Source organism: Platichthys flesus, chromosome 5, assembly GCF_949316205.1.
Source record: "Platichthys flesus chromosome 5, fPlaFle2.1, whole genome shotgun sequence".
In the NCBI taxonomy this organism is placed as follows: Eukaryota; Metazoa; Chordata; class Actinopteri; order Pleuronectiformes; family Pleuronectidae; genus Platichthys; species Platichthys flesus.
In genome coordinates this window covers 5719815-5835738 of record NC_084949.1, presented here as the reverse complement: position 1 = coordinate 5835738, position 115924 = coordinate 5719815, and the positions used below count along the sequence as shown (strand labels likewise).

The following is a 115924-nucleotide window of genomic DNA, read 5'->3' as shown; positions in this document are numbered from 1 at the left end:
GGTCTTTATGTTTTACAAATGAAGATACACCAATATTAGAAAAACTGACTTAATATTATATATTTTACATTAAGTAATACAGATCAGCCCCAAGTTTGTCTCCTATTCCATTGCTATCAGCTGATCAAATTAAATCTATTAAGGAAGTAAATAAGTCAATAAGTTATTTTCTATCAAAGATAAAGATTAGATTATACTGTACTCTTGTGTGGAAAATAGTGTCAAGTGTCAAATGCTCAATAATTATAGTATCTATAGTAATATAGTATAGTATAGTATTATAGCAACAAATGAAGAATTCACATTAAGGGAACTGATAACCACAATTGTGTATAATGTGGCTGGACTGTGGCTCACCTGAGGTATATGCTATTTGTGGATTCATCATATGAGCAAACCCTTGTACATACTCCGATATGAAAATGTTAATTATTTGAGCTATAACTATGTAAAATACTCTCAAATGAATATGAAGAGATTTAACATCCACATCATGGATTATGATTAAAAACTAGATTGTTTAGACATACAATATGCTAATGTATATATTACTGTCAATGTAATATGACAATCCCACCATCATTACAATTGTCATTCCTGTTTACCTTCATCTCTGTCCGATATATGATGTAAAAGAAATGTGTTTTTTTCCTTGTTGAATGGGTCGTTTTTTGTCGTCTCTCTTAACTTTGTGAAGTGTGTTAGATTTAGGTGAGAGGGATCTATTCAGAGATATTAACTGTAAAATAATCGTTGTGATGTTTTACTTGTGTGTTTCATCTAAATTGCATGATGTGTTGTTCCTTACCATAGACTTTTATATTTCATTACTTTATATTTAGATCGAGCAGGTCGTCTCTATTGAGGCTGCCATATTTTTTGGGAGTTCTTATGACAACAGAATTTTTCATAGGTTTACTTTCATGTTTGGAAGGGGAGGGTGAGGTGAGGGGTATTCAGCTGCAACATGAAACTTCACCAGTAGATGTCACTAAATTATACACACTGAACAGTTAAGTTAAGGGAAGACAAGGTCGCATCGTGTTAAATCCTATGAGGCAAACAGATTTGTGAATATGGACTATACAAGGGAAACTTGATTGGCTAATCGCTGATGCTAACGGAAAAACGCACCATCTCATTTTGGCTTGTGATGATTGCCAGGTCTGCTCCTTTGCTTTGACAGTATTCTCTGCTTTTCTGCCAGGTTCTGTTGCCATAAGAAGTGTAGTAGCAGCTGTTCTCGAACTTCTGCCAGCCATTGACACACTTCCTATCTGTACATTTGAGATATTGATTCAACAATAATCAAGCAGTGAGACAAAAGTGTAAAAGCGCTGAGATGAAACCTTAACATATAGGATTTTTGGTCAGTTCTTTCTACGTACCTTGCATTGTCTTTTTGTCAACTAGGCCCTGGAGATTATCTCTCTCAGCAGTCAGGTTGCTGATTTTCACCATCAGCAGTTCTCCCTCTGCAGTCACATTATTTAAGTTGCTTTCAAGCTCTTTTTTTTTCCGAGCCGACATATTGCAATCAGCCCGCAAATTGTCTGTTACTTTTTTAAGAGAGTTGAAATTTTCCCGAAGAGTGTTTATTTCTGTTGTTAGGTCTTTGGCTGCAGACAAGACATTGTAATTGGTATCCAACTGGCTTTTACTGGCTCTCAGCTGTTCAATGTTTTTGTTCAAAGCCTTGTTAGTGGTCTCGAACTGGCTTTGCCTGAGCTTTAGTTTGTTTATTTCTTCACTCAGCATATTTTTATTTACCTCTATTTGGTCTCTCTTTTGAGATAAAACATTGTAATCTCTCTGTGACTGAGTCCGTTTGGCTTCAATATCCTCTTTCTCTTTCTGCACTGACTTCAGGCTGTCCTTCAAGTACTCTTTCTCTTTGTCGATGATTTTTACATTGTCTTGGTTTTCTTTTTCAACTTTTTGATCTGCCAGAGAAAATAGATTGTTTGTTGTCAATCAATAGATTCACCAACACATTTTGGCAAGTTTTTAAACACACACAAAGATGTGTACTCACAGTGGATGCTCTGACCTATGATACCGGCCAGCATGAGAACACAGAGGAGCCCGAGGCAAACTGTGGCAACCCTGTAGGAATTGTTCCTCAACACAAAAGAAACTTGAATTGCATGAAGTGATCTAGGTAACTTGTGGTTTTGTGCTTCATCTGGTTTGAATCTGACTGGGGTTGAAAATTCTCTCAAGAAGACACATTTCCAGCAAAACTCATAAACAAAAATCGTTGTTAGTAAAATATAATTTTAGAAATAGACATCATCATCATGTGTTATTATTGTTAATTGATCTACAAACTAAATATTACATACAAACATACATTTCTTTATACTGTATAATTTGTACAACATAAAGACAAACCAAAGGATCTTTCACGAGAATAATGGCTATAACTTGAGTTGGGCGATTGAATCATTTCTCAATGCAAAATGTTTGTTATTACTTGTATTTTTTACACCCAATTATTTGGAAATCAAATCAGTAAATACTTAGACAGGAGTGGTTAGTCCTGGAGGTTAAATATCAGAAAAATCACTTGATTTCATGAGTGCAATATTCTATAAATGCTGCTCTGTTATTTGCAATACTGCCTATATTAATCTAATACAACAAAATATATATAATAAATAAAAATATTAGTGCTGTCAATAGATTAAAATATTTAATCGCGATTATTCGCATTTATGTCATAGTTAACTCAAAATTAATCGTGATTAATCGCAATTTTTTATCTATTCTAAATGTCCCTTCATTTATTTTTTCCCCATCATTTTTTTTTTTAATGCTCTATCAACATGGACAAGTGGATTGGCTTGCTTTATGCAAATGTTTTATTTTATTGAAAAATACATTGCCAAACAGGGCGCTACAAAATAAAATTATAAAGTGCACATTTCAGGTAAACCAGGACTCAGCCTATAATGCAGTTAAACCATGGCTTAATATTTTCTCTTTTTCAAGTTTGCTTAGAACATAGCAGTCAGGCCTCTCAAACAGACAAGCAACAAAATAAAGTGTCGGCCTACTTTGAAATAAATTAAACACAGAACTGTGTAGGGCTATTTAAGTCCTCCACATATTTGTGGGAAATGTATGAAATAAAAAGTACCCTTTTTTTAAATAAATAAAAACATATAGCTGCAGCCTAGTAGCTTAAAAATATATATTTTAGTTGGCGAAATATTAAAACAAAAAGCGAGAGCAGGTCAGACTGGAGACGAACACAGATACTGAAGCTCGATAGAAACCAACTGCAGCTTCTGCACTGATCAAGAAGCTGCGGCGCTGATCTCTGATCAGCTGAGACCAGAGAAACTCTGTATTTTCACTGTTTCCATAGTTAAGAAGCAGTCAGTCACTGATCTCTGATCTCACTGTGTCTCTCTGAGCGAGTGCGCGGGTGCAGGGGGCGGGGCTACGGTGCGCTATCTGGAACCACACACGCACACACAGACACACACTCGCCCGCTCCTTGTACTTCATTACGGCCTGATACGATGATGTTTTCAAAAATGATTGTGACTTAGTCAACCACCAACATGCAAAAGCGTGTGTCACACGGCGAAAGCGTGAGAGTTGGCAGCTCTGCATTAATCTCGCGATAAAAAAATGAACGGCATTAAAATGGGTTTGCGTTAACGCCGTTAATAACGCGTTAAACTGACAGCACTAAAAAATATACATCTTAAAGAGCAATACCTCAATATATTAATATATATATATGTTTGATATGTTTCTGATGATCAGAGAGATTTCAATTCCAATTTTCACTTTACTCAGTTTGTTTACCAGTGACTCCTGAGCAAAATGCTCTTTAATGTGTTCAAAGCTCTGTTTTGACTTTTTGTTACGACTCCAAATGAATTCTGATTTTGCAAATTTAGTACAGGTTTGAAAAGATTTTAAAATTGTAAAAGAAACTACATTCAACATCATCTTGACAATAATAAAAAGCTTTTTTTCATTACCTGAATTGCGGGGGCTGGTGCGAACCCCGAGAAACTGCTTAAAGCCAATTTTACTTTCTTCAATGTCCATGTTTGTCACAGTAGAAGCATGGTACTGGACAGTCATCTTTGCAATGGAGTCTCACCAGAAAAAATAAACAGTTGCATTAGATTCTGAACTAGCTCAGTTTTCAGTAAAATTCTGATAAAAGCAGCGTCCCTTCATTTATTTTCTTTATTTAGGACTCCAGTGAGTTTACACTTAAATTTCTTGATTCTAGAAAAAGTGCATAAGAGGATAACATTAAATTACACTTCAAGAATATAAGAGAAACAAATAAATCGCACCTGTGTTTGGAGAACCTTACACTCAAAGAATTGCAAAGTGGAGAAAACACTTTCTCTTGAGATCAAGGGTAATAAAGGAATGATACTCACTTGTAAGGAAAACTCGACACAAAGCAGCAGAGGCACCTATTTGCCAATTCCACAGAATGAAGAACATAGGTTTTGAGGAAGAACAGATTCCAGGTACCACAAATATGCTCAATGTGCAGTTTTTATTGCCCCCCCTTTGATTATTTAAAGTTTGAAAGTTCAAGTTGAGTTTCTTTCAAGAAACAGGAAACAGAAATGTCCTTGGGCAAGATGCTGAACCCCGAATGGCCCCCATAGAATAACAAAGGGCTGCGAATAGATGCACTGTATGAATGTGTGTGTGAATTGGTGAATGTAAAACTGTACTGTAAAGCGCTTTGAGTGGTCATCAAGACTAGAAAAGCGCTATATAAATACAAACCATTTACCTTTATCTGTGTTAATCATCATCTTGATAAAATACAGACTACAGTGGGAAAAGACAGAGGATGACCCTTTCCCCAGCAACAACTCATAGTTTCCTCTGAGCAAGTCAACTTAAGTCAAAGTAAGAGGAAGTGAAAAGTCCTGACAGAGCTGATCATCCCTATACTGTTTTCTTATCTCATCCCAGCACTTGTGTTTCAGGTTTTTCAACCTTGAGTGCAGTTGAACATTTTTCCACAAAGACTTTTAACATATTTAATATGCAACCATGAGCTGTAGGGTTTAAAGAATGTCAGCATTTAGGAAGAAGGAGAGTCTAAGAAATGTTAGGAAAATATAAGATCTAGCATTTGGTTGTTAGAATATTTTAGTGTATGTTGATTTGGGTTTTTTCTGTCTCCGGGGAGTTTCTCCTCTCCTGCAGCTGAATGAAAGGAAGGAGAGAGGTCCCTTTAAATCTTGACAGCTTTTAGGTGAAAATGACTAGATTAGAATTAACTCATTTATTGTGAAGATGAGGAATAGACTTTGGCCCTTCAACCCAAGCGGGAAGTACAACGCCATGGAAGCAGTTGTAAGAATTTGGTATTCTTGATACGAACGACCGGTTGTAACTAAAGACAGAGCACATTGTCTTTAAATCTACTTCTCTATATTTGATTTCCTCCCTTCCTGATTGAATTTCATAAAACCACCCTGCCCTTTTCTGTTTGTATGTTCCATCATTTTTGCGGACATGGTCATTTGGTTGATAAACATTTATTGGTACGCTCAAAGAACAAAGATATCCAGGGGTCCAGATGAACCGTACAGTGTGAGAACAAACGCCTCTGACTCTGCAGATATCTGATTAAACATGTGATTAGAACATGAAAATGAACATTGGGTGTCTTGCTGACAACACACAACTCTATTAAACTGCATGAAAGAGGACAGGCATTATTTGTTGATCAACAGACATTCTCTGCAGCTCGACGGCACCACTTAACCTCTGCTGGCCCACTGCTGCCACAAGACCCACCACTCGGTCTTCCAATACTGCAACCCACAGACAGGAGTCTGAGGTGGAGGGCATGACACAATGTGAAACATGGTGCATAAAATATATGAAAATAAACAAATCATTTATCTTAGAACACGTAACATGTAAGAGGGGGAATATCAACAAATCAGCCGGTCGTCTCTGCTGAAAGTTATAATTTAATATAAGCTCTACAAATAATGTCATATTTAATATTTTTGGGTCATCACCTCCACACTATCATAAATATTAAGACTCTGAATCAATTGTGCAACAAATTAAGTATATTGTGTTAGAAATTGCTTGTTTTGTGTAGGAGGAAATGTTTGGTAATTGTGTGCCAGGGTAACTTCATACCTACTCTTCAATGGGTTTTGTATTTTCCTCAAGAAACAAGATTAATTTAATACTTTGGCTCTAGCATGCATGGATACAACTACTTGCTGGTTACTTTAGAGTATTATTTCTCTTGCTAATTAAGTGACAACTTTATTCTGGTAATATTATTACTTTTTTTCTCATCAAATCACAACTTCCTTCCTCAAAATATTGCGAGTTTATTCTCAAATTCACATCAATTTGTCTTCAATATGCCTGGAGAAGCTGGAGTCAATCCAAGCTGACGTATGGCAACAGGCAGGGTAATTGTTGTTTGTCTCTCAACATAGAGAGACAAACAACAATTCACACTCAATTGTACACCTACTGGAAATATAGTCTCCAATTAACATAATCTGCCATCTGCATGTCTTTGGACTGATAAAACTGCACCAAGATGAAAAACAAGAGAAGCCTGGGATTTACATTGGATCTGTCATTTAACACATCAAAAGCTAGGAGACCAGGGCTTTACTTAATGAAGGGTTACAGCAGAAGCGATAATGTTTCCTCTGAATTGCAGGGCTGATTATTTGACTCAACTGACATCAGACCTGTGATATTGACTAACTTCAAATGAGGGGAGCAGAGAACTGAATAGAAGATATGACAAGACATTCTGTTCCACAATGTGGGTGTGATAACATCAGGTCTTTCAACATTTACGATGTAATAGGTGAAGGCCTGTTAAAGTACATACTGCATGTAAAACTTGAATGAAATGATAAAGTAAGGGGTTATACCTGGTGATTTCCTGTAGAACCCCTCAATGTCCCCCATGTCTCTACTCATGGCCTCTTTCAGGTAACCATGGATCACACGCATGCTGTAGAAGTAGCGACAACCCAGCACAACAGCTGGGACGAGTGCTATCACCCACCAACACATGGTGATGACAAAACATAGACCTGGTAGAGGAGAGATATGGAGGGTGAACGTTAAAACAGCCCAGTGAAACAAGCACATAGCTGAGGCCAACAACACATTTCAACTAAACAGTGCATGCAATTAAATCTGTAATACCGCAATCAATCTTTCACACTCAATTATTAAGATGTGTCTTAAGGCCGGTGCATGCGTCTGCGTTTTCACAGGACCGTAAGCGCAAGAGCCCTTCCAGGCCCCTACATGCGTATGTATCCCTTCTTACGTGCTTACGTGCGTCACCCAATTTTTCTAACTATAGACAAAGCTCAGCAAGCCTCCTCCAGCCCGCAAGGGATGTGATTGGTCTGCTAACTACATCCTTTTCGGAGTCGCATTTCGGGTTTCACGCCCCATAATACCGGCAGAAACAACGGAAAATTTAGAAGAACGAATATGGACCAAATAGAAGAGCGTTTGGCAGAAGAGATCTGAAAGTATGATCACTTGTATAACCCGTCACTGACTGGCGGATTTGTCCGCCAGAAAAGGGCTCTGAGGAGACGCAGTGGCAATGTAAATAAACAGTCGACGAAGAAGAAAGAAGTCGTCTTCAACAAAACACGTTACTCCGCCTAGTGTTCTGTACGGTTGGGGAAGCATGAATGACAAAGAGTCCTGCGCCACAGCGGCGTGAAAAGCCGCAGACGCAGTTGCAGAAGCATGCATTGGCCTTTACAATGAAAAACAGAGACCGCTGATCTCTGCTTGGTCTTTCATATAGTTGCTAGGTTAATATCAGATGGCCACGAGTATTCTACATAGAGCCATTGTATTTTATTGTAAAATACTGACATATTAGCAGTTTTAGAGTTATGAACTCAGACTTATTTTTCAGTAGTTAGGTTTAACTAGATCTATTTAAACCAGTATTCCTGATCTAATTTCAAGATGACAGTGAACAAACTGACAGCTTTTTAAAACTTAACAAGTGAAAAATAATTTACTGCACTGGCAATCAAATTTGCTTGTTTTAGGTAAACCTGTTCATATCTGGACAGTTTGCCCTCTGAGTTGACAGGGCACTGTGCACTGGGGCTCGGGGCTCCTGATCTCTATTCTTGCAGTTGTATGGTAACTGGTCTGTATTTATATAGAAGCTTTATCTAGACTTAATGACCACTCAAAGCATCTTACAGTTCAGGTCCGTCATTCACCATTCACATACACATTCAAACAGTGCATCTACTGTTTGTGCATCACTTTCTCTAGCTCATATCACCCACACACTACCAGCACAGCCGTCATCGGCAATTTGGGGTTTAATGTCTTGTCTAAGGGCACTTGTGCCCGCAGAATGAGGGAGACTGGGATCGAATTGCCGACCTCCTGAGCCACATCGCGTTACACATTTTCAAAGCCGCAGAAGCGATCACAGAAACATGTAAAGAAAGTTACCTGTCATAGCAGCATAGAGCAGGAGACTCTCAGGGTGATGTCTCAAGCCTCTGAATGCAGTGTCTGGTATCATCTCCATCAGCCCCTCATTGAAGATCCGCTGCACTTCCTCTTCGTCCACTGGCTTAAACTCACGCACAACTATGCTTTGCACTCCATTATGATGTACATTTTTATACATGTTCTTCTCAATTTTTTGTACTTTTTGCTCCGAGGGATGCAACTTGCATAAGATACAGGTAAATCAAATACCTAGAGTGTGACCACTATCAACTTTGTTAACTCTTGTGTGGTGTTCATGTTTTTGTCGCACAGCAAATGTTTGCGGGTCTGGTGGACTCACTGTATTATTGGGTCTTAAAATCAATACAGCCATAACAATTTATGTAAAAATACCTAACAGATGTTTTCTCTATACTAATAGCAAGCAATATAGACAGCATATATGGTTACTATTTGTCATTTACCCCTGTTAAATCACATACAGGAATAAAAGGGCTTTTCGTTTTTTTTTTATAAAATGCAATTAAACAAGAAAAAACAAGTACAATCAAGATATAGGTGAAAAAAACTAATGTCAGTATTGATGTTTATTTCTTGGAACTCGGTTATAAACTGAACACACTCTGGCAGTTGACACAACACAAGCAACACTTACAGGTTCCATGTATATGATGAAGCAGCATCACAGGCCGCCCAGAGCCTGATTCCGTATTTTGCGGGTTGAGAAGGTATGTACTTCCTGAAGGGGCAGCGGCCCCTAAACGGCATCAGCTGCTCATTAACAGTGACATTAGGCCCATGGTTTTAAAATAGGGTGAGGCGGTGCACCCACTTGTCCCACACTTTCCTGATGGCAACTAGCTTGTCTTTCTGCTGCCGAGCTGATCTGTCGACTCTGTTATCAAAGCAAATAATCCTGGAAAAAATCAGGAAGATTTCCAGAGACATTGTTCCTTGGAAAAGTTTTCTCTGACAGTGTAGGCATCTCACAGGGATTCGGTGGATTTGAAAACTCTAACAAGGATAAGAACCCCAAATTATGTAAATAAATTGGTTTGGTCAATCGCATTACAACTCTCTAAAAACACGCCAATTTAGTGCAATCTAGACTGATTTTCTGGATGGCATCTGGGATGAAAAGTTCAAAAGAAGACTTGATGTCCTGTACATGTGTGACTGCTATCTATGTTGGCACTGGTTGCATCCTTATTACATTGGTAGCAATGCGGGGTGGCTCATTCCTTTGGGCAAAACACCATTCAACTTCTTTTGACATCCATAGTTCTCCACTTGCTCGCTGCTGATGAGTGGGTCCTGTGTTTGGTTGCTGACGGCCTTGTCCTGGGGCTGGCTGCAGACGGGCTTTTCTTGAAGCTGGCTGATTGTCATTCTCATCATCTTTATTCAAACTCACTTTCAGACACTGAATTGACAGAAATGTGATCTTCATATTCTCAAAACTCTTACCCTTCATTGTTTTCCAAAGCTTCTCTGTCTTCAAAAATCATTTCTGAGGTACTCTGAGCAGGGAACCTTTTTCGCCATGTTCATTGATTGTGATTAGGAGCCACATGTTCAAAGATATGTATTTGTTGTATCCAGCCCCCAATTTGCATCTTGTGAGAAATTAATCAAGAATGTTTCCTGCAAGACAGAAGGGAAAATGTACAGGAATGAGGGAGCAGAAGTGCTTAAAATGTAAAATTGATATACTTTTCTTACCCATAGGTCCAGTGGACCCGAACACCACATATGAAATGTAAATGTGTAATGGTGGTGTACAGCGTTTAGTCATCGAAAATAAATTATTTTATATGTTCATCACAGAAAAGGAGCCAAGGCCAATGAGTTTGAGTTTAAAAAAACTATTAATCGCATATTTTTTCTTTTAGCAAACATTGAAACGGGTCCCACAGACCCGAACACCACACAACCAAACATCTGTTTTTTTTTGGGAGTGTGGTTAATGAGCTTTCTACAGATAAACTCCTTGGGATTTTTGTAGGTTTGTCACACCCATTTGTCTGACTACACCCACTTAACATAAACCTAACGTTCCTCTCAGGCAGACAAAGAGACAGCAGCGCTATTGTAGAAGGTCAGTAAGGCCCTTAAATCAAGCACAGCTTGACAATGGCGATATTACTCTCGCTCTGCCAATGTGAGAAATTGATGATAAAAAACACCACCAGTATTTCTGAATGTCCGCCAGGATGTTTGATGATTTGTTCTTCTGGATTAGCCCACTGATGATTCACCACACATTCCGTTTTACTACCGCTACACTGCCCCTACAGGCAGTGATGCCAGTAACACGTTACTTAGTAACGCTTTACTCTAATCTGACCACTTTTTTCAATAACGACTAATCTAACGCGTTACTATTTCCAAACCAGTAATCAGATTAAAGTTACTTGTCCAAGTCACTTTGCGTTACTATTTTGGTGTTTGTGGTTAAACCGCTGGGCACGGGCTGCGGCTGGGGGAGCAGTCGCCCGCGTCGCCCTCCTCTCCACGCCGCCGGAGGCTCGGTGTGCGGCACGCCTCAATGTTTTTTTTGGGGGGGGAGGTCCTCGTCCGCGGTGTCTCACGGCTTCACTGGTGCGGGGGCTTTCCTTCTGACGTACGAGTAGCCTTAATTTCTGAGGACGTGCACAACCGATTCTCCAAATAGCCGCAGGACACGTGAGACAGCTGGCATGCAAACACGTGCGGTAGTTAACAGCAGGTATATCTATGACCCAATGTGATTATGTTTTTCTCTGTACCAAGTAATGTAAGGGACGGCTGGCCAATAGAGGGCGATAGGGTGCCGCCCTCCAAAAGATAAAAAGGAAAACAATGAAAGTGATTAATTTAGTGAATTATCATTAAAATCATCATTATTTTCATACTGATGGATGACATTTAATCAGTTGAGCCGCCCCTGCATTGTGATTTAAAATTCAGTCATTACCTCATAGTTACTCATCCCAGTTACTCTACATTATTTTAACACTTTGCAGGGCGAACTGGTTAGCTTGACATGGGAGCTGGGTTAAGTTGTAAGCCTCTATGAAAAATTGAAGGTAATTCACATGTTTTGTGTCTTTTTGTCTAGAGTCGGAGGGATCTTCACTGTGAGGACAGCTTATCTGGAAAGACTTGTGCAGGGGCTGATGAAGAGCTCCCTGTAAATGGTCAGTACTTTTTTTTTTTTCTACATTTGTTACACCTTTTAAATGTACCTGGTTTGAGTGATGACAGGAAATGGTAGAGATGAAGAGTGAAACAGTATGTGGTTCACGGGAATTCTTAACCTACCAGTATTCTTCAAATTGCTTAAGATCTAAACAGGAAAAAGACAGCAGCAAGATTTGAATGAATACAATAAGAAAAATGTTACTGTGTTTGCTGAAGATCCATGAGCTCTTCAAAGGGGATTCAACTGTAATACTGTGATGTTATCCTAATTTCCACAGAATTAAAATAGACTAGGACGATGACGGCAGAAGGCAAGGGGCTCGGAGGAGGCAGGGAAACTGGCGGAGAGTGACTCATTTCTAGTCCATAAACTCTCCAAGGGTCTGTTGAGATCAACAAGAATCATCGTACATCAGACAAGACCGAACATGCCAAATGTGGCATGAGTTCGGATTCTATATTTAACCATGATGACGCCTTTTGATTGTCAACAAGAGACAAAATGGAAATGACAGTCAGTCTAAACTTGAACTGCCTTTAATAGTGGCATTCCAAGAAACTGATTTTCTTCATGGGGTGAAAATTTGAACCATGCAAAGTGTGTACTGTCATCCACAAGAGGGGGTTAATGCATTCTATTTTATACCAACAAAATCTGACTGGGCAACACATACCTTTGGAAAAGATGGAGCAGTGTCGGAATAGTTTGCTAGTCCAGTCTATTCTCATGTGTTTGGCTGAAAGTGTGAAAGTTAAACAATAAAACCGGAGCATTACAGAAATGAATAGTGTTTGTCTGATCAAACTTCAAAATAATAATCTAGACAGAGGCATTCATCCCCAGGCGATCCGGGAGGTGGTGATTTCTGTAGCTGTTTAAGACTTCAGTCATTTATGTTAATGTTCCTGCTCTCGCTAGAAAGGAGAAGAGAGAACTGGATCAGAGCCAGGAACACAACAGTTCTCTCAGTCACACTGCAGGGAAACAACTGGCCTTGTCATGTTTGTGAGCGAGCGCTGGATTGAGTCGAAGGCCCGGGAGACAGAGGCTGTTCCGTTTGTGCTGAGTGGGCTACAGTGTGAAGGCCTCTGTCCGTCAGTTCCCTGTTCCCCCACCATGCCTCTGGTCAAGATGTGTTTGCTTCAAATTGTCTGTATTGCAATCAGAGAGTACAACACAGTGATGTGTTTCCATTAGTTAAAATCCAGTGCATTGGATAAGAAATAAAATAAGATTAGATTGAAGAGAGTACTTTAACCCAGACAAATGTTCACACCCATTCAAACTTTAAGTCTCTTCTTGAACATGGGCTGCCACTTTAAGGGAAAAGTAGTACAAAGAGTGGTTTTATTTTAAACAGTTGAACAGATGAGTAAATTTGACCATCCAATGAGTTACCTTCAACTCAGCTAATCATGTGTTCACTTTCTGTTCCGTTAACGAAACACTTCAATGTCAAGTCAAAGTCAGGTTTATTGTCAATTCTTCCATATGTACAGGATATACACCGCATTGAAATGCTGTGTCTCTCTGATTCCCAGTGTGAACATAAGTAGAAAGAACATGCATGTCTCCTGCACCAACAATAGGCCAAGAGCCAAAGAAGCCTAATCGGCCCAGCAAGCGACAAAACATACACTTCTATCTGTAATGTCATCATCCGCTGAAAATAAGCCAACAACAACCTGCTAGAAAAACTTAGGCAGACTATCTGCCAGCACCCAAAACAAGACCGAAACTAAGAGGTTCCTGAAACTGAAAAGTGATGATGGCAGCAAAATATACTTAGCTGTCTATGGCTGAGAATCAAGTGTCTGTTTCTGTGTGATGTAAACTTCATGGTTTGCTATGAAATTTCTCAGGATGAAAAAGAGTTGCATTTGGAAAACGCTGAAGAAGACCACGAGATTCGAGAGCTTTTGGTGATAAGGGTTGTTGCTGGTGTTGATGTGCTGCAACCTAAAACATGTGATTTACACAGCGGAATTAATGCGTTATTTCCTTCCTCCTGCATGCTCTGCATGGACGCAAATAGTTTTAAAGCCCTTTTAACCATTTTCTAGAAGTGTTGGTCTATCCAGAATAACCAGAATAACAACAGTTCACCAGAAAGATGAGTATAACCCACACTTGAGTGATACAGACAGTCATCCTCGCTAGAACAGAACAGGACGTACATAAGGATGACAGCGAGGGAGAAGAAAAGAGGAGGAGTTGGAGAGAGAGGGGGGGGCTGTTGGGATAAACTCAAAGCCTGAAGAGCATGGACCGGAAGACAGAATGAAAGACGAGGGCAGTGATCTGAGGGTGGGCTTCATTGAGAGGTTCTGGTTATAGATTGTGATGTAGCTAGTGAGTCTTCATTCATTGCTGCTAAATGATTATATGAGAAAGAGAGATCAGACATGCCCACCCCCCTAGTTTCCAGAAATATTTTCTTGGCCTCTGGCAGTTAGTAACATTAGCCAAAATAATTAACTGTGGGACAAACCGCTGCTGCCTCCATATCATTAAATAGTCATATATGCAGAGTTCATTTCCAAACTCATGCAAATCCACTTTGGTAGGAAGTATTGAATTATTTATCCTCAAAAATGTCCTAATTGAAATTGTTTTTCATGTCATGTATCTTATGAGAAGCCATATTCTTGTTGTTTTACTGCTATCAATAGTTGTCAACAAGCAAGACCTCACCTGAAAGGAATCCCGCAACTGCCTTCCTGGGGCAAGAATGAAACCAAACATGTTGCTTGAGGTGGTGTGTAAGATACTGGCCAGTACTTCACAGTTACTGACTTGACTTTTTCTCTGGAATCCTGGTGCGCCATGGTTCCAGATTGAGGATCCTGGCTGTGGCCACATCGCGGATCATGATCCTGGATTATGATTACAACTAGATCACTTAGATACACAATAGGCCTGCCTACATATACTACAGCCTAATCTCCAATAATGTTAAGATTAGGATTAAGATGCATTTATTAGTCCCAAACACACTAGATACTGTCCTTTCTCATTAATGTGGTTCAATTGTTATATTGTGCTGTGCTACAGATAGCAACTATTGCACCTCTGTCTGTTCAGGGAGAGAGATCCTTCTCATGTGACTCTCCCTGACGTTTCTACCTTATTTCCTCAATAAAAGAGAAAAAAAATGAAGTCGCGTGTCTGCAGAAGCGATGCCAGCTGTGAGTCAACGTCACAGAGGTGAGGAAATTCTTTCATGGAGGGTTTGACAAATTTAGAATGCCAGGATTTAAAAAAAAGCTCTTATCTGCACAACTACTTGTAGAACAATCTTGCATTCAACAATGACATCCTGTTTTTGATTAACACGAAGTGGAGTTGGACAAGGTTGGGTGAAAGTAGAGAGAGCATTCAGTGAGGTGTGAAGAGAGGCACAACAGGTTATAACCACCTCCCCACAAACCACCATTCATGACCACTTCTGCATCCTGACCTATAAGTACCACTGGGTTTTTAAATAATAATAATAATAGTTTGAATTTATATGGCGGCTCTCAAGAGACCCAAGGACACTTATGTCCATAACGACAAAAGAGAAAAATAAATACATGAAAGTAATTAGCACAATACAGGATTGAAATAAACAGCACTAATGGCAGGGAGGAGCATTAAATGAAGCCAACGGCCTTAATGAACAGATGTTGTTTGAGTAGTTTTTTTAAGCTGTCCAGAGATGTAGAGTTGCTGATTTCGGTAGGGAGAGTTCCTCCTCCTCCTCCCTCTTTATCATCACACTTCAAATGACAACCTGAAAGATGATGTAAGAATCCATCTGAGGCCTCTACGTGAGTGTGTCCATCTGTTTGACGTGCAATTATGGTGGTTTGCCTTTGCATATTTGTCTGTGTTTTGTATATTCAACTGTGTGAGTGTGTGTGTGTGTGTGTGTGTGTGTGTGTGTGTGTGTGTGTGTGTGTGTGTGTGTGTGTGTGTCTGTGTATGTCTATACATGACATATCACAGCTGAGCTCATGACACATTCATCACCTAAGAAAAGCTAACGTGTAAATGCCTGTCTGAAAACATGCAGATTATTTGGAGCCACCTAGTTAAGAAAATGTGTCTGTGCCAATTACGCATGTGAAAAACGGTTTATTTGCATTTATGTAGGTGTTTGTGCGTGTGTGTGTCTGTTTAGGGATACATAATGTGCTTGCATCCCCTTTGTGTGATGCTATGAGGAACGTCTGTCTCCCAGTGGGCCTCTCTCAAGGCGTACCAGCACCAGCAACCCAGCCAATGAGGGTGTGTTTGCACGTGGGTCTGCACACTTAAGCCTCTCCGAATGTTCACGGCTGCAAAGAGATCCAAGTACATGACTCAACCATCACACCTCTTTCTGTCTCCCTCTCTTTCACACAGATTCATGTCAATCAGTCAACAGCGAGTCTTGTTTTCCACCCTGTTTTGGCGTCAGTGGCTTTTCACCTTTTCCAGTAATTTTCTTACACACACAAACACACACACGGCCGCTAACTATTTGCACTGAGGGTCTCTTCTCTATTGCCTGACATGAGCAGGCATGTTACATCACACACGTCCAGCCCTTATATATCTGTCCATATGCTTTTGAATAAATATTCTTTCATCTTCGTGTTCACACATTTCTAAGCACACCAAAGCTTTTTAGCCCTGTGTGTTTGTGTTTCAGACACATTAACGAACAACAGCGTCTCACGGCCACACACTGGATCAAAGGTCTCTCTGTGGTCTGCCTGTTTCTCCTCTCATCTCTTTGAAATGGAAAATGTGCTGCAAAGGGACAAAAATGAAAAAGCTGTGTATTAGAAATATGAATCAAGAGTGACTGCGTAATTAGGAAGGGAAACATTGTTGAAAATAAATACAAATCTGGGCATAGAAACAAGTCAGCCACAAACCAACGGGAGAATAGACAATTCATCTCGACTTTATGAATGATTGAGAGAAAATGTATGAATCAGAGGAGCCTGTCACAGGAGAAAGAAAGAGAACGTGTGAAAAGCGAGCAGGCAGGGACCTGGTGACAAGAAGTGATAGAGATGTTATATTGGAGTCTGAGAAGTTGCAGGGAACTCTGCTCCTGAAAACATTGAAAGGTGAACAACGTGCAAATTGCGTCTGTGCTTGAGAAAGTGAGAAGGGTGTTTGTGTGAGTAGGAGAGAAAGAGAGAGAGTGATGGTGGCTCAGCAGGGGGGAGACAAGTTGTGACAAAGTAGTGACGCACTTGCTCCCAAACCTCCTCCCCATCCCTGTCTTGCCCCCTCTTATGAATCAACTGGGAGTCATTCATATTCATCTATTCAACGTGCTCTACAGCTTCTACAGATATGCTCATGTCCCACCTCCTCACCGTGCTCGCAGTGATACCCATTGTGTCTGATGGTTGAGTGACAGGGATGGTGTCCAATCAATCCCACACGATTCAGAAGTACTCCGCGAAGAAGGTGCGTCATGGAATATTTCTGCCCCACAATAGCTTGGAGACCAATAGGGAATGATGAGCTGACTGATGCACTGGCTTCATCCTTATATAGACAAGACTGATCCCAACGAGTGAGCTCCGTGCCAGAGTGGGATCTCCATCTCTGTTTGTATGTGTGTGTGTGTGTTTGTGTTAGTCTATGTCTTTTGCATGTAATAGCTCTCTCTTGGTTTTCTCTTTGCGCTGAATGAAGTCTAGTATAGACATTGTTGGAAAAAATTTAAAAAATAAAATCTTTTCTCGTAAATTCTACATTATTCAATGTATAAATGTCCCTCTACCGAGCAAATAATGGTGTTTGTATATTCCCTTGATCTTACCCCAAACTCTTCCCAAATACTTGTGTCTCTTGTTGGTTGCCAACTTTTCACGCAATTTTGTAGATGGACTCGTTTTAATTTATGGTTCTCTAAGGATTGCACGTCTTGCACAGCAATTCATCGCCAGAACACTAGGTCGAAGACAACCTTAGAGACGCCTTCTCTGTGTGTGGCAGTGGTGCTAAATGTTAGGTTTTTTTATATATATATATATTATATTTTAAGACATTGATGCGGGCCAATTCAAAATGGATGGTGGGCCGCAGTTGGCCCGCGGGCCGTATTTTGGACACCCCTGAATTAATATGTCCACCAATGCACCCACGCACCCATAGACTCCTGTGATGGGAACAAGACACAAACTCCTGTGTTAGAGGATACATCCAAAACAAATTGTCACATTTGAAAGAGTAATCAAGTGAATAAAATGTCCTGGTAACTCTGTGTAATCCACAGACCTCAGACAGGTCTCAGACACCATTTTGAGATCAGAGAGTTAGATCTTAGTTTTTATCGAGACCAGCTCCAGGGGGTTTCTTTCCCTGAGACGAGGCTCCCGTCTGGACCATCTCTGTCATGAAGCCTGATCAGTGGGGTGCTGCAGGGCCAGTTTGTCTTCCTGAAGTTTCTTCCATCTCCACATGGATCTGTTGAGCTGAGCCAAAGTCTCCACCATGTCAGCTCTCTGACTAAAGCTAGATCCACATTACCACGTGATTACCACTTTGAAAACACACCAACTCTGCTACAGATCTGCACTAGAGTTTTTAGTGCCACTAAAATGGAGAAGTTTGCAAACACTGCTAGCCATGTTGATGTTCTGAAATGTAGACACTGACAACTGCTTATTGATTGGGTCTTTTGGTCACATTGTAGCCTTCGCTGGTTTGTCGGGCTCCTATAGGATTTTCCTTCGGGAAGAAAATAAATGGCATAAGCCTTGACTCCTTTCTCCATGATTTTTGCCTTAATTGATCCAATTGTTCTCTGAGATATCTCTGCTCTTTGGAACCTTTAATGCAGAAGAATTTTGTATAGCCCTCTCCTGTGTGTCCCGGCACAAGTATCTGAAATCCGCAGGCAGCTCTTTCAAGAGCTGTGAGGCTTTTGATAAACAGATGTTTGCCTTTTCTAAATAATGTCGAATCAAGTTAATTTACCCCAAATGGACTCCAGTCAAGATGGAGAAACATCTAAAACATCGACCAGATGAATCAGAGGCAGTATACTTATGTCATATTTCATTTTTCTTTTTTTAATACATTTGCTTATAAAATGTCTATTATTGCTTTAGCCTTGTGGGATATTGAGTGTAAAGTTGTAAGGGGGATAGGTTTGTCTGCAATGTGAAATGTGAAAAGGGCTCTGAATAGTTTCTGAATGCACTGAATGGACATGAGAGTATTATAATGAGATTGACATGGAAAATGTGAACCTTTTGTTTAAATCATTCTAATTTGAGTTTTTCTCAACATTTTAAGGAACACATAATCTCATGTCCTCACATGTTGGGCTTAACGTGTCTGAAGAGTATCACAAACTAACTGCTCACGACAGCACCACTCTATTAGCAACTTCTTCCTTTCTTCCTTTATTAGCGTTTTAAGATTATTCTCACAACAAACACCATTATTATTATATACTACTATTGCTGTTGTTTCTACTTGCTTCATGATAATCTGTTGACAGATTGCAAGAGAGGCTGTTGTTTGCAGATGTTGGAGAACCTGATGAATAGTCTTGAGGGTTAAACTGCTCATGTGCTGTTTCCATCTCTGCGCTTCCTGTCCTCCATCTCTCCCAGCAGTTCACAGTTAAAGAAGCTGGACAACTGCCTGGAGGACTTACACAATGGCGACTGTTTCCACAATCATGTGTGGGCAAGTGTGTGTGTGTGTGTGTGTGTGTGTGTGTGTGTGTGTGTGTGTGTGTGTGCTTGCTTTGGGTGTTTGACAGGAGCCAAGACATAAAATGAGACGCCCACACACACAAAAACAGTTTGTTAAAACAAGTATGAATTTATTTTTTCTTTATGCTGCATCTTTGATGAGCTTCATCTTCTAAATTAAAAATAAATAACAATTAAGTCAATCTGTCATATTAAGTCAATATCTCTTTCCATAATACAAAACACTGAACGTGCATGATGACTAAACAATGAATCTGAGGGGAAATGGTATAACTGGCACTTTGGTCGTCTGGCAGTGACCTCACTGTCATGGCCACTGAAGAGCACCCAGGCTCAGTCTGACCTCCTCCACATTACTGTGCAAAGAGACTGAACAGAGAGATTACACTGAATATTTCCCGGAGTCATTGGTTCTTAATCAAGAGAAAAAAAGAGATCTCAATAAGGAAAAAAAGGGGTTATCTCTGTATCTTTTAAAAACTGCATTGCTTTACAAGAGGATGTGTGTGTGTGCGTGTGTGTGTGTGTGTGTGTGTGTGTGAGTGTGTGCGTCACTAAAATCCCTCCCACTCTTTCCCTCCTACTATCTCGGTCTTGCCCTTGTAACCTCTACTAAAGCTACAGCGTTCCATCATTTCTGTCCTTGAGAGATGGATAAAGCTTAAAGCTTTAGAAAAAAACGAAGTGAATGGATTAAAAAAGAGAGACGTTAGGAGATGCTATTCATTTTCTTCATACAAGGCAATGTGGAAACCTGTTTGGCAGAGAGAGGGACAAATAAACACTTGTGAAGGAAGACCAGTGGATGCCTATATTTGGTAACATCCTCCTTCTCCCTCGCTGCTCACTCAGAACACTTCTCCTTCCTCCTGCAGCCTCAGCACTAACATCTCCATGCACCTTTGATTTTAAATTCCACATCAATTCACATCGTCTCAGTGTGAGTCCCGATCTGCCTGCTGCTCTCTCTGGCTCCAGACTCCTTCATTGCTCTCTTGGTGTATTTACAAATCAGCCAATTTACACCTCGTCTGTCCATCTGGCTTCTCCGAGCTATGAGTCAAACTTACTGACGTATTTGCCTTTTGCAGTGTTGCCAGCTTGTGGACCCATTCATCCTCATTATCCCTGTGCACACACACAGATGCCCATCACAGCCAGAGCCAAATCTGCGGCCCCTGCCTGTGACTTTAGGGTCCATGTGGTCAGTCCTTTTACTCACTGCTTATTCACCCAGCTGCAATCTGTTCCTTTCTTTTAGATATCTTTCTTTCTTGTCTCACATTTGTAAGAAGCTTTGGATTTCAGAAAAGAAAATTACCATGTTGAGACCTAAAATCCCTTTTATAAATATAAATATATATATATATATATATATATACAGTGTATGTATATCTTCTGTGATACATTGCCCCAAATAACATCAAGATAAACAACGTGATTCAGGAAATATTCAGTAAATCATTTTATCTGTTCATCCGCATCAGTTTAAACAATCTTTTACACATCATTTCAATATGTCACAAAAAGACATTCAAAAACCTACATATTCGGCTTCCTGACAGGAAGCATTTTTGTTCCCTGTGGTAGATGCAACCTCATATTTACAGAAGTTGGTGGAATGTGTAATGGATGGATTTAACAGCTATGAGTGGAATTATTACTTCTCTCCTGCAGGTTGCTGCTTCTACTGCCAGCCCTGTCCTTCATAGTGTCTCACTGTTTCTTCTCTTATTGCTCTTGCTCTTTTCTCTTCTTCCTTTCGCTGCCCTAGTCCCTGTCCCTTGCTCACTCTCTCTCTCACGCTCTCGCTGCAGTCCCTCCAGACTGCTCCGTATATATTTTCTTCTCCTCTCTACTCTCTGGCTGCACGTCGTGCTCTGTCCTGTAGGAGCGCAAGCCTTCACAGTTTTCATGGGTAGAGATGAAAAGCGACAATGCTGGACCACAGATAATAGATCAAGACACTCACAGGATACATATCTATGTACATAACACTTTAAGTGTTTACAGTATTGTCATTACTGTGCACTGACTCTAACAGTTATTGTAGTAATTCTCAGCAGCCAGTTAATTGGATGCACCAATAGCACTAGTAGTTTTAACTAAATTGAGGTGACAAAATCCACAACATCATTCACAACTGACTATAAATCGAGTTAGTGATATTAGTGATGGAGTCAGCCCTCGTAGCCCTGATTGCAGGGAATTATGACATCATACAGGTGAGACACAAAAAGTCACACCTGTAGAGTATTGTAGATATATATAACCTCAGCTCAAGAACTCTTAGCAGCCCTAAAATGTGTTAAGCCCTGTAGGTGAAAGATCAGAATCTAACTGTCCCCCTATCTCCCTCGCTGTGCCTTGAGAATTGGCTCACAGCATGTCGGGCAAAGGGGTTATCGAGAGTCTAACAGGGGTCCTCGCAGCCTTTAAAACAGGCTGGAACGGATGAGGAGGGTGGTACTGAGAGTCTCATTCAACCAAATAGCAGGTGGAGGTTGAGGCAGAGGCTGAAAACAGAAAGGGCTAGTAAAGAGAAGAATGACGGCGAGGAGGTTGAGGGAGAGGAGGAAGATGGAGGCATGTCAAACTCAGGTGGGCATTCAAGCTCGAAGCACCGCAGAGTGACACCTGAATCCTCGTTGCCGTAGTTTACCCAGTACTCTTCGGAGTCAAGTTTGGGCAGCGCCAGCTCTTCCTCCCCCAGCTCATACTTGACTACTGAGGTGGTTGTGGACGGGCGTTTCCCATACAAGCCAGCCTTGACGGTTTCTGAGGCTTTTTCAAAGACACCTTTCGTGGATGACTGGGGCTTGTTCTTGTGGAACCACCAGCGGGTCTTGGTGCTGAAGGTGGTGGTGGTGGAGCCAGCGATGGAGCCTGGGTCGGCCAGGGGGCAGAGGGCGAAGTCCATCTCACGGAGAAAGCGGAGGTCCTGGCCGCGGCGGTTGGAAGGGGAGGCGCAGATCACCTCGGATGAAGAGACACGGGCCTCACGGAACCACTCCCACAGGGCGCGGGCCTCACAGCCGCATGACCAGGGATTGGCGTTGAGGCGGAGGAACTCGATGCCCTGGGTGTCCCTCAGGGTCTGGCTGGGCAGCTCCGCCATGGTGTTGTTGAAGAGGAAGAGCATGGTCAGGCGGCCGAGGTCGCGGAAGGCCCGGCGGTTCACCTGCCTGATGCGGTTGTCGTGAAGGAGCAGGCGGTCGAGGTTGACCAGGCCACGAAACACGTTCTCAGAGAGGGTACGGATGCGGTTGCCATGCAGGAAAAGCTGGCTCAGGTTTATGAGGTCAGAGAAGATGTCGTCCTGCAGGAAGTGGAGATTATTCTCCTGAAGAGGAACAGTAAGAAAAGGAGAGATGGTTTATTAAGAGCAGAACAGACACTGGGATTTGTAATATGTGTAAATGTGTGATGCTGTTTGTATGTACATGTGTGTGGGTGGCTGGATGTGTGTGTGATCATCCGACTCTGTGCCACTGTTGCACATTAATTTATATGTCACTCTTGCGCCCCTACCTCCAGATAGAGGAAGTGCAGGCTGTAAAGCTTGTGGAAGATGTCATGGGGCAGGGCATTGAGCCGGCAGCGGTGCATGTGGAGGCTCTGGAGCTTCTCTAGTCCGCGGAAGGCTCCCCCCTCCAGCCTGTGGAGGTTAGGGTTGTCCCCCAGGTCCAACTCCTCCAAGTCCCGCAGCTCACTGAAGGCCCCTGCCTCAATCCATGTGATGTTGTTAGAGAACAGCCACAGAACCTGACGCAGAAAACACAGGGATGCAAAGGAGATTATTAAATATAGAAAATAATATATGTAACTGTTCTATGTGTACAAATTTAGCGGCAGTTTCGCACTTCTCTGTCCCTTGCTGCACACTCTTTCATACCTGAGTTCCGAAGCCGAAAGAGCCAACTCTGAGCTCCGTGATCCGGTTGTTTTGGAGGAACACGCGCTGCGACTCGTAGGGCACTCCGACCGGGACGGCGGTGAAGTTCTGCGCCTGGCAGCTCACAGTCATGGGCGTCGGGTAGCACACGCACAGGTGGGGGCACGCCGACGCCGGACTTGGCTTGCCGAGGACCAGCCACACCACCAACCAGAGGGAGAGACCGCCTGGAGGAGAGCGGGGAGAGAGAGACGGTGAGAGGTGAGCGTCGCTGAAATCATCCCATACACAGACATCAGCATCATCCAGGGTCCAAAGCGCTCATTTGCCACAGTGTTGTATCTTAAGTTAGATTGTTTACTATATAAATGCACTGCTGGTTTAGTTGTAATTGCATTTGGAATGAGGAGCATATACAGCCTCCCCCGTCCTGCTACGTCAATTTGCGTCTTTGCGCAACAGCACTACACTTGCAGCGAGCATTACGCACAGCATCATCGCCAATGTATTCTGTCAAAACACATGAATTCTCCTGTTTAAAGTTCTTTTTGTATTATGCTTCACATCCTGCACATGTAGTGTGTCTATTACAAATCATTAAATAAGAAAATATCTGACCAAATTTCCACAAGTTAACTGACATTTCCATCTGATTACGTATCATCCATTGCATCATGCATCCATCCTATGTTACATTTATTATCCCAAAATACCTCATAAGTTCTCAGTTTAAAAGCAGACATTGTTGCACATGTTATTTTAAAAAAGCAGAAAATGCTCTTGGAGTGAAGTTTCTAGGACCAGAGTCCAAAACCGAAGAAGACAGAGACAAACTTACTTTTGCAGTTGCGCATGATGGAGCATCGTCGGCTCCGATATATCGAAGAGGTTTCCATCCTGAACCAAAGCTCAAAGCGAGTTAGCCTAAGAGGACAAAATATAGCCTGCTATCTCCGCTGATGCCCTGGTTCCCGAGTCGGAGCGACTGAGAGTGTGCCGGTCTGTGGCTACCGGTGCCTATTTTATACCAGAGCATCCTTCAATTGCCTACGGCAGTGGGCACGGTGGAATCTCCTACGTCACCGATCCGGGGTCATGAATGAGTGAGGGCGGCAAGAAACGGAAAGAGGAGGGGCCGACCGGAGGGGATTCTCTTGGAAAGCCGGTTCGTGCGTAAAGACGCAGAATGGAGACGTGCGCTGTACAGACTCTGTGAGAGGAGGAGACTTTCTCGACGCACATTGGAACCAGGGAGGGAGGGAGGACGAGTGAAAGTAGAAACGGTGATGGGAGGAGGGGAGGAACGGGAGAGACAAGGCACGGCGCCCGGTAATGATGACTGCGCTCTGTGGAGGAGTGGAGGACGGGTAGGAGCAGAGCGCACGGATCGTTTCCTAACTGGCTCTCTTACGCACCGTTATGGTCCGTTTCCGGCTCACTGCAGCCAGACACAGAGATACAGAGTGAAGATAGCTTACATGGTTGTGTCTTAGTGAAAGAGGATGCCCCCGAATTATGATTCAGCCACAAGGGAGAATTCTGTGCCAGAGGAGAGTTACTCAAAACAACCATGATTGAGTAGTACCTATTTGTTAATCCTGCAGTCATGCTGTTAGTAGGATACGTTAATTATAGCTCCTGATGTAATCACTGTGATGGTGGAGATATGAGCTGGTTTTAATTGGCTAAAGGAAGCAGCAGTGGAGAGACAGTAGTGTGCTCTTCGTCTTTCTTTTCTCTTCAGGCCTATTTGGCTGATTTCAGGCCGAATCGGCTGGAGTGAATGGCTGAAGTGTTAATTCCTATCACTTCTTCAAGTGTAAGTTTTTTCTTGCACCATGTCAGATATTGTTAATTAGCTTCCCAGCAATGGTTGGCCATGAGGGCAGCAATGGACAACAGATGCTTTCATATGCGTGCCACTTCCAGTTCTGGTTGGCTGTCACTGCTCGTGTTTGACCATCAGCTGTAAAGTGGTTACAGCGAGAGAGCTCCAGTTTGCAGTGTGATGATGACAACTGTCATTTCATATGTAAAAATGTAGTGAGTTTCAAAAACTAATATGGCCACTATTTCGCAAAACTATTGTTTATATAGAAAATTCCCTGTTAGAAGTTTTTTGTAGGACAAAGAATGCCTAACTTTTTGTGAATATACGGGCTTAACTAATTTGATTGATTGATTGACAATGAAATGTTCTACATGAGGCATCTGCAAGCTGATTCAATTTAATTAGAAAAAATTGTATAGCACCAAATCACGACATATATTATCTCAAGGCACAAATTTAAGAGAAACCCCACAGTTCCCATCACGAGCAAACGCTTCGTCGACTGTGTAGAGGAAGAAACCTCTGGAACGAGACTCAATGTGTACGGCCCTCTGCCTCGACTAGCTGGGGTGAGAGAAAAAAGTAGGGCAGAGAGGACAGGTGGGGGAGGGGGGAGATGAAACTGAGAGATGAGGAGGGGGAGAAAGGGGTAGCGAGACCAGTTGTGCAATCATATTTAAGTTCTGTCAGACTGTTATCAACAAATAATAAGGGTTATACATAGTGTTGCACCGATGTATCGGCCGTACATCGGTAGCGGACGATATTCGCCTTGTTTACTGCCATCGGTAATAAACGTGACTTTCACCGATGGCATTGGCCGATCATGTTCTTTGGTATTGTAACGTCCCCGCCTCACAGACGACACGGAACTTCTCTTATTTTTTAGTTTATTACAGGCAACACGAACATGTCACACTCCTTGTTCCTTCTCCGACACTCACATCTTCAACTGTCTTCTTCACTCCCCTTCCTCATTCACCCCTGACCCCAAACAAACCAGCCAATGAGAACCTGTCATCCAACACAACCCCACCCCATTGGTCTAGAACTGTCACATGCCCCGTCCCGACCTGTTCACTGACCCTCAGGACATCTCAATACTCCTTCAACACAGTGTCTTTACTGAACATAAGTGATAACAAAACATAAGCCTAAACCCAGTCCTCAAAACAGGTCAATCTGAGGAGGGCTATTTTAGACAAGGTAAAAAGGTGCTGTTCTAAATTATCCTTGTGGTATTTTAGTAAAATATGTTACAGATATTTCATTGAGACCCCAAGGAACCATATCAACTTGTGGTTAAATAAAGTTTAGTTAAACTAAAGATTGTTTCATAAATCTGATTGAATTTGTGCTCATTAAAAGATAAGAGTGATAAAGGGCTGAAATGATTTAAAATAGTGCTTTTTAAATAATTATTTAATAATTTTCCTGGAACAAAAGGGTGAATGAATAACAACAAAAACAAAATAAACAAATATCGGTATAGGCTATTGGCTAGATTGTTGTTTTAAACATTAATATCGGTATCGGCCAAGAAATTCCATATCGTTGAATCCCTAGTTGAAAATGTAATAATGATAGCATCATCAGTTAATAATAATAATGATAACGAAAATAATAATAATATATGATATTATATGATGTGATGTTTTTGTATTGTGCTTTCCAGTGTGTTTCAGTTCTATAATAATGCTGCATAGATTACAATCTCAAGTCACAACCCATGACAACTGAAGCCCAACCGTATTAAAGGGACAGTTAACCGAAAAACCGAGTCCACAAAACACTTCTGGAGTCTCAGGGCTAAACAGTGTTGCAGATAAATCCAATACAATTGAAGTATATAGTGACCAATTCTTCAGAAGCAAAAAACTCATTTTTCGTTGACCTATCCCTTTAGGTTTGGAGTCTTCCGCAGGCTTTCAATAGAACATCAGCTGTGAAGGTCTCTCCAGAGTAGTACTGTTTGCTGTTATTTGACTAAATTCTTTTCTCATTATAGTCGATTGATCTATAGGTGAGCCCTGTCTCTCTGACTCATTTCAGACATGCCTGTACAAAGAGCTATTTTACAAAGAGTTGTGTAAATGTGTGAACTTAGAAGCATTAGAGCATTCTGCTTTTGGAAAAAAAATTCAAGCGAGTCATTTGTAAAATGACCTTCACAATAAAAATGCTGAGGTGCGAGCAGTTATCAAAACGGCAAGAGGTCAGGATCGGCCTTCAAAAATAAGTTCAGCTTTCTTTTGAGATTGACACAAGAAATACATGTTGACTGCTGCTACGCAGGCGGAGAACCTTGTGGCTGGAGACAACAGACGTGCACCCATTCATAAAAATGCACAGGAGCTGAACAGACAAGGGCGTGTGCATGCATGGCTGCACACGTGTTCACTCCTCAAAATGTGTGCTGTGCAGTACACACCCCATTTGTCTCCATTAATATCATTGCATGATTAACAAATGAGTAATAAAAGGGGATCCATTACGCAGTGTGTGTTGTTGTTCCCTTCACACCTCCTGCTTTGTCCTTATCTGGACTAGTGGACGCACACACAAGCTTCAGTGCCCACCAGCCATCCGGGACCAACACCTCACAGGCTTCCCCTTCACACACCCACGGTGCCACCTGTGCTAGTCTATGTGTCAGTGTTTCTCTGTGCATGTGTGCTTGCATGCTTGTCCACCGCCAAGGCACAACTTTGTCTAAATGCCACCGCCGAGTGTCAGTCAATTCTTGTTGTTGTGCCAGTCACCCACACAGTAAGTTTGCGGTACCGTGTAGGCTCCTCAATGAGTGTGATCATCACTACGTCGTGTTTGTGTAATCCCCACACAGAGACGAAACAAGGCTTCCCCGGCCCGTGCTCACACCATCACATCTGCCAGCCCGTCCCCTCTCTGTCCTTCTACGCGTCGCTCCTTATCTGTCCCTCTGTCTGCCTCCTGCTAAGCTATGTATCCACAGTTAGTTCCACATTGGGAAGTACGTCACTGCACCTTCCAGCATGGTGTGTAGCTGTGCTGCTCTCTGTGGTGTTGGGGCACCTTGTAATAACCAGACTCCACTTTCAGTCAGATGATCCAAATGAACCTCCTGGATTCGCAGTAAGGTGCAGCTGCATAACTGCGTCCTGTGTGACGCCAACACCGTCATGCTGATTGCAGCTTCAAGAGTGTCAGTTGGTGACGGGATGCTGTAATTGAGGTGTGTCTGTTCTTGGGCCTGTGACAATTATCAAATACAGGTGATATTTTGTTGGTGCATCTCATTAGTGAACTTAATCACAAAACTGTGTTTGCATGCACAACTTGTGCCCCCTGCAGCAGTGCACGAGGTGAAAGAGACAGAGACTCTGTGACGCAGAGAGAAGTCACAGTGCACAAGCAGCAGCAACACATAAACAGCGGAAGAAAGAAAACCAGGACATGTGCTTCTGGATGGTGACTCAACATGTCTAATTGTTTTGGAGCAAACTATCTAGGAAAATGCTCGGACCCGTCCAACTATCACAGACAAACACACGCTGGTGCCATTGGCCCACGATGCGCCCCCCTCCCCTCTGCTGCAGCGCTCTTCTCTTTGTCCTTCAGCAGTCCGTTTTTAATTTATTTTTTCATCCCCGTTTCTTTCATTTGTTCTGTCCCTAGGCGTCACCACTTCCGCTTCACCATATACTGAAGCGCTCTCTCCACACACTGGCACACAGCCTGCAGCACAATAGATGCTGGAGTGGCATGTAATTAGTTTCTTCTTCTCATAAGGCAACATGTTGTTTTGAGTTTCTAAAATGCTCGACAGCAAATCAGGAGGAACGTCATTTTTACATATTTACCTGTTATTACGACCTATATGCCCTACTCGACGTACTACATTCAGACTGTGCACACAGTTGTATAGCATCTTATTAAGCTCTGGAGAAGGATTTGTCACGTTTGGAAAATTAATCGTAATTGAGATTAACGACAGCAGATTTAAATCAGACACACTATATGTTATCTTAACTTTAAAAAGACATAACTATTTACCAGGCACAGAGGATCTGACCAAAGACTTCACATAATTTTTAAACAAGTTGCATTATAGGAAATATAGTGTCCAAAGTTGCTGAAGCCTGATCCTGGTAACTAAAAATCCCAGATTAAGATATTTCCACCACAGTTTTTGCTTTAAATCTGTTTCAACCAGGGCCGGTCTTTCCTACAGGCGACATAGGCGGTTGCCTAGGGCGCCACTCAGAGGGGGGCGCCAAAAACTGCGCCGAGCAAAAAAAAAATCCCCAAAAAAACATTATTCTTTTTTTGCGAGGCAGGGTTTTTTGCGCCCCCTTCTATATGTGGTATGACCCAAAATATTGTATTTAATTACTTTGACAGTGATTTAAGTAGTTTCATTAGAGAAATCAGTAAATGACTGCAGCAATCAGGAGGAACGTTTGGCACGGGAGCAGTTTCACCCCGTCCAGTCTCTTTGGGGGTTCCGCCCACATGCCAGGTGCAGTCTGGATGAGGAAGTGAATGCTCCGTGTCTTTACTGCTGCTGCATTCATCCTGTATTCTACAGGTTAGTAGTGGGTGAGAGTCACCTAAGCTTCGCTTGATCACCACGGGTGTCATTGAGACGTGTTGATGTTGTTTTGATTTTCTACTTAGACTGGTAAAACTTAGAAACTCCGCTGGGCAGTGAGGGGAGACACTCGCGCACTAGGTGGGCGGGGCTACATTCGCCTGTATAGGTGTTTATTTTACCTGCACGTCGTCTTGCAGGCGGGTCGCGATAGTATATTGTTTACTTTACAGTGTGTAGTTCAGCTCCGACACACACAGACTCTGTAATTCATGTATTGTTATTGTGCCTTATAAAGACCAGTTATAAGCTAATGTGCAATAGGTCTTTATTGTAAATGTTTATATTTCTTTATGAATGATAATGTATATTAAGATGTTTGGAGGGAAGACACACCATAATAATTGAATGGATGTTTTATGCACTTTAAAATGCAGTCTCACTCAGAGAAATGCTTGTACTTGAAATTGTGTTTAATTTGAATAAGATGCAGTCTGGATGTGGAACTGAAGGCTCCGTGTTGTTATTGCTGCTGCATTCATGCTGTATTCTACAGATATATTATAAATTTGGGACCCATTACTTATATCTCCAACCAATATTTTGTCATAAAACAAAATGTATCTAACATTAGGGTATCGTGATGCAAAAATCGAGGTACGTACCTCCTTGGTGTTGTCAGAACATGCTAGCACATTGAGGCTTATGGTTATAGTGTGTGTGTCCAAGCATCTTCGACGAAGAAAGAAATAATTTTTTCGTGGAAATCGTTTTGAAAAATATTTTTTTGGGGGTTAGGGTTGGGGGGGGGGGGGGGGGCGCCAGGAGTGAAGCTTGCCAGCGCCAAATGTGCTAGGGCCGGCCCTGGTTTCAACACATACACACAGTGCCAATAACAATACTTTATAGGAGTAATGACCTATTAGGTATTCAATAATGTTCAGCAGAACACATTGTGAGTGTCCTAGAGGTCTAAAAGACATGTGAAATATATTTTCTTCCCTATGAAAAAACAACTTAAACAACATTGTGTCACATGGATGTGAAGTAGACACAAAATAGGTGCCCTGTTAAAAAATCTATGCTAAAACACTTTAAATCATACAGTTGAGTCACTTGTATACTGTATGGATGTATGCATCTTACCACACACATTTGCAGTAACTGCTGATAAATTATCAAAACTGCCTGGAGCCTTCGTTTAAGGTCTGTGCCCTGGAGCAGTTTCATCTGCCATCCGTGTGTAACAGGTGTCTTATTCTTGACCTCAGATCAAATAAACACTGCTCAAAAAAATGAAGGGGAACACTTAATCATCACAGTATAACACCAAGTCAGTTCAACTTCAGGGACATCATTCTGCCCATTTAGGAAGTACATACACATAACTACACATCAGCCCAGCAGCCGGACACATATCTGCTCCTTTGTGAGAGGAGGAACAGAAGGAGCACTGCCTCCAGCAGGTTACTGGTGTGCATGTTTATGACCAAACTATCATGAAGGGGGCATAATGGCCTGACATCCTCCAGTGGGACCTGTGCTCACAGCCCAGCAACGTGCAGCTCGATTGGCTTTCGCCAGAGAACACCAGAACTCGCAGGTCCGCCAGTGAAGCCCAATTCTCTTGACAGATGAGAGCAGGTCACGCTGGAATAATTTGTTCATCAAGATCTGATTTGTGATTGAAGTGTTTACTTCATTTTTTGGAGCAGTTACAACCATGAACCAAATAAATGCAAGTCTCATTCTTGAATCGACGTACGTGGCTCAAAAATATCATCCTTTTGTACTGGAGCATATGCAGAGTTCAAAGTGTTGTGTAAAATGACACTCTCCTTTGAAAACACACTTCAACCAGGGATTGGTGGGGCTCACTCTGCTTTCTTTGGTCAATACAGCTTCCTGTGCTCTTTTATCTCCAGCAGAACACTTGTATAACACTCAGCCATACGTGTTTTCCTGTGCTCAGATCAATAACGTCCTCTCTCTCCCTCCTCCTCCTCCATCCACACACTCGCTCGATCACTCCCTCCATTTTTCTCTTTGGAGCTGATTAGCTCAGTCTCCCCTCATGGCTTCCTCTTTCAATCAATGAATCTATCTATCTATTCAGACTACAGGATGAAAATAAATTATTGATTATTTCCCACATCATTAACATCAAAAAAAGAAAAGAAACAGATCCAAATAAAAGAAGATCCAAATAAAAGCTTTTTATGTGAAATGAATAATTGATCATCAAACCAACCGCTGATCATTTTCCTGTTTAAGACGGAAGATTGATGAATCATTTCAGCCCTACTTTAAATTGTGTTTAGCTTAAGGTTGAAGTAAAATCAGTGTCAGTGGTAATAAGTGATTCTTTAGTTCCTATATGTTGAGAAATAGAAAGCAGCTGTAATGTTTAGTGGACAATAAACCTCTCACTTTTATACGCATTTCGGAGATTGCTTATTATAATTCCTTATAAGGTGTGATTATGTAAACAACATATTGCACCTGACTTGGTTGCTAGCGAGCAGTCCTCTCAATAGACCCCCCTAGGGATAAAAGGGCTCCATCATGCAAGCAGAGAGGAAAACTTCCCCAGATTAGTTTTCATGGCACCTTGTGTTTTCTCACGTCTCTCCCACAGTCTTTGCTTTGCGTCATTCTTCAATCTGAATATTATCTGTGCTTGTGTCACCTCTGTGTGTGTGTGAGCTTACGTCTGCAGGAACGTGTTCCTAATTAACACTTATTAACACTTCCTGCAGGTGTAATATTTTGCTCGCTCTCCTTCTTCGCTAAGCTGGGTTCTTAACATTGTCTCAAATTAAACACAACTCTTTTATTAAAAGTTACTTCACTTATATAAATAAGGCCCATTAAGAACAGAGGAACAGGTTTGGTCAGTATTACATTGATAAGGACAGTAAAGGACCCTGGCTGAATTAGTGGGGTGGGTTAATGGGGTTTGGTGATGCTTTGCACCAAAAGACAAAATGAAGGTATAGCCAGTACAGAGTAACACATATGAGTGAGAGACTAGGGCTGCGTTCGAAAGTCAATCTTGTTTAGGAACCTTCAGTCAGGAGTGAAATGACCGGGAAGTATTTCAGCTGCCGCCATAATAAGAGCTGTTCAAATTCTGTAAATGATAAGGAAAGGAGCTGCAATGCTTCCTAACTTATCACCTTTAGCACAGGAACCACTGGAACATCCTAAATGGAAAAAATGTACCGTCCAACAATTCTTTGCGGCAGCAACATTTAAAACGACCCAACCTCATAGTTACACTTGTAAACCCTAACGCACATAAATATAAAAAACAGAACAGCTGTTGTCTACTGACATAATCTTGATTTCTTCTGTCACATCTGTCCAGTCAACAACAAGCTTATATTGTCATACTCATAGATCCCAATATCGAAATACAACTAAATACAATTATAAAAGTAATTCAAATTGTGGAATAGACACAATAAGGTTTTCTCAACATTTATTACTCACATTATTATATTATATCAACATTTCAGTTGGTTTTATTTTCATTTTCAGTCAAATCTGTTTGGTTCCTGGACCCTGTGACGTATTACATCGGTAAAAGTGTAATAGAAGGAGATTATTGTGACGTTCTGTCGCAGCCTAGCTCTAAGATGCAAGAATATGTAGGTGTGAACATAATGACTTGAGAATCCTTTACCAGCACAATAGGAGCTTGGATAATACAACAAACTGGACAATGACAATAGACAGAAGAGACAGACCAGCATCCACACACAGCACATCTCAAGCTCTACACATATGTGAGGAGCAGCTTGTGCAGACAAACACAACAGAGACAAGACACAACCGAGCTGAAATGTGCGAGTTCAGCAAGAGAAAAGATGGAGCATCAGAAGGATCTCTCTTGCCACCCGGGGTCTCCAGACACAAGCAGACAGTGGCCAGTCACCACTTTCCAAAACAACGAACATAAAATCCACTCATTAAACACACGTTTCCAGACAACCTCTTTCAGGTCGCCACTCTGCTCGGTCCGTGTCTGGGACTCATCTCTTCGTCACAGATCCTCTGTGCGTCAGTCGTGTGTTTCTCCCTCATGTGGCAGTAATCATTGATCAGCCACGGCCACGATCGGCAACTCACATGAATACGTAAACATCACATGACCATTCACATACACTGGTTATATACGTGCAGGTGTAATGAGGAAGCGCATTGTCTACTCCGCAGCTGGTCGATTCGTTGCAGAAAACACAATGGACAGAAAACAACAAAGGTGAAAAAGGTTCAAAACAACACATGCAACGTAGCAGACTCTGCAAAAAGGGCTAAAAATGTCAGCAATCCGACAACAAGCATAAAGCTAGCACAAGTGATGAACGCTAAAAATCAAAACGTATTAGTGTGGACGTATAGTCCAAAAGCACAGGCAGAGTACAGAGCTGTAACCTCTTTCAAATGAAAAGATGGAACAGTCATAAATGTTCTATTTCTCTTGTTGTTTTTTTGATCTTTTAAAAGGTTGATGCTCCTCAGGTGGTCTCATTATTATTCTGTTACGGTCGAGAGACTGGAGCGTTATCACCAGTTCACCACCAACTGTTTATTTTAATGGTCCCAATGGTGGATTTACTACATAATATCGGAATGATTCACATCTACCAGTAATACATTTTTAATACTGTTTTGTTACAGGTGTAGTTTTACACACACACACACACACTTGTTCCGGTTGATTCCTCCTCTTGTTTACTGTTGTCGAGTTTCACCACTACACCTACAGTGAGGCTGCAGGCACCAGTGTCGACTCTAAATGTGACAACTGCTCCAGACTATAGAGACACAACAGCAACCTGCAAGTACTTCAGCTTTTGTCTTTGACAGGTGAGCCACCAGAAAACCATTGTTAAGACGCCCCGCTGCCAGAACACAGGCACTCATTTCCTAGCTGTCAATCTGCATAAACTAGAGGCTGATATTTGTGGCCCACTTACAAACTTCAAACCAGACTTTTACAGACTCCGACATTGACTACGGCAATGATCTTCCTAAAAAATCTCCAACTTATTCAAAATTCAGATGCAGGAGTTTTAACCAAATCTAAGGCTGCCCACATCACCCCTGTTCGTAAATCTATACACCGGCTGCCAGTAAGCCAGAGGAAGTTTCTGAATAAAACCTCTCCATTAACAGAAGTTTTAATCTGTTAATGGAGCTGACCTGAAATCCATAATGGACATGCTGGACCGATAAAACCCTGCGAGATGTCTGAGACAGGGAGCGGTCTGCTAGTGGAACCCATGCAGAGTGAAATCCAAACACACAGCGAACTGCCTGATGGTCTTTGGAATGCTCCTTCTTTTCATTTGTAAAATCCAGATTGAAAACGTATCTATTAACTAAACTATTTTACAAACTCTACGATCATTTCATCATTTTATTATTTTACAAATATCTATCTATTCTAATCGGGTCATATTTCTTATTCAACTTGTTTATATATAGAGAGAGATTTATCCTTATTATTTCTGAATTATTACTCACTTTTGCTCTTTTTATTTTGCTTGAAAATGTTTGACTGAATTATTTTTTGTTTTGTGTTTGTGTTGTCCCTCCAGTACAGCACCTTGATTCCACCTCTGTGTATGAAATGTGCTTTATAAATATAATTGCCTTGCCTTTAGTTTAACTGCCTTGCCGTAGTCTATACTTAACACTTGATTACCAACCGGGATAGTTGCCTCAAATGCTTTGGGAAATTCATAGCTCCAAAGCATAAATTACGAATATGCTTAATGTGGATCATGTTTATTATCTAATATTAAGTACCATAGTTTCAATACCATCATTATTTAAGATTCTTGGGCCAGCAAATAATGGAGCACATATAGGATGAATGGCTAACTAATGGCTTTGCATTTCATTTCGATCATCTTGCCATGTCCAAAGGCAAAAGAGTGTAGCTGCGCCAAACAGCCACATTAAAAGACAGGGTCAGGGCATGATATTCACTGAGGTTGGAATAAAAACCCAAACTATCAGACCCATTCTGCTAGAAGGCATTCAAGGTGAATCACTTGGTTGTACACACAAAAAGTGACAGAAATAGATTTGTGAGGAAATAAAAGAGTGTGACCCTATCATCTCCACATGTCTGGCCGGTGTGATGTTAGATTGGCAGTTTGAATGAACTTTCAATGTGGCAGGAAGAGGTTTCAAATACTGTACTTGGGCTGTACACACAACCATAATGATCCTAAACCCATTACCTTAAATTCAATCCAATCCAATTCAGTTTTATGTGGTTTCACTTCCATAATACACGTAACAGGAAAGAGCCAAATGCTGTCCTCCACAGCTCGGGGTGCAGGTCATGGATCTTAAAAACTAAAAACAGGCATAAAAGAGAGCAGGGTTTATAATGAACAGGTATAGTCATTGGATATATGAATTGTTCAGTTCTGTTATTATTTTGTTTTGGAAGGAGGGATGGAGGACAGAACAGAAGGATCTCGCTCGGGGGAGGGGGGGGAACTCATGCTCTGTATAGATGTTCACTGGTGAAGGGACAGAGTCTCCAATGATCTTCTCTGTGCAGCTCTCACTTATTTTCTGCAGTGACTTGCACTCAGTGGCTGCACAGCTCCCACAGAGTGTTTGCATTATGAATTAATTTACAAACTACAGTAAATTATTTAAAAGCATTTGTTCTTACAGAAGAGAGAAATAAATGTTTGAATATACACACACTTTTCCAGCATACACAGCTCACACTCTGGTTAATGTTAACCCCCATCACTCATTATTTAGTGATTTTAAATAGGATCTGTGTCAAGTGCCAAGAAAAAGTGTTCAATTGCTGTGTCTGCTCAGAGGCAACACATTAACCAGTAATGGACTGGAGAATAAACATGTGAACAAAAAACTGTTAACAGGGAGATCTTCTTTTTTGCTGCTGCTTCTAAGAGCAGTCCTCCCTCCCCTCCGCCTTCTCTCCTCCGTATCCTCACCCCTATAGTCATCAGTCCCCGTCGCCACTCTCCCTGCATCCTGTGGTCGGTTCCACTTTCATCTATTATTTTTAACCCTCCGGCATGCCTCATGTGTGACGCAGATGGTGGCGTAATACACACACAGCAAACTAAAGAAAGGAGAAGGGGTTGAGAGAGAGAGAGAGAGAGAGAGAGAGAGAGAGAGAGAGAGAGAGAGAGAGAGAGAGAGAGAGAGAGAGAGAGAGAGAGAGAGAGAGAGAGAGAGAGAGAGAGAGAGAGAGAGAGAGAGAGAGAGAGAGAGGAGAACAGGGACAAGCAGGGGGTCTTGTTATAGAGAGACAAGGAGGGAGAAAGTCTTGGAGTTAAAGTCTGGGGGCAAGGGATGAGTGGTGAGGCAGAGGAGAGAGAGAGGCAGGAATGGTGGCATCACTCATTTTGCACATTAGTTCCTGAACATTTACCACCTGTCGCACATTGTGTAAAAACCTGCCAGTAACTATTTTTAATCCGCTGCTGTGATGCAAACTATGTCAAAATTATGAATGTATAATGAGCATTGTTCCTTTCCCACATCTTGCCACACCCCCTCTACCCCATCATCCATCTTCCTGAAAGCTCTGCGCACCCACTCGTTTGTCTGTGCAGAAAGAAGAGGAGTTGCAGATCAATCTTACATCACTCAACAGTCAGCCCAAGACTTTACATAGAGGCACTGAATGAGCATCAGCGCTCTGTGACGCACACCAACTGTCAGGTTGAAGCGTTTGTGCACTTGTGTGTTGCTGCACGTGTGTGTGCCAGTGAGTGCAAATGTGTGCAAATATATTTGTGCATGCTGAATCTGTGTGGCTGCATGTCAGAAACCAGACAGAAATCATCATCAGACTCACAGAGCAGAGAGAAAAGTGAAAAAAATGTATGTTTCTTCCTCCAATAAGGACTTGACATTAGTCACAATTAGACAATGAGACTAAAATTGTCTGTCCTCTCCTACTCGAAATATGTTTTCCGGCTGTTTCCAAAATTATACATCACAATCCCTGCACGCAACAATGGCTTCATTCAAACTATTGCCAATTGTAATGATTAAATTACTAAAATAAGTACAGATGACACATTCAGGTTTTGGGAAAAATATGTTCTGTGACTTTGGGAGAAATAAACAATAAAGACAATCATCTGCTCTGTGGTTTCATTTTAACTGAAGTCACTCTGACAAAACTCATTAACCTTCCTGAGAAACTGTAGCAGTGCATTTACTGGGAAGATAATGGCCTCGGTCTATTGTATGGAGGACCAAGTGTGACCGAACTAACTATTAATGGAGGTCTGTCAGTGACAATTTACAGATAAATTATTCATGTTGTTGTGTATTGTTTTTAAAGCTGAATCAAGATAAACCTTGAATCGAAGTAAAAAAAATTATACATGAGATAGATATAGTTAATTTCTTTCAGAAAAAAGAAATGCTACAAATAAAAAATGTAGAAGCACTACATAATATTAAATGGGAAAATATTTGCTCTGGTGGAATTATACAGGACTGTGCTGCCAATATTACATTACATTACATTATATTTCATTTAGCTGATGCTTTTATCCAAAGCGACCAACAATAAGTGCATTCAACCACGAGGGTACAAACCCAGAACAACAAGAATCAAGAACAATTATTTTCAAGAAAGCATGAATACGATATCCTTTTAATGTAATGAACTGATCCTCTAATATTCAAATTTGTCTTTCCACTTAACTTTCTTTTGTGTCCTGTTTTTAAATATTTATTTATGTATTTATTGTATTTCCTGCTAATCGTATTTGCTGGTTTCAGGTTACAAACAGCCCCTACTGACTGATTCATTTTGAGATGGGTTTGGGCAGTGAAAATAAGAAAAAAACAATCATACATACATAAATACATAGATATATTTCACACAAAGTATTAGTATTATTTGAACCGAGCTGGAGTTTCGGTGTCCTCCTCCACTCTGCTCTCACTTGAACGGATAAACACTCAATACTAGTTATGAGGACGTGATCAGTTCATGAAGTAACTTGGTGTTTGTTTGATTCGCTCTGTAGAGTTTTTTTTTTTTTTTAAGATAAGATACATTTATTGATCCCAAACACATGCACAGTCACACTACATGCAGATGAGGGAAATTTGTCCTCTGCTTTTGACCCATCTGGTGAACACATCAGGACATATAGAGCAGTGGGCAGCCATGCACAGCACCCGGGTAGCAGATGTTGGGGGAGTAAGGTGCCTTGCTCAGGGGCACTTAGACAGTGGGGGCATTTTCAATGCGAGGAGTCGAACCAGAGACCTTCCAGTCCGATGTCCGTAGCTTTCTGCCCATAGTCCAATTTTTCTGCCACTAGTCCACCACCGTTTATGAGGCATGAAAAATGACTCGTCAACGTTTTGCAAAAACATTTCATGAATCAATGTGAGTGTTAAGGCAACGTTTTTGCATAAATGACTGCAACAACTGAGATAGGAACATATTTATAGACTTACAAAAATCACAAATGAAATCTGTTGTTGCTATAAAACAAAGGCTCGGTGCCAGTGTGACTTCACCTCTCTCTGAGAACAAATGTGACGGGGAATACATGTTTTGCAAAGAACTGAAGAGAACACACTTTATCGTCTTTACTGTATAGCAGCAGTGAATGACCATGTTCTCTGAGCAGTATGGTCAGAGCCACTAACTCACCAGATTGAAAGAGAACTGAGGTGATGGATGTGAGAAGGTGAAGAAGAACGGGTCAACATGCATTCTTCCGTCTTCCGTCTTCCGTCTTCCGTCTCTCTCTCTCTCTCTCTCTCTCTCTCTCTCTCTCTCTCTCTCTCTCTCTCTCTCTCTCTCTCTATCTTTCTCTCTTTCCCTTCCCATTATTTAGCAGTATTGTTCCACAAGGAGTCATTAAGCTCTTATAAGCTTTCCCATAATGCCCTGCTGCTGAAGCAGTCCCAATTCACAGAGTGACATCAGAGGCAGGGCTAGAAATAGTAGTAGCTGCATGTGTGTGTGTGTGTGTTTGTGTTTGTGTGTGCGTGTGTGTGTGTGTGTGTGTGTGTGTGTTTGTGTGCGTGTGTGTGTGTATTATTGTCAGCTTGCGCTTTAGTCTACTAACATATGCACCTCCATATATGTGTGTGTGTTACGTTAACTTGTGCGTATTTGCTAACGTGCGCGTGTGTGTTCCGGCGTGTGTGTGTATCAGGGTGACGTCAATACTCCTCCGATCCACATTTAACCGTATAGTGCTCACAGCACATTGTAGGTGTCTTATCTCCTCGTATTTATAGACTGAAGTAAACAGGGTGTCAGTGTGACAGGTGAAGTGTGCTGTTCCCTCTGGTTCGGGTTCTACTAAGGGAGTTTATTTCTGGAATGGGACTGCATTGGAATTTTCTTCTGACAGAATTGTTTTTTTTCTGATGTTTCAAAAGCAGTATTCTTAGGATGGAGGGATGAAAAACACAAAAGAGATTGTTCCTGACTTGTTCCCAAAATATGTGATGAGGACATTTGGAAAAAAGGAATAACATAAACGGAATAAATGGAACTCATCCAGTTCATGTTTTCATAAGTAACGAAATGTATGACTTCTTCCTCAGCTGGAAGACCACTTGTCTTCCTATTGAGTTTTCTATTTCTGTTTCTTTCCCCCTGCCCACATGTTAATTAGGTGACGACTGTGTGGTACAGCTGTGTCCTCTTTATCTGTGCTGATCTGTGAGATATTTTTCATTCACCTTCCTCTCAGATCTGAATAATACAAACTTGCGGATCAGTGAGCTGTCACAGGAAAGCAGAAGAGAGGGAAGAGCTACATTTGTCCCTCGTCAGTCCATCACTCATGTTACAGTAATAATAACTACATTGCCCATAAGCCCCATTAGTCCCTTCCACGGAGAAGAAGCCAGCCAATGAATCACAGTTGGATCAAACCCAGAAAGCTTTATAGTTTTCTCTAGAACCAAACACCAAACCAATCCACTACAGCCCAAAGGGCTTCCTTCGCAGGGCGTTTGCTTGGTGTGTTGTGTTAAATTGTGCAGGCGTTAATGTTGTGTTTGACTGTACTTTGCATTTGGCTGTATTCCACGCTATCAAACGTGTTGATTGTCTTTACACTGTCTCAGATTAGGTTTAGGCAACAAAAGTCCTTGAGTTAAGGATACGGGAAACATGGTACTTTTGGTTAAATGTAAATAAACTTGGTAGTCTGAAGTCAAAATGAACATAACTAATAAATATTATAATGATGGTGTCATTAAGGGATTTTGTGTGAGATCAGACATTTTTGGCTTAAATTTAATGTCTTTGAACATTTAAGTCAGTACAGGATCAATCTATTGCCAAAATTAACTTAATAACTAAATTACATAAATTAAATGAACTGACCCTAACACTGTTACATTGCTCAATTTGCCGATGCAGATTAGTTGTAGTCTCTGATCAAATGCTTAGTTTCATTATGTCTGTGTTTATTTTCCTCTACATACTTATTATTTTACCAGTTGGAGGCAGCAAAAAAACAGTTCTCAGTATATCATTAATTTTTAAAGCTGCGGCCACACTAATACATTTTTAAATGGTGTTTTAAAAGTCTTGTAGATTCTTAAAACTCTATGTACATACTGACACACCAGCGACCACATATCCCATGACCATTCATTCAGTCATGCATTTGCCAGTATAAACAGCAAGCAGATTTCAGGTTGGCTGCTGTTTGCAGAAAATTACACAAACCTCTAAAAGTCTCAGTTCCTGCTCGTCCAGAATAAAATGCTTCTCTTTTGGCACCAACAGGGACAAACTATGAAAATTATTTAAAAGTAAACACCAAAATTCAATCAAACAGTATGTTACGTTATACTACTGACATATCACCCTGTATGACCTGTAACCTCCTTTACAGCCACAAAACACATTTGTAATAGTGGGAATAAACATGTTGTTGTGTTACATCAGACGTTTTCAGGAGCCCGTCCTCTTGACATCAGTGGCAAAAATAATATTTTGTTGCATTTAAATTGAAAGCAGTGGTCGGAAAGGTTGGGGAGAACATAGAGAGTGAATCATAGTTATGTATCCATCAGTTCTGGGCCGGCAGTGACTGAATTGTGCTCTAATGCAGTTTACTGAAACTTGCTTCATTATATTTGCATGGTTTGGAGCACTCTAAGCTATTTGAAAGGTGGGTTCTATAAAAGTCTGATCACCACTGACGTTGCGCTGTGCTTAAAATGGGTTGGCACAGAGGGAAAGTGCAGATTACAGTATAAATGATAGAGTATTTCTGAATAGTTGATGAGCCTCGGTGGAAGACGCACATGATGCATAAATGATCACATTTCACAGAAAGAAGGTGTGAATGCTTCGAATGTGGTCGAAACAATTTTGGTGCTAATGTCGGGCATCATTAGTCTGTTTGGTGAGCAGGATAAATAATGAATGAGACCATTGATTGCAGGAAAGCCTCTGAGCTCAATGTTTGGGTTGATGCAGAGAGCTACGGTGGACGAGGTGGAGAGTGTTCTTCTTTCACAGACTCAGAGTGTTTTCCAATGGTATAAATCAAATCTGTCTCTGTATGCATCCTATTGGGTGATTCCACTGGGTGTGTGGACTGAAGGATAGATATCACAAATTACCTAAGATGAGCTCTAACACTGACAGATCCAGCGAGTCAGTCGATTCTCCAAGGTGATACCTGAGTATTGGCAGAGCATACTGACTCTCACAGAAGAAGTGAAATCCAACATTTTACAGTGTTTTGTAGTAATGGAAGTCTCTCTCCTATGTCTTTTCCAATAAATGCAAAATAAATCTTCTAATGTGCAGCTCTAGTTGATTAGAATTATAATCATGAGACAATAAAACTCAAACGGCAAATTTGAATGTATTTCCAAACATACCCTTCAACCCTAAAACCACACACACTTGTTGGAAAGTCCAAAGACACAAAACCCAAATGGTTGTGTCCAATCGGCTCTCACTCTCCCTACCTCCTCTAATCAGCTGGCAGACAGGTGTTTTGATAAGCCAATAAGATTTGGCTTTCATCTAAATTATCCAATCACCTTGTTGCTGTCAAAATGTGAATCGGTTCTCCTCCCTGTCACTGACAGCTGTCAGTTCAGTGATTCCCTCCTCTTCCTCAGACACCTCCAGTCTCCACATCCAGAGCCCTGGTCAAGCCCAACTCTCTGCCCAGTCATCTCATCTCATCCTCAATATTATCTGGATCCCATCTCCAGTGTCTAGCTCCTAAACTGTGAAGTCGCACCCCCTTCAACCTTGATGACATCACATGGGGTCTAAGCGCCAAATAGACTCTTATTCATATGACATCACTTGAATCTCTTAAAATGGTCGGCAATACATTTTTTTAAATTTTTTTCCAACAAAGTCTCTCCTGTTTGAAATTCTAATCATTTGTTTCTGCTCTTTTCTTTTAATAATGTATGTGCAGGATCCAATGTGCAACTTCACAAACCTCTCGAGCTGGGAGTTATCTACAAAGTAGTTCATTCAGATGGCAAATCGTTTTAGACTGTTAATTTGATCATTTACAGTGACTGCTTGTCATATTCTCCAATCTTGTGATATCCAATCAGCATTGACTAAACCTTTACCACTGACTTGGACCATCACTACATTTTTCGACATTGTATTATTTATTTTTTTATCTCACACTTCCATATTTTTTTGTCCATTTGAGGGTAACTCAGGAAACGTTCCAATGAGTCGTGTGAGACAAACAACGTATATCAGTAACCACCTGGATCCAGGGGAGGTTAATGTTCTTGCCCTCAATGGGTTGTGCCCATCTTCAGACCTCTGGTAGTTATATGTCATAACCATATGTAAATAAATAAGTCATCATTTCAAGTGGAGCAGGATGTGAGATGCTTTATTGGGGATAAGGGTTGATGTGGCTTCAGGCTCTGAGCACAGAGAAATTGCATCCATGCTCTTGATGTGGCCTCCTTTTGTCTCGGACCCCCCCCCCCCACCATAAACACACACAATATCCACACTGGTACCCCCACCTCAACCCCTGGTCTCCCCCACCACCTCTCCTGTCGGCCTCCACCGGGCTGAGTGAGGGGCTGTGACGTCGGCGGGATACAGGAGAGAAGTGTGTGAGGGGGAGAGAGGAGGGAGGGAAGGAGGGAGAGGAGCTGACAAACAGAGATGGTGAGAGGGGGGAGAGCAAAAATGGAGAAAGCTTTTATTAACGGGGTGTGTAATTATCTCCCTCTTCTTCTGCTACATTTTGAATAACCTTTCATTGTTCAGTGGTTTTTCAATGCTCCACCAGCTAGATGTAACAAGCTGCTGTTTTCCCTCCTTCACGCACTTTAAACCACCAAGAGTATTTTTGGGACACAGGAGGAAAATATTACACCCGCTCCCTCTTCTCCCTCTTCGCCTTCCCCACTGCTTCCCCTCCATGTCTTTGCCCGCCCTCTGCCTTCATCCCTCCTCCGATCCCTCTCTTCCTCGGCCCCGCTGGGTTTCATTTGGAGGTGATGGTGTAACAGCCGTGTGGGTGCCACTGCATGTCCCGGATGCGCCTGATGGACTGCATCTGGGGGGAGCGGGCGCCGAACTCGTTGAAATGCCTGTAATCGCCCTTCTCCAGCAAGTACTGGCTGCCACGGTAGCCGGGGAACTGGTAACCGACCCAGCTGCGAGAGAGAGAGAGATAGGAAGAGGAGAAAGGAAAGGAAATAGATCACAGGAAAGAAAAATGAGTCAAATGTGATAGACGGACCAATCACACGTCTAACAAATTAAGACATTGATCTGTCAGTCACAGCATCGAACCTCAGGTCAGTCTGACTCCCGGCTGTTTGTTTCAGGAACAGCGAGCGCTACAAATGAGGTAATCAGAGCAGATTAGAGGCTGAGTCTGCTGCCGGCCACACCCCTGACCCCCTCCGCTGGCTGCTGATGAAACAGCCTCTGTTCCTGAGCTCGCTCCCAGACAAACACTTAGATCTCTCAGAGAGTTGGGAACTCTGCTGCTGGCTCAGCTTGAGAATGACGTCAGCCGGATGTGGGAACGGTCTGACACACGCTGGATTAAATGGAGTTCGGATTTTTTTTTAACAGAGTTGTTGAAGACGCTGGGTGCAAACGAATCAGAGCTATCTTTCTGCCCTGTCGGCAGCCAATTAAAAAAACACAGAGGCAGGTCTTCTTGATGTGTAAATGTAGTTTTGGGAAACATAGAATATGTCAGGCTGTTCATCAAAATGTGAACCCAGAAGTAAATTGTGTATTTCCAATTACCAGTGCAGTGCCCGTTCTAAACCTGCCTGTTTCCTTGTCCTGTGTTAATGCTCCGGAGCTACTACAGAATTATTGAATCCTCCTCTAACAGTTCTGCAATAAACCGTCAATCTTTGTGTGCAGAGTTTTTCATAAACATTCTATGCTGCAGAGTGAAGTTAAAAAGGTTTGTGTTCGAGATATTTATTCCAAAGATGAAAGACAGACAGAAAGGAATTCTTCTGTAAATGCCAAACTATTCTTTTTGAACAGATCAAAACCTACAGTTATCTATGTCTTGATATGTGTGTGGTCAATATGCAAAATTAAGCTCAAGGTTGAAAAATGTTTTAGCATATTCATGAAGTCCATGTGTCAGATTTGCATTCGTCCTATTGTCAGCTGGTTTCAATCCTTATTCTGTCTGCTTCTCTCCTACTCCTGTGTTCACATATACAGTATTTTTATATCAAACTATCTGTGACTGAAACTCGCCATTAACTCTCTATGTTAACCAGTAATTTCCAAGCTGCTGTTCTGCTCTGCTCAAATCCTTATATTAAATCTGTCTGACAAAATCAGACACATAAGTTAGAGACGACTAATGTGCTGTGATTTTGGTGTTATATATCTGCCTCTCTGAACTCTGAAGAGAGAGGTGTGTCTCAAACTCACCCTGCAGTAGGAGTGACTCTCCTACTACAGAAAGTAAATAAGCTTTGTCCAGAAAGCTGTTACAGTTTGAGCTCGTGTGATAGTTTGGCAGCGCTGCCTGTTTACTCCCCCTGATGACGCAACAGACACAGAAAACAACGGCCAATATGGAAGCGCCCACACTCAGCCAGCTGACCAATAGTGTTATCAGTCAGTCACACAGCATTCGACTGATCATTAGTGTAAGGCTACGGCCACGCATTTGTGAATGAAGCACTGGCAAACCTTCTTCTTTTGTTTACTTCCATCCTGTGTGAGCGAGGGACTGAATAAAACACTTGCTGCCTGTGTCGAAGCAAATCTTTGGCTTAATTTTAACTTTGGTGAACCTGCACCGGCAACCCCACAGCCTCAACAAATGGCAAAACGTTTGTGTGATTTGTGAACTCAGTCACGGACATTTGGCTTTACAGGTCAAGCCCCACTGTTAAGGTTCAAGCAATAAGCAAGAAAATGGCTGCAACAAGTTGACTCAATACTCACGTTCCACAGCTGACCATGATGCTGCCCACTCTGTCGGTGAAACCGTAGGCAAACAGGCTGGGGACATCATCATCCATGATCTCCATCTTACGACCCTTGAACTCTCCGACCTCATGCAGGCAGATCTTATGCTTCTCAGGATCCTGAAGGTTGGAAGAAAAAGGAAGGGCCGTTAAATGGAGTGAAGCGATGAGGAGGAAGAGAGCCTGGGAAATATAGATTCATCTTCTGTGAAGTGGAGGGTTTTACCATGCGGACTGGTCTGAAAGACAGCAGGTAGTCGTTCTTCTGGCAGTTGCTCCAGGAGTCCCAGCGGGGGTACTCGCCCTTCTCCAGGATGAACATCTCACCACAGAAGTTCATCTGCTCAAAGCCCACGAAGCTGAGAGCGAAAATGACAAAAGGGGGAGGAGGAGAAAGGGGAAGAGATCGTTGGATTGTCTTTTTTTTGAAGGAGACATCTTGGATGAGCAGTAAACTTGAGTTTACTCATGAGTAGTGCAGAGCCACTGCAACCAGTTGTATAACGTGTTCAATGGTTTGGATGCAGAGTTTTCAAGGTTTTCACGATGTCATCAAATGTGGGATCTGTGTTTTTTTTTTAATCCAGACTACAGAGTAAGAATCAGGGTATCTCAGTCCCTTGCCCCCTAACCTTTGACCATTCGGTTTTTAATGTGTCTAACAAGTGAAGCCTAATTTTACGGAGGTGCAATTCAAATATGTGTTCATCACAGGATGTCCGCTTTGACTGACTTTGATCAAATTTTTTTCTTCTCGCTTTTACCTCCGAAAAACTTTGTCCTCGTGTGCTCCCTTGTATGCTATAACTCTCAGCGCAGTCACTGTTAGTGGCTTTGTTGCGTCAGTAGCTTGGGTACTGGAGTTCATTCTACTGCTGCACTCTCTGCACATCACTCAGCATAAAAGCATCAGATAAATGTCGAAATGCAAAGTGTGAAATGTTGCATAATGGCGAGGTACCGCAGTGAAATTATCTGCTCTTTGCTCAGACAAGAGTGGGTAACGGGTACATTGTACGTGCATATGTGGGAGGGTGTGCACATGTGACTGTGCGTGCTCGGGCTACTTACGGTCCAGAGTCGACACGCAGGGAGCGCACCCTATCCATTCCCATGTCACACACATTCATGCACTCGCCGGTGATCTCAATGCAGCGACCCTGGAAGTTCTCCTGGTCGTACACGCACATCTGGACAGTTGGGGTGAAGAGAATGAGGATGAGAGTGAGAAAGGAGATCACAGAGAACATGATGGAAAGACTGTGGCAGAGGAGAGAGTGTCTAAACAAGAAGGAGGGAAAGAACAGTGACGCCACTGCGTTGTTATTACTGTTACTTGTAATTGGGAACCGTCACCCACCGAGCTACAAGAACCAACAGGCTGTGTTAACAGACATATCACCTGAACTGTTTGTTCAAGGCCAGCCTTCTCTGTGTGAGTGTGTGTGTGTGTGTGTGTATGTGTGTGTGCACACGCTGTACCTTGTAGGACATCATGCCCATCTCTGACATCTTGTTCTGAGCGGCCTTCCCGTCAGTCTGAGAAGCAGACTTGGATTTCTCTCCCCCGGCAGACATGATGACTGAGAGGAGGAGAAGAATCGCTCATTAGTACGGTTTAACTGTCACATTAAGAGACTGCACAGACATTACTGGAGTTGCCACTAATAACTTAATAAGCACAAAGAATTTGTACTTTAATTAAAAAGTTAAATGCAATCTATTAATGACAGAACACAGACACAAGTTACAAAACTAGTGGAATTGTCTATATGGCAGAAACTGAGGCAAACAGAATACCAACGTTATTCATCCTGTGACAAATGACTTCAGTTCTGGATAGATCATGTAACATCAATTCTAATAAGATTTTATAAATAACAATTTTTAAATTACAACATTGACAATTCTAAAATACATACAACTGGATAAATGCTATTTGTAATCACATTTAAACAATTTGTAATGCAAGAAGGACAAAATATGAGACACAAACCTCCCATTTTTCTGATCGTCTCTCGCAGCCTGAATCATTTTCACACATTCCACAACAAAGCTGAATTCAATTCAAACTTAACCACACAAATGACCATCTCGTCTCTTAGCTTTACACACAGAGTTACAGTAAAACCTCCATCACAAATCAGCAATCAAATCAATGCTACTACCCCTAACCCTTAACCCTTTACAAGTATCCAAAACTGTACAGTACATTTGCAGTACCTGCATAAGTTTAAAACATTTCTAAATTTTGCCTTAAATTAAAAAAATAACATTTGTCTGTGCCGCATTTGTGGAACCAACATCATTTTTTAAGTGAAACGTTAGACACCACTAGACAGGATTTAAGAATTGGTTTAAGCAGAAGCAATAAAGTTTTTATTGTCAACTTTTGGATTTACTCTAAAGAAATTCACGTAGCTTTACTTTTATAGCTTAGCTTGAACTAGAACTGACTTTCCTATGTTGGTCCTATTGAAAGGTTTTACACCAGGTAAATTTCAGTCTCTCTCTCTCTCTCTCTCTCTCTCTCTCTCTCTCTCTCTCTCTCTCTCTCTCTCTCTCTCTCTCTCTCTTTCTCTCCCTTCTCTTTTTCTGTATGATGTTTGTCCACTGTCTTACCTGTGGCAGTGTGTGCGTAAAAGTGTAGACTCTGGGCTGGGACTGGTGGTCTGTGTGAGAGTGCGCCGGGCCCTTGTGGCTTTTATATGCTGGCGCCCAGAGAGAGGGGATTATAGAGACAGACAACAAACTCGCTGAGCTCACAGCCCCCACAGAATAGAAATACCCCCATCATCAAAGAGAGCGAGGAGAGAGACAGAGAGACATAGAGACAGTTGAGCAGGTGGAAAGGCAGATAGATGCCACAATATACAGTATATCTACTACTGTACTAATTCAACAAATGTCTGTCTGTCCGTTTGCCTGTCTGTCTGTGGAGCGCATAACCAATTGATAAGTTATAATTTAAATATTAATACAATTTGTGTTAAAAAAAGGACCAATGCTATGTTGATTTCTTAACAGACCACTGAAATAACCAGCATGTAATGTAAGAAAAAATAACAGCAGTTTAGTTAATCATTATAATCATAAGCCACATGTGTGAAAAAAATAGAGCAAATTCAGATTCATTTGACTCTAAAATCTATTTAAAATCTAAATTGTAAATGAACCAGCAGTCTCTGCATACCATGTCCACAAAGGGACAGTGTAATGTCGACATGTGTGAGGAGGACTCACTAATGACTAGTAGTCACTAACCCTAATAATTCTGAAGTAACTCCAGAGCTTTAACACAGACCAAGAGTACAGCCCCTTCTAACCAGGCAGGTTCAGAGCAGGCACTGCACTAGTGAGTTGAAAATCAAGAGGAATATGAAGAAGAGAATATGACAAATTATAAAATCTGAGTACGCATATGTTTCACCTCAGACAGGATGAAAGACAAAACCACAAACTGATGACTTGAGCATAATATAAAAAGATTAAATAAAGAGGGAGACATAGAGTGACTTTAACACTTTCTGTGGTATACAAGGTATTTTCTAAGGCCTAACCCAAGCAGCAGCTCCAAATAATGACGACCAGGCTGACCAGGCTCACATTTAAGAGCCTGTCACAAAATTATTCATCCCTACTCCCTTCAGTTCTATCATCAAGACGGTGCTGGGGAAAACAATAACAGGAAAAGCAATAAGCTGTGAGAAGCAATAACCTTGCTGTTCCACCTCTGGGTGAGCAAAGAGGTTCGGAGTGTGCACGGACAATAATCTGAATCGCCCTCTTCATCACAGTGGAAGAAAGCTATCAAATTAAAGCCTGCTGTCTTTTCTCTTGTGTGGGCAGCTAAAATGCTGTGGTGGGTGTCGGCTGCAAGAGGCAATGAAACGTATCCGAGGGGTGATGCGTAATCTGAGGGCTCTATATGACCCAATAAGGAAATTATAACTATCTATGTTCATTGTAACGGTGGCGTGCCGTAGTGACGTCATTCGTTCCGTTTGATAATAACAAAAATGCCATCTATGCAAGCCTATTGGTGTTTAATTTGTGGTGTTACTTTACAATTGCACTTTTCAGTATAGTTTTGCCATTGACCAATTAACACACACTCGTACAGTGCATAAACGTGCAGCACTTTGTCTTTCAGGGATCACTCACACTGACACAACAGCCGCCAGGGGCCATTTGGGGTTCAGCATCTTGTCCATGGACACTGTGGCAGGCGGACTTGGGGAGACAGGGATTGAACCGCCTACCTTCTGGTTAGTTGATGACACAATCTACTTCCAGCATTTTTGAAATATGCCAACTTTTTCTGACATCATGATGTCTCTTATTATATGACATCACATGAAGGGGGACAGCTTCCTGATTAATTTAAGCTTCAGATTGTCTCTTATTCAATTATTTGTGGAGATATACAACATACAATGTCTTTTTTACCTTGACCTTTGACCTCTGATAGATCAGGTCCAAAAGTAAATAACACCCAAGAAATAACTGCACCAAGGTTTGGTGAAAACATGTCCAAGTTCACTTTGGTTATTTTGTCCACTCAAAGAGGTGAAAGAAAAACCCACAGCACACAGGGGATTCAAACGTGCGGCTCTACATACTGCCGTACAGGTGAGGTCACAGGACAGGAAATGAGGGGGCAGCTGTTCACCAGATGAGGGTCTAATGCCCTGTGGTTCAACTACGGGCTCATAAAGCATGTGGTTTGAATTTCTTCTAATCATCACGTGAATGATCAGAGGAGAGGGAGGAGTGAAGTGGTGAATCGCACACATCCCTCTCAGCGGCTGACAGACGTCCTCCATCAACGCCGAGTGTCACATGACTGCACAAATAGTAGAGAACAGCAGGTGAGCAGACTGGTGTGACTAACACTCCACCCATTGGTCATTGCATCAGTCCATTCATCGGTCTGATTATCAATCATCACATATGTAATAATGTATTACAACGATTGTATCAGTATTGTATCTTGTTCACAAAGCAGAAAACCAAGTTTGATGGATGCAGGGAAAAACTGAGAACCAAAATATTTCTGACAATCAAGCAGCGCATCCTGATGGTCCCCCCCAGCAGGTAATGATGGCGTTTCAATATGTTTTGGCTGCATACTGATGAGAGTAATCCAGTGAAAGTCACTCCTCTTGTGGAGCAGTTACTGTGTTCTTCATCACAGAGCTTCATCAAGTCGAGTCAGTTATGTTAATAGAGCTCAGAGTTGCAAATCATGCTGAATTTGTAAATGAAGGAGTGTGAGTGCTGAAAGTTTGCTGGGGAAATGGTGTGGACTGTGTGTGTGTGTGTGTGTGTGTGTGTGTGTGTTAGTGTGTGTGTGTGGGTGTGGGTGTGTGTGCGCGTGCGTGTGGGTGGGTGTGTGTTGGGTTGAGTTTATATCCATAAATTACTTTTCAAGCTGTTTTTATTACTGATTTACATCCTCATCAATTGCATTTCTTTCTTCCAATTTCCTTCACTTCTGGGTTGAACCATTGAAACAGGCCTCCCGGGTTTCTCTCCAAATCCTCCTCATTCTCTGCCTATAGTCCCGACCATTGTTGCTCTATATGATGGCTCTGCTGACCTACACGAATACACCAACAACAGCCCCGCATTCACCGGCCGCACCTCAGCTGTGTGCGATCTGCTGAGTCGACAGACAACATGGTCCCAAAGAGAGAGGGGGGGCCGGGTGTGGGGCGAGGGGGGGGGGGGGGGGGGGCTGACAGGCGCGCGTAAAATCCGTGTTTGTTTGTTTTCACGCACCAACATGAGCGCACGTTCTCACCTGCGTCAAGCTGCTCACAGTGAGGTCGAGGAGCAACACCGGAACCACACTTCCTCCAGCCTTAAAAAGTAATATCAGGGAATGACCCCCCCCCCCAACAAATCACGTATCAAGTATTCCATTCAACAGGACGGTGATTAAAGGCATCAATGTTTGATAAGCTGATTATTTCGCATGATCGACAAACTAATTGTTGAGTCTCTGAACTTATTCTACTTCTATAGATACTCCAATTGTGATCAGCCGACAAAAAACATCCCCTTTTTAATAAGCTGGAACCATTGAATTTCGAAAAAGATTTGACTCAACAACTTAACAAATGACTTAGAATTTAATAATTTACTTTACTTGTTTTAATAAGGCTTGGCTGCTGATTCATTTCCATTGATCAGCAGATGTGTTTACAAATCTTAGCATTAGAAATGTATTTATATGTATTATGGAGCTGTTAATTTAAATCGAGAATTATATTTGATTAGTTACTTAAACCTCACAACTCTAATATCGTGTCAAGAATCTGGAATGACTGGAAATAATCAGTTGTTTAACAGTTTAATTTTGAAAAGGCTCACCGGAAGTATGCTGACTAATTGAGATAAAGCTGATCTCTTGACAAACTCAGCTCGTTCACAGTCATCAGTAAAGTGGCTGCACACGCACATGCGCGAGCACGAGGGCCTCGCGTGGACGACGGTATAAAGCAGAGGCGCCAGGTTGAGACAAAAGTCTACGTCAGGAGGACCCGGTGTGTGAGGAGAGCGAGGACACATATCAGGTGATATAAGTTTAAATGTTTATTAATCCTCCATAATCCCATATTTTGATAATTATCGTTATTACTGCATTTTATTACTTCTCTGACGACACACTACTTGCATAATTCATGTCAAAACGAAAGGTTTCTTACAGCAAATAGAAACGTTTAAGCAACGCTTAAAAAGTATATTTAATTAAAATAAGTGTTTTTCTGTGATTTTCTGTGAATTTGTCGAGTATCTGTGACATTTGACTGATGAAACTTCTTCTCATCCGTGACCCTGATTCTCTCTCTGACCTTCTCTACTCTAGAAATGTACAGAGTCAATAAAACCAGCATGACCATACCCATGTCCTTCCCCAGCATGGGTACAGCCCCTTTCTTTAAGGTGAACAAACACACACACACACACACACACACACACACACACACACACAAACTCTATTGTGTCTCCATGACTTCATAGGACATCACATTGACTAACATTGATTTCTTGGAGACTTATTGTCTAACTTTAGCCATACTTTCTACTTTGCCTAACCCAAACCTAACCTTAACCTTAACCTTAACCTTAACCTTAACCTAACCTTAACCTAACCTTAACCTTAACCTAACCCTAATCTAGACCTAACCTTAAAACATGTCCTCACCTTCACATGTATGATTTATATCTTGTTTTTTGTTCCCATAAGAACGAGTAGTCTCTATAATATGATTATATAATATGACTACGCAAACAGATTTATGTCCCCTCCACATGATTAATCCTGGACCGCACACACACATGGAGTAATGACATGACTGCAGCCTCATGCGCACCCCTCCATGTCCACAGGTGACTGTGTTTGAGCAGGAGCATTTCCAGGGCAAGAATATGGAATTCACGTCCGAGTGCAGCAACATCAACGACTGCGGCCTGGACAACATCCGTTCCATCCGAGTCGAGAGTGGAGCGTGAGTCACACAGCCTGTACGCCTGCAAGTCCCTGTGGACAGCTGACTGACTCTTTGTGTGTGTGTGTGTGTGTGTATGTGTGTTTATTTAAGTGTGTGTCTGTGAGATGTAGAAAGGTAGGAAGATGGTAAGAAACGGAAAAGTGTCCAGGCTCCCACCAGAAAGCATCTTAGGCCCTCCCTCTTAGATACCGGGTGTATGCATGCAGCTCCCTGTCCTGTTTGTGCCACTGACCCTTTTAGAAGGAACATCACTAACAGTTTATTCAAGATGCCCTGAGAAGCTGAAAGGGTTATTATTCCTCAAAGTCCTTTAAAGGATTTACTCTGTGTGGAGGCTGTTTAGACCTGGCTCACGTGTCGCGCCCACATGTGTTCAGCAGTTATCACTGGTCAGCAGTGGATTACTGAAGCTCAAATGAGGGTTTGTATTGATTTGATAAAACGGTGTATATGCTATAAAGCAACTGATAAACTCTAAACTGCTCTGAGAACTGGCTACAAAGTATAAACTATTTTAAATCTATATTCATTATTATATTATCAATATTGTAAGTGTCTATTCCTATGATCTAGATTTTGTCCTAGTAACTAAATACATTCAGTTTTAAACCATAATATAAATGGTGAAAAGTAACTAAATAGATGTACTTCTACTTACACTCAAATACTTTCCAGAGACAAGACGATTCTTCTCAAATTAGGATTTTACTTCCAAATAAAAACTGCATCGAGCATTTTATGAAAATTTGAGTTTTTATTAGAAACTGTAGACTATACAATGAGATGGCGATGCCTTAACACTTCCTCCCGCTTTTCAAAAATTAAGCTAAAAAATAATAGGCTACAGTTGTAGCCATCTTGGACATTTTATGTCATATTGAGCCAAAGTCTGTGCAGTAGTGATCCGGGTGTGGAGAGGTGTTGGGAGGGCCAAACGATACACACACTCGACCAATCGGAAGTCAGTCTCAGCTGTCAATCATGACGTTTCACCTCATTTATAGAGCATCAAATAACTTATTAAAACCAAACTTAATGGAAAACGAGAACGTGAACAATCAGCAGTGTGATCAAAGCAACCTAAAATAACAGAAACCGTCTTTGAGAAAAAGAGTGCTTTGACCATGCTCTGCTAACATTACTTATGCAGCTGCCAACCAACAGGGGGCGATCGCAATGATTTGGCTTCACATTCTGGGAGCAGCCAAGATTTATTTACATTCTATGTTAGAAATAACCAAACATTAGCTCCTGAGCACTTGAAGGTTTATAATTAATTAATATGATCCAATAATATAACACGGACGAGAACCATGCAGTGTACTGAGAATATTTATTTTTTATGTTTTGAATATAATAATAATTATTGGAGCAGAAGTATGAAGGAAAATTATGTCTATATTGTGGAAATGCAAGCTTTAAATAAGTTAATGATCTAATTTACTTCTTACACAACTGGATGTTATTTTCGGAACCACCTAACAATCTGCAACAGCTCATTACATTGGTTTTGTGACAGAATAAGGCCAGTGGGCTAGAATGAAAAAAGTTAGTAATAGCAGCAAAAAGTCTGAAACAGTGGTGGTTCTGTTGTAATGAACAGGCTTTAATATAACTTTAATATAACTTTAGGTGGAGGATGATTGTCTCCCTTTTTCTCATTAAATCACAACTTTAATCTCATCACATTATGACATTATTTGGAAAATCTCTTCCCTTTTTTGTCTCAATATGTCCCTGATACAGTTTTTTATTCCTTTCAGTTTAAGGGAACATATATGAAGCTTGTAAAATAACAAGAATCCACCTAAGACAATAATCATGTTGAAGATATCTTATGCATTGATTGGTACACTAATTATCAAATTTAACTTTAAGATTGATTTAATAAGCTCCATCTTCATTGATAACCATGTGTATATTAAGAAGCCTGTTCATTTAGTACCAGCTGCCTGTCATCGTAATGTGTCCTCGGTTTCCCCCACACAGTCGTCTGTACACTCAGACTCGTCACCGGGTGAGAAAGCTCGCTCTGATCATTTAGGAGCTGAGGACAAGTTTAAACACACGCAAACTTTGTCTCAGCCCCAGTGTTTTGACGCAATCAAGAGCAGAAGCTAACTCTGAGCGAATTTATACGTAACAGACCTTAGTCATGTTGTTTTCTGCTCCAGTGAACGTTCTCCAACACCTGCTGAATGAAGCTGCCGAGAGCTGATCATTTTTTACACTTAGGAAAAGTAACTTACGGTTTCTTTTAATTATACACATATGGAGTTTCTTTTAAATATTTCTTTCTAGTTCACACTCTAACATCGTAAGTATTAGTATTGTGTAGTGCTTTGAGTTTAAATTCTTTTCGGAAAAACATTACAAACAAACTTTAAAATGAATTTGACTGATACAACTACTATTATTTTTCCATAGTTATACGATGAAAGTTTTGAAGCAAGAAATTATGAAAATGCTGAGGTTAGCCTCAGCACCTGGAAAATATAGGAAAGTCATCTCTCTTTTGTCTGATGTCCCCTGTCACTGTCTGTTTTATGTTCAGACTGATCTCAGATGACACTGTGAAACATTTCCGCTCACCCGTGTGACCTCTTCCCCTCGTGTCTCCAGCTGGGTGGGCTTCGAGCACCACAGCTTCCAGGGCCAGCAGTTTATCCTGGAGAGAGGCGAGTACCCCAGCTGGGACGCCTTCAGCGGCTCTCTCTCCTATCACACAGAGCGCCTCATCTCCCTTCGCCCCATCTACTGCGCCGTGAGTACCTGAGGGGGAGGGCAGGGCCGGGCCGCAATGAGCCAGAGGAAGAGATGAGTGGGAGTGAAAGAGCAGGAGAGAGGGCGAATGGAGATGGCAGTGATGACAGAGTGACAGAAGGAGCGAGTGGTCACAAGAGTGAGCCACACTGCGAGCATGCTCAAAAATAGAAATGAGACAAGTCAGTGGCAAATGTACGTCTGTCTGACAGGACCTGGCGCTAATTTTAACACCAATTCTCTGTTCCGCCCGGTCCACAGTCGCACCAGAGCAGCCGCATGAAGATCTATGAGAGGGAGAACTTCCAGGGCCGCAGCACCGAGCTGGGCGACGACTTCCCCTCCCTGCAGGCCATGGGCTGGCTCATGCCCGAGGTGGGCTCCATGCATGTGCAGTGTGGAGCGTAAGTCAACAGTCCTGTCACATACTTTTTCATATTGATTGATGGTGTTTTAGTATAAAAGAAAAATCTGATGAGAGAAAAAATAAGTCGAGAAGTGAGTGGGAGGTTGATAAGCAAAGGTAGTTAGATCCAATGGTTAAAAGAGGTGAACTAACGTACTGTACCTGTGTGGTCTAATGCGGTCATATCAGTTATGAGCGGTGGTCCATCTTTGATAAGATGGTATCAACATTTAAATAAATATTATTATGTAGTGACATCCTAAACTTAAGCTTGGGTCCTGAAGGGTCCAACACGGTTTGAAACACCAGGTGGAGTTATGAGTCATGTTCAACCCTTAAAAGTTGATTTTTTAAATAAATTTGGTAATGTAATATTAAAGGAATAGTTCGCCGAAAGAGGAAAATTCACTCATTATCTACTCACCACTATGCTGATGGAGTCCACAAACACCTTAGGAGTCTCAGGGGTAAACAGTGTTGCAGCCAAATCCAATACAATTGAAGTAACTGGTGATCAAAACTTCAAACGTAAAAGAAAACAGAAAAAAACATAACATGTCTCCATACTGCTCCTGTGGTGTCATCCAAGTGTCTGTAAGCTCCGACATTCATATTCAAATCGAAACAAGGTCACGTACACCATGCATTTAGCCTAAATGTCCTCTGTGATCCACAAGCCAACGCTGCTTCGCAGGAGCAGCATTAAATATTAATTTCTGCCACACGTTGAGAATGTACATGAAATTGCAGTACAGACATGATAAAAACAATTGTTGTATAGGAAACTATAAACATATCACCAACCTACAATAACAACAAATTATATTTTGTTTGTTTTTTTAAAGATATAAATATCGTGTTGAAATCGACATCAAAGATCCAGCATATGTCGAGCTCCGATTTGAAAAACAGACCCAATGTTGGCTCCCATGGAAGCTTATAGTTTAATACCGGAGAGACGCTTGGAGAATGTCTTTGTGTTGAACAACTCCCGACAATTAATCCCAGGTCCTCACTTACTTTACCTCCTGCTGCCTCTGTCTCTCTACAGCTTTGTGTGCTATGAGTACCCGGGCTACAGAGGCCAGCAGTACATCATGGAGTGTGAGAAACACAGTGGAGACTACCAGCACTGGAGGAACTGGGGCTCCCACTGCCAGACTCCCAAGATCCAGTCCATCAGACGCATCAGGCACTGAGAGGGAAACACATCCGGACCGGCCGCAGCAGCAGCAGAAGCAGCAGCAGAGGCTGGGCTCAGCCTAACACCTGGGCCCCCGCTTTGGATATGAGTCCAAAAGGCAACTGAGCTTAGGGCTTCTTTAAGACAATGCACACCATCGGTGAAGTAGCAGCTACCTCTTTATTCTCGCTTAGATTCCTATTTCTTCTAATACTCATCTTGTTTTAGTGAAATAAAGTTCAGATTCAGAGCATGAGAAGTCCTGTGATTCCTGTGTGCCTGCAAATACTCAGATGATCAACAGAGCTGTTGAGAATTAGTCTGGAAACTATTATATTCACACTGTATGAGAACACGTCATGTGTGTGCAGATCTAGTGTTTTATGTGCATTTTGAGGCACAGTGCTTGAGTGTTTCCCACTTGTAAAAAAACGAATTCTTTTACTTCTTGATCATTGATGAGGTATCTCAGAATTCATGCAGTAAATTAAACCAGCATAGTGATGTAATAATGACATTGTAAAACACTTAGAGACCAAGATAATGCATTTCAACCTTATAATAAAAATGAATGCATCAGTACTTTCACAGAAGAAAGCGATCCAGGTTATGTAATTATACTTCTAATGTTCTTTGCACCTTTATACTGTTCATCAAGTATATGAACTCTTATTTGAGTTAAATACATGACAAGTTTTCATTGATGTCATTTACAGTTATAAATGTCATAACAACTGTAATGAAACATTTAGTCTTGCTATTCTTTGCACCAGTCATACATCCAAGTTTCCATGGCATTACGTGTTTGGCATCCACCACTGTCTGAATATAAAGTCGGTGACTTCAATATGTGCCACCCACCAGGGACAGAAACAGTCACAGTCAGCAGCAGTGGATTTCAACACTATTTAGTTGGTTCCAGTGAACTCAGAAGCACAGTAACAAAACATCACGTGAAAAAAAATAACTTCAGAGGGACGTACCTTTGGCTTTTACAGTTTACAGGAAATCACGAGTGATTTAAATTACAAAATTAAATGTTTAGTATCCACTCTAGGATGTGGATTCTATTCATATCCCGTTTAGCAGGGTCTCAGTAAACATTCATGCTTTCATTCCTTTATCAGAATGAACTAAAATCAAGCTCAACTCTAATGTCTAAGTATAGTTAAAAATGTATGAAATGACAGAGCATCAGTGTGAAAGCGTGACAGCTTGCAGTACTGAAAATAAAAATGGTCAGTGAAACACTTGAATGCCAAGAAATACAGTAGCAACTGTATAATAAAGTAGAAACTGGGAATTAAATGTCATATTTAACTTAACATAACTTTGTATCAAAGAAGATTTCTAATAACTGCATGTATCAACCTTAAGCCTTCATTTTAAACATACATTTTACAATGCTTTTAAGTATTTGTAGGTACAGGTGAACATCCTGATATGTTTATAGTTTCAACACATTATCTGCTGTTCGTACCAAGTTCCTCACGTTTTAACTGAAATGTGTCTTTGTCGATTGAAACACCAGGAGGACATTTTAGTTCTCTAAATACCTGCAAAACTAATGTCCTTCCCATCAGCCTCAGCTGTGCTTTCTGTTGAGTGTTAACTTGTTAAATGTCAGCATGCCAACGTGCCAACCTGAAACGATAAATCTGATTAACAGAGATATACAAAACCTCTAGAATGGAACACAGCCTCTCATTCAGCATTTCTTTTGTCTGCCTTTATGAAAAAATGAATCTTGTTCCTGTCGTTTAATTTCCATAATCTAAAACAAATCACCATCCACCACAGCAACCACTGTAACCTTTGTACTGTAACACTGGTTTTACATCAATAAGCTCCCATGACATGCACAGCGACACAAGGTCGTCGTCACGTGGTTTAATTCATGTCCCTGGAAATCACTACACCCTCAGTTATTTATAGTTCTCTGAGTCATAACGTCTGCTGTCCACAAACACGTGCAGCGTTCACTGTCCTGTTAATGCAGACGTGTCTGAATTAGTCACGACCGCTCAGCTCACTCATGGACTCTTCTGTTGGGGCCTTACAGGACAACAATATAAGATCTTATAAGATCTTTTTAAACTTAAACTATCTTAAAGAGATGAATCAAGCCACTCAATATTCTGTTGACAAAGGCTGAAATTGTATCATAGTTAGAAATGTCAATTGGATTTTTAATTAAAAAAAAATCTTGGTTCCTGTTTTACTTTGACTCAACATCAATATAGACTCAGTGAGTGTTTTAGCATATTATCCAGTGTGTAAAACCATCTGAGGCGCAGACTGTTACAAAGCATTATGGTCAGTCCTCTTTCTCTACCTTTTCATCAGGATGACAGTTGTGACTAGAGCTGATTTTAGCTTTTTGGTTAAAACAAATGCTAGAAAACACATGTCCGTTTATTTTAGAATGAAGCGTAAATATCTGTAAAAAATATTAATGGAACCATGAACACAACAGGAATCCAGAGCATCGGAATCTCTCCTCTTCTTCTGTACGTCATCTGTGCACCATCTCTCCTCCGTTTTCTTTTCTCTCACAATCCCTCACGCCCTTCCCCCTCTTCCCCATTGACATTGGCGTCATCCCGATTCTGGAGGTGACCACCTGCTCCTCTCCTCCTGGCTATAGGTGAGTCAGCTCCGCGGGCCCCTCCATCCTGGCCCCTTTCCTCCCTGCCCTCGGCTCCCATCTCTTCCAACACATGCTCGTCGTCCTCCCTGTTCTCCTCCTCACTTCCCCCCGAGTCGGACTCATCTGAGTTGTCCTCTTCCAGGTAGCGGTAGCCTTTGACCTGCGGAGACAAATGTTACAATAATGAGTCACTCTGGAGAAAACAATGGTTTTACAGTCACCTTTCTTTTAGTTTTTCACTAAAAAGCTCAGACTATAATGAGACTTCTACTGAAGGGTTCCCTCCATAGAAGTCCCTGCATGCAGGAGTTCAGATCTCGCTGCATGACACAGAGAGAATAAAGTGTTGCTGCTGAGTGTAAAAAAGAAAACAAACTCTTCAAACTCTCTGAATGAGAAACAAAGAATAACCCATAGATATGAGGTATGCAGTCGGATGCAGTCTGATTACATACATTTATGGGCAGCCTGTTAAAGCTTTAAATACAGAAAAAGACAATTGTGTCTTTATTTATATAGCACTTCTCAAAACAAAGTGACAACAAGCTTCAAGCATCTAAAAAAACACACAGGTAAAGGTACATAAAACAATTAAATTAGATTTAAACAAATAAAAACACAGCCGTAAAAGATAATAATCTAAATATAGGTTATCAAAGTAAGTACTAAATGTTTTTTCTGTTGAATGACTGTAACCAAACCCGAATGTAACAATAAAACAACTTCACAGTCACAGTGACACTGAAGGCATCACGGCACGTTGCACTTAGCTGAACAGAAAAGGAGAGAAAACCACAAAGTGACAGATTTGACAGTCTAACTGCAACAGAGAACATCTGTGAACATTCATTAACAATAATACGTAGAAACTTTCCGCCTCTAATTAACCAATGTTCTAAATTAGTGCACAGGTTTTTTCAGATTACAGGTAACCATAGCAACAGCACTTCTGATTACTGCATTTAAAAGTGAATTGTTGTTTTCTTACAACATCTTGTTTTGCTTGTGAAGTGGCCTCGTCATGAATGTGATATTACACTGAGATTTCCGTGTATACAAAACGACAACTTTTCTATACATACAGTCAATTGCAATGAGAACAAGTGTAGAAGTTCACATTATTTATATATTTAATAGGGAGTGAAGTCCTTCAATGTAAAACTAACTGCTGCTCACTCATTCTTCAAAACCTGCCTCATTTGCTGTGGGTTCTTCTCTGAAATTCGATTCATAAAGTTAATAAAATACCATGTTATGAATTACATATGCAGACTGATTCATGGTGCTTCTTCGATATCAAAAGAACAGTCATATCTTTTGACATTAAATGATGATTACATACAAATCACACAGTGGTATCAGCTGCCCCGGCCACACTGGCTGCATGAGTATAAACCTCTTGCATTTCTGTTGATTGAAGTTTTTTATTGTAATATAAGCAGGACCAGAAGATGCACAGCTTAATTTTGTTTATTGCTGGTATTTGGTTGAGTACAAAGACCTACTTTTATTCGAGGAATTACTGTCGTCATACCTGAGACCTCCTGTCGTAGCAGACACCCTGCGCGGCCAACAGATGCACACGAGAGGCAGGAGATCATCAAGGTAACTTTATCATAGCTAACCTCAACTGTCAACTGGCAACTGTTAACTTAACTTCACTTTGTCAAGTTGATGACACTTCCTCCTGTAACGCGAGGTGTAATCAATGGTTGACAAAATAAAACGGATAAAGTGGAATTATCCAGATTAACTCTTGAAAGCCTGTGACTGGTTACCTTGTGCCGTGGCCGAGGAATGCGAGGCAGTCTGGGGCGCACCTCCCTGGCCAGCCGACGCTCCATCACCAAGTAGCAGTAAGTGGCGATCAGTAAAGTGACCAAAAGGATGGAGATTTTGGCCTAAGAGGTGGGGACAACACACAGGTAAAGACAAAAATAGGAACATTTGGAACATGTCACAAATGCACACTAAACACTGTCAAACACTGACAGTCCCATACCGTACCCTCATAGGCAGGTGGGACCAGAGGTAGACTATGAAGATGGCGATGGCCTGGCACCAGTGATAGATGGTGAACACAAAGTCCAGACGTTCTTTTTCCTCAGCATACAGCATACTGAGCAGAACTGACAGACACAGCAACACACACACACACACACACACACACACACGTAGGAGTTAAAACGGACACGTCATGTGTGAACCAAGTTATTGCACAGTACATACAGACACCCCCACCACCAGCCATTACTCACTGCTGAGGCCCGTCTTGTTCAGTGCGGTGCCGAGACCCCACAGCACAATGATCACCAGCAGAGGGCCCAGATACTGTTCGTAGGACTCGTCCGGCGCGCGCTTTAGAGAGAACACCATGAGAGTCACCAGCAACACAAAGTGCACAGCGGCGCCGCTCACCAAACACAACCAGCGCGGGAGGCGCAGGATGCAGAGGGAAAGGGAGGAGAAGACGGAGCAGGAGAGGCCGTAGACGAGGATCAGGAGCCACAGCTTGTCCAGGCCCAAAATGCAGACACCATAGGTCTGTGGAGGGAGGGAGGGAAAGAATCGAAGAGATAAGATGAAACATACATTACATTTTTTTATTTGAATTTTTTTGGTTGAGTAACACTTCTATTAGTTCAACAAACTCCTCTGACAGAAATGGTACCAGAGAGATTCCGCTGATGGCAAACAGGGCTTCAAAGCCGCTGTAGAAAAAGAAGGGGCAGAGCAGCCGCAGGCGGTAGTCCCTCAGGTGTTTGAACGGCAGCTGGAAGATGTTTCCCCAGCCGATGCTCCGCAGGTCAATCTCTTCTGTTGGCCTGTAGGCGGCGCCACACAGGACAAGGAACTATAGGTAGCAGCAAACAGCAATCAGGACTGACCATTGTGCTCCATACATGCTTTTCTCCAATGTGAATAATAAGACAGTTAATTCTGGCCAATCATAGGACAGAAAAAGATCTTTACAGAGCACAGAACAACTCCTGCAACACTGAGCTCTGTAATAGAATGACTGTAACTTTCCTACAAGTGACACTAAAACAGCTTTCTGAACTCTTCATTGTACATAAGTGTAGATTTGTGTGTGTCTTTGTGTGACAGACTCGACCAATACCTCACGGAGAGGTAAGAAGTCGGATTTCACTGTATTTACAAAGATCTAACATGTTTAATTTGTTCTTAAATGCAGAGGGTATAAAACCATAAACTAATACTTTTGTTCTAAAGACTTTTTGGAAATGTTTCCTAGTGCAAAACGGATTCCTGTAAATTACGCCTCCAGGCAGCGTGGGTCTTCTTACGAAAGCGGCATGTGTCACTATCTGTGCGTGTGTGTCTATTTAATTATTTTCAAATGCTTGTCTTGTCTTTTGTTGCATTTACAATTAGTCTTGGTGCCATTTATATCTCACGTTTAGTACTTAATTTGGCTTGCTTAATTGCTAAAAGTGCCAAACAGATAAACTTGCATGTGTGTGTGTGTGTGTGAGTCTGTGTCTGCGCGTGTGAGGATCCTACAATGATCATGGCTAGGAAGGCGAAGCCCATGAGGACACTCTCCACCTGGATGAGCAGCATGGAGCTAGGCAGTTTACTCAGCACAGTGGTGTTGAAGCCAGGGATCAGTCCACTGACACCTGCACCTGATAGAGGAGGAGGAGGGTTCCCACATTAGAGGAGTTGATGGGAATCTGACATATGTTCCCCTTAACTTTGAATGAATTATCTCATTGGAGAGAAGTGAGTGATTCCTCATACATAATTGTCATTTGGTTATTTGTAAGTAATCATTCATCGGAGGAGGTGGAGTTCTGTGTGTCTTTACCACAGGCTTTGACATTGAAGAGAATGTGGCTGGTCTTCTGCAGGCAGCCGTTGAGGACCAGACGCATGGGGAACTCCGCAAAGACCAAACTCAACTGTTGGGTTAAAGAGAAGACAGGGACCAGAGTGGTTTATTTTCTCTCTGAAAGTAGCACACAACAACTTTTCTCATGTTAAAGACAACAACAGAGCATTGGAGAAGAACACATGGCTGAGGACTCACGTGGAAGATGATGTGGAAGAGTGACTGGAAGATGATGATGTAGCGGTGGCACACTCCTTTAGGAAGCTTCTTTTGCTCCTGCACATGCTCTTCCTTGTAGTTGACGTACTCGTAGTACTGCTGTGCCATCCTGCATGTGTTTATGTATTTTTTTTTAAAACACATTTAAGGTACAATCAGTACGTGTTAGTTTGATTAACACTAAAGCTGCTTTCAGGCATGCACCAAAATCAACAGCAGATTATCTCGTGGGGGAGTCAGAAAATGTGACTGATGCAAAAATATGGAAAAACCGAAACAAATAAATATATCTCAATAATGAAAAGCCATACACAGAAGATATGTGGTGATAAGGCCGACGCCGGCGTCAAGATGCTGTCAACAAAAACTCACACAGTGAAGTGAGTCTCTCACCTGAACGCTCTGCGATGTTCGGAGAAGGATCTCCTGAGCTCATGTCAGAAAACTTCAAAACTCACAAAAATCCAGAGTTTTTCATGTGACCAGAAGAAGTAGCCATTAGCTGCTTTCTCTGGCCATGAGCGGACAAAAGTGCTGTAATGGTCCATTCAAGGTTGAGGGAGGCCTCTGTCAGCTGTTATGTGATTCAAACGGTTTGATTTGACTTTCAAAGCTTCGATGGTTACGTTTGAGCATTATTGAAATGGTCAAGATGAATGGTGCTGTTCGATAGCAGATTTTCAGGTTCAGTGATCAGGTGAGAAAGAGTTGAGTTGTTGAACATGTGTGATTGTGGTGCAGTGAAGGTAAGAATAGCAACAGCTCATCCATCCATTGAGATCCGAGCCACTGTTGCTGCTCGACCTTCACTGCACTTTGTTTGCTCTGATGCTGTAAGGGTCAGACCTCAGCAGCTTGTGAAACGGCTTCATCCACCCACCCACCTGCATCATGTTTCTCACCTGGTGATGTAATTTCCCAAGGAGGCCCAGAGTGGCACTATGGCCACGCCAATGGCCACGGCTGACGGAACCAAGGTGTAGTAACGCTCCCAGTAATTGGTTGAGACAAAGAGGGCGTAGATTCCTGAAGCCAGGAACATCATCCACTTGGTACCAAGAAACCTGAAAGAGATATAAACAGAGTGTATAGAGGCAGAATAAGTTATCCTGTTGTGTGTGTTTTTGTGTGTGAGAGTGTGTGCAGGGATTGTGTGTCTACCTGATGAGAACAGGGGTATACAGCAGGCCTATAATAGGCGTGACGTTGATACCCATCAACATCTTGCGGTCAATGTCCTCTAAGCCAAGGTTGCTATACTTCACCTCACGGTACGTCATATCATAATGAAGGATCAGTTGCATTTGCAGAAGGCCTGTGGTGAACACACACACACACACACACACACACACAAACACGCACACACACACACACACACACACACACACACACACACACACACACACACACACACACACACACACACACACACACACACACACACACACACACACACACACACACACACACACACACACATACACACACACACACACACACACACACACACAAAGTATGATTGTAAAAAGAACATATAGGAGTCTGCAACTCTTTGAATTTAAATGCCGATCTTTTCTCCTGTGAATCTCACCCATATATACACTGTACACAATCATGGCTCCGACACTGGCTGCAAGAACATTCTTGATGACCCCCAGCCTCTTCCTCCTGTAGTATTTCCTCTCCTCCTCCTCCTCATTGTACTCTGAGTGCGGACCCAGAAACTCCTCCATCTGAAGAACATGGGGGGGGAAAAAGTTTCTGTTACTGTTTGGTAAGAGCAAAGGTGTGGATGTTTTATCACACTCGTGGAGGAGTGAGTCAGAATCACAGAGACTGTCGGTCCCTTCTTCCAAGGACAGATGAGCTCACCTGGCCCTTCAGGTTTTCCTCTTGCCCCACATCCTGCAGTTCATTAATGCCTCCGTCGGGAAGCGCTACAGGATCAGTATCTCTGGCGTGCTCTTCTCCATCAATTGCCTCCATCTGGTGACCAAAAAGCAGAACTACGCCGGATTACTATTACTATTGGAATCACCCAGATTTGCTAATCCCTGTACTGTTCCTGTGATGTTGTTCTTATGATAGGCCAGCAGGGACATGGGTTGTCAAATCTGTTACAGCCTAATGGAAAAAACTATTTGATGAAGTCTTTACAGACCACAAATATTCGTTAGAAATTAAGATTAAATTCCAAAGATGGATAAAAAAAAGCAGCTTCTTTAACACAGTAATATATATTTTGTAGATAGTGGTACAGTTCTTTGTCTAATATATTATCAAGCAGAGAATCTTTTGCTTCATTCTCTCAGATTCTTTTTAATGCCATTTAGCAAACTCCAATTGGAAATGTCTTTTACTGAAAGTGGTTTCTCTATATCCACTCTACCATAAAGGCCTGATTGGTGAAGGGCTGATGTGATGGCTGTTATATTTTAGGTCTTTTAGAGTTGATACCCGACAGGAAAATTAACCCCAGATTACATTGAAAATAAGAAAAGTAGAGTAAAGATGAGCAAAATAGGGTAAAGTAAAGTTAAAAAAGTTAAGTACAGTTTTATTTCATCTCCCTGACCAGACTTTACTTGCTTAATTGGACTGCTACTTAAGTCTAAAAATATTTGACATATAATGTGAACAGTGAAACCAATATCTATAGTTTATGCTGAACATCTTTATGATTTAACAGCCACTGCGGCTGCTGATGGTCAATTTGATTGTGAGAGTGAGTGAGAAAGTGACATAGAGGCAAAGAGCACTGTCCTTCTGCTGCTCACGCCTCTGCTCTGACCTACTTCCTGTTTTGCTTCAGTGTAGCAGGCAGTTTCAACTTTCAAAAATAAATTGCAGATCCCAAAAGAGGATGCTCACCTGCACACACAAAGTCTGCACACCCACTACTCTCTTTAATGGGATAGGGGATGGCAGAATTGGTTGGTGGATGGATTTTTGGTAACACATCATACAGTGGGTTTGATGCTGGTTTTTAAGAAATAGATGTGACATTGGTGTTAAGTTGTCGGGTGAGTGCAGGCACCTCAGGCCTTTGGGTTTGTTCAGATGGAAAGTACCAGGACAAGAGAAAGAGAGACAGAGAGAAAGAGAGCGAGACCGAGAGAGATGTGAACATCAGCAGACTGCAAAGGGTTGTAAGTGCAAGATCATTTTTGCTTTAAACTTTTGCCAAACCTACAATTTCTAACGTTTAATGGATCACACAATTAATTGTTTCATGAACAAAATAATAGATTAATTTATAATAATAAATAATTTTATAATGAAAAAAATCTGTCTGATGAATAAAGAAACAAACACTCAAATCTGCCAGATCAAACACAGTGCCTTGCATAAGTATTCACCCCGTTGGACAATAATAAGAACAAACAAGTTGACATCTGTGGGATGCATAAGTATTCACCCCCCTGAATCAATACTTGGTAGTATCCCCTTTCACTGCAATTACAACTACAAGTCTTATGAAGCATGTTTCTACCAGCATGGCACATCTAGAGATAGAATTGTTTCTCCATTCTTCTTGGCAAAAAAGCTGAAGCTCAGTCAGAGTGGATGGAGACGGTCTTTGAACAGCAATTTTCAAGTCTTGCAATAGATTCTCAATTGGAATTAGGTCTGGGCTATGACTGGGCAATTTTAAGATATTAACAAGCTTTGGTCTAAACCTTTCCATTGTAGCTCTGGCTGTATGTTTAGGGTATTTGTCCTGCTGGAAGACAAACGTCCTCCCCAGTCTCATATCTTTTGCAGACTGCATCAGATTTTCTTCAAGGATTGCCCTGTATTTGGCTCCATCCAACATTCCTTTAATTCTGACCAGTTTCCCTGTACCTGCTGAAGAGAAGCATCCCCACAGCATGATGCTACCACCACCATGTTTCACTGCTGGGATGGTGTGCTCAGGGTGATTGACAGTGTTGGGTTTCCGCCACACTTAGAGTTTTGCATTGAGGCCAAATAGTTCAATATTGGTCTCATCTGACCAGAGCACCTTCTTCCACATGTTTGCTGTGTCTCCCACATGGCTTGTGGCCAACTCCAAAACGGATTTCTTATGTTTCACTTTCAACAACGGTTTTCTCCTTGCCACTCTACCATAAAGGCCAGATTTGGGAAGTACACGACTAATAGAGGTCCTGTGGACAGATTCTCCCACCTCAGCTGTGGATCTTTACAGCTCCTCCAGAGTTACCATGGGCCTCTTCTTGGTTGCTCCTCTGATAAATGTTCTCCTTGTTCGGCTTGTCAGTTTAGGTGGACGGCCTTGTTTTGGTAGGTTTGCCGTTGTGCCATATTCTTTCCATTTTCTGATGATGGATTTCACGATGCGTCGTTAGATGTTCAAAGCTTGGGATATGTTTTCATAACCTAACCCTGCTTCATACTTCTCCACATCTTTATCCCCGACCTGCTTGGCGAGCTCCTCGGTCTTCATGACGCTGTTTGTTCAGTAATGACCTCTAAAAAAACTATGAGGCCTTCACAGAACAGGTGTATTTATACTGAGATTAAATTACAGACATGTGGACCCTATTAACTAATCATGTGACTTGGAAATGTGACTTGTAAAGGCAATTGGTTACACCAGATCTTTGTTGGGGCCTTCACAGTAAAGGGGCTGTATACATATGCACTCAACACTTTTCAGATTTTTATTTGTAATCATCTATTTTGTGTGCTGGTCCATGACATAAAATCACAATGAAATTAATTTTAATTTGTGATTATACCATGACAAAATGTAGAAAAGTCCAAGGGCTATGAATACTTATGCAAGGCACTGTATGAACATCTGCTGTGCTTTGGTTTCTTTCATTTTGACTATAGTTGAACCACATTGTCATAAAAGAGGATATGACCCTCAAGATGTTCTCTAAAATCTACCCAATCAATAACTCATTCTTCCCTGGCTGCAAGCTATGGGGCCCTGTAAACTTAGATAAATTCAAGAGTATCCTCAGCAAAACGTACTTGAACAATGAAAGTTAAAAGTTGTTCAAGTGCAGTAAAAGGTTTTATTATTCTGATAGTTTTGGAAGAATATTATCGCTGCACTGATGTGTAGCTTGTATTTTATTGCTGTTGATGTTTCTGTTTCTGTAGCAGTTGAATCTACAATATATTCTATGAGATCGTCATATATCTGTGAGAACCATGAATCTCTATGAATGCTTTTCATGATTTCAGAAAGACATCAACAATATCATCAATATGAACTGGCACTGCTATCATTAATAACATCATTAATAACATCTGTACACACACTTGTTTTCATTATAGCAACCGGGCAGAACTGTTTCTGGTCTCTCTTTCCCCCCCATTTTCCCCTGCTCGCCCCAACCGGTCGAGGCAGACGGCCACATTGAGTCTGGTTCTCGAGGTTTCTTCGTGTTAGGAGTTTCTTTTCTCTCCAGCGTCGCCAAATTGTTTGCTCATTGTGGCAACTTTTGGGGTTTCTCTATAATATTGTGCGGTCTTAACCTTACTATGTCGAGAGCCTTAAGATGTACAGAATTTAATTGAGATTATCAAAAAAATGCAACACCAACACATCGGTAATTTACAATGGGTCATCTGAAAAGTAACTAAAGCTGTCAGACAAATGTTGGAGAGTAACAAGTACAACATTTGTAGATGTAGATGTACTGCAGTAGTAGCTGAAAGGTACATGAATGGGAAAAAAACGAACCAGTACATCAACTGTGTACTTCAGTACAGGAATTGAGTACATGTATTTTACTGTCCACCACGATTAACAATCAGGAGTGGACTTCACGGATCTGGATCAAACTCCTCAGGACAATAACAGCAAGATATTAGAGAACTAATTCTTCCATAAGACTAAATCTAATTTAAACCACTAGATTAAATATTATAATCTAGAGCTCGGTTTATGGGTGTTGCTTCTCTACTTCTCTGCATATATAGCACATACCCGATTCACTTTTTAAACCTACCCTCCCAAAATGCAGTATTTCCGAACAATGTCGGTCACCGTATTTAATAACTAACTCTTGATTAAACAGTCCTACCTGAACAGCTCGCGCTTCTCTTTCACCTACACCTGTGGACTCACTCACCGTGTGTGGTTGTGTGTACTCACGAGCCCCAGTGAATCAGGGTGTCCACCTGAGACGGGACACGCCAGCTCTGTCCCCGTGTCCCTCCTGGTTCCTCTTTCAGAGCCACAGAGCAGCAACACATAAAAACTGGTTTCACGAAGGAAACGAAACTAAGACCGCTTCACTTCCTCTCTGCAGTCTGACCTGGAGCTTCTCTTAAAGGTACAGGACCAGGCTTTAGTCCTGAGCACCCCCCCCCGCCCCCCGAATGACTGCAGCTTCAAGTTCATACCAAGTTGGACTTTGTTTAATCAGAGTAACTAATGACAGTGAAACACAACAGGAAAAAAAACATAGTCAAAAACATGGTCCACTGACATACAGCACAACAGCCATGACGAGCGATCAAAGTGCAGTCTGTCTTCCACGAAAGTTCATGTAACCAAAATGACTAGGCTACGAGTCTGGGTCTGTAAGTAAACTATGCAGAGTGTTGTTGTAAAGCCTGACAGATATATGGACTGACCATATCAGTCAATATTTACCTTCCACAGAGAGCATCACTCACTTTGTTTACATGGACATCTATGTACAGATTATTGACCTTATTCAGAAACACACGACCATGAGCTGCTAATAGAACATTTGAATCATATTCCCATTGACATGTCACAGAGCAGAGCCCGACATGACTCACAGCGTCTGACGTTATTTTCACAGTGTTAAAAACCCAACACATAAGAGTTTGAGGTGTGCTACCATGCACCGTCAGGGTTGTCTTCTTTGGAATTTCCCAAAAGCTACAACTCTTTTTGTTTCTCCGACTTGTTTCCACCCAGGGCACGTGTCGTAAAACAGCTGGTAGCTGTCACAAAATGCTGTGAAAACTCTAATAGGATGTTATGTGGTTAGGACCTATAAAAGAGACTAAGGTCAGAATGCTCCACTTCTTCATTTGATTGTTTATTCCAAGGACGCCCCATTTCAGCCTCAAATAATCATGACAGTGACTTGTTCAGACCATTTTCTCAATCAGACTGATATCAGAATTTATGTCCATGTAAACTTAGTCAGTGTTTCTTTGAAAGTTTTATTTTACAGAATAAACAATTCAGAAAAGTTGTATATATTTACTTGACTTTGATTTGTATTCATATCAATTATAATGAAGTTTATGTTTGAAGTGTAAAATATCAAGACTCAAATTCTTTCTAATAAGAGTTTGATAACATATGGAATCAATGCCAATTTTTTTATATATATATACGGGCTATCTATCTGAAATGTTTTCACATCTAAATATCAGCATTAGTCCCCAAATCATTATCAGTCAGGCTCTAGTGTGTAAAAACTTGTTTTGGCTAACAGTGCACGCCCTGATCCATGTATCTATATTTGATTTGCTGTATTTCAAGGTTTTGAACAGGAGTAATACTACTTAGTCTGCATAACAGACGACTCCACCAAGATGTGGTGTAACGTTAAGAAGAGGCCCGTGTTGACTTTCAGCCCTTTCACAAAGACAAACTCTTCAAAGAGCGAATTGGGATTGAAGGTTGATTTCAGATCAATAGTGCTCGTTTAAACCGGCTGCGGGTACCACGTGGTCGGTATTACAAAGGTTCAGCAGAAACAGCAAAGCATCTGAGAACAAGCACAAAGTAGGACTCAAATAAACTTTAAATGTCCCAGGTCTTTCTTCTCTCCACTCAGTTTGCAGATGACTGCTTGAGGACCATACGAATCGGACTGGTCCAAAGACGCCAGTGGACACTTTGAGCAGTTTCAAGATATGCAGTTGATCCACGGAGTGCGTCCTCTAACCCCGTCTGCACTTTGTCTGAACATTAATTTAACGGTTTTGTTTTGAAGTTGATCCACCCTTTACATTAAAACACCAGTCTCTCATTGTATAGAAACCAGACATGCTAACCCCATCCCGTAACCCGCCCCCCTGCCACATGTCATTTCCTTCATCAGTGTCTCTATCCGCTGCCGACAGCTGCTTTCCTCATCAGTTCCTCGTCCTGCACAGAGAGGTCTGTCAGCTTGCGACCCAGCTTCTCATGGAGGTCCAGGTATTTGGCCACACAGCGGTCCAGGCACACCGACTCCCCCTTTGTCAGCTCTGCCTCCTTGTAATGTGGCGGTACACACTTCCTGTGGCAGGCGTTGGTCATTCTGTGTGAGAAAAGGAAGCCAGGTGTCAGTCATGTTCTTCTGTTGTCTGCAAAGATCAATATGATTTATGTGAAAACACTTTTACCAGGGTATTCCATTGTGCCTGAGCATCTTAACATGATATAACATCAATAATCATACTGTAATTTGTTTATTGACGGCGTAAATGGCGTAATTAAAATACAGAATATAGCAAAACAAGATAGAAATGGGACATTTGTGTCATGAAGTTAGAAAGATCTGATGCTTCTCCTCCATGTTCTCTTTAGTAGACGTGTCAGTCACATGCTTCACCTACAGCTAACTGATAATGCATATAAAAACCGGAGGCTGGAACAAACTGCTCTTGACTGATATGATCAAAAACAATCCCTGTGTTTCCACAGCGGGCACATTCAAAGAATCAAAACAAACCCATGTCTGAACCATAGACTGGATATAAAGACAGGCAGGCTCACTAAAAGTGAAGCACTTGATTGCCCCCTGGTGTCTGGCTGGAGTATGGGTAATGAAGCCTGCCACCTCTATATTACTGGATGGGAAATGTTCGCCATTTTAGACAGTTCATGTCACACTGACGCTAAAAAACCAAGCTGAGATGTCATGATTAACATGTGACTGACAAGCGATTGGTCAATAACATGTACCGGATTAATTATACATTTTTTTTGTCAAGTCAAAATATCTGCTATGATAATGGCCAATTTAGGATCTGCCCACAGCTGGATACAGAGCAGTCCTGCTTTCAAATCCACAGCTCCCCTCAGATGACCTTGGTTCAGTTCTTGTTTCCACCGTTAAACAAACCTGATCGAAGCTTCATCTCCTCTCCATCCACAATCCTGTCTTTAACTCGTCAAGCTCTGAAACAATTGTTCATCTGCTTAACAGTCCCTGATGGCGGCCCATATCATAATTTAACCTCTGTGCCATATCACGAGTACAGTGGGTCATACTTCACCAGTCGGGTCCATCAAGAATTGAAAAATGTGAGATGGCAACAAAAAGCATCAGGCTGAATTCTCAAGCAGAATTCCTTGTTAAAAAATCCACTTGGTTAACTCATTCCATCACCATCTGATTATAATATCTGCTCAGTGATTTGCAGTCCTCCCATTCAAAAGCTTGCTTTCCTTTGTGAGGGCATTGATGTACTAGTGGGTTCCCTTGTACAGTCAATCCGACCGTGTAAACAACGTGTAAATGAGATCACTATTGACAGATCTGAATGTGAGTGATTGTAAAATACTGAAACCCTGCAGTCGGACTCAGCTTATGCTTTTCCTGAGAGAGCCCTCCTATCTCAAAACAGAGTGTACATGATGGATCAGTTATCAGTGTGTTGTCAAAGGCCGAGTTAAAAGATGTCTGCAAGAGATTGACAAACTGTACGTTTAAAATAAAAAAATTGTTTCATGCTTTACTGAGTCACAGTTACTTATTTCATTATTAACAATGTAACTTAAGTCCATAATATATCCATATAATAAAAATATTGTGCAAGCAGAGGGATTATAGATAAAAACATGATGGATTATACCGCAGTCCTGTTTCGCTGTTTATTCTTGAGTTTGTCCTTCTCTACATATCAAGACAAGTTTAAAATTACAACCTTCACAAATGAGCAAAAACCATTATTTCTGCCAATATCACCCGACCTAATATATTTGGAAAAAACATTGCTGTGAGTAGCCAACTTTAAACACATCGAATTAACTATTCATGCACAATATTATACATATAGGCCAAAACCTATTCAATATTAATTCATCATTGTCAATTCTCTCATTTGTTATATCGGGCAAGATTGAGTGCTTCATAAATCAAAATCATATCCGGATTTCTCATTTGGTTTAAGGCACCTTCTGATTCTTGTGCCCGATCACATCAGCTGTCCACATCTGTGCATTTTTTACATTGATCGGTGACATGGTGCGAGTCTCATGCAGCTCCTGGCATAAAAATGAATGAGAGCCGGCCCCAGCAGAGAGGGACTTAATAGTTACAGCAGTAGTAAATGACCTCTGCAGGACTTTTGATCAAGACTGCGATGAGAGCCGTCAAACGGTTAGCCTTAATAAGCGCTAGCTGAGCAGTTAGCTTATCTTAGCTCTTACCGGTTGTACATGTCTGCCATCATCTCCACCTCTAGCTCCGCCGCCAGCTGCTGGGCCTTCATGGGATCCATGTCTGCGCTTCACCGCTGCTCACTCCCGCCTTCAGCCACACTCAGTCCGTCCTGCCAAGCCTGCACAGCGGACAGTCGATGATACTTCTACCGGCTGCTGCTGCTTCTGTAACCTTCAGCAGAGTAAACACGTGTGTACTGTTTCCTCTACCACTTCCGCTGTCAATAAAGTTGGATTCAGACGGGGGCGAAGAGCAAGCGCGCCCTCTGGCGGAGTGAGAAGAAAACTGTGGTTTTGCAAGTGGAAAAAACAATTGCATGTAAGGAGACTGTTTTTATTATGGCCATAATCATGTTTTCACACAAATACAGACTCTGAATATTTTTAACAGTCTGACCTTCCCTTTTTCTCTCAAAATGTAAAATTATTACATTAACAAACATGTAAACAACATTAAGAACTTGTTTCAGACTTGTATTAATGCTTCAACATGTTGTTAATCAAAACTAAACAACTCTTTCAGGCAAGTCTGCTGAACGAAATGAATGCAATAAACCTCTGATTCTTATATACACACTTCACTTGTGTGAACTTAATAACTTAATACCATCAGACCACAGAGAACATAAAACTGTGTCTGAACTTTACTCTTCCTCATCTCCAGTCACATCAATCTCATCCACGTCTTCCTCCTCCTCTTCATCTGGTATTATCTGAATGTTGTGTAGTCCATCCTCTCTGCTCTGTAGTTTGACTGGAGAGTACAGCAGGACATCCACCTCCTCCTCGTCTTCCTCCTCCTCACAGTCTGGGGTCCGGCTGATTCCACCAGCATCGGACAGACCTGGACCAGTTTTCTCAGGTGTCTGGGACAGCAAGCAGTCATCTGAGGGTTTGTCTTTCTGAGGCAGGTCACTGGGAGGCGAGCCTTCCTCATCCTGGACGGCAGTCTGCTGTGTTGTATTTGAAGCTCCTGTATCAGGTTGTTCCAGCCGAAACAAAAAAAGATAAAGATTGATTATTTTGTCACCTGTTTCCTAAGTTAGTGAGCCTTTTTTAAAGTTTATTGCAATGAGAAATAATTCAAGTATGAGGCCTAAGTGATTGATTTTGTGGAGCTTCATCCCTTTGTCCGACATGTAAAACATAATGTAAAAAATAGCTGTTTATTTGGGTCTCATGTCTTACCGTTCCACCAGAAACACATTTCCTCTCCAAACTTCTCAGTTGCCTAAAATAGTGGTTTTTAACTGAAAAGAGATTATGGCAAATTTATTTAAGAGAATTATGTTGTTTGTTGTTTTGCACACAGAGCCGACCTCTATGTTGGGACCACACAACCTAAACTGAATAGGGATGCATTAGTGTTAGAGCTGAAATAATACATTCACAGATGCTGAACTCACACGTATGCGATGCTTTACCTCTTGAGAGTGCGCGTGCAAGACGCTTAATGCCAGTGTTATCCTCACAACAACAAATACTGTTATATGATTTCATCACACAACACAGCAGTGTCATGCGAGGTGTCATGCTCAATACAATGTTCGAGATAAGTGCACAGGAAATTAAATCCACACTCAGATGAACACATACCCAGTTCACCAACTGCCTCTGGCTCCTTTTTTCACATTAAATCATTCGATCGGCTGGTGCCTCTGTTGCTACCTGAAAAGTTAAGCTCTGCTCAACTTCTGCGACAAAACAGCCTAAAGTAACCATGATACAGTTGGGCAACACATGACATCACCCCTCTAAAGCCATGAAAAGTATTTCAGTTGATTAATTAACACATACGTGCGAGTCCTGCATGAGTGCATTGTACTACACAACCACTGCTTTATCACGAGCTTCCTCAGACTCAGATTAATACCACTTAAGATAAACTGGAGAAGATGTTTGTGATCTGGTTGAACTAAGCCTTTAAACAGGGTTCCAGTCATACCTGAATAAAGGGAGTTATGTCTATCTTGTTTTTCATTAAAATAACAACTCAATAATAGTGTAATTCTTCATATTACCACCAGATGACACCAACGTTATTCAGCCGAACCAATGATTAAAATTAAAATGTTTCAATGGTTCATTAGCTAGAGTTCAGTTCCTAAGTTCCTGATATGACATTTATATTTCACTGAACACAGCAAAAAAAAGGGCAGAACAAAGGTCTAACCTTCATCAGGGTTCTTCAGCGGCGGCTCCCTGTCTGCTGATAGCTTGGACACTTCTTCCAAAGCAGCAAAGGAAAAGGCCGGTAGCTTTTCCCCACAGATCACACTCGTCTCCTTACTGGTAGAGCTGCCGCTTTCTTCTCGCTGTGAATTACTTTTCTCCTCTGTTGATTCGTTGAAGACTTGATTGTGATTTGTATCGATGGTGACCACGGCCTGAGATCCTTCCCTCTTGCGCCTGTCTTGAGGCTTAACAATTTCCACGTCCTTCACGAACACCTCAGTCGGTTTTTTACATGTGCTGTCTAAGGTAGCCACCCCGTCACTCTCTGCCACTCTTTCAGGTTTATTGGTTTGCTTGTTTTCTTTCGACTTCCTCATCTTTAAGGTTTGACTCTTAATAAGCTTCTGAAACTCCTTCAGAATAACCATTCGAGGTCGTTTATTGACCCCAGGTACTCTCATGTCTGGGTTTATGTCAGTAATATCTCCTTCAGGGTGGCAATCTATCTCAATGGACTTCTTCAGTGGAACCTCCCCTGCTTCTTTACTTCTATTCCGCCTTCTTTTTTTGCACCTTTGCTTTGTTTTGTCCCCCTTTTCCAAATCGTCCTTCGGCAAACTGACCGTCTGCTGATGACTTCCTTCATTGTGGCTGTCCTCTTTGTCCACAGCAGGGATGTTGTTTGGAGCAGTAAGAGCTGGAGGGGTTTTCTTTGGTCTTCCACGCTTTCGGCGTACGACTTCTTGTTTGTTCACCACTCCCTGGGCCACAGATTGGGCAGCTACAACATTTTCTGGGCTTGTCTCACTCAGTGATTCTTGGATTATTTTTACAAAACCCCTGGTTTTGATTGGAGTTCGGTAAGCGCTCAGCCCAGGCTGCCTGCGGTTCTTTCTTAGACTTTCTGTGACCAACGACTGATTTGGCTTCCTAACAAATTTGGATGGACTGCTCAAAGTGCCTGCTGCCTTTTCTCTTTCCTTCGCCAGCACATTGTTACTCGACAAACTGACTTGACAAATGCTCAAGTTGATTTTGCTCTTTGTTGCATCACTGATTTTCACGTCCTTGTATGTCAATATAGAACCAGCAGCATCTTGCTGATGACTGGTGGACTTTCTCGTCTTTCTTTTACGTGCGACTTTAACACCTGTAGTGTTGAGTTCTTTCATCTTCCTGGGTTTATGTTTAAGCTCCAGAGGATTTGATTGATCAGCAGATGCCGTTTTTCTCGTGGCCACTTCTTTCCCAGTACAAGATCCTGTCCAGGTTCCTCCATTCGGCTGCTTCAACTCCACATGTTCTTGTCTAAGCTTTGACCAACAGCGGCCATTTATATCCTGTGGTAAAGACGCACTTTCATTTTTTCTGGGAGTAATGGTACTCAGAGGGAGCTGCAATGATACAGGGTTTTCTGCGAGCCAGGGTCGCCTTTGTAGAGATGGCTGCTGCTGAAATTTATTGCCAATATTCATTGAGTTGTTTAGGACACGCTGATAATTTGCTGATGAAGTACACGGCTCTAAGGGAGAGAGACATCGAGGAAGTCGGAAATCAGCCATGCAAGGTAATGGCAGAGAATGAATGGACTGTGGCTCATTCCCATTTGCCAGAGGGAAGCTGTCAAATTTGTGCAGATTTGGTCGTGAAGCCGGTTCCTGGAATGCTGAGTAATTTATTTTCTGCCCAGCAGAGAAGAAAGCTGAGGGTATGAGTGATCTTGCTGTAGATGCTGCAGGACATACACTTTCTCGAGTTTTGGAGAGTGGCGTTCTCTGATGGTTCATTCCATCTCGTTGCCACATGGATCTGACAGATGAATGATACTGTGAAGAGAAGTCCTGCTGCTGCTGCTGGATCAGGGCACTGTCTGGTAGAACAGATGAAAGTGCGGAGCAGCTGGGCAGGTTCTGAGCTGTGAAACAACAGAGGATACCTGTACAACCGGTGGGAAGACTGACATCAGTCCATCATGATTTACCAAATCTGCAGTGGTTGAATGTTAGGGTGGTGGATTTGGATAGAGGCTACATCCATACCACTACATTTTAGTATTACAACGCATCACTGTTGCTACGTTCACGTTTGCCGACCACAGTACCCTAGAGTACACATACACAGTGAACATGAATGATCATGCAACATGTGTTTACAGTATGAACAGAGATCGAAACTGAAACTGAGCTAAAACAGCTTGGGTGGACAGGTTTAATACATATTATGGCTGTAGCCTTTGATTGTCTGTTGATGTAATCAAATAAGAAGTGAGTTTACCAAACAATACAAGATTCAGAGTTATTTTGAAAATACTGCTCTGTGCTTAAAATAAGCTTAAACAATCAATCGACAGGAAATCAAACATGAACTAAAGTTATGTGAAAATCAATCCATATCCACTCCCTGGGCCACAGATTGGGCAGCTACAACATTTTCTGGGCTTGTCTCACTCAGTGATTCTTGGATTATTTAAATATTATGGTAAATATTATGGTTTTTTGGGGATTTTCCGTTAACTAAGTTAACTTATCTAAAGCAAACTAAAGCATCTACATACCTGTATCTGTTGAGCAATTTGGTGTCCCCAAATCCTGGTAAAACACACACCCTGCAGTGCTGACACCAGCTTGCATATGACTGTGGCGTGCTTCTTTATGTGCAACAGGGATATGGCAGACAGAAGATCCTCCTCCTTGGCTCTGCTGACCGTGATGAGCCCCACTGCAGTCCCTCTCCAGGTTGGGCAGGATGTTGAGGCCCATCATGATGTCCTCTAGCAGCTTTTCTATCTGCTCATCAGACTCCTCTACAGAGCCCTGACCCTGGAGGAGTGGGGAGGCCTCTATGCCATCGTTTTGGTTTGGGGTGAAGCAGTTGTTAGATGGCTCTTGGGAGTCAGACAAAGTATTGGGGTGAGGTGGTGATTTGGGGGAGTTAGTGGTGGCCGGCTGAAGAAAGAGGGAGTCTGGTTTCTGATCTGAGCTTGGCTGGACAGTGGAGGGAGGAGGTGGGACGTGTAAAACATCTGTGTTTGGTGTTTTGTCCTGTAGACAAGTGAAGAAGATGTGAGCAAGAAGCAGATCTTCTGTTAGGTTCAGGGTAAAAATAAGATTCCAAATATAAAATGGGGTCATTCATAAAAACAATACCCTTTATAACTGTTTTCTGCTAACCCCACATGTAAAGTTCAGATTGTGCTTCTTTTGGGATATTCTTTGAATCAAACTTGTGTCCATTTTTCCATTGGCTAACAAAACCCTTCCACTAAAAACTAGATAAACATAAATATCCTCTAAACACGCCTGATTATTTTCACAAAGAGCCATGAATAATGCTGTGAAAAATCAATGAGAGTGTTGAAAAATATTTCATGGTAATCAGTCCAGTGTTATTTGCATAATCTTGCTAACAAACGCATGGAGGGGGGTGGGGGGTTAACAACCTCTTTGGCAGACGTAAAAAAGCAATGGTTGAATGTTTGTTTTGAAAATTGACTTAGAAAACAATTTTTCACGCTTCAATTTTTTTTCAACTTCAATAATTGATGTTATGCAGGGGAGTTAATATGACCCAGAGTTGTAGCTGCAGTAACAGTAACATGAGTTTCAAGGTTAAATGTATGTAGTTGTTTATGATAAAACACCTACACCTTATATACACAATTAATGATGTATTTGTGGGTGGCTGTCTTCTATAAGCTTTACTTATTATCCTGTCAAAACACTTCCCTGCGCCAGAAAGACACATTGTCCAGCATTTAATGGACATTATAATGATAAATTCATGTTATTCTGAACACACCATATCATCTTATCAAATCATATATAGATTCATGGTCATACTTATCTACCTGTTTAAGTGAGGTAAAGCTTGACAGGGTGTCACCTGTGTCTTGCCCTCTCACCACCTCCCACATTTCTCCTGTGTTCTTCCTCCTCAGCTTCACCTGCACGCAGGGAAGAAAAACACAGCAACGATGAGAATGCCGAGTTAAAGGCACTGAGAAGACATCACAAACACCAGATTCAAGTTGAGACAACTTTGTCATGAAAATACAGTTTCCTTGCGTTTTTTTTTTCATGAACTGAAGCGTGGAACGGTAAATACAGATGTAAGTAAACTTTATACAACAGCAGTTAAGTGGATAAGAAACCTTGTTTGTCAGGAAATAATCGCACACTGACAACAGCAGGAAGTCAACAATATGATATCCAATAAAACAACAGAAAATGTGTTGGAATTAAGATTTGTACAATGTGATTTTGGACAATTGTCTATTCCAGTATAATTTTGCTGTCTAGCCTGACACTCAATTGCATTTTATCATAATGAAAAAAATTCAACCCAATTGAGCCCAGACTGTTTCCAGTTTGCCTTTCACAGATAAATTAAAAAATGTGTTAACAGCACATCAACACTGGTGTCTGTCCTTATCACTTTAATCTCTCTTGACATCTTAGTCTTTATTTTATCCATATACGGCTCAGCGTTATAATCCTGAGATTTTTGTATTTCCATTTTTGTGTTTGTCGAAACGTCATCAACATATCCCCTCGCTTGCAGGGAATCATGTGGAGGATGCATTCTGACATAAAGCCACTCTAGACTATGTCAGGAGATTTAGGAGGATATGGAGGACCATACATGACATAAGTAAAAATAAATAAATAAATAAATGTATAAATAAATACAGAAATAAATAAATAAATGAATAAATAAAAATGGAAATAAATAAATAAATACAGAAATAAATAAATAAATATGTTAATACCAAAAGAAATGTCAAAAGAAATGTCTTAAATATATTTTAACATTTATTTTTTCCCTGATACATTTCCTTTGCATTTGCAGTGTCCTTATGCTAATGAGAAAGGCGGGCCTAACCGCAGTCTCATGCAGGATTGGTCACAGGAGTGTAATGATCCAGCCCTACTACTTCTGCCTTTCAATGCTGGTGTCCAGTAGCTGTTTGCAGCGTTGAGCCAGTTCACACTTAAAATGAACTAGTTCAAGTTCAGAGGGTCAGTTAAGGTTATTTTTTATTGGGATGATTTAGGTGTCAGTAGTCCTGACTGTGAGCGTCACGTCTCGTGTTGTAATGAGCACAAGGAGCGAGCCGAGAGGAGGAAGGAGAAACTCCAGCTCGGTACAAACCACCTGCCGCCTCTGCTCTGAACATGAAGCCGCTGATCTCTGAGCAGATGTGACCAGAGAAGCTCTGTGTTTTCACTGTTTCCACTGTTCTACAAAGTCACTAACTGGCTGTTTCACGGTGAAGAGATCAAGTCTCAGTCACTGCCCGTGTCTCTGAGCGAGTGTGTGGCGGAGCGCAGGGGCTGTGTGTGTGTAGCTCAGTTGACCAATCCTGCTCGAGACTGAGGTTAGGCCCGCCTTTCTCATTAGCATAAGGACACTGAAATCGAAAAATAAAAGTTGGAATAAATGTGGAAATAAATAAATAAATATGGAAATAAATGCAGAATTAAATAAATCAATGTCTTAAACTTATTTCCACATTTATTTATTTATTTCCACTTTTATTGCAACTTTTATTTATTTCCACATTTATTTATTTCCACATTTCAGTGTCCTTATGCTAATGAGAAAGGCGGGCCTAACCTCAGTCTCGAGCAGGATTGGTCAACTGAGCTACACACACACACAGCCCCTGCGCTCCGTCACACACTCGCTCAGAGACACGGGCAGTGACTGAGATTGAGCTCTTCACCGTGTAACAGCCAGTTAGTGACTCTGTGGAACAGTGGAAACAGTGAAAACACAGAGCTTCTCTGGTCACATCTACTCATAGATCAGCGGCTTCATGTTCAGAGCAGAGGCGGCAGGTGGTTTGTACCGAGCTGGAGTTTCTGTTTCCTCCTTCTCCTCATGGCTCGCTCATTGTGCTCAGTACAACACGAGACGTGTCGCTCACAGTCAGGACTACTGACAGCTAAATCATCCCAATAAAAAATAACCTTAACTAACCCTCTGAACTTGAACTAGTTCATTTTAAGTGTGAACTGGCTCAACGCTGCAAACAGCTACTGGACACCAGCATTGAAAGGCAGAAGTAGTAGGGCTGGATCATTACACTCCTGTGACCAATCCTGCATGAGACTGCGGTTAGGCCCGCCTTTCTCATTAGCATAAGGACACTGCAAATGCAAAGGAAATGTATCAGGGAAAAAATAAATGTTAAAATATATTTAAGACATTTCTTTTGACATTTCTTTTGGTATTAACATATTTATTTATTTATTTCTGTATTTATTTATTTATTTCCATTTTTATTTATTCATTTATTTATTTATTTCTGTATTTATTTATACATTTATTTATTTATTTATTTTTACTTATGTCATGTATGGTCCTCCATAGGAGGAGGGTGCATGTGTCAGTGGTGATAATATACATTAGTGTCAGAGTTTATGTTCACAACTAACCTTGGCAGAAATCTGAGTGGTCTCTGTCGTCTCCTGCAACTGTTTCATTTTGGCCAGGCTCTTCATCCCGACACAGACGTGCCTCTTGTCTGAAGACTTTGCTCTCTCTTTCTCTGGTGTCTCATCTCTGTTAACTTGGCTTGGCTGCTCTGTATCTCGTTTGCTGTCAGCCGTCTCACCGTCTCTTTTTCCATTCTCAGGGTTTGTCCCATAATCTGCCAAAACCTGTATGCTTTCCTCAAACTCAGACGACTGCTGGACAGTGTTGTCTTCCTGATGCCTTTGGGAGTTCGAGTCATCATCAAGAGAGAGCCCGAAAGTCAACATGTCCCTGGACAAAGCTTGAGTTGAAGTGCTATTGGTCAAAATTCTACAGGGATTGCTTAATGGAGAGTTTCCCTCACTTGGTACGCCACTGTGCATGCTGGGAATGACTGGGCAAGACATGGAGGATAATTGTTTAACTTGTGTGATGCTTTGGGGTTGCAACATGACAGGAAGATCCAAACTTTGAGCTCCAGGCTCTGGGGTTGGAGGGGCAACTTGTGTGGAGCAATCAATAAACCTGACCAATGACCTTTCAACAGCTATAACAGTCTGTGTTCCTGTAGATGTAGTAGTTCTCTTTTCAGCTGGAGCATCTGTATCCTTCCTTTCAGCCATATCCGCCTGAACTTGTGCATCTTTCGTTATCCTGCTTTCATCCCTCCTTTTCTCCTTTTCTGCTTGAAAGCCATTCTGTCTTTCACTCTCGGGAATCTTCCGCCTCCTCTCCTGGGGTTCTGCCCTCCATATTCCCCCCTCTTTTAGGTCTGTGATCTCAAACTGGCGAGCTAACGCCAGCACGTCGTTCTGCTCCACGCTCCCTTTTACCTCCATCTCGCCAGAGTACAGCAGACCAACCAGCTTCAGCAGGGTCTGGGCCTTCACAGCCTGGAGCTGAAGCTGATACTTCTGGCCGGATGGAGGTGACGGGGAGGACGACAGCTTCCAAGACAGGTAAGGGCTGAGCGCTGCAAGAACGCAACTGTGGGCGGGTACTGAAATACCTTCACACAAAAAGGTGATTAAAAATAAGTTTATATATTTGGTTTCACTTGAATTTAAACTGTGTGCTCCATCAGCAGTGTGTTTTTATACGCTGTAGGGCTCACCCTCCGTCTGTAGCAGGGTATCACAGAACTGGGAGTTGTTTTGTTGTTTCTGCAGCTCTCCCACAAGCTGCATCTCAAAGCCGGGCCACCAGTATCTCTGCATGTCCACATAGGAACTTGGAGGAAAGAAAAAGGTGGAGGACAAGAGTGAAGGATTGGGGTTAAAAACTGTTATGGACGAATAGACAAAGATCCAGAACACTCACTCGTGGTACTAGTGGTACGTTAACTATATTTGCATATGTTCAGGTGAAGCTATACCTGTACACAATGTGTCTACATAAAAATATCCACACTAGCTCTATGCTGGTGGTCTTGAATTTCTTTCTTTAAGTTCGAGTCTTCCACCAGAGGGAGCCTGAGGGTTCTTTGCAATAAGTCAGGGGCTCCTAGGGCTGCTCTCTTCTAAACAGATCACAGATTTTGTTCCTGGCATTGGTTGCAGTCACTCTCTCAGTTTGGGGTTAACAGCCCGTAGTGCTTCTTTTACCACTGGCACCACTGTTGCATTCACAAAAAAAAAAATCTCCAGCATCTCCTCCAGCCCTTGGTATTTTTCAAGCCTCACAGGTTTATTCTTCTTGATGTCCATGTCCCTTGAGATCGCTACATCCATCATAGCTGCCGTCTTCGGCGGTTTGTTCACCTCACCATTTATCTGCCTGGATCTGGAAGTCCCACAAGACCTTAGCTCGCTCTTTCTCAACCACCTTTGGAGGAGTCTTGTGCTCAGCACATGATCTTGTGCAGCCATCATAAGCGACTCTGTGCTGTATTTTCTTCAGCCTTTTCCAGCCACTTCTTCTTTCTGCATTCATGTCTATTACTTTTTCAACATTTGCTGCCAATGCATTTGTTGGCAAAGGATTTGTTCAGGGCCTCTATATGGTCCTCTAGTGGTAAAGTTCAGGACGTCACTTATCATTATGACGTGGGAGTGAAGTCTTTGTTGAAAAGTTGATTGTTTATTATATTTTGTCTTTTCTATTAAGTTCATGTAGTTTTTTTATTTGTATATCAGGACTAGACCCATTTGTATTGTCACCACAGCTGAGTATGGCTCGGCACGTCTCGGTTCGATTTATTATGATAGCAGGTGACGGCTCAACAGCACGTGGTGCAGTAGAGCTGCGCTCGTGCTACGTTAGCCTTGACGAACTTGATCTTTAAACATATTTAATTTTACAGTCAACCTCATGTCTTTACCTCTGGCAGCTGCTTTAGCCACATGCTTCAACTTGACGAATCGCCTCCACAATAAGTTAGCCGTTAAAATGCAGATAGTAGCACAATTAATCACTTTGCGGCTAGTAGCTAGCTAACTTATTAGCAGAGAAGGAGGAGGGGGGGGGGTTGTTCAACAGCGTAATTAAATATGCAAGGACCACAACATTCACAAATGATTCTTTCAAAAATGTATCCCGTTAGGTTTTATAAACGTTATTCGACTTTTAAATCAGTGCAACTTCAACTATTTAATTAGCAAGTTAGCTAGCTCTGTAGTAAAATAGCCAACATTGAGGCTAAACCGTCGTAGATGGAAAAGGACACTTACCAGTATTTTCCTGTCGCAGTAGATTTGGGCTTTACACTTTAATTCAAGCGACATTGAGCTAAACCTGTGAAATAACGTCAGAGGCTCTGGATGCTAACCACCTCCCTCTCACCTGAGAGTGACCGAGGCAATGACTGACAGCGCCATCTGCTGGGCGGGTCACCCATCACGAAGCCGTGAGCTCAACAAAAAAAACAAAGGCTACGAGAAATCATTTTCTTTTTTATTAAAAACAGTATTGCTAGTTACATAATTCATTCATAAATGAGAATGTGCAACTTTTAAGAGCCAAGGCAAAGAGATTAAGGTGTAGTCCAGAATCAGATTTTGTATTTATCCATTAGTGTTCCAGTATGTGATGACTATTGGAGGATTTTGTTTAGCTAACGTAATCTGCATTTAAGACATTAACTCAGAGTTTTCAATCTAAACATAAAAACTGATTGCATATGCGTTCACCCAGAGCACCCGAAACAATTAAACCCAAATCAGAATATCAAAAAAAAAGTATATAAAATCATTAAAATTAACAAATATTCTCTTGTATATATAGTTTTAATGTGCTTTTATTTTTTTCTCCATTTTATCAGATAGCAAATTCTGGTCTATGCCTCCTTACACAGATTTTCTACCACAAACCCTCACGCTCCTCTTGTCTTTTAGTCGGCCTGCTCTCAAAAGCAACGTGTTACTTTGAGAAAATAAGGGTTCCTCTGTAGTGTTTCAGTTGGCATGGACAACTCAGAAAAGGTTCAAATAAAACATAAGGGGGGGGGGGGGGGGACCACACATAAGCCACCCCAGTGCTTCTTTAAATCTACCACTCAGTAAGTATCTACATCTCACTCTGCACTAGGAATATGCATTTGTCTACAGAACGAGCACTGGAACAAAAGCAGACAGTGCTGTCATCTCCCATGTACTGGTCTGAAGCTGAGAAGTTGTGAAGCAGTCAATGATACAGAACTCAAGAGTTTTATACATCGTTAAAAAAAAAAAAGAATCAACTCTTACATACATACAAGTTCACATCTTCCATCATCTTGCAGAATAGAAAACTGCTGAGTTCCATATACAGTATTATTCCAATTAGTAACCTGCTGAGAAAAAGACTCTTTGATTGGTCACCAATGTCATGTTGAGCACACCCATCAGACATATCCTGAATGAGCGAGGCACTCCAGTTAGCCCACTGTTCGAGACCATCTTGTATGTACACATTCATAAAGATTATGGACAATGAGATGGACCCCATGAATCCCGTGATATCGCCCAGAGAATTACAAAGAGGCTTACATGTTACACAAAGATAGAAACATAGTACAGACATATTGTCTATTCCTCCGCTCCATTTTCTGTCCCCTTTATATCTACAGATCACAATCAAATACAGAACTATGCAGCATTCGCATGCACCTAGGGGATGGTCGGTCACTGACGAACACTGCGTACAAAACAAAACAACTGACATTTCAATGTAGCTGCTGTTAAAAAGAGTGTGAATGTGTGTGTGAAGTTCTTGCATTAAATATTGGCAGTCGCAGCAGTAGCAGTGTCATTTGGCACATGTACATTACTGTGGTACAGAGCAAAGCAAAAAGATTAGCAACCACTACCAAAACAGAAGCAGAAGGTTTACACATATCTGATTACTTGACAAACAGTGGTTCTCAGTGGTAGGAAGTTTTTTTTAGTCATATTTAACAATCAGAAAAAAAGAAACATTCCCTCAGTTTGATCAAAACAGAGTGTAATAGCCATTTATGTTTCACCAAAAAGTGTCCTGTTCTGATCGCCGGGTCATTTTAATGCGTTTAATAAGTCTAAGCTCCGACCTCATGGAGATACAAAAGTCCCAAGTTGACGCCCGATGAGCGTTAGTGTTGTACAAGTCGTAGTGTAGTCGTGAAGTGATGTAGTGTTTTTGACACAGTATCTGATCGAGTGGTAGGCATCTTTTCTTATTTTGGGAGTTTAGGGTCGCGCAGAGCTTAAAGTGGTCATAGTGTCACATCCGCTAGTCCACAGGGAGTGTATCTCCCCTCAGTTTTCCATGTGGTTTCATTAGTGTGTCAGTTACAGGGGTGGAATGTAACAAAGAGGAAGAGAGGAAGAGAGAGAGAGAGAGAGAGAGAGAGAGAGAGAGAGAGAGAGAGAGAGAGAGAGAGAGAGAGAGAGAGAGAGAGAGAGAGAGAGAGAGAGATGGGCTGCAAAAAGAGTGAGGAGGGACAGAAGAGTTGAGTGTTAATCCCGTCGGCAGCGTGGTGATCCCCATTGTCAGTTCAGCAAGGGCAGTAGGTGGGAGGAGGCTGTCGTCTTGTGATGCACACAATCAGTTTTTCTGCAAGAGAAGAAGAGGCCACCAGTGAGGGCATTGATCATGCGCAGTGGCTAACGTGAGGCCCTCAAGTGTGAAGACTCACGTTTGAAAATTAAGATTCACAGGAAAAGTACGGTACATAACCTTAGCTGCAGGCAGCAATGTTACAACACTTCAGACAAAAATTACACAAACTGTGCAGTGAGAAACAAAAAACACATCTGAGGAGAACCTAAATAAAGTTCTCTGACAATTGTCACCAGAAGGGGGAGCAAAAACCATACATTCAAATACAGTATTATGGAAGCTCACTGAAAACACAGTCACAGTTGTACTACACAACACAAGATATCAGGCCATACAGTGAGCTGAGAGCAGCAGCCGGGGGGACACACATACCATGCGCTGACATGCAGTGTGACAGAGGGTGTAGCCTAACCATCGTAAGAATCCATTAGAGGCAAAGAGGCCTGCCTCTCCCCATACATCCCTCCCTGAGAGAGGGAAAGAGAGAGAGAAAGGAGGAGTGTGTGATAGATTCAGACAGAAAGAGGAGGAGAGATAGAAACAAGGCACGAAGCGATGAGGGGGTGAGTAAAGGAGGAGGGTTAAGTGGGAACGACGTGAATAATAAGAGGAAAAGAAACAGGAGAAGATGGATGGAGAAAAAAGTGGAGGGAAATAAGGCATTGAATGACAAAGGGGTTAGAGAGGTTTGTTAAATGTTGACATGTTTCAGGGGGAAAATATAACACCAGTGAGAAATTATGTGCAATTCACATCAACCACAGTGCTTTAATGAGAAATGAATTGTGTATGTGAGTTCTGTGTGTGTGTGTGTGTGTATGTGTGTTTGAGCATGTTCATTCATATCATTCTGTTTTTCAGCTTAAAGGGATATTTCACAGAAAAATGAAAATTCACTTGGATGACACCACAGGAGAAGTATGGAGGCATGTTAGGTTTTTCTGTTGTTTTATTACTTCTTAAGAAGTGGTCAACATTTACTCCAATTGTAGTGCATTTTGCTGCAACTCCAAACGTGCTTTGTGGACTCAACACTTCACCCGCCCCTCCCTCGGCATAGTGGTGAGTAGATAATGAGTGAATTTTTTTTTTTTTGGCAAACTATCCCTTTAAGTCGGAGTTACTGTAATAGCGGCGTCATAGTCATCACCAAAGTGACACAACCTAAATTGTGCGATACCTTAATCACTGTAATAAATTAATAAGGTCACATGTCCAAACTTTGTTATGTAAACGTTGTCAATGTTTTGTGATAGCGAAATGTGGAAATACCAGCAACCTTCACTACCACTTAAAAAAGCCATGTCCATACATGAGGTGGCAACAGCATTTTTCCTCCTGACAGCTTCTTCTCTACAGACTACACTAAGTTCTGCAATGAAAAAAAAGTCTGCTCTCATCTGCTCTCACAATCATGTGTTGCAGGTGAAGTGTAGGTCATATGTAATAGAGCTTATGTTAGAATTAAAGGATGTTAGTTAAATATCCTTTAAGGTGCAGTCATGCAGGTTATGTATGTAGGAGGGGTGTTGTGTGTGCACATGTGGCCAGTGCTTACCTGTACTACATCTTTGTCAGCAGGATCGAGTGTATTATCTAGAGTGTTCCTTCTCCCTCTCTGGTCCAGAGTGGAGTAGGCATCTTCAAGGAGAAAAATATGTTAACCTAGAGATCAACATTTGTGTTGGTATGTCTTGCCAGTGTCTGTGCCATGTTTCCCACACAGCCGATCGGAGCCGATAAAATTCACATTGTAGACAAAAGCCAGATGATTTTAATCTCGATCCCCAAATCCCTAACCGAGGTATGTGTGTTAGTGTGTGTGTTCTCTGTTTTCACACTCGCCTGGTCCCAAGTCATTCATTGGAATCATATCCCGGTCCCCTTTGCCGCCTGTGTATCAAAGACACAAACACACTGAGCATCAATAGCACTGTTTCTCTGCAAAGTTAAATGTTTCTGTACCCTCAGAGAGCCAGAGAATCTCCAACTAAATACAGAAGTCTAATTCAAGCCAGCTACTATTTGCAAATATATAGTTAAATTTAGGAAACTTCTAAGTCGGTGTCAAAAAGCATAAAGGTCTTAGACACATATAACAGACATTTAAACAAAGTGTGGTGATGGATCACTCTAATGGGGGTTATCTAAAATATACCACTGTGGTCCTTAAATGTCTTGCATGCTACGCAGGTTAAGAAAAATTCATAGTTAATTCTTTGAAATCTGCAAATAGCCTATATAGGGACAAGCTGCTAGTAAATCAGACAAATCTTAGTTTGGACTGAAATATCCCAAATCTTAATCAATTCATCATTATTCAGATAACAGACACCAAATACTTAATTTAAAATATATGAACATCACAGTCATTTCATTTTAAAGGAGTAGCAATAGTCAGCTTAGTATATATTGCAGGTATTAGTCTTAATAAAGCTTTGATTTCAATGAACAGAAAAATAGGAAATACTTAAAGCTGCTTTTCAAACAAAACTTTAGAGAAGATCTATGGTAAGAGGAACCTTTGCTTCACTACATCGGCAACGAGCCATTCACTCCCTCACCTTTGTCTATGAGTGGCAGTGTACCGTCCTCATATCCTCCATTGGCCCTGCTGTTGTTGCTGGAAGGGTTCAGGTTGACCATGAAGTCCGTCTTCTTCCAGCCGTCCTTCTCCAAAGTACGCCGCAGCTCCTTGTAGCCCCACACTGTCTGCAGCACCAGGCCGGCGCCACGCACCTCCCGCTCTGAACGGTTGCTGTTGGACAAGACAGCGAAGACACGGAATTTAAAAAAAAGATATTCCAATGAGCGGAAGAAATTAAAAACTGTGAAACAGAGAACTGTCTTACCCGTCCTTGTTAATGAGAACCAGTCTCTCTATGCCCTGTGAGGCCCTGAGGATCTTGGCTGCTTCCAGACTGGAGCCCAGCACCTCATGAAGTGTGCTCAGTACCGACACCACCGTCTCTTCTGACAGCGCTCGCACCGGCTGACTCTGACCCCCACCGGGCAGGTTGGCAACAAGGTGAGGCACTGCATGTTTTCCTAACAACACACGAGAGGTTAAAGTATTTCAGTATTATTCTGGTTAATACTGGTACATGAATCTTACTGGTATTCCATGTTTAAGTGTGAGCTCTTACGTACTGCAACTGAGACACACAGAAAGCACTCACCTAGTAGATCTCTATTACGTGAATCAATAGCCATGTTGCGGAGAGCTCCGGACATGGCTCGGACTACGCGGTCGTTCCCGTGTGCCAGCAGCTCGGTCATCATGGGTAGACCCTTCTCCTGGCGCAGCAAGGCACGGATGTATCGCCCATACTAAACAAAAACAAACATATATTTTGGTTTAATTAAGGGGCCCCTTTATAAGGGTGTGACTGACTGATGACCTGCCCTGGGTGAACACAACCTAAGGTATCATGCATGCTGATATTATTCTCCAGGACGTATTATCTGCTTGATGACGTGCTGAACCTTAGGGTGCCTCCCTGCCTCTATTCCAACGGCTTCACCACTGTTCACCCCTTATAGGTAAAACACACATTTGCACTCAAGAGTTTTTCTTCCCTCAGCAAACAGATATATAACTATGGAAAGAAGTGCACAAAGCACCATCTTTGACTAAATTTGCAATAATAACTTTAAAATTAAACAGCACATTTACAGCAGTTTGTAGATGATCATATCAAAAGAAACCTGAATGTTTACACAGTAATCATAAATCATACTTGAGGTTGGCAAGTATTAAGTAATATTTCAAACTCGTTTTCCTGGATTATTGAGTCTCTAATTGTCACTAATTGTATGCAGTATATTTAACCACTAAAAGAGTATTTATGACTTACCACTTACCTGCCTTTACAATATTCTAAAGATTTGTATTATTAATTGTTTCCTCGAAAAAAAACATGTGTATGTTCAAGGTCAAAAGTAGAAGCAGCATCATGTGTAAATGCTGCTTATGCATGACTTTCTCAAAATTACATGATGTTGTTTAAGCTCTGGCTGTTTTCGGAGTACACAGCCAGAGTTGTGCATTGTAACTCATGTTTGCTCTAATTCCCTCAATCTGGGACAATAGTTACTTAGCACAGGGAGTAATGGTGCTCTGAAAAATAAAATAAAGATAGTTGTTCTTACAGTCCAGCGGCCGGCACACAGGTTCTGAACAGCTCCAGCCGATGCTTCCAGCACAGTGGGGTTCTTAGACTCCTTTAGCAGAGAGGTATAGATGCGGACCACCTCTGGCTGGTACAACAGCTCGTAGCCTACAGGAAACGAGGGAGGGTGCGTGGGGAACAGGTGGAGAGGGCGGGGAAGTGTGGAGAGTTAAGAAATAAGGTGATTGGTAAAACATAAGCAGAAGAAACAGAGGAGAAGACAAGAGTAGAAGAGAGACAGAAGGAACATATGGGTTATTAGCACCTGCTTATTTATTTTCCCTGGTACAATATATACAGTATTTGTGTTGACGGATCCAGTGTTTACCTTTAGCTGGTGCAGTCCTCTTTGGAATGTCTATCACATCTGCAGCCGCATCCTCATCTTTCCTACCTGGAAGCAAACAGCAAAATTACAGTCCTAAAAATACGTATGATAGATTTATTTTCTATCTACTGTCAGTCTACATCTATACTACAACGTTTTCCTTTGAAATCAGTTTTAACCCTGTCTAAATTTAAATGCAGGATTTAACTGCACAACAGCTGTACTTGATTGTTGTGGTTAGATGTATATTGTCAGAGTAAAATAGAAACCGACAAACGAGTGATGATGGTAATGATCTGAATATTTCAATATAATTCTCTCGCAGTGAAAAGAAGGGTGCATGTTAGTACCAACCTGTTAGCTACAGCTACTCTACTACTGCTATTACTACAACAAAAGCAGGCAGCGGAAGCACAGTGCTGTCAAACAGAGGTAAGGAGCTTACCTTTGGAAAACCACTCATCTGTAGCCCAGCGGAAAAACACGAGAGAAACATGGAGAGGAGAGAAGACAGAAAAAAGAAAGGGATGAAGAGGGACAGGATGGCAAAACAGGAGGAAGACAGAGCATTAAGATGAGAGCAAAGCAGCCATAACTGAGGCACCCAGTCAACACCAGATTACATTACACTGCTACCACCACACACAGTCAATTAGGTGACATGCCCAGTGTGAAGGTGTCAAAGCAAAAAAGTGTTCATGTAATTTCATGTTACACATCGTAAACACTCTGGACACTCAGTTTGAGGCAAAACGGGTTCCTTTTGTTTTCTAGGAACAAAATGCAAAACATTGGTCCCTAGAAAATTGTGATTAAAATAATTTCATAAACTACAACACTAATTGGTTAATAAATAAAGATGGATGGATAATGAAAACAAACTAATTTCACACTGCCTCATTTTATCTAAATAAAACAACATATAAAAACAAAGACACCCAGAAGGGAGGAGACAGTATCTGAATTATTATTAATATCAATGTTGAGAGATGGTCTTTGTCACTGTAAAATCATTTTATAATTAATACTGAAATAACCACAAAGCAGCAGAGAGTGGCTGTGTAGTTGAGAAAAAAGTAATCAATACTCTCAGTGAAACACAGAGTGTGAGAGGGCATGAGCCTCCTCTCAGTCGGGGAAATTGTTCACATTCCTGTGCAAGCAAATGGTTTTGTTTGTGCCAGTGTGTTTTTGTGTGTGTGTGTGCGTGTGTGAGTATTAGACGAGTAAGACAGAGTTGACAACAGTGACATCACAGTTATCTTGATTCTTTCTCCTACTGACTAAACAAATACTGCACATTTGTCTCCCTCTCTTACCTTTGCCCTTGCGTGAGCTGAAGCAGCCGCCCTTCTGGCCGGAGGGGGCCGGGCCCTGGTTGATGGGCGCGGCCTCCTGGTAGCGCTCACAGCCAGGGATTTCACGGTGAACCTGATAGGACAAGTTCCTCAGCAGACACATGCTGTTCTCTATCAACTGGGGGGTGGAAAAGGGGATGATAGAGGAAAAGAATGAAGAATCAATATTGTATAGTTACTAATATTAATAGAAACTTATCCTTCAAAGTTTCTCATTAATACACCAAGTCACCTACTGGAAGTGGAACATATACACTGAATCTTAATTCAATTATTCTTTTAAAAATACCTCATCTTAATAGTCTGTATTGCTTCAAAAAATCTATTTAATTGATAACTAGGGGGAAAATGCTTCAATTTTTAAATGTTAAATAAATCCACAAACCTTATTGTCAACATCTTTACAATCGATCTGGGATTGGACGATGTACATAAGCGAATCGACCAATCCTGTGCATTCCCTCAGCTTCCTCCTCGCCTCACTTCGCTCCGAACTCACGTTTCTTCAGACAAGCGGAAAGTTGAGAGGATGAGAAAGAAGAATGTAAAACAAAATAGGGATTAGCTGCTGGAGAAATAAACAAGTCACTACAAAAGGAATTCCTGCACACAATGCTTGAACACTCACCCAAAGATCTGTTTGAATGAAACTCTTGTTAAAAACTTCTGCTTTACAAAGAGTTCGGTTCAAGTTACGGCTCGAGACCAATTTCTTTCCTCGTTCTGTGATTGAGTCCCATTTAAAAGCTCTAACAACAGTGGATAGATGGATAATTGATACCATTTATTTCTTCATTCACTGATACAGAACGGACGTAAAGAAAAGGACCATAGAAGGAGGAAACTCAAGACATCTAGCCTTGGTCTTTTGTGCTGGCCTGTTTTTCCTGGTGACAGACGCGCCCTCTTACACAATAAAAGGACGCATTCCCCTCCACAGAAGGGGGCACTCATTTCACTTCACTGCAACATTTCTGATAGTAAATACAAACTAAATCAGATCAGTACAGCAGCACAGGAGAGGTGCCATAGTCCACCACATTAACTATATTTCTCTGATTCTACTGTCAGGTGAAGTCACTGTCAGTGAATCCTGTCTGCACACAGGAAGAGAAAGAAAGTATGCACTTCAATGAGGTAGGATTAATCAGTGTTAGATCTTCTACCTCTAGATTAACCTTTGAGTCGACACAATAACAGAGCAGCTGTTCACGGACACACGAGCACCAAATAATCCCGCCTCTGTCTGCCAACTGCTCATCCCCTGATCAACATTGGTCAGCCATGTGTGAGGACAGAGGGAGCTACTTATCATAGGTGTGAAAAGTCCTTTTTAGAGGGCTGATCACAAGTGAACAGCTCTACGTACATTTGTTAACACCTGTCATTATTAGTCAGAACGGGTTCCAAGTCTCCCATCTACTGCTTTAAACGACTTTATATACAAAATAAAATTCAATTTACCTAAATCCTACTGGAATCATCTTTCAATACAATACTGTCAACTGTGGATTTAAACAAGTTTTCCTTTTGATATGCCACCTATCAGATCACACACCAGTTACCTCTCCTCTCTCTTCGTTTAAGCAAGTTTAAAAAAAACTAGTGCAGTTTAACGCGTTATTAACGGTGTTAACGCGAGATTCGCCTCCAGTCTGACCTGCTCTCGCTTTTTGTTTTAATATTTCGCCAACTAAAATATATATTTTTAAGATACTAAGCTGCAGCTATATGTTTTTATTTATTTCAAAATAGGGTACTTCTTATTTCATACATTTTCCACAATTATGGGGAGGACTCAAATAGCCCTACACAGTTCTTTTGTTAATTTGTTTCAAAGTAGGCCAACACTTGCCTGTGTATTTTGTTTATTTGTTTATTTGTTATTTTGTTGCTTGTCTGTTTGAGAGGCCTGACTGCTATGTTCACAGCAAACTTGAAAAAAAGAAAATATTAAGCCAAGGTTTAACTGCACTATAGGCTGAGTCCTTGTTTACCTGAAATGTGCACTTTATAATTTAAATTTGTACCGCCCTGTTTGGCAATGTTGTTTTTCAATAAAATAAAATATTTGCATAAAGCAAGCCAATCCACTTTCCATGTTGATAGAGCATTAAAACCCCCAAAAAATTATGGAGAAAAAATTAATGAAGGGACATTAAGAATAGATACAAATTTGCAATTAATCGCGATTAATTTTGAGTTAACTATGACATAAATGCGATTAATCGCGATTAAATATTTTATTCGTTTGAAAGCACTAAAAAAAACTACTGTTTAACTTAAAACTATCCATTCATATGATCATGATTCATGTTACATGGGGAGATATGTGATGCTTACAGACATCAGCAATTATGTTGAATATGTGCAAACGAAAAAAGTGGTTAGAAAAAGCAAGTACCACTGAACCACAAGCACCTGAGTGAAAGTATAATATACAAAGTAACGTCTGAATGCTTATGAGTCAAGATCAACCTACTGTTGGTGCATTCCCAGTTATAATCTGTAGAATTTTTCTGACAATGCAGATTTAGTTATACTGTGTAGCGAACGATACTGCCCAGGCCTGTTCTGCAAATACCAAAGTTTTCAAATGATCAAGATTACCAAGTTATTCACACATACTTCTCTACAGCCACAAGTGAACGCTGTAATTAACCGTGTGGCCGAGGGGAATGCACAGATAACAGACCTGGAGGCTGGAACATACTGTTTACACTGATCAAGTCAATGCCCCACTGTCCTCTGCTTACCCCCTCCCTGTAAACTCTTCCAATCGTCCACATCACTGGGACGGTTTGGTCCCAGAATTCCTTCTTCAATAAATAACTGACATTTAGCCCACGAGTATTTCAATGGGTTAGGGTTTCATAGAGCACTGATTCCACAACAGAATTTTGAAAGTGACATACTTGCTCATTGGCTTTTTTCTTTCAACTCAGAAAGTGTATTTTACTGAAGTTATTTTATAGATATGATACAGTCCTTATTCCCATTAATTATCTAGAATGTGGCGGGCCTGCCATATTCTTTTCCACATGCTCACTCCTGCTGTCATGTCATCACAAACTACCACATGCTTACACCAGGGTCAATAATGTGTTTACCATCCATGCAGACAGTCAGACCTCATAGTCTCATTCTCACTGTGGCATCTAATGCAGTTTTTTCTTTCACTCTTTCAATGCCCAGCAATTAAAACATTAAGGTGAAATGTTTATATAGTGTTAGGGACAGTTTACTTTGACAGAGAAAAACACATTGGCATTGGTCATCTCACTGTTTCCACACGTTGCACAAAAGGCTTCAGATGAAATTGATAAAGATATTCCATTAAAACCACTCCATTATCTGTTTCCTTCTCTTCTGCACGGCCAGCTCTTCATCGCCTCCTTCCTCCCTTATACATCCCGCAGCTCCATCCATCTGTTAAGCTGGCATCTGTCCCCTTTCCTCTCCTGTCTTCACCAGCACTGCCTACTTCTCTCTCTCTTTCTATAATCCCATAGCTCTAATCTGCCTTCTGACACCACCTGTACCTACATCCCTCCTTCTCTCCCTCCCTACCTCAGGCAGCCGGCTGTGTTGGTGAGGGCTGTCTCCCACTCGAGGTGTCGGGGCTTGCAGTTCTCCTCGCCGCCTCCTGCTCCGTTTCTCCCTTTCTCCCATCCCGAGTGGGGAACCATCACCTCGTCGGAGAGGGCGTGCAGTGCATGGTCTACAATTTCCATTTTCACAGAGTCATGAGACGACAGGTTCCACAGCGTTCCTGGGAAAAATACAGAATTCTAAGTATGCAAAACGCTGTTTAGTTATGCAGCATTCTTGCAGCACCAACTGTCACTTAACAAATCTACCTTTAGAAAACATAAGCTTAAGGATGGTTGCATCTTGTGATTTGTGTGTAAACCAGTCTGCATAGAGGGAGTCCATTAATTATCTTATGAGCTTAGTGACACAGAGACTTCTAAGTTACAGCAGTTGGACAAATTAGTTATCCTATTGGGGCTCTTTCATTTCCTATTTTGGATTTGCGTACAAAAATTATTAAAAACAAGCTGTTATTTATTTTTGGTATAAGATCAAATTTTGGATTCTAAAGACTCCAAATGGTGACATTGACATTAGACATGCAAACAAATCCACCATCAGAGCTGAAGGAATGATAAGGAAACAAGCAGGAAATTAATAGTTGACTATAAACTATGCGTTTTCAAATGCTGCCAACCTGTGATTGTGTCAGTGAGGTCCTGGTCATGGGTCTTCCTCAGCAGCCTGGTAAGCGCAGGAACTCCGTCACAGTTCTTCATGGCGATCTTGTTTTCTTGATCTTTGCCATAAGAGATGTTCTTTAAGGCTCCACTGGCTGCGTAGTGAACCTGGAACAGTAACGAAGTAACAGTTAAATGAGCAATTTAACATCATGGATAATCACTTGGAGAGCACTTATAACTCACGGGCTGCACATTATATTGAAAATCTGCAATATATGGTGTTTTATGCGCTAAGCCTAAGCAGTCTGCATTCCAATATATTTGTCCGATCCGATGGATCCCTGCTGCTCTAGATGATATATTAATGACCTTAAGATCATTGACGTTTTGTTTCGTCCGTGAATCATTGTCGGAGGAGAAAAAAAACCTGAGACAACAGATATGACGGAGCTGCTAAAAGCTGTAAAAAAAATAACTTCAGGGTCCAAACATGTATGAAAAGACCCCAAATTAAAAGTTCATGTGATATTAAAAAACCTTATTGTATATCACTTGATTTCCTAATAGTTTGCAGCCCTATATAACACATACATTGATTTGGCATTGTTGGCATGCCCTTGAAACTGCTATATATATATTATGTGGGTCTTGGCATGATATACGATGCAATTATACCCTATAACAGGGATTTAGGTGGCCACATTTCTTCACTGTAAACCAATGTTACCTTACATTAAAGCCATGGTTGGTAGTCCTGGAAAGTTGGAAATAGCAGGAAACACTTTGAAAAAAACCAGCTACATCCCACCCCGTACTATCAGCCCTCTCGTCAAAGCTACACCCCAAAACACATGAACGTGCACTTTCTGAAAACAGCTAGAAGAGGAATTTTCAATGACTTGCTCACTAACTTATTGCTATCGGGTCCGTGTCAGTGAAATATAGGTGTTTTCAGACATACACCAAACTCGAGAGCAAAGGGTTTTGATGATGTTCCTTATACGCAACAGACATGAAAAGAACATCAAGTGGATGCATGCGCAGTCTGACCCATTTCCACAGTCAGCAAATCATTCGACACAAACCAGACTTCAGACTAGTTTTTGTCCGAAGAGCATGAAATGTGAAATTAAGAGGCTTCTTTGCTCTGACGGTGGAATGCATGATGTGGTTTGTCTGGTAATTTCCATTCAAACATCAGCAAAAAGTTACCACAACCCTAACCCTAAATGAAAGGGACCCATAAAAAATGTTTAAAAAAAAAACACAGAATGTTTTGGTCGAAACCATATATAGCAACAATGTTGACCTCCAGGATTTAACAAGAATAGTCTGGTACGTAATGCTTATTCCCCTTTCTCACTCTTCAAAGTTTAAGGTTGAGTATTACATTCACCTTCTCCTCAAAACTCAACTCAGGCCAATGGGTTGTGTCAGTATTACATCACAAATTCACTAGTTTCCCTGAGACTCTTTTTGACCCCACCTAGTCCAATCATAGCACACTTGTAACAAAGTCAAGAATAAAGTGAAAGGCGAGGAGGAAAAAAAACAAACTGACGTCTCTGTTTGGGTTGTCAAGCATGGAAACCAGTGCTGGGATGCCTTTCATACGACGCACATCAGTTTTCACCTGGAAAGAGGAAGGAAGGATGGATGTTAGTAGTGGATGGTGTTCAGGTAAAGTCCAGCTCTCTGTTTACTATAAATTATGTTGTGGAAAATCCTTTAAGAAGAATAACTTCTGTGGGCAAACTAGAAGAAGTCTCATCAATAAAGTTTTTTGCAGCTATTTATATTTAAGATTAAAACTAAGAAATCTTGTCTTGCACAAGTTTTGTCTTCTATGAATGCAGTTACAGACATCCCCCAATAATACCTTATGCTGTATCACCACTGATATCTGTTCATCTACACTTCAGAGTTCAAGCTCTGGTCTCATAAAGATACTTATTCTTAACAATCAATGTTGACTGAACTTTTCTAAAATGTGGCAAACGCTCCCATTTCAGAAGAGCTGTTTTTTGCTATCATATAAAACTTTACTTTAATCAGAAACTATTGTATTTCACCCTCACACTCCAGACAAATGATTGCTTCTGATCTACAAATTGAAGCCAAAATATTGTAAGTTGCTAGCATATGTACATCTCTTACTTTATCATTCTTATAGCTGAGATGCTGCAGGTATGCAGCTGCATTGCTCTTGACAGGGTCTAGCCTATAGTTGAGCATGGCGATGACCTCTGGCAGCTCTGGCTGACGCCAGCCACTGGGGCCGGGAGCTTTCCTCAGTGTGCTGTCCAATGACGCCATGCTTCCTCTTTCACCCTGGGCCAGAGGTGCTCCTCCCCCCCAGTAATACATGTCCCCTGGACCACTCATGTCACCATCCAAGGTTCCCTCGTAACTCCTGTGGAGGGAGGTGACGAAAATGTATCAACAGATATCTATCAAAACAAACTGCGGTAAATTAGATACCAGAGTTTACCTTGTTATTGTTCATAAGAAGGATTAGTATTGGATACCAGCCTTGATCTTATGATCCAGTTACATCAGATAATTACAGCTCTAGAGAATAAATCTTTGGAAATTTCAATAACTTCAACTTGAATCACCCGATTCCTTGAATATAAATGTTTATAGATGCATATTATAGATTTAACCTTGAAAATATTTTACAGTTAAGGCCCTGATTGCCAACACAAGAAAAACTGTTCAACAGGAACAATAAAAAAAGAATTGTTAAATGCTATTTCATACAACTACACATGGACTGCCAGTAGCCGATGCTTCAACTATTAACAGACAAGGTCATTAATTCATCTGCACTGTTTGTATTGACATACAGCTGGTTGGCTACTGTTAGCTCTCTGGCAGGGACAGACTGAATGAAGCAGGATCAGCACACTGTTTACTGTCTTCAACAAACACCATCCAAGAGCTCAGATCAGAGTGCACTGTGATTTTATTCAGTCTTGTAAACACCATCACTAGATTTGAAACAGGAAATCTAGAGTCCGCTAACTATGCTGAGCCATGACAGTCTCGTAAAATGTGACCAATCCGCAGGGACTCTAACTATTTATGTCTGAGTTTACGGGACTGACGTGACTCCATGTCTGAGAAAGCCTTTCCATTAAATTGAATTGGAAACTACTCTCAGACTTAAGTAATGTCTGTCATCGACATTTCATTTTAACTTAAAATAGAAAGTAAATATTTTACTCATCTTCAAATGAACCAGTCCCAACAAAGAACCATGCAAATACAAATCATTAACGAAGATGTACCTGTTAACTGAGAAAAAGGGTAAGGGCGATTTCCAAGGGACCAGCACAGACAGGGGTGCCCAGAGAACACTATTATCATTTGTTGTTATTATTATTAGTAAGTTAGTTGAAGAGTGTTTACGTAGCTCATGTAGGGCAATTCTTTTTTAAATTGTCTCTGTAATTAAACTAAGAAATATCAAAAGGGGTTTTCCAGGATGGTGAGGGGTTTCTTATATTGTTTCATAGGTCCCAACATTTTTAGTGGCGCCCCTGCATCTAGATCCCTATTAACATAGATGATTCACCACAAAAACAAATATCACTTACCCAGCCCGGCGTGGGGGACCATGGGGGAATACATGCTGGTTACGTGGCACTGTGCTGTAGTGCATTGGGTGTCCCATCCCATAGTCAGGCTCATCATAACCCATGCTGCGCTGATCATCCTCCAGACCGTAAGGCTCTGGAACAAACCTCGGGAGGGAGGAAAGCTCCATAGCACTGCCCATACGCCCAACCTACACAGAGGCAGAAGTTAGTGCAAGACAATGGGAAAGCTGGTGTCTACCAAATTACATCCAATTCAATTCTTAAGATACAACAGGAAGCACCACATTTAGCAAGTGTGGCCAGCTGAACATACCTGTGGCTGAGCAGCATAGGGGTCCAGCTGGTTCCTGCTGGCGGCTCTGTAGCTTGGATCCAGTGTTCTGTAACCGTCTGGATGAACCTGTCTGGAGAACACAAGGAAGCAAAGATTGAGCATGAGACCAGAAAACACTATCCAATAAGAATGTGTATTTATTGTCTAACCCGCCTTGATGGCTTGAATCTTAGTAGCAAAACCATCGGTTTCGATAAGTATGGTACCTGTAGCGATCGTCCATGTGAGCACCCCTGCTAAGGCTTGCGTAGGTCTGAGACGGAGGCCCAGTGCGGTATTCATCAAAACCCCCTGGGGGTCCATAGTGGTAGTTTTGGGGCATGGTGTGACTGGGATAGTCCATTGGCATTCCTCCACTAGGTGGCGGCCTGTAGAGCCGGTCCATGGGAGTGGTGTAGCCCGCCATGCCAGTCACTGATCCCCCACCATCCAGGGAAAGTGTGTCTGACACAGAGGGGATAACTGTGCGAGTGGTAGTGGTCTTTACAACTTTCTTTACCTTAAACGGCAGGAGACGGAAAACAATAAGTTACTGCCGAAAATATTGACAGCAATGAAAGTGTTATTGGAATGTAATTACAAGGATAGATGTTAACAGTTATATGATGATTCAAGACAACACTCATTTGTTACCATTTATGACAGCATGTCACTCTATTGGCATCTAAGGATTATTGATAATATATTTATTTGGATCTATGTATTACCGTGGTTTCTGTGCGCCGAGTTGTGCCATCTTCACTGGTCACAGAGACGACGGGCTGAGGCTCCTGGGGTTCCTCCACTGTGTATGTCTCCTGCATCACCTGACCAGGCTCCATCCTGAACTACACCAATGCAAATTCACATATTTCAGAAATGTAGCAAATAGACGTTTCACATGGGTTGTCGTTGTGGTTAAGCACGTTAACAATAAAATAAGTGGCATTGAGAAGGGCTCTAATGGATGCTTACATGATGTGTGCCGTTGATGTAACCCTCGTTCAGTGTCAGCCTCTCTATGTCTGCATTACAAGGTACGCGGCCGTTCTGCCATGAGAAAGGAATCCACATCAACACACACGCATATACACACTCAAGTCACTGGGCAGTTGAACTTTTCCAGCAAAACATATAAAAATAAAAAGTGAAGCAAGGGTCATAGACTTTTATTTGAATTGTGGAACCTATTGTAAAGCTCAGGCACTTCGAAGTTGATTAATATTTTCCATATGACAACGATGATAACAACCATCTGAGAATATTTGACGGATTAGAACAAAAACAAAGAAGTCTGCATGGTCGGCAAGAATGAACTATGATGATGGAATGAACAGATGAAAAACATGTCAGTAATGAAATGAATGAGAGACGAGCAGAGAGATAAAACCCGTTTCTCTCTCATGACATCACCATGAGCATTGCCTGCCCAGGGGTTGTGATGGGTGTGGTGCACTTCCCATTCCAGCCACAGGGGGAACTCTAACTATCTGTTGTGCCATCTCACAACTTGATGGTATGAAAATGAAGAGGCAGAGCCAGAGGGGACACTGCTCACCCCTGGCTCAAGGATGAGATACAGCTGTCTCCAATTGACAAATGTATTCTCGTTTTTATATTTATTTTTTTAATCTGGGAATATTTGCAATAAGCACTTTCACGTATCGCAACCACAACTCTAAGAAGTGCAACTCTGCCCGGATCAGGTAAACAAGACAAAGCAAGAGAAGAGAGTCTTAGGACTCAGTCAGAGTGAATAGTAGGAAGTGCCGGGCAGATGTGAGCATGTGGGAACCTGTCAGTGATGACTGAGGTCGTGCAGCTCTGCCTGGGAGAGTGGCAGAGGCATGCGAAAGCCTTTGGGCTATGTAAACACATATAGAGATAAGAATCCGCACAAGCTACATTTCTCTCCTGCTCTCACTATATTGCACACACCCTACCTTTTTTTCTGCTGCTAGTCAGCCACAAGAATCACCTGGGACAGGAATGTGACTGAGAGCCTGCATGCAAGAGCCATTACCAACGGTGAAAGTGAAGGAGAGCCCAGTTGATTATTGTGTTTTTCAAAGGTTGCCTCTAGGCCAAAAGTGTCTGTGTGCAAGTCCACTTATTCAGGTTCCGTAATGACTAAGCGTGTCAATAAGGAAGTGAAAGAATGAGAGAGTGTTGGTGGGAGTAACTGCATGTCTGTCTGTGAGGTCACTCTAAACCAGCTAACTAACTGGCCCATGATGACTCTTACGCACATACACTGTTTAAAGTCCAACTATGGTCTTTTATCACATAAGCAATAGCTTAACAGATGTTTTAAGTCCAGAGGACATTTTGGCTAATCTCTTTTAATAGCTATCTGGATATGAATTCAGTTAAATTAAAAAGCAGTCAGCTGATGCATTTTGGCCAATGTATTCGGCCTCTTTTGCTCTCCACACCGATTGTTTATCTGTGGACAACTGAGGCCCTGTACACACCTGGCATTAACATCCCTCCTGGTTTGATCGCAAGCCTGTTCAGACATGTGGTGATCGGAGTTAATATTGTGGCAGTGGTTACAATCAAATCAACTATACATTTTAATGATTGGTAATGAAACTGCAGCGGCTCATCTGACTTTAGGGGAGGTCCTTCATATGTGACCCAGGATGGATTTGAGTTCACAATGTTGAAAGAACATGGACACATGTGGACCAGACCACCACCGAATGTGGTAATCGGATCCCTGTGAGATCAGAGTGCATTCACACCTGTACTTCGGATCACATAAACCAAGTTAATTCCAGATACGAAAAGGGTCTAAAGCCTGCTCAATTATAACTGGTCAAAGTAAAAAATGATTGCCAGCGCAAAATCGTGTACCTCGCCTACAGATTCTACAAATAGAATCAGGCAAACAGTGGTTTCAGCTATTAAACTGTCACTTAATCAGAAGTTTAATCTCAAATCTAGAACCCTGGTCTGATAGGCCAGGTTACTAGATTATTTACACCAGCTTGTTGACATACTGCAGCTCCATGATGATCCAGGAAAAGACTGATATCATACCTATCGATATATTAAGCAAGATCATTCTTTGCATGCAAAAGCACATGGACCAGTCACGACAAGCACAATGGGTGGCAGACTGAAGTTTGACACAAGTAAAGATAAGATGATGATGATGATGATGATGATGATGATGATGATGATGGCGATGGGAAGACTCATTTGGAAAGGGAAAAAGATGGTTTCCGAGAATGTCGATGGAGGATGGACGAAAATGCTTTGAATGAAGCTGCGAGGAGAAACAGAGGGTGAGATTGACCTCCTCGGGAAGGCTTCACTCATTTGACTCAAATTTTTATTTCTAAAACTCAAGCTAAATTGCAATTGAGCACCAAGAGTCCAGTCAGAGTAAAACCCACAGAGGAGGCATTTTACTCATGTCCTGTATATTCTTCTGCCATCCAGCCAGTCGACACTGATGGGATATGGTTGACCATGGAGATGACGTTGGATGAGATCACTCGGATCAAGGAAGGGTGAATCCGAGGGACTTTTTCGATGGAACGTGTGCGTGGGTGAGGGAGGGGCATTGGATTTGTTGCCCATTACCTGCATGTTGGGGAGGGGGCGTGGCAAGGTGCCGGCGCACGACCTCCGCTCATCCTCCAGAGCTCGGCTCAGCATCTCAAACTGCCTCTCCTGCTCCCGCACTGAGGCCAGCAGGGAGGCCGTACTCGCACACTGCTCCATTCACACGCTGAGAGCAGAGCACAGGACAGGACAGGGTCATCAACACCAGAAAGCCAGATGATATTCAACCATCACCAAGTTTTCATCCAAAGAGGATACATGCAGCAAGAGTGAAAACCCCAAGTAGATATAGATACGAAGCAGGGCCCTAGGACAGTGCAGATCTGAGAACACAAACCCAGAAGAAGGGCTAATGAAGCTGTTTGCAGAGGTTAAAAAGCAGCAGGAGCTGATGCGGGGAGGATAAATGAGGGAAGCGGGAGTGAACTGCATAGATAAAGTAGCAGGTAAAGAGTTTACGTGACTACAGACAGAACGAGAGCAAGATACAGAGGGAGGGTGAACAGAAGGATTAAGGAAAGAGCTCACTGTGGGATAATTCATCTAAAAAAGTTATTTCAGTTTATATTCGATGTGAGAGCAGGGATGCAAGTGAACCACTCTGTCTCAGTATATTTTTTTCACCTTCTGCTATGCTGGGTTAAAAATAGAAGGAAAGTGAGATACACGACAGGAGAAGGTTACACCAACTTTTCAGCTGCAGCGTGTGGAGCTTGTTATCACTTCTTAATTCAAAGGTTGTAGAGAGAGTTGGGAACAGAGAGGGAGACGAGTGTGGGAGCATAAATTCTACTGTGCTTCGTTTACTGGCTGGAATACTAATGCCAAGTCATCTATACGCCGTCCATGACACTGTATATTGTCCATACTGTGATAAGGGATTTAATTTCTTTACATGCTGGCTACTACCATCCCTGGTCAATTAACCTTTTTATTATGCATTTAGGTATTATTCAGTGATCCAGAGTATTTGATTTATGTAGCAGCAGCGAGTGAGAAAACATTGCAAGCTACCAAAACAAGGAGACAGTAAAAAAAAGCAAAATAAGAACGAAAAAATATTATTTCCTTTCTTCTGCTCAATATCGTGATGGCAATTAGGGTTCCTTGGCTAGTTTCATAAGACAAAATATATTTATTGATGGCTATCAAGACGTGAAAAGGATATCAACAAATAAGATAAAAAGTATTTTAGAAATAAATGACCAACTTTATGAGACTTAGTGTTTCAGTCCTATTGCACCTCTTTTTTTTTTAAATAAAATATCAGTGATATATTAAGTGAAAGCAAAAGTCAAGGGGTAGTTGTAGGCTGATTGAAGGGTGAGTGAAGTGTTTGAGTCCAAAAACACTTTTGGAAGCCCCGACATTCATAATCAACTAGAAACAAGGTCATTTACACCGTGTTTTAAGTCCACCAGAAGTGGCTTCTAACAGTCCCTGAATGCACCGCCTCGGAAGATATCAGCAAACATTAAGGCTTAAAACCCAGTGTAAATTACCTTGTTTCCAGTTGAATTGAATGTCTGAGCATTCTGATACTCATATGACACCACAAGAGCAGTATGGAGGCATGTTATGATTTTTCTTCTGATGTTTTTTTACTTCTGAAGATAGTTCACTAATTTCTTCAATTGTATTGGATTTGGCTGCTACGCTGTTTACACCTGAAACTCCAGAGGTGTTTTGTGGACTCACACCCACCCCTCCATGGGCACAGTGGTGAGTAGATAATAAGTGAACTATCGTTTTTGGGTGAAGTATCCCTTTAAACTCAAATCTGAATATCCCAGCACATGGCTTAGAATCCAACTTAAATGACATCAGATGAATTCAGAAGAAAAGATGTACTCTTATTCATTCTAAGCCGAAATAGGGAGGTGAAATAATCATTCAAATTTAAAGGATTAAATTAACTAGACTACACATATCCAGGGACATACTGACATTTTACTTAAAAATAACCAACTGAATTACATATCCATTATTATGGAGGAAATAAAATCAACATGAACCATGAGGAACCAATACCAATAACTGGTTGTGCTGGACTATATTGCCTGAAAAATCTAAGCAAGATCCGCAATGAAAAGAAGAATATGGGTTTTAATTGTCAAAGTGGCCTTTTAGAAGGAAATGTGGCCTTAACAAATGCCATAGAAGACCTCAGGCTAAATACACAGGCATGATGATAAGTCAAGGAATGTCCCTCAAGCACTAATTAAGACAGGGACTAAGTCCTTTCCTCTGACGTCCTCAGCAGAGATGCTGGTAAGGGAGGAAGGAGGAATCTGTGGAGGATTAGTGGAGTAGTGTCTGTCTAATAACGGGATGACACGAGCCTGGCTCATCTCCAAACCAGGGCAAAAACCATTTTCTACTTCAAAGTCCATTGACTTATGTATATCAAATCTGCTCTCCATCCGTGTACACACAACTGTCAAAGTGAACAAAGAATCCTGTATTACGTCCGTGTACACACACACAGACACACCTGATTGTGTGTCTAGATCCAAGTGATTGTGGGTCAGAAACAACATAAAGGGGGCAGGTGTGTGTTTGGCCAACGTTGATTTTATCCTTGAATACTCAAACAAGGCTGTGGTGCGTTTGAGTGAATTTGACGCTGCTCATTGTTTCTTTTCATTTGCGTGGAAAATAAAAGACATTTGTGGACAGAAGCATGCAAGAGTCACACAATAACACACAGCCATTGTCATACATTCCACAGTGAGAATTGGCGTGTCATATCCTGTCTCAGCTCTTGGAAGCTGTCCTAATAAGGGAGCCATTCAGTCTTTCATAGCGCTGCGCTCATCCTTCTCTCACACAACGTTTATTTCTTCCCAGCCAAACACTTCAATCCTGGAAAAGGGAGAGTGGGAGCAATCACATTCACTGACCCAATCAGGGAAGTCGACCACAAACCAACAAAGTGCTTCTATAGTGGATAATGCGTGTAAACTGAAAAATACATTTTTAAAGTTATTTCAAGTGGCAAGTATGAAATGACACTTTGGCTACACGCATGCTTTTAGGTTTTCGTTTTTCGAACCAAAGCGAACTCTGTTCACATGAGTGTTTTGGCCCTGTATCAGTTTTAATCCCTGTCCATACTAACACGCCTGACAAGGCATGGGACGTGAGGACTCACACACTATGCATGTGCATGCCAGTGTAAACATGAAGGCATGCGCGTGCCGGTGACAACGGTTTTCATCAGCAAGCAGGTTACTTTGACAACAATTCTGCACCAAAAGTTTTAAACTAGAATGTGGTCAACAGCTCTCAAACTCTGGAATAGTTTGGATGCCAGAAGCATTCGTGGCAGAGTTAACATATTTTCAAATGAAAACTAAGTATCGTGGGGGTAGCCTTTATGTGGCAGCCATATCTTGACAAATATTTGACTTTTCATTAAAGTTGTTCAGTAGCAGATCAAGTTTTACATCAGGGACCATTTATTTTAACATGACTATGAACCACTGAGACCAGACATCAGCACATCAATGTACCAATCAAAGATTTTCTTTGCACCTCTGTCAACATAAACACTTTCTGAGACTGTAGAAGAAGACTGTCTCTTGTGTGCAATAGTTAGACAGACCCACAGAGCCTGTTGCTATACGAGACTCACCGCTTACATTCTTGTGGCAGAGTGCATTTGCTTGTGAGAGAGTTTTAAATGGCCTTAGCCACTTAATGCCTTGGCATTAATCATTAATCCATTGTAAATCCACTTTGCGGCAGTGCTAAATTGTATCTGCTAATGGGACAGCCCAGGAAATACACAGCTAAGCCACTTACTGTCCAGAGCCAACACACAACAGAGATGAACAGCTAGTGTCCACTACAAATGGAAAACTCTTAAGTACACACTCAGTCAGCTTTTACGTCTGTCAGCCAGTGCCCACCGAGTGACCGCAAAGTATTCCCTTATTATCATGTTGCTATTATTGCTTCTTCAGCAACTCAGTCACTTGTGTTGTGGCAGGCTGATGTGCATTCTGTTCCAGTAGGCACACCCACCTACCAACACCCACAGCTGAGGTGAAGCTATGGTAAAATGCTGTTGTGGCTTGGCCAAATGCTCTGCTGACTCAGCCTCATTTGAATGGTCACACACAGATTTGGACTCTGTGTGTGTGCCTGTTTGTGTGCGTGTGTGTGTGTGTTGACCTTGGCCAACCTCCAACTACTGCCACTGTTCTGACTTGAAACCGTGAACCCCACCAACAACAACACCGTCCTCCCATGTGGCCTGCAGTGTGGTAGCTGCAGAGTGAGTGTGTGCGCACATACACACACACACACACACACACACCAGCACTAACCCACACATTCACTTGCACTCCATACAGACTGTTCAGGGACCTCATGCAAGGCCGGCTGTCTAATCTACAGGACACCAACTAACTATTCTTAGTGAGATAGGAAACACTCAGCCAGCTACATCTCAAAATATAAACCAGGGACTTCAAGTACACCTAACTGGAACAATGATCTATCTGAATACAATATTGATATGAGGCTCAATATCTCCTGGGTTTTTTGTTATTGTAATATAATGATTCATAATGTCTTTTCATACAGCAAACATTTGACCTAAGTGGATCAAACATTAAACGCCTCTAACTTGAATACAAAACCCATAATGTAAATAAGCTGCTCCCAGACAAAACATTACCAATGTCAAATTTGGCGTTTTTTATCAAACAGGTGCTTCAGCTAATGCACAGCTGTTATTATTTAATGCACCTCATTATTTATTAATTTGTCATAACCGTTTCATCACGCAATTTTCAGGGAAATACCCTACATAACTTCCCAGAATGCCATACCACAATGTTCAAACAATTCCCTGATGAAAACATGTCTGTCTCCTCTAGGTTAGGGTATAAATGTCATAGTTCTATCATCAATTGTCTGGCCGGGTTGAAGAAAGAAAAAATTGATTTCAAATTAAAATAAACCTTTGGATTTAAAAACTGTGAAGACAGTGAGGCGCTGGACAAAAGCAAATCCATATTTAAGGGCTAGGGAAAATGAAGTTGAATGACAACAAATCTCCAAAGGATTTTACACTATATAAGACAGATAGTCAATTTTCATAAATGTTGATCCAAACAAACCACACTGGAGAAGCCTTTTGCATTAGGATAAGCATCCTATTCGCTGCATTTCCAAAAAAAGGCATTTCTAAGAATATTCACCTCTCTAACGTTAACGGCTTCTGACACAGAATTAATTTAATGTGAATGCAACCACTGCAATTTATTGTGCAAAAGCTTTGTTGGACAATCACAGCAAGGTGTGTTTTCCTGCAGTATGAGTGAAGTTGGCATTCGGTATATCTTATTTTAGAGCTTCACTTTAAAGTAAATGAACATTCTAGTGCAACAAGTGCTTTCTCTGCAATAAAGAAAGCACTTGTTGTTCATACAAAAAACAAAATTAGCACAACAGTCACAAATGTTGATATATTATTGATGCACTAGGTTGCAAGGTTTGTTATACACTTTACAGCATTAGGGCATTATCTAAAATGTGCTAATGCAGGCAGAAGTTGCGGGTCAAAGTTGAACTCCACTCGAAACCACGCTGTGGATGGAAATGTTACACCCGGGTGAATGTGCTAATTTGGCAAGACAGCGAGGTGAGAGAACACCTCAGTTTTCAGCACATTCGTGACATCGAACATGATGCACCAGTTATAAAAACAGACAGGCAATCTCCTCTACTGGCAATGGGAAAGGAGTCATTTGCCTTTTTTAGCTGGTTTACACTGGTAAAACCTGTGTATAACTGTGAATCTTGATGTAAAAGATGAATGAGAAGCAGACAACTCCATACCTAGTAGGGCTGCTCGATTATGGAAAAAATCATAATCATGATTATTTTGGTCTGACCGGTCCGAACAGCCAGTCGAGAGCGTGCCTGAGAATAGCACTGCGCGGCCGCTACATGGTCTGCTGCTGCCCTCCCTGCTTTTCAACTTGCACTGTTTTTTTCACCGCTGGTCACCACACACACAACTCGCCACCTTCATTTTACAGCTGCTTGAGAGTAAGTGCCTGTCAGCTGGGTCGCTGAATGCTTTGGGGGAAGGACTGAATTGCGCTCTTTCGAAAAAAAAATACTTTATATTTACTTTCTACGGAGGCTTCCATGTTTTTACAGTAGCCCAATCTGGATAAACTAAGCACCTTCTGAGTTTTTGTGACAACTGAAGGCTGCCACAGGTTGTCTTAGATATTTGGATGGTGAGTGTGTGTGTGTGTGGGGGGGGGGGTATCAGCTGCAACATGACACTTTAACTCCGGATGTCACTAGTCACTACACACAGAAGCTTTAAGTTAATCATAACTCAACATATGAAGTAATGAAACAGGTGAGTAATCAGACTGATTCAGTTGCCTGGGTATATGTGACTAATTTTCAAGAAACTAATAAATATTCCTGCTCAATCAGTACTATGGAAAATGGCCTGCCAAACTAAAAAATAATGATTGGCAGTCGGTAAAGATTAACTACTGGCCATCTGCCAAGAGAGCGTGGTTGCTTCTCAACAAGGAGCTGGCTATATTTCTGCAGTGAGGACCATAAAAATGCAAACTGGCCCTGATCTTTTTCGAGAAGTTAACCACCAGCTCTGAGGGAGGGTACTGCAACGGTCCAGCTCCACGGCTTTAGTGGAATCTGTGCACTTTGATTTTACTGTCACACATCTCACATGACACCGCCTGCATGGACTGTGTACTGACGTGCTCAGGATTCGAATGAAAACACTGCTGCAGGTGGAGCCGTTGGAGGTGGAGAGTTGAGGACAGATAAAAGAGAAAGAATGGGCGAGCACAGACAGAGAGGAGGAGCGAGTACAAGAAAACCCCAGCTTCTGTGTGTCAGAGGGACACACCCGTGGCGTGCCCTGAAAGCCCGTCATTACACTGGCTCACAAATGATAGCCCTGGTTAGAACAACTGGCTGAGCAGCAAGACTCCAGCCCCCAAAGACAAAATTGCTAGGGAAAAATGTATCCAACTTCTGATCTTTTTGTCCCTCCTTTTTACATTTAGAGAGAGGGGACATTTCAGAGCAAACAGCTTGTCAAAACTTGCTCACAACCACTTCCATTCTTGTTCCAACAGGTCAGAGCAGAAATGTCCTAGGGTTGGGGGGGGGGGGGGTGGAAGAGGAATATGCGAGGCATGTCCATGCTGTACGGAAACTCACCGATCAGCTTGACAGTTTCGACGCCAATCAAAAAGTCTTAAGTTACTTGCCAAGTAGGTCCCTAGTGGGATGAAAATCACCAGTATCAACCCAAATTGACAAATCAGAGTAACTTCAGATGAGATGAGAGACACGTTCTGAATTGCTCTTGCGCAAGGATTAAGTCACACAGAAACTACAGTGGATCGTGATTACAAAGTGAAACCATGAGGAGTGAACCACTGAAGCAGATTAGGCAAAGTCCCCCTGTGTAACCCTGGATCCTGAAGAACTGTAAGACGAGATGGAGCCTGTGTTGCAACCCTTTAAAAAAAATAAAAGAGTCTGAATAACGAAGCCACAAACAGGCCTGCCACCTTACCACACCCACACAACCGCACTCACACAACAGGTTCTTGATCTTGTCCCTCGCTGCTCCACCACCGCCGCTAACCCTGTATCTCCCTGCTCTACCTGTGAGACCACACCAAGGGACAGTGGCTGGAACAACAAACCCTCGCGTCTCCACACAGTCAACACAGAATGAACACAGCAAAAAGAAAATCTCCCACAAAAAGCACAAACCTGGTGATCGTGTTCACCTGAGAAGCAGCGTTCAGCACCACGGTCCGCAGAGAGTGGGCGTTCCAGGCACAGCACACAATGGGAAACTGATAAGTGATCCGAGGCTGGACTTTGACTCCCAATTTACGGTGCGTGACACGGCGGGCTGCCCGGTCACTTCCGTGTACCCTCACCTGTCCGGTTACACCCCGGGTGGGCGGAAAGTGGCGGAAAACGCCCGGTGGAAATGCCCCTCCGTGTGTAAAGACAGCGAGCACTCAGCATGTAATGCAATAACAACAACCCACAAACCACATCATCCATGTAATAGTGTCACATATCAGCTAAACCCTAACATAGTGGATGACAGACGTGTGTCAAAGTCGCCATTATTTCAACCTCTTCACTCTACGTGTAAAAGTTCTGTTAAACTTCCCCCACAAGTCCCACTCTGGATGACTTATTCATCAAGCTAACGAGTGGAATACACCGACGCTAGCTGCGCTAACCTGCGCTACAGAGGCTAGCATGCTAACGCTGTGATTAAAACAAAGTTCACCACATTTTAAAGTCGCTCCCGTTTCCGCCTCCCACTGTTTTTTTAAACCGGCTCCAGCGAGCACACAACCCCGGAGAAGACGTGCTTCGTTACCGCTTCTGGAGACCGCTACGCTCGTTTCTCAAAGTCCATAAGTGTTTGCGGAGCTGGATTCAGGCCTAGCGGACTACTGCTGCTGCTGCCGCCGCTGACACGACCCGCAGGCTCGGGGGAAGAAGAGGACGTGAGTCGGGATGAGGCGACCAGAAAACACGTCGGTGTGGCGGAGCGGAACAAAACCCCCCTGTGAAGAAGAAGAAAACACCCACCTCTGCAGTTTCCTAGCTTCCTCCCTGTGCCTCCTCGGCTTGTTGTTCACTTGTCTCTGCTCTTCCTCTCTCTCCGCTGGGGGGGCAAGAGGAGGGGACGAGCAGAGAGCAGAGTGGAGAGGAGGGTGGGGAGTGGGGAGACACACAGGATATATTACGTTATCGTGCGATTATTTATTTAACAGCTATTGATAAACAATACTTCAGCTTGGAATGACAAATAAAATAACTCAATAATGATTTGATAAATACTTATATCAAATCATTACTTGGTGATTTACTTGAGTCGCCTAGCTCCACTTTAAAGACCAAAAAAACAAAGAATACAGTAGCTTATATTTTGATTGTTTAGTAAAAATCATATAAATGTCTGTAAATAACGATTCTTTGGAAAATTCAGACTATACTGCCCCCGTGTGGTCATTGAATGGAGGGGCTGTTATAGAGCAGAAAAGAGCGTGCAGTGATGTGGGAAAGGTCACAGTGATGGAGCGTGTTCCCATTAATGCTGCAGAAGTTATCTCACGGCAGGTGATATACATTGTGATGAAATAATACTTGTGACGGGGCAAGGGAAGACACCTCTTGAACAGAACCCCATGACATAGGGAAAGAGAGAGGGGCAGGGGAGTTTGTGCATATTACTCAGACATAATGTTTAATATTATTAAAATTACACATTCATTTTGGGGTCTCAACAGTTTAGTGACTGTGGGGACGGTGTGTTTTTTTTTAATTCTTATTGACCAATGACAGCACTTTGTCTATCATACAGTGGTGTTGAATCCCCAGCAGAGAGAGAGAGAGAGAATGAGAGAGAGAGAGAGAGAGAGAGAGAGAGA

At 41.7% G+C, this 115924-nt stretch overlaps 8 protein-coding genes across 16 annotated transcripts in view; 1 reads left to right on the top strand and 7 right to left on the bottom strand.

Moving 5' to 3' along the window:
- Positions 1-4173, bottom strand: part of LOC133953382 (C-type lectin domain family 10 member A-like) — a 4795-nt gene extending 622 nt beyond the window's left edge. Inside the window, exons 1-4 of the mRNA XM_062387287.1 lie at positions 4002-4173; positions 2036-2137; positions 1389-1943; positions 1135-1277 (exon numbers count right to left, since the gene is read on the bottom strand). Of these exons, the coding sequence (XP_062243271.1) occupies positions 1135-1277; positions 1389-1943; positions 2036-2137; positions 4002-4107 (906 nt within the window). The 5' untranslated portion in view covers positions 4108-4173. The remainder of the gene's footprint in view (positions 1-1134; positions 1278-1388; positions 1944-2035; positions 2138-4001) is intronic.
- A 16644-nt stretch (positions 4174-20817) lies between these two features.
- rtn4rl2a (reticulon 4 receptor-like 2 a) lies at positions 20818-24282 on the bottom strand. Its single transcript, XM_062387035.1, has 4 exons — positions 24147-24282; positions 23309-23535; positions 22945-23178; positions 20818-22756 (listed from the first exon to the last, which is right to left on the bottom strand). Exons 1-4 carry the CDS (start codon positions 24202-24204, stop codon positions 21896-21898), a joined length of 1380 nt encoding a protein of 459 aa, XP_062243019.1. The 5' UTR covers positions 24205-24282; the 3' UTR covers positions 20818-21895.
- A 19451-nt stretch (positions 24283-43733) lies between these two features.
- crybb1l2 (crystallin, beta B1, like 2) lies at positions 43734-49012 on the bottom strand. Its single transcript, XM_062388015.1, is given in 8 exon segments — positions 43734-44409; positions 46193-46335; positions 46442-46574; positions 47287-47405; positions 47698-47798; positions 48838-48915; positions 48918-48960; positions 48962-49012. Coding segments are annotated over 8 exon segments (840 nt in total). The 3' UTR covers positions 43734-44237.
- Positions 49013-52626: 3614 nt separating this feature from the next.
- cryba1l2 (crystallin, beta A1, like 2) lies at positions 52627-58346 on the top strand. Its single transcript, XM_062387576.1, has 6 exons — positions 52627-52796; positions 53090-53166; positions 53614-53732; positions 56358-56499; positions 56760-56902; positions 57956-58346. The coding sequence occupies exons 2-6, from the start codon at positions 53092-53094 to the stop codon at positions 58101-58103; spliced, it is 627 nt and encodes a 208-aa protein (XP_062243560.1). The 5' UTR covers positions 52627-52796; positions 53090-53091; the 3' UTR covers positions 58104-58346.
- Positions 58347-58979: 633 nt separating this feature from the next.
- unc93b1 (unc-93 homolog B1, TLR signaling regulator) lies at positions 58980-71075 on the bottom strand. 4 transcript variants are annotated; one of them, XM_062387572.1, is made up of 13 exons: positions 70908-71075; positions 66685-66818; positions 66404-66545; positions 65974-66127; positions 65715-65876; positions 64792-64921; positions 64570-64663; positions 64263-64387; positions 63409-63591; positions 62996-63281; positions 62745-62866; positions 62516-62638; positions 58980-60897 (listed from the first exon to the last, which is right to left on the bottom strand). In XM_062387572.1, the coding sequence occupies exons 2-13, from the start codon at positions 66796-66798 to the stop codon at positions 60640-60642; spliced, it is 1893 nt and encodes a 630-aa protein (XP_062243556.1). In that variant the 5' UTR covers positions 66799-66818; positions 70908-71075; the 3' UTR covers positions 58980-60639. The 4 variants fall into 4 exon arrangements, with proteins under 4 accessions (XP_062243556.1, XP_062243557.1, XP_062243555.1 ...); XM_062387573.1 differs by having other exon boundaries at positions 66685-66798; positions 70860-71074; XM_062387571.1 differs by having other exon boundaries at positions 66685-66798; positions 70908-71074.
- Positions 71076-71180: 105 nt separating this feature from the next.
- timm10 (translocase of inner mitochondrial membrane 10 homolog (yeast)) lies at positions 71181-75398 on the bottom strand. The gene is made up of 2 exons (XM_062388693.1): positions 75188-75398; positions 71181-73070 (listed from the first exon to the last, which is right to left on the bottom strand). The coding sequence occupies exons 1-2, from the start codon at positions 75256-75258 to the stop codon at positions 72875-72877; spliced, it is 267 nt and encodes an 88-aa protein (XP_062244677.1). The 5' UTR covers positions 75259-75398; the 3' UTR covers positions 71181-72874.
- A 132-nt stretch (positions 75399-75530) lies between these two features.
- On the bottom strand, positions 75531-85068 carry LOC133954170 (uncharacterized). The gene is made up of 6 exons (XM_062388487.1): positions 84969-85068; positions 83815-84863; positions 81222-81317; positions 79929-80415; positions 77373-79310; positions 75531-76172 (listed from the first exon to the last, which is right to left on the bottom strand). Exons 1-6 carry the CDS (start codon positions 85039-85041, stop codon positions 75844-75846), a joined length of 3972 nt encoding a protein of 1323 aa, XP_062244471.1. The 5' UTR covers positions 85042-85068; the 3' UTR covers positions 75531-75843.
- Positions 85069-86725: 1657 nt separating this feature from the next.
- On the bottom strand, positions 86726-115158 carry ctnnd1 (catenin (cadherin-associated protein), delta 1). 6 transcript variants are annotated; one of them, XM_062387252.1, is made up of 23 exons: positions 115083-115158; positions 106458-106605; positions 103839-103913; positions 103592-103711; positions 103091-103383; positions 102864-102954; positions 102548-102738; positions 101103-101358; positions 100507-100578; positions 98960-99110; positions 98299-98500; positions 95114-95231; positions 94690-94846; positions 93816-93833; positions 93371-93436; positions 93023-93150; positions 92050-92200; positions 91723-91918; positions 91435-91628; positions 90716-90763; positions 90429-90511; positions 89243-89337; positions 86726-88864 (listed from the first exon to the last, which is right to left on the bottom strand). In XM_062387252.1, the coding sequence occupies exons 2-22, from the start codon at positions 106596-106598 to the stop codon at positions 89278-89280; spliced, it is 2811 nt and encodes a 936-aa protein (XP_062243236.1). In that variant the 5' UTR covers positions 106599-106605; positions 115083-115158; the 3' UTR covers positions 86726-88864; positions 89243-89277. The 6 variants fall into 6 exon arrangements, with proteins under 6 accessions (XP_062243236.1, XP_062243233.1, XP_062243237.1 ...); XM_062387249.1 differs by having other exon boundaries at positions 89283-89337; XM_062387253.1 differs by lacking the exon at positions 89243-89337.
- Between the last annotated feature and the right edge of the window lie 766 nt (positions 115159-115924).

Coding starts and splice junctions, on each gene's coding strand:
- rtn4rl2a (XM_062387035.1), bottom strand. CDS start 24,204: ATGGAAACCTCTTCGATATATCGGAGCCGACGATGCTCCATCATGCGC. Junction 23,536..24,146: donor CATCATGCGCAACTGCAAAA/GTAAGTTTGTCT, acceptor GCTCTCCTCCAG/GCGGTCTCTCCCTCTGGTTG. Junction 23,179..23,308: donor CTTTCGGCTTCGGAACTCAG/GTATGAAAGAGT, acceptor TTTCTGCGTCAG/GTTCTGTGGCTGTTCTCTAA.
- cryba1l2 (XM_062387576.1), top strand. CDS start 53,092: ATGTACAGAGTCAATAAAACCAGCATGACCATACCCATGTCCTTCCCC. Junction 56,500..56,759: donor TTCGCCCCATCTACTGCGCC/GTGAGTACCTGA, acceptor CCCGGTCCACAG/TCGCACCAGAGCAGCCGCAT. Junction 56,903..57,955: donor ATGCATGTGCAGTGTGGAGC/GTAAGTCAACAG, acceptor GTCTCTCTACAG/CTTTGTGTGCTATGAGTACC.
- unc93b1 (XM_062387572.1), bottom strand. CDS start 66,798: ATGGAGGCAATTGATGGAGAAGAGCACGCCAGAGATACTGATCCTGTA. Junction 63,282..63,408: donor CCATCAGCGGAATCTCTCTG/GTACCATTTCTG, acceptor CTCCCTCCACAG/ACCTATGGTGTCTGCATTTT. Junction 60,898..62,515: donor TTCCTCGGCCACGGCACAAG/GTAACCAGTCAC, acceptor TTGTCTCCGCAG/GTCAAAGGCTACCGCTACCT.
- timm10 (XM_062388693.1), bottom strand. CDS start 75,258: ATGGATCCCATGAAGGCCCAGCAGCTGGCGGCGGAGCTAGAGGTGGAG. Junction 73,071..75,187: donor ATGGCAGACATGTACAACCG/GTAAGAGCTAAG, acceptor TTTCTCACACAG/AATGACCAACGCCTGCCACA.
- LOC133954170 (XM_062388487.1), bottom strand. CDS start 85,041: ATGCAGCTTGTGGGAGAGCTGCAGAAACAACAAAACAACTCCCAGTTC. Junction 84,864..84,968: donor TACCCTGCTACAGACGGAGG/GTGAGCCCTACA, acceptor TTTTGTGTGAAG/GTATTTCAGTACCCGCCCAC. Junction 79,311..79,928: donor AAATTGCTCAACAGATACAG/GTATGTAGATGC, acceptor CCGGTTGTACAG/GTATCCTCTGTTGTTTCACA.
- ctnnd1 (XM_062387249.1), bottom strand. CDS start 106,598: ATGGAGCAGTGTGCGAGTACGGCCTCCCTGCTGGCCTCAGTGCGGGAG. Junction 102,955..103,090: donor CACATGGACGATCGCTACAG/GTACCATACTTA, acceptor TGTGTTCTCCAG/ACAGGTTCATCCAGACGGTT. Junction 93,151..93,370: donor GAGGACTGCACCAGCTAAAG/GTAAACACTGGA, acceptor CGTTTCCTGTAG/GCTACGAGCTGTTGTACCAG.